Consider the following 113,385-nt stretch of genomic DNA (forward strand, 5'->3'; position numbering starts at 1 on the left):
TTAGTAAAGTTTATTAAAATTAAAAACCTAACCCAAAGCACATACAAAACAGTGCTGAAGGGAACAAAACGCATTCAGTGCTTGCACAAAACACACTGGAGCACTGATCCTGTCCTTGCACATGTTTTGATTCGAAACTATTGCAGGCTTGTCTGCCCTTCAGACAGAAAACTATTTGAAGCAGCTGCCAGATGTTTTGTCTGACTTGTGTTTTACAATTTGCTTACTGCTGAGCAATGCTCTTCCCATCGGGTGCTGGAGCTGCCCTCGTGCATTCTGTGCCTGTGGCACCTCGGTGCTGGTTTCCTGCCCCTTCGCCCAGTCCCATACACACGTAGCACAGGGAGACACAGGTCTGAGTATTTTATGCAAAGGCTCAAGATTGTGTGTCTGCTGGTCTCAGCTGGGACCTTTTCTAGGACTAGCACAGACCAGCCACATTCCTCTGTTCGCACGTTGCCACAGCGTATAAAAGTTGAGATGATTTACAGTCTCTTCTAAAAGCACTTAATGGCCTGAATTTAGGCCTTGCTAGATAACCTGACACTGAAGACCCACAGTTCAGGGCTTGGGCAGCCCCTTTGAGCAGCTGTAACTTAGCTGAGTTGTAAATCATTTTTTTTTTCTCCCTGTAAGTAAGGTCGGCGATAAATTCTCAAATACATTGAAGCAAGGCAGAGACCTTTATGTTTTTTCTGAACTGTGACAAATTTCACTCCATTGAAAGATACACCCACTGAACAGGGACACCTCGACATTTCCTTTGTTTGCCCGGCTCCAGCAGCATCCCTTGCCAGTTACAGTATTTGTGTAAAATGTCTCAGCTGGGAGCAATCTGCTATGCTTATGGCTTTAGAAGCGTGCATCCTTGGCTTTCTGTGCTGCCGCATCGCTCTCGCTCCTACAAAACCACATCTGTACAACTACAGCATCTGAAGGCAGAGTCCTTGTTGCATGAGTTTAACCTGCAGGTTTTCGCTTTGCTCAGACTTGCATTTTAGTCATCAGAAGACTTGGGTCCACGCTCCATAGGCACCTGGCATTGCATTTTCCTCTAACGTCAGGTACGACTGTTCCGCAGTCAACAGCTTTGCTGTGCAATGGTATTGTGGGGGACGTGGGCCAAGAAATAGATGCTACTTCTGGTTAACTTTCTGGATAACCTTCTAGATAACACCTTGTCTGTCCTGAGGAGTTCCATAAATGCCTATTTCTACTAGTCTGCCATTGTTCCTGCTCATAACCTCTTGTAAAGCCATTAACCATGGCTTAAGGAGGGCCTAGCAAAATTTTACTGTCTAAAACCTGCATAAGCAAACATGCTCTCAAATTTACTATTATAAAGGGTACGTGGGCAGGCCAGAAACACCTGCCTACACTGGCATCTGGCCAGGACAGAGATGTTGATCTTTTTCTTTTCCTTTTATGAAAAAGTACTGAAGGTCTCCCACAACTGAGGCTCTAAACTCTTTATTCTCTTACTTTTCCCAAAGCAGATACCTTTGGGAGCGCAGAACTTTCTCGCAGGCTGCGCAAGTGGTACGTTGATCTAAAAGGTAAAGTGCCACCTACTGAATTAATTTCCTACAACGTGCTGGATGTTTCTTTTGGAAGAGGACCACCTAATATCGATAGGGTCTGTTCCTACTTAATTTGAGGTCCAACAGAGACTTGAGGCGTAACAGCTGTTACTCCTAAACATGATCTGTATTTTTCAAACTGTCTAGACACCTGGGTGGGTTGCACACACTACCAGCAGAGCTAGTTAATCATGTCAAACTTTTTTTTTCTGAAAAGGCCCAGTTTTGGTTTGCTTTGTTTAATGAGCTATATGGAAACCCACGGGAAGACGGTGAATCAAGCAGACAAGCGGGGAAATTTGATCAATAAGGCTGACATTTTGGCATTTTTCATTCTGACCTGGTATAGACAGTGCACAAATTTCAAGATTTCAGAAGTTATTTGTTGTGGTGTTTGATAACAATACTGACACAGTGAACCTTTAAAACAGTAAGCTGCATTGATGTATCATGTTGTCTCTGAAACGCTGTTAAATGAAAACTGACTGAAACTGTACTGCACAATAGGAAATTACAGCAATGAAAAGTACGTTTACAGAATGCTAGAAATGAAGTTTTAAATTGATTTTGTAAAGGAAAACCTAGAAGAATGAGCACTCAGAGTTCTTATGATGCATCCTCCTTGGATAAATACAGATGTTTTCAGTTAATGTTCTCAGAGATGCCAATTATCTATTCCAAAGTGAAGTGCTGCACAATAAAATCATCATTATTAGAAAGGAAAGAAGGTGATTCTTCATATGCAATCTGACATTTTTATTTGCATTTAAAAAATAGTCAGAAAAATGCAAATAAACCTGGCATTTAAAAGGGCGACACATTTCTCGACAGAACTCACTCTGAGAAGCTGCATCCTGGAGTTCAGACGCTCTTGGGGTGGGATTGCAGATCTACAGGCCAGCAATGCCTGGGAGGATGCCTAACATTTAGACTGAGAGACTTGCGCCACACACATTTTAGGTCTGCATTTTCTTGTGTTAATGTTCATGTTTGCTAACTGTATTTCAAACTTCATAATCAAGACTAACCATGACCTTCACTAGAATAAACTTCTTTTCCTCTTTAAGGTTGCCTGGCACTAGCACTAATCTCAAGTACATTTTAGGAAGCAGAAGGCATGTATGTTTCTCTATAAACAGCAAATGCAAAAAAAAAAAAAAATGTTATGGTCATGCAGGTAAGATACCCACAACCTAAACAAGCATGAGAATCCCAATCCAAGCTATGATGCATTTTCCAGAAAGTTTAACTTGAAGTCTAGAAGAACTGGGCACCAGCATTAAATACTGTCTCCCCAGACGGGTGTTAAACAGCGTTTTCCAGAAGGGATGAACACTGAAAGAGCAGATCCAACTTCCAAAGAAACCAAGGTGCGAAAAGAGCATTGGTCAGGAAAAGCCTTTGACATTTTAATCTCTTACTAGCTGCATTTGGCAAAGGTTCAGAATCATTCTTGGGAAAACAAAGAGGAGGAACAGATTTATCCTAGAGGCTGCTTCAGTGTCTTCATCATGGACCCAGCTGTTTGATAAAGGTTGGTAGATACAGGCTGAACCTGCAACCTTGCCACATCTTTGAAATGCAGGCTGGGTACCTGAACGACAGGGTGCTTTTCTTTGGTTGTTTTCCCAGTGGTCAGTTGCTCCAAATGGTGATAGAAATAGTGCGAGAGAAGCAGCATGCTGCAGGCTGCTCTCAGTTTCTAAAGTCTCTCAGATATATTTCTTGCCAAATTCTCTTGGAGGGAGATTGTGTAATCAAGCCGGGTTGCATGTAAAAACACACTTGTGTACGTCCAGGCGTGCAGGGTATTGCCAAAGTGGACAGACTGTCCTACTTGTGCCTGCCAGAAAAGTTGTGTTTTGTCCAGCGGAAAAGAAAACATCCTTTTCTCTGTGCGCTTTGGAATTTGTCTCTTCAGACTCTGATCTCATTAGCAGTGTCTCCATACTATGACCAGTTTGGCCATCTTGTGTCAGGACCATGGTCCAGTAAATTGAGTCTTGCGACAGTAGCCCAAAACTCAGCTGTTCTCCACAGAAAGTGGCCCTCTTGGTAAAGTGGCAGATGCTTCAAAGATTGCAGAGAGCACACAAGAAGAAAGGGAGCAGATCGTTATTTTCTAATATACACCACCTTTTGTGCTAGTTGTTCTTTGCACTATGAAAGAAGGTATCTGCCTCTGAACAAAGTAGGCAAAGATGGAATAGTTTCATAACTAACATATGAACAGCTGATTTTTAGAGCACAGGCAGCAGAGGCGATTTGCACAAGGCTGTATATGAACTCTGTGTCACAGCTGGAAACGAAGCACGTGCTCTAGGTGCGCTGCCAACAGGCATCTTTCTTTCCAGGCTGTCCCATATAGCTGGAAAGGCTGATTTTTCAAGAACCCAGCACCTGAATAGAGTGACATTTTTGCTGTGTCTTGATTTAAGACCTGGTCCTAATCTAGCATTGACCTTTCGTTTCCCTCTTTACTGCCTGCATTGGATTAAAATGACAGATTTCCGTGGATTGTATTTTTAAATGAGACTACCAACTGTAATTGGTAGTTTCCTTAAATATGGCCCGTGTTCTGTGCTCATGTTTGGGAGTTGCATGAGGAAAACCCACATTAGACACTAGCGAAGTAAAACAGGTTTTCACACTTAGCACTCTTGAGGGTCACAGAACCCAGGGTTGCTTCCCTCCTTACGGACCTCTGAGTCAGAATACTTTCCAGCTGCTCAGAACTTCTGCCCATCATCCTTAGCCCAACTCTTGCCCCTGCTGACACCACACAAAGTCCACGGCCAGCCTGATATCGCTGTGTTCTCCTGCAGCTGCGGCCGTATTGATTGACCCATCCCTGTCTGGTTTGAGCCCTTCACTGCCCAAGTGGTCATGCATTGGGTCTAACGCTTCACTTAATAAGAACTTTCTGCTTCAACAAGGAGCCAATGGCAACACAGCCGTTCCGAGCGCAGAGGGGACGATCACTGCCTCGCAGAGCCTCTGGCCCAGCCAAAGGGCAGACCAAGGGCTTCTGCCATCCACCTTTTATTTTTTTTTGCTGCAGGCAGAAACAAAAAGATTGTCACATGTCAGTGTCAACACGGTATTTTGCTGCCTCTGTGACAACCAGAGTCTCTCTGCGTGAAAATATTGCAGCTCCCACTTCCAAGGATTTTCTTGGAAGGGTAACAGCTGCCCCTCTCCAGTTCCACTTTTCAACTGGGTGACCAGTTTGTTTGGAAACTTCCTTGTTGGGGGCATGGATGGGATATGTTTAAAGCAGACAAACAAAGGTGGGAGGAGAGGAAGCAAAAGGAGACACTCTCCTGAAGCCAGATTGTTTTGGGGAGGGGTGGCTGGGAGAGGGAAGTTGTTTTGGTTTTTTTTTTCTGAGAAAACATCTCTACGGCCAAGACAAACAAAGATGCCTGCTCTAGATCTTGTTACCTTTGGTCTCCTTGGGCCCTGTGTCAGTTCCCAGATTATTTTTATGAACTGTTTAATCCAGGGCTTTTATTTCCCCTGTAAATAAATGGTATTTCAGATTCCAGGACAGCTTCAGATACTAATACCAGCTGTCTAGACAAAGAGTGGCCCATGGACACGATCATAAATAAAAATAGTGTTGGGGCTTTGGAGGTTTTTTTTTTTTTTATTTCTCCCTTCTCTTGTCAAACTAGCTTGCAGACAGAGACTGGCAGCAGAGGCTGGCCATGTGAAGGCAGGCACAGCACAGTTCTCACCTCCTTTGCCATCTCTTGGAGGGGACTGGAGCTGACTGGGGCCATGCCAGGGGATGCTTGGTATCTCAGAAATGTAAATAGGTTCCAGATAAGGAACCAGGGGATGGAGCTCACAACTACATAGCACATGTCCTAGGTTTCGCAGAGGAGAACTGGAAATGTTTTTATGCCTCCCTTGGCTTTCACTACACAGACCTTCAGCTGCTTTTCCTGCAGGAAGGAGAAAGTTTCTTGCAGCTTCTATTCTTCATTACAGCTGTGCAGAGCCACTCTGCAGCGTCACTCTGCAGCACTCTCCAGGACCTGCCACCTCCCGGTTTTGGGGGCATGCAAGAAAGAACAGTGTGCTAAGACCTGCATTTATTAATTGTAGGAACCAACAGCCTTTATAAAATGTGGATTTGTAGCTCAGGGAAATGCTGCATTTCTCCCTTTTTGTCAGCCTTTTCCATGCTCCTGGCTTGCACCTTGCTCCCTTTATTCATCCTACTGAAATTGCCAGCAGCTCCTTTCACTGGGATTTTTCAAAGCAGGTTGCAATCAGTAAAGAATTATTCTCCAGATTTACTGTCCAGCCTCAGCAGATTGTTATGGATCAGGACAGCTGTGGATGAGAACAAATTAAATGACTAATCTAAACCCTCAAAGCCTGTGACGAAGAGGCGAGTACAAGCAAAGAATCCTGGACCGTTCTCCCTTTGCAGAGGGGAGTCCTCTGACACCAGGGCTTGTCTTGCTAAATTTCCTTTTCTGATGCTATTTAAGGAAGCATTGATACTCACTTAAAGCATGTACTGATCTTGTTCTAATGGCCGAGCTGATGCCAAAGCGCACCACAGGCTGAAGAACAGATCACTTCTTCCTGCAGCACTGCTGCAGCTGTTAATAACGTTCTTTCACATCTCCTAGGATGCCCACCTATGGCTCTGCAGGCCGCACATACCTGTCACAGATGCACGGGGATATGCACATTCCCCGCTGACTTTTAGACGCTTGACCTACCTTTATATTGCCAAAATCCATAAGCAAAGAAAAGAGGAGTGAAAGGAGAGAACTTGAAGAATGGAGATGCACTAGCAGAATCATCTGATGACCTGCTGGCCTGGGCTGCATTTGCTGCCACATGACAGTGTTATCAGTATCTTGTTCCAGAAGTAAATTCTGGGTTTTTTGTCTCTTAATTTTATGTTTTCTATGTTTAGGAAAAGACAAACATTTGGAGCTGTGCCCATGTGTCCCACTTTTTGTAAGCCTGCTACGACACCTTGGTAAATATCTCCCAGAGGGATCAGGCAGGGCTTTGGTACAACAATGACACTGCTAGGAACAGATCACAGCCAGCTTCCTAAAAAACCCATGTTCTCAGGACATCTAATGTGAGAGTTCAGTGCTAATAGTCAACAGGAGGGCTGCCTGGAACAAAGATGCAGAGCTGACAAGAGCTAAGCCTGTAGAACATGCTACATAAATACCACAGAACAGCCATCTACAGTAACAGCTCCCCCTGAAGCGCTGCCTGCACATTAAAAAATGACAGCACTTAAAAAAAAAAAAAAGGAAAAAGAAACTGTCCTGATTATGGGAAATTCAAGTGCAATTCTTTAAGTTTCGTATAGCAAACCCAGATTGCTGGCAAGAAAGCCTGTATGGATGTGACATATCTCTTACAAACACATGTACATGTTCATTCTCAGCTGTTCGACATTAAAAATTTATATTCTCTAGCTGCTTGGCAACAGAGCTGATTTATGTTCTTTGTTTCAAATGGGAGAGATAATACATACAAGGCTATGGGTGAGAAGTGATGTTTAAGTCACTTCATTTCAGGTCCTTACAATCTTTTTATTTGGCTCTACTTTCTAGAAATTATACACATGGCTTAGTAGTGACCACCCAAGATTCCTTACAGAAGATGTCAGCTCTAATGTCACTCAGAACCACCCTCTTAGAGCTGAAAGGATTCTGCCCACCTGCTTATTTTTCAAATCTACAATCTTGGACACTGCTTATGCATCAGGAGTGTCTCTGTACAGCAGCTGCAATACGTACCCACTGGCTCAGAGGCAGAGATGCATCTGATACCCTGCCAGGATCCTGAGGCTGCAGTGAGAGAGGCACACAGTACTGATTCCCTTTCCATCTGCCCAAACAGAACTTTGCTTCTCGATTATGGGAATGAAAAACGCAACTGAAGTTGCATATTTCTTGCTTCACGTTTCAGTACCATCTGTGGCACCTCCCTGTGCAGGCTCTGTGCACTAAGCAATTACCTTTCCTTCATGTGAAGGGTGTATAGATGGAAGGGAAGGAAAATGAAATTGCTATTAAAAAGTATGGTTAGCTGCATATTCTTAATAGTTCTACACCTTTCTCATCATTGTTAAGAGACTTATGAGCCGTAGGTGTTTAAAATAACCCCTCATTTTCCAGAGAAGTGCACTGGTCAAGTAGGTATTACATACACACTGAAAATAATTGCTCACTTGCAACCCCAAAGCCTCTGAATTTTCTATTCTAATACAAACAATGAAATCCCTTCCTGCCTGTCTGTAGCATCTTCTTCTACAAAAAAAAAAAAAGTTTAATGAAAATCTTTAGCATTAACTGAAAGAACAAACCTTTTTGAGCCAGTGATGGCTCCATCCACTGAGAATTATCTTGCTGTTTGCACCCAAGTCTTATTGACATGGACAGAAGCAGCCAGTTAGCCAACTGGATCCACTCAGTTACCATCACAGCCAAGCCGTAACCAGTCCATGAAATGAACAGCCTAACTGCAAATACCCCTGGGGAGCAGGACAATATCTTTAATTACCTGGAGAAGGGTCTTTTCAGATTTTTCACAGCAGAAAATACAGCCCGTCAGGGCCTCAGGAAGCACTTCTTTCCAGGGACCTGATTAGATTTTCCCAAAAGGCCTCTTAAAGAAGGAACAGTCAAGCAGAAACCATTTGAAAGGAATATTTATCATTGTCCTTACACCCCGTGATGACTCATATGGCCTTTGCTAAACCGTGTAGAAGGAATGGAATTTATTGCTTGACTCTGGAAGACAGCGCTAGGAGCCAGAGTGGCATCCGCTTGGAAACTGCCATGCTCTGAAGCAGAGAAGATACTTGTGTGTAGAACACATTCTCTTCCGATCTGAAATAGTAGCTGTACTTCATAAAAAACAGATGAGCAAGGCTACAGTTAAGGGCCAGCGCACTCACATCAGGAAGAGTGAATGGCATTCAATTCAACAGTGCCTAGATATCAGAAAAACAAGGATTTGCCTTGCAATTTTAATGACAATTGTAACTAGGAATGAGCTTATTCTAAATCCTGTTGATGTCATGGCAAAGCTTGGTTCAGTAGCCTCAGTGTTTGCCTTCCTTTGGCCTCAGCTCAGGAACATGCTAAGTTTGGGCTTTAGCATCTGCTCCAATTTAAACACATAGGTGACCTCTGTCAAGAACACGTGAGTTAACGTTGTCTGTTGTTACTGCCAGTTCAAAGCTAGTGTTCCTGAAGGGAGTTTATTACAGAAAAAAAAGAAGGAAAATCACAAAACTTAAGAAGCTTTTGGTGGGTTGCTTTTCTATTGACAAGTAAAGAGGCAGTTATGTACTACAGAGAAAAAAAAAGGTTAAATTCCCTTTTAAATATTGGAGGAATCATGCTCATGCAATTGCATGGATATTGTTTCAAAACAAGCAAAATGATACAGTTTGATGGTTCCTGACCAAAAAGAAATTCAGAACTCTCATTTTGTGGGAAATGTCAACATTTCAACATTTTTCCAATACTGTCATTTTTAAGAAATCCCCAAATTCCTGCTCCCAACTGGCCTTTCTTGCCAGAAGTATTAGACACAATGCCAAAACCCAGCAGAAAGAGCGTCTTTTAATAGTGTACGCACACCATGTTTATAAAACCTGCACTTTGTTTTTAATTGATTCTTCAAGAGGATCTACAACTTCCTCAGCATTTCATTTCCATAGGTCCTCCAAAGGTTTGGGGTATTCCAGCCTGGCTGTGAGCCAAAGCAACCAGAAATCAGTCACGACAAGAAGTTCCCTTCTCCCCTGCGTTGCTTCCCCACGACGGCATTTTGGGGAGCATAATGTTTTCATTTTATATGCATAGCTGGGCTCTGCAGGGTCCCTTCTTTGGTGTTATGATCTCAAGGAATTTTTAAAATAACCGTTCTGTGCAAAAGGCTTATATACTCCATGTGTACCCCTGGAGCCTGTTCTGGCACCACCCAGGGAAATGGTGCTGTGATGCAAGAGCAGTGATGGACATGACAGAGAACTGTGTTTTAGCATCATTTTGCTAGGCTACGGTCTTTATTAGGATGCAAAATCCAGGACTAGAGCTTTGTTCTGAACTGAAGTGTCTCATGGATAAGCCCTGGAATATATGAGAAGACCCAGAAGGGCCTTTTTCCACTGGAGTCTCTGGAGTTTGGGCAGGGAAAAGATTTGGACTTCTTTTCTCACATACAAAGGCCTGGAAGGCCTGAGTGTTTGTTTGTTTGTTTGTGTTTTTTTTTATTCTAGGAAATTGTCTGTCCCTTTTAGCCTTTCCAGAAGGTGACGGCAAGTCGTGGAAAATGTATGGAGGTCAGAAAGAGAGTAGCATTTCTATGGGCTAGTATGGTTTCTAAACCCGGTGTGTATTACTACAGGGCAGCGTCTGGCTGGTGAACCCACAAAGCAGATATATATAGGCCAGGAAAAAAACACAGAAGTAATGAAATATAAGTGTCCTGCTATGGGGTGTGGTGCTTCTGCCAAAAAGAGAGTCTGTCTCAGGGCTGCCTGGTGCACAGCTCGCCCACAGAGTTCTCCAGTTCAGTCCAGGGCATGCTTCCTCCTCCAGGCATCAGATCAGATCTGCCAATTTTCTCTAGGAAGGTGAGAGGAGACCAGCCAGGAAGCTGGTGCCATTACAGTTGTCTCGTGAATTTCCCTGTTTTGCTAGCAGCCAGGGCAGAGGAACGGCGAAGGGAAGGGGAATGGGCAGATGGATTTTCCAGGTAACACCTGGTGAAAAAGGGATGACAGAGTCTCACTCAGAACAATGGGTTTGTTTTGAGCTGCTTGTCAGGAACTGACCTCTTTCCCCTCTCATCCTCTGAGCATGTGATCCTCAGAGTCCTTGTTTTCTTTCTGTTCTCCTTCCCTGAGATAACATTTTCCTCTCACTCTGCGCAGTCACGCATACAGTGTCCATCAGGTCTCCTTGACATCAGTGCCTCTAGGCTAGATCCTTGCTGGTGTCTCTATGGGTGTTGAAAGACTGTGAGGGTAGACTCTAGTTGCAGAGGCCAGGTTACAGTAACTCCTCTGCTAAGCTTGCTGCCTCCTCTTGCAGACAGCCCAAGGCTTTTGGCAGATATGGTGGCTGTATGAAAACGGACGTATTGAATTCCCTTTCGCCCACCACCTGAGCACTTTGTGCAGGGCAGGCATACTTAAGAGGTCAGTTATTGTTGGGGTTGCAAGGAGAGGAGGTGCAGCACTTGCTTGAGTTCTGATGAAGGAAAATGCAAATGCAAGCCTGGTGGGGAGGATACAGCTGCATCCTCTTGAGTGTACAGGCTGTAGCGGATATGGCCCTCCCTGTCAGGGATCTGTTGCTGTTCTACTGGCTGCTCTCTCCGGAAGCCATAGCCATGATACACCCACCAGGAATGAACGTTGCTCAGCCTCTGTAATCAAAATATAATCTGAACCCACAGTTACAGCATGTCTCCTACTCAGAGCCCCTCTGCTGAAATCCTAGCCAAAGCAATAAAGTGTGGGTAGACGGGGGGAAGCAAGCCAAGGACAGGCCTCAGGCTCTGCTCTTCACACTGGCCTGGCAAGTTCTGAGAAGGGTCCTAATATTGTGTTCATCCTCGTGGCATCCACCGCAAGTCTGCCTCTAGCCGCACAGTGTTGATGTGCCCACAGAGCAAACCGCAGCTGGCCTGTCGCTACTGTAAGATTTCAGCACATTGTTTTGGTATTGTACAGGCCTCACTGGGCCGCTACTAGGCCTCACTGGATTCAGGCTGTAATAGCATTCCGTTTCCTCAGTCCCACCAGCACAGAAGTCACTGCCACATCAGCATGACGTTGTTCCACTGTGCAGATGGGCCAAAGGGGTTGTGCCCAGGATCACACAGCTGCTGTTCCTCTCCTAGACAGCACGCTCCCCTCGGCTTGGATGGACACTAGCTGTCGTGCCATGTCACTGGCCATATTGGCAGGACGCTGCTGAGGGTTGTTAGCATCGCTTCTTTAGATGGTGGGCACAGCCTGATCCTGGGACATGGCAGGAGGGGAAAGCTGCACAAGGCCGTGCTGAAGCAGTCCCAGAGCAGTCCTGCAGTTGTTAATGCTGCACTCGCCGCCCTACACTGAGCAGGCTGGCAGCTCCTTCCCGCCATCATGGCTCATCTCTGCCAGCCTCTCTGCAGGAGAGGGACATTTCCCTGCTTCACGAGCTGCCCAGCTGGGCAGAAGCCTCTCCCCGCCACAGCTTTTCCACTGCTGCAGGCCTGTGCTGTACCTGTGATGGCCCGTCCTGGCCCCTGAGGGCTGGGGAGGGCCGAGGCCTGGCCTGCACACCAGCCAGCTGGGGCACCTGCTTGCCCGGGCAGGTCAGGAGGCACAGGGAAGGTGAGCAAATCTCCGCGCTCCCCTATCCACAGCAAAGGAGAAGAGCAAAAATAAAGTATAGCAGCTGACGCTGCTTTCCAGTGGCCCCCTTGGAGAGGAACAGTAAATGCAGCCTGGTCGATCTTCCGAGAGAACTGCTCTGGCTCCACCGCAGAGGACGGCAGGAGAGCCCTGCGGCCTGCGTTACGTGAGGGCAGGCGAGACCTGCCCATGGTCGTCTCCGCTGGTTGTAATGCCTGGATGCGGGCCACATGAATCACCAGCCTCCTCCCAAGCGCTCCTCCCTGCTCTCGCACTTCGCAGCTGACAGGCCGCTGCTTGGAGTAGCTGGGGGGACTGGCCAGCCGTTGGGAGCGGCACAGGAGAGCAGAGGGCAGCCATGACCCATGCTGCACCCTTCAGCTTGCCAAACCATGGTTTTCTCAGCCAGTTACAGAATGGCCATGACATTTCATACGCGTGATGGCCTGCAGTCATGGGAGGCCCTGGACAGGGTTAGCAGGAGGATGTGTAGATAAAGCTGCATAGTAAATTTGGAGTATCATGGATTGTGGATTCACACACAAAGGAAATTCATGGCAGTAGAGTTCCTTAGGTAAGTTGTGAGGGTCTTTGTTACAGGGAGGGACAACACTAGCCTAAGCACCTGTGCCACAGCATGCTTTGTCCTGATTTATAACTAAAAAAAAAAAGAATCTAAAGATACAAAAAGAATGAAAATTAAAGAGAAAAATCATCACACTGTCTAACAGCAGAGATTGGCTTCTCATTCTTTGTGCAGAAAAACAACCTTGCAAATGCCAAGAGCAGCTGAGGTTGCCTTGTGCTTCTCAGGGGCTGCCTGTTAGCAATTCTCACCGTGGAGGCAGGAGAACGGGGTACACCTGCCTCTGGGCACCAGGAAGAGGAAGTGGCTTTAGCCTCGAATGTGTTCAGTAGCTAAGACCTGCCAGCAAAGCTTCTGTGTGGAAATTCTTCTAGGAGGAGATCAGGAAGGTACTTGTCAAATTTTATGGTAACTGAAATCACAACAAAAAAGGGGGACAAAGAAGGGAAAGGGGCTTTTCATTCTTTCTATTTTACTTTTTTTTTTATTTAAGAAACTTGGCTTGTTTCTAATTAGGTGATGCACATTCTTCAGATGAACTCTGGGTCTGAGGGGGAATATAAGGTTTTATAGAGCCCGGCGTGTGGTTGTGTGTTTTGTACCTTGTCTCCTAGCAGCAAAAACCACATGGATGTGAGAGGCTGTTTTATGATCCGCCAGGGCTGTTGTTGGACAGGCTACAGTGAGCAGAGTTATTCCAACCACGCTGGATTGCTGTTCCCTCCCTCTTTCTTTCTCTCTCTTTTTTCCCCCCTTCTTACCTTCTTTTTTTTTTTCTTCTATCTCTTCCTTTTTTCTTTCTTTCTTTTTTTTTTTTTTTTTTTTTTTTTTTTTTTTTTTTTCCTCCTCACCAGGCAAGTGTGAGAGGGGATGGATGCTTTCATCCTCCTTGTGCCAGAACTTTCTCACTGGACTTGGCGTCAGCATGATTCTCATCTCCCTTGCAAGCCCTTTTCCCTTGCTGGCTAGGATTTCACCAGGCATTTCTAAAGAGGCAGTGAGCTATGTTGGTTACTTGTTCAATTGCTTGTCTCTTTCGTGTTTAAAAAAAAAAAAAAACAACTAAACCAAAAACAACCCAAAACCCGAGAACTTTGTGCTCATGCTGTACAGCAACTTCCGTCAGAGGGTTTCTTAGCAGCTTGGCAAACATTAATGAGCTCAACCTCACAGTGCCCCTGTGTAGGAGGGAAGGACTGTCATCTCTATTTCACAGCTGGGGAAACTGAGGTGTGGGGGATCTAAAAGATTTGCCTGGGCACAAACCATGTCTCAATTCCAGACTGACCTGGGTTGATTTCCCTTCTTGATGCTCTAACCTGCTCAGGTTGATTCTGTTCTTGCCTGCCCCCTGTTAATCTGACTGCAATTCTTCCTGTCACTCAGTCTGGTGGTTTTTGCAAGTTGTGAATACAGAAATAACATCCTCCCATCCTCTCTATGCTATCCTGCTCCCAGTCAGTCCTGGGAAGACCCATTCATTGAACTACATGACTTCTTTTTTTTGTTGGAAAGGAGCTTGTAACTGCTGCTTCCAGAGAGAGACAACCTCAGATCAGAGAGACAACATCAGAGCATCACAACAGCCCTCTGTAACGTTCATGTTTCACATTGCTTTCCTTATGCAGCCTTTTCTCTCTTATCTTCTGCTTCTTAGGCCCATGCAGCAGAACTAAATATTGACAGATAGTCCTGCATTTAGCCCCAGTTCTGGTAGAGCCATTCAGTGTAAGGGCAGCATTGAATTGTTCCCCCTGGCTTTGGCAATATCACCTGTGCAATCTTTTCGGCTCACCTGAAGTTCCATCCAAAGAAAACTGAAATAACTATGAGTGTTTCCATGGGCTTTAGAAGCCTTTGGGTCATAATCCAAACCACACACTGAAAGATTTTGAAGACTTTAGAGTAAGAACCTTCCCTGCCCTTCTCCTCAATTCATAGTGCTTCACACCACCGATAATTTCCAGCTGCTTCACTGTTTTGCGAAACATATTGGATCTCAGCAGAGGAAATGCAATTGCAGTGCAACTTCCTCTCCATGGAATGCTTTTGAGGTGTTCTGTCAGCTGCCACCCACAGTTCTGCATAAGACTGAAATCATGAGTCATGGCAGAAGAGAGCAGAAAGCTTGAGGCATGGTCCAGGAAGTGGATTTGTGATTAAAGATGTGATGCTGAGATATGGCACTGGCTCCCGACAGAGATGCAGACACGGAACACAAGTCATAGTTATGAATGAAGAGTTGATAGCATCAGATATGAAATGTGGGTGTCCCTCAAAAGACTATGTCTGTGCCAGAAGTGCAGTGATGAATTGTGTTGGTTACAGAGAGGGTCATTTCGTAGCTTTTACCACCCCATTTGTTTTAGCCTGGATTTAGGCCCTTTGACTGTCTGGTCCATTGCAAATGAGTCTAACAGAGTGGAAGAGGTTCCTAAGTCATTAAGTTCTTGCAAGTCTCACTGAAATGGCAGCTGGTCAGGGACAGAGATCCTCTTTGTGGTAGTCTCTACTGGGAAAGGTTGCCTTGTGAATTCAGTTCCCAAGAATTCAGATTTTACCTCCAACATAGGAAGAGCTACACCTTATTAGCCATGAGAGAAACCAATCACAAGACATACATACACAAGAAATCAGGCTTCAGTTAGTTCCTCTGCTGGGGCAGATATTTCTACCTGTAGTACATGCCTGGTCTTTGTAAATACAAGGTATTGCTTGTGTGCTGCTTTATTACGGATAGAGACTCAATTTGACTTTTAGGCTAACTCACACACATCACCTGGCTATTAAGTCACCTGGGTCCCTGTCTCTTGTCAGATGCGGTCAGTAGTGTAACACGCTTCTGATTTGATTTTTCAAGGGTGCTCAAGACATTGCATCCTGTGAAGCTACAGGGAATTACGGTTGCTCAGCATCACTGAAGCCCAAGCTAGGAATGCGTGTTCCCAGTCCTTCACACATACTGTACCTTCTGTCGAAAGATGTTTGCACATACTAAAGGGTAGAGAAAGAACTACCAGCTCCATTTTTATAGCTGGGGAAAGTGAGACACAAAAGGTCCCACAGAGACCCAGTGGTAAAGCTGAAAAACAAATCCATGGAAATCCGACTCCCTTTCTTCCATCTGGCATCGTGGGCCTCACGAGCTGTTAGTGGAGAATCAGAATAGTGGAAAGGTGGTAGGAACTCTGTCACAAGCCTGAAACCTGGCAGTATCTAACCCATCTATTGATGGGAGTAAGGGAGTAAATCAGAAGGATCACAGCATGCTTGTAGTCTACCTTGTATTTTATCCTTAAACATCTGTTCCAGACAACTGTCAGAGAAAGATACTAGCTGGAAAAATGGTCTGACTCAGTGTGGCATTCTTTATGTATCCTGGAGCAGGAAGAAAACACAAATTAGCTTTGTGCCTTCCTGCCCTTCAGAGGGGGAAACTGTGCATGGTCCCTGTCTTTCTCTAAGTGGAAACAGGCTGCTGGTGGAAAGAAAGTCTGTTGTGAGATGAAAACATCTGGCTCAGCTCAGTCTTACCCAGCCCAGGCTGGGATTTGCACCAGTTGTTATCTGAATCTTCTGAGTGCTTGTGATTGTGATTCTGCCAAGGCTAGCACCAAGCTTTTATTCATAGCGGGGATGTTATTCGCAATGTGAATCCACACACAGGTGGGGTGGACTTGATTGATCCCGGTGATGGGTGATTGTAATGACAGCTATGTCTCATCATCGAGACAAAACTGCAACATATCAATCTTTACCTAAATATGTATGGTCCAGAGATGCCCATTTCAGTCCTGGATACAAAGGATATAAAGGTGAGGAGGCCTGTCTGTAGACCGAGCTTTTGACATAGCTCCTTAGATTTCGGGCCAGGCAAAACATTTTAATCTGTACGTGTCCTGAATGTTAGGGTATCAACTCTGCCTCAGGCAGATGGCAGTGACAAGTGCCGATCCTACGTGCACCCAGTGGCTCCTTGGATTACCTTTTGCTTCCTAGTGGCATGGAATTGGCCAGGATTTTTTTTTTTGCTACTGCCAGGGGAAATGTCTGAGATTAATTTTTTCTTTCTGCACAGCCAGTTTGCTATGTTTGAGACAAGTCAGGTCACAAGTCAGCCGCAGTAGGATGTCTGCAAAAGACACAGACCCCAAAGAATTTGCCTGCTTTGCTTGTGACCATAAGGATACATGGTTCAACATGTTAGAGGACTGTGACCTGAGGCACTATTTAGGGAGATTTTGAAGGCAACGCTGCTCTCATTCTCACTGGTATAAAGCTGTGAGTTCCTTCCTGGTGATTACAGAACTGTAACTAGCTCCTTTTTGGTATGAATAAATCACCAGGGAATGACCTGAATGATGGAGAGAATCAGCAGAGTTCAAACCCCTACGTTTACTCCTTGCTCCTTTCTGCCAGGTTAAGATTGCTGGATGTACATGATTCCTGCATACAGCTGGTGGCCAAATGCCACCCAAGCGAAGCATCAGAGGCAGAAAAAATCAGCTTTGCTTAAAAATAGAAGGACAAGCATGGAAAATCCCCCTAATTATTGTGAACTGCAGCCAAAACCACTTGAAAGCAGAATAGTTAATGCTGGCTAGGCAGACTTCATAGGCTGAAAATGTCATGTTTAATTAGCAAATCACTTTGTTATGGTCACACAAACTGGTATAAGGTACAACATATGGCCACAGCAAGAGGTATCTGTCAGGGTTGCCGGAATCAAGTTGAATGTGCAGGAACCTCAGTGGAGATGTGTTGTGTTGTCTTGGGAGCCCTGTAGCAGCTGCTGGAAGGGACCCTTCCAAGAGCAGAGGTGAGACTGGAAATGTCAGAGGAGCACAATTGTTTCATCTATAGGAAATCGTCCAGCTCTGGGTTCTTATAGAAGTCCATCCAACTGAATTCATAGTGAACAGGCATCCACCTCCCTTTTTGTACCGCCTCCCCTCTCGTTACACTCTTCCACTGGAGATAATCCAGGGTTTGTACTACAAATTATTCTAGGAACTATGAATTTGTCCTTCTAGACCAGGCTTTTTAAGGCTTCCTGTGCTTGAACTCAGATGAGTAGAGGACTGGGATAGAGGGATCCCTTGCCCTTTTCAGTGTGGTTCAGTCTCTGACCTTAGGTGTCCGTGTTGCTCTGCAGCAAAGTATTGTTTCAGAAAAGAGAGGGGCAGGCAGCTGTGGTTTGAGTGGATGTGTCTCCCCTCTGATTAAAGCGTTACAGGTATTGTGTATAACTGCAACAAGCAGCAACGCTCTAGCATTTTTTTATCTAGGGAAAATGCAATTTTTCATGAGCCAAGGTCTCTGTTACCATTCCCAGTGCATGGCTATTGACCACTACGAAAAAGAGCAGAAGAGGCTACTTATTACACATTGCTTATCCACTGGTCTGATTGAAAGCACTGGCAGAAATTAGTGTAATGAATGACACTGGCTTCAGTCATCTCTTATGCTCACCTATCCCCAGGTATAAGAGCGGGCATAAGGAGCGATGCATGAGCAAATCACGCTTTGGACTGGAGCACACGTTGTACATAAGCAATGAGCCTGGCCGTGTGCACCACACAGAATGGCACACAAGTGTCCAGGCCCACTGTCCCCAGCCAACAGACTGCTAGTCTGTGCTTTACCAGGTGAAGGTATTTCTGAAGGGAGCAAAGTTTGCCCCATTGGGATCAAATCCAACTGCATAGTATGTCTGTCTGCTGACATCAATGGATTGATACCACAGATGGAATTGATCCAGTCCCTCAGACTGGTTCATCTCAGCGTTTCTGAAATGATTTATACCAGCGGCTGGATTCACTTTTCTTGCTGCTCTGCTCCCTTGGTTTTGTTCTTCCTTGCCTCTCTTTCCCGCTTTATACTCTTCCTCCCTGTGCAGGTCCCCTCTTTGTGCTCCCCCTCTGCTCCCCTCCTTGTCCCACCAGATGTGGAGAGGCTGACATCCTCCTGCAGCCACCTCGAAGGCCTCTGTCTGCGCTGTGAACGGAACAACTTCCTGCCAAAGAGAAGGCCAGACAGTTCAGTGGTTCATTCCTCCTGCGCTGGCTCTGCTTCAGAGAGCCGAGGCAGACAGCCTTGCGCGAGTGGGGCTGCCCACATGGCTTTGTGGAGAAGCAAGAAACAGGCTGTAACTAATAAAGATTACACTGCAATTAAATAAAAGACAGAGTGCTTTGTATATGAAAGAGAAAGAACAGCCATGATGTCCCTGAAGCCCTAATCTGCACAGAAAAACACTGCTCTAATATCCTGCAGTGCTTTTTGCCTCCAGGCATTGCACATATTTTCACTAAGACTGTTATTGCTGCCCTCTGTATATCTCAAGCAGAAAAAAATACAATTTTCTACATATGGGATAAGAACTAAAATGTTTTATCACAGCCTTGTCAATATTTTTAGATAAATTGGTTTGTGTCCTGCTTCTAGCTCCACTTCACTGCAGATTTGTCCAGCCTCTCCAAGCTGTTCTGGATTACTTGATGTGCTCTGATCTCAGGAGACCTGTGAGCAGTTGTTAGCTATGTGTAGGCATGCTGGCCCATCTTATACACTCCACCTATTCAGTAGTGGCCAAAATATGCCATGCAGCTGGTCTGCTTTGCTTTCTGTGCTCTGTCTGCTTACAATTTCTTTCCTGTAGTAGAGACAATTGTATTTATTTTTTATATTTGATTCATATGCAGCCAGTTACAGAGAAGTAATGTGAAGAAACATGATCCAGTATAATGGTGTTTACTAAACATACACTAGCATTCTGTGCTTGACTCCTGTACATCCTGCTGGTTTTTGGAGTGCTCCCTAGCACACAACATTGCGCCAACAGAAAGCTTCCCAACTGTTTGAAGAAATACCTCCACGTTGCTCTATGCTACAACAAACCATATGCACTTGTATTTTCTTTCACTGAAACACAGTTCTTTCATTCACTTGCATCACAAAAGGGAGTGAGAACGTTTGTATATATTAAAACAAGACAGAAAAGAGATTGCAGTGCAGGGTGTGGGGATTGATTTCAGGTTCTCTCCTGCCAGAAGTATTTCATTTGGGCGGGGAGGGTATCACTTCTGTGTGAAAGCCATTGGCGACCCACAAAGGCAGAGCCCCAAAGACACCCTTCTTTCTGTTATACAATGTCTTTATATCCTCCCAGTTCTTCAAAGTGAAGAGCCAAAGGGAGCAACGTGAGGCTTGCTCTTACCATCTTTCTGTGCTGGTGTTCTCTAGCAAAGAATGCGGTGCTGGCCAGATGGCAGAGCTGCCAGGCACATTATATCCACAGCTATTACAGTGTTGGCACCCACAACGGGTACCAGCAAATAGCACTGGTGTCCATTCCTGGCACTGCCTGCATTGTGTGAGAGGGTTTTCTGTAACTTACCGTCAGGGAAGAATGTGCTCGTTAATCAGTACAAATGCAGATAAAAATGTGTACTGCCTTTTTCTGATTTCATGGCGTCCTGCAAGTCTGGCACATAAATATTCTCTGTGCTCTACGCTAACTAGAGAGGGAGTGCTCAGACCCGAAGTGTAGCTATCTGGACAGTTAGGCTCTGATTTTACCCTCTACCACAAGACCCAGATAGATTCTTTAAACCCATTGAGAATCTATGTAATCATTTTTAAAAACCTGTAATCAATGTTCTCTCTTTGCTTGCCCGTTAGAAATGTTATGTCCTGATTCCACCAGCTATATCATCACCTGGTATAAGTTCATCATCTTCCACTGTCCAAACTGGAAGTAGACTTATAAATTATATGGTAAGAACACAAGAGCTGCACAGACCCTATATTTAAACACGCTTTGTTGGTCTAACTTAGCCTATGCTTCTTTAGTAGGATTAGGAAGAGCAGTAGATAGTGCTTAAAAAGCGTAATTTTTCTACTGCTCCTCTTATTCCTTCCCCTTTACTTGTTGGAAATAGACTGGATTTGATTCTTCTCCTTGCTTTACTTAAATAGTAGCTTTTAAAGGACTCCATTCAAAAGATTGTTTCCAGTCCAAATGCCCACTGATGTCCAGGAAGAGCTTCTGTAATTACACAAGCAGAAAATGGTTGATTGAATTAATTGTAATTATAGCAAATATTTCTGTAAGTATTTTCCTGCTGAAAATGGTTAATTCTGATTACAAGATCAATCTTTGCTCTTGCATAAAGCATAGAATGACCCTATCAGAGAAGGAGTTGTAACATCAAAGCCTCAGATGCCGTACAGCAACTTATTTACTTCTTCATGCAGAAAGATATTAACCATTTTCTACTACATTTCTTTTAAAATTAGACCAAAGTACACTTTTTAAATAATGTCATTCTTATGTATCTTAGATGTTGAGGGAGGGACACCTTTCCTGAATGTGAGCAATAAGAACCCAGCAGAAACAAAGCCTCCCGCTTTGAGATAAACCTGGGCTTTTGCAAGGCCATCAGCTGTCAGGCATTGCTGCAGACGATCAGCCACAGAGCTTTGGGGAGTTTCCAGTAAACACAGTTTGTCTCTCACATCTGAGCTCGAGACAGACTAACCACAACCACAGGCTATGGCAACTGTGGCAGCAGCAGACAGGAAGCGAGGAACATCTGGCCTTTGACTTCCTTTAAAGAGATTTGATTTTAGGTTGCGCTCTCTCTCTCTTTTTTTTTTTTTTTTTTTTTTTTTCTCCTCCCAGCTCTCTTGGTTTTCACTGCTGCTCAGTAGGACTGGGGGCAGACAGGATTTGAAACCACACCTTGAGATGCCAGAGGAGACAGACACCAGGGTCAACCCAACCTCTGCTGTGCCTTCGTGAGGTCATTGTTGAAAAAGGGACCTTGTTAGGGTCATCTTTACCTAGCGTTTCTCCTTCTCCCCAGCTAAAGGAGTTCATTTCTGTGCGGTTTCTGTCTTCCTCTGCTCCTCAAATTGAACACAGCCTCACTTGAGGACACAAAAACAGCTCCGCTCACAAGATGCTTCGTGGGCAATTAGCAATTTGCCTGGGCAGGATGTCATCTAGCCAAATAAGTTTTGTTTTGTTTTGTTTTTTTTCTTTTAATGGATGATGGAGCTGTGGTTTGTTTACTTATTAGTATCTATTTTTTTGCCTTTTATTCTAAGGAGAATTGTTTGAAGTACAGGATCCTTTAGAAAGAATGATACCTAGTAAACACATTAGAAACAGAGATCAGGCCGAGGCTGAATTAGGCGAGTCCACTAACAGCAATATTTAGTGCTTGCTTAGCAGTGTGCAGGAGTAGACCCTCAAGGGCTGTATGATTGCCTGTTACAGAAGTAGAGAAACTGAGGCACAGATCAATGAATTGACTCATTGAATGGCAGTCAAAAGACCAGTGTGGAGTTAGGAATTGAGCCACAGTCTCTTGAATTCCAGCTCAGAGCTCTCTTCACAGGGGCACAGTACTGCTGGGTTTGGGTGTTGCCCAGTTTTCACGTTACTCTGTCTGCACAGGAAGCAGTTTACTCAATACATGAATAAATGTGAATAGTGCTTGGAGTTTGACTTTTTTTTTTTCTGTTTTCTTTCTAAAGGACAGTCTCCCCAAATAAATGTTCCCTTGAGTCAGTTCAAGTTCTGGTGGAAAGACTTTCTACAGAGTAAAGACCTTCTACAAATGGGTGAGTCAATTTTTTTTTAAATAGCCCCATGATCATATAACTTGCTATATTAGGAACTCGTGTAATTGAGTCTTCTGCTCAGTAACTTCTGAGAATAGCTAGTACGGATGCTTCAGGGGAAAACAGAACCCTGTCCTCCCTGTGACCTGCCCTTGATTCTCTATAAAGACAATTGTGTAATGTTAATTTCTCTGTAATCTCAGCTGTGTCTTTGGGACCAATATTGTTACCCTTCCAGTCTTTTCTCTGCTACCCAAAAATGGCCTAATCTCAATTTTGGCTTCCCAGCTGAGGTCCCCGTAGGCTGTGACAAAGGGACTACTCGACACATGTGCAGCACTGCCCTTTCCTCTATGGATTTCCTGGTGCCTCTGGTTTCTCTTTTCTCCAGACTTGGGGAGTTTGTCGTGAAAAACTCAGTGTTGTGACTTTCCATTCCTTATTCACTTCTCTCTACTCTGACTCACTGGTACGACCTGACTGTAGCTTCTCTACTGAGCACAGTGCTTAAATTACACTAATTATTGTCACAAGGGCAGCACTGGTTAGGCATCTCCCTATTCTATGTCAGAATGCACTTTCCAAACCATGGTGTTCGGGACAGGAGAGGATCTCGATGAATGATGTCGTCATTAAAGCGAGTGTCTGTATGTCTTTTTCCCTGCCATGCTGAAGAAAGCAAAGGGAACAGGAATTGGAGAGGAAGATATCTTGGAGTTAATACCCTGTGGTGCAGCCACCTCTAGGAAGGGAGGAGAGGGTGAGACAGACGAAGGATGGGAAGTGCAGTTTCCTAATGGAAGAACTTTGTCTGACACATTTGCTGGGAGTAACACAGACTTAGTGACCTCTGTCTGATAGTTATTTATAACTTCTCAACAATGATTCCCTTATCACGAGCCCGTGGTCAGTGTCTGCGCACCAAGCAGGGGGAGAAATCAAGTCAGAAGTAGTGTTTTTGCAACAGGAATAAGTGAATTGCCAAGAAACCTACTTTCCTCTGCGAGTGGGGCCATGGTCCAGCAGAATACATGCATTCAGAGTCAGAGAAAGGACCCTTGTGCTACCCACACCTGTGTAGATCAAAGGAATTACGCAGAAGCTCTCATAACTCTTCACCAAAGCACACAGATCCGTGACACTACCCCTTCTTGGGAGGCGCTCCCTGATTAGGCTGGGAGCAGTGCACAGGGTGAAAAGGAAGCCAGTAACTGTCTCATTGGGACATTGCTGTTCTGCTGTGTGTCGTGACCATATGTGGTTTGAAGTTCACAAGAGCTGGCTGAATAGATGGATTGCCCCTAGCATAGAAAGGTATTCTTGCTTTACAGTGCAATTTACTGTCTGTTTATCTATGGCATCAGATAACTAGGACTGAAAATGAGAAATGTACAAAGCTTAGATGTAAAATTCCTTAAAAAATTTCAGGAGACAAAAGGTAGTTGTGTAAAGCAGAATTAGCTCCTTCTTGTGTGCATGTATGAATTTCTCAGGAATCTTTAACAATAGGAAATGTGTTGGATCTAGTTTGTTTGTATAATTTCCTTCCTTTCCAATCCTAAGAATTCCCTAGCAATGCTGCTAAAGTTGTGCTGTGTTACAGATCAGTCTTACATACTGTAAACATGCTGTTCCTCCTTGTTCCTGAGCTACGTCTTACACCTGCATTTCTCCTCCAGCCGTGAGGCTGATGTAGCTAGTGCAATGTCCTGGAAGTCCCTGGCTGTGAAACAAGTGGAATGTACTTACAGACCTCAAAACTGCTGCGTGCCCGAAGAGGTGCTACTTTCCTGTTAGCTACTTACACCTATACAGATCAAAATCCCATTGTGGTGGTGAAGTTGTGTGAAACACAATAGGAAAAAAAAGACAGTGGAGTTGCTGGAATCCAGTGGAGATTGCAGTCTGGCTTCAGAGGTAATGACTAATAGCAATCTTCTAAAGAAAGACCGGGGCAAGGTGTAATATAACCTGCTGATGTTCCTAGTGGTTCCCTGAGAAGGAGTAGCTGCTTCTAACCTTTGTCAATCTGGAGCTATTGTTCTGTGTGTGTGTCTGAGAAATCCACTGAAGGCAGTGGTTAATGAAAGGTCTTCCCTAGCCCAGCTGTCAGGACTGTAGCATGCAGAGGTGAGAAACCTGTTGTGTGGCAGGCACAGTGCGAAATGCAGTGAGAACCATAACGCCCAGTATAGCTCTGAATTTGTTACATTTTGAGTCAGGAAAACTTTGAAGCTTGAATTGAGATTTTTTTTTTCTTTTGTCATTTTTATTTCTGTGCTCTACTGTTAATTAAATAGACGTGTTAAGAAACCAATGTCTTTACTTTAAATAACTTCTATGCTTAACGTATTGTTTAGGCTCTGTTTGAATTTGACCAGAGCTGGCAGCAATTAAGAGATGGGGAGAAGGCAGCATGGGAATAAGGACAAGGATGCAGGTTGTGATCCAGTGGTGAGGAGATGATAGCATCAGTTAGGTTCGGGTACTAAAGAAACGGGCAAGTGCTGCTCACGTCTGCCAAATTTAGGTAGTGAAGGAGTAGGAGAAAGTGTTATCTTCAAAATTAGCCCAGGCTTCTGTTCAAATAGGAATTAGCACTTGGCATAATCATAAGGGTAAAGATGGGGAAAGACAGGTTAAAATTGAAGGAAAGAACCCAGTCAAGCTTTGTGAGCACAGAGATGGCTGCAAATGCAGCAGGCTTTCTCACTCCTAGGACCAAGTGAGCACATGTAAGCCTGGTCACTCCCAGTCCTTGAGTGTCTGCTGCTCTGGGAGGAGGAAGGTGTTTTTATTATTCAGCCAAATAGCTCTGCTTGTGTGGCAAGAGAATGACTCAAAAATGCCTTGGAAGCTGTGGTGAGGGTGATGACGTCACTGAACAAGTGCGTCACTACAGCAATTTCAGTAAGCTCATTAAAAGATAAATCTTAGTAACAAGACAGGGAATACAATGATACAGATTTCCAGCAGTAAGCCTGTGGAAGTGTGAAGGCTTTGGGAAGGGACAAAGGGAAAGCATGCACGGACACAACTAGGTTCTGGCTCTGATGCTCTTAGGCAAGCCTGGGCCACCCTTTAGGCATATGGGGCCTGTCACCTGAGCTGAGGGATTGGTGCCAGCGAGGGATGGCCCTGGAAGGAGGACTTAATACAGCCCAGAGAGAGCTGGTTGTGTCATTGATATTCCTGGATGGGAATAAGGGAAACCTAAACACAGCTGCAGAAACAGCTGAATGGAGACTGTTCAGCTTAGCACAGAGCTCTGTGAAATCTAGCTGAACTTGGCATCAGGGTCTTGCTGCAGCTGCTAGAACTGTCCCCCATCCATCTCCCCATACAGAGGGGCTGGATATTGTTGTCAGCCCTATCATTTTTAAAGCCTTGAAGCCAGTTGCTGTCCTGCTGCTAAGGGAGTCAGGATAAACCTACTCAGTCCTCACAGATTCAAGTTTTGATAAATGCCTCATCTGCTCACCAGGAAGGAGTGTTGGGGATTGGCAGCACTGAACACAAAGCATGACCGTTGCATGTGCTGGCTTCCTCAGCTTGTCTTGAGTGCCTGCCATTTCTCCTCATTCCCACATGTACATGCTTGGGTTTTGCAGATCTCATGCCTGCACAGGAAAGGGCTGTGGAGGAGGAAGCCAGATATTAGTGGTTTAGGGCATTCTTCAAAATCTGCTTTCATGTCCTTGAGCCTCTTGCCGCCTCTCTCTTCCACTGATTTCTTTTATTATGCCTCCTACTTCATCCAAGCCCATGGAGATGTGAATTGTGCTTGTATCCTTGGGTCTTACATTCATTAAAGAGTACAGGTCCTCTCAGCTCTACCTGTTTATGAACTTGCCCACTTTGCTAGTCAGAGAAAATGCATCTGACGTGCTGTCAGACTTCCCAGGCCCCCTTTCTATCTGGTAATGACGGCCAAGTAGAAGCAGCATAGAAGCAAGTGTCCATTACTCGGGATTTCCAAGGAAAGCCTGGGACAACAGATGCCCAAGTTGTGGAGAAAGGGAAAGACCAGAGCCAACTGTCTGGCTGGAAAATTTGTGTAATGACACCTGGAGGGAGGCTGCTGCAGCTTTGCCATCATAACCTTTATGCCACCTTCTTTAAAAGTCTGCCTCCAGGCTTTCAGAGTGCCCTCAATCATCGCACTGTGAGAGGAGCCAAAGCTACAGGCTGGTCCATCAAGAAATCACCTTTCTAGCAAGACGGCCTTGTTGCCCCAGACACAGAGCCTCTGTAGGTAAAGTAGAACATTCACATAGCTTTCCAGCTCTCCTCACTCCTGTAAGAAGAGAAAACCATGAAAGAGAAAACATTAGCATGATTTTTTCCCTGGTTCTAATCCATGTAGCCGTAGCACCTTGCATTTCTGGGTGCCACTGAGCTTCACCCTGCCAGTGAAAAATTGAGTGGACACAAACCACTGCAGGCTGGCGTGTGCATTTCCTTGGCAGATTAGGGACTGGTGTTCAGTCATCCAGCAGGTTACTGTGGGTGTGATGCGCAGGGGTGAGGGTGAGATTCTAACCTGGAAATTTTGAGGGTGACAGTTTGCAAACCAGGTATTCTGAACAAAATATCTGGGCTTTTTTTGATCCTCTTAAAAACAGAAGCAAAATGATGGGTTTGCTGTTTTAGATAACTGACATTAGAGATGTTTCAATGAGCAAAGATGTCTTGCTTGTTGAAACCTTTCTCCCTGCCTGCTCCCTCCTTTATTATTTTCTCTCTGCAACTCGAGCGACCTAGATTCAAGCCCTTTCTCCTTCACAAATGTCCTTAGGCAAACACCCTTGCTCTCTGCACACACCTGGGAACAATGCACTGGCCCACCTCACAGAGGCACTACAAATGTCATATGATGCTCAGACATTCAACTGCTATGGTATTGCAGACCAGTTCAGTTTCTTAAATAGTTTTAAGCTAGTTTTGCAATAAAGGAAATTAATGTAGAGCAGGAGTGGATTACAGGTAGAGTACCCAGAAATGAATCAAAAAATAACCAGGAAAAGAGGTCAATCTTTCCCTAATTCAAACTGAGAGAAGGTCACATCTGCCTCCTCTCCCACTCCCATATCTATCCACTGGCTGTTTTTACAAAGTCTCCTGGCACTGTGCTACGTCAGCACCTTCCACTGAGGGTAGATACTGGCCTGGGTGAGCAGCACAAAGTCTCCTTTTCAAAGAAGCTTGAAAACTTTCCCTTTCAGCCAGTCATCGGCAAATCATCCATGAGCAAATCTGTTGGGGATACAGAAAAAATTTTTGACCCGCTACTTAACATGCCTGGTTCAGGCAAAAACCCACTGTGAGCTCAGCTGGACAAAGAGCGGCGGTAGTCCAGAGCTAGCAGAGAATGGAGAAAGCAGCAATTGCATTTTGGAGGTTGCAGGGATACAGGGACACTGGAGAGAGCAAATGGAATTCCAGAGATTTTTCACATGCAAATGGATATTTCCTTTGAGAGTCTCTAGACTAAATAGTACTGCTTGTGTCTAAATGGACAATATATCCTGCTGACCTGGCAGCATCCCCTCAGTCCAGCAGAAACCACAGAGTGCCCTACAGCTGCCTGAGAAGGATAGAAAAGTGGGGAAGGAGGAAGAGGCATGAGACAGGCTGATCTTTATAATTTCTCCTTGCCTCTTTCTCTCACATTTCTCTTTCCTATTTTTCATACCTGCAAAGTCTCAACCCTTTGGTTAATGTTGTGCTGGAAGTCAAAAAAGAAAAGGTCTGTGCCACGCAGATGATTGCCTCTGATAAAGGAGGCAGTACTTTCTTGCCTTCACGTGTAAAAGTGCGGATTGGTTGTAGCTTGTGGTGCAGCATGGGGCATTCAGAAGTTGTTTGGACCATGTGCTCAGGAGTAGCCTAAGAAGGGTGCAAACATTTTTTCAACAGAAGGGAGAGTCTTTGGTTCTCTGCAGCTGGGAGGGTGCAGTAAGCAAGCTGGCAGGAAGGGTGCTGATGTAGTTGTTCCCCACTTGGTGCAGGAGAATGAACTAGGTGACCTCTCAAAAGCTTGTTCTGAGATGAGATGATTCAGCAACCCCAGGCTGACACTTCCCCCTCACAGTTGCATTCGTGGCTGTTAGACGAGGGATTTGGCCCACTGAGATGGATAGTGGTTCACTGCACTGCCCACTTCTTTGTCTAAATCCAGTTCCAGTGCCTGGGCTGACAGAATTTCTCACAGGGTAGATGGGCAGGAGAGAGGGGAGAGGCCGTTCTGATGAATCATAGCACTGATTATTGATAATGAGGCCTCCCACCAGAGAGCTTCCAGAATGTGCAAGTGTCTCTGGACTATGTTGTCTGTCCCTCTCCCTCCAAAGACTAGATGCTGCAGAAACCAGTCTCTGCTGACATCCCCTTTCACTTTATGAAAAAGGCAGCAGATACTTGAAAGCAGAGAGCCCTGGGATCTATGCCAGTGTGAAGTGGGACTCAGCATGGGGAAATGTCACGTTCTTATTCTTGCAGTGTGGGAGAATCTTGTTTTGCTGAAACTCTTCCCATTACACATAATGAAAGATGGGCTCTTGCTTTGAACCCTTGCAAAGTTGACATACAAAAACTACAGCTCTAAGAGGGAGGTGTTTGCCACACAGTTTATCTAAGCGTTGTACAGCACAGAATCAGGAGCCCACACTCATGGCTAGAGAAAAACTGACTAAGGCTAATCTTATGGATTAGGAAAACAGCCTCCTTAAAAACCTGCTAGGGAGAAGGGACGTTTTCCTAGTGAAAGCACTGGAGGCTTCCATTCTTTGGCCTTTCTCTGACTTCTAGGATGAGCTAACATTGGGGCAGTATCCTTTCTGCACGGATAATCCATCTCTACCTACAAGTGACAGTGACATCTCAGTGTTCAGGACAGAGGTTTGTAGGACAGATGTTTGCCCAGTGTGTGGGATTCTCAGGAGAAAGTACTGTGTTTGTGCAAGCTATTATTAAAGCCAATTATGTCTCTAAAAGTTTTTTTTTTCCGGGTGGAAGGTTCAGGTGCTTCATGACATGCAAGTCACACAAAGGACACAGATGGGTATTTATTGCTACAGGAGTCCAACCTTACTCTTCCCCTTCTGCTCCCCCACCATCACCTGCAGAACCGGTTCTCCCCACCTAGAGGCAGTAACCCAAGCCCCTTTGCAGCAAGATGAAGAAAGGAGAGGAAAAAGCAGACGTGTCCAGCTCTTGACATGACATTCCTTTCCCTGCAGGCCTGAAGAAAGACATCGCATGGAGACTTCCTTCACCCTGCTATCCTTGATTGATCCCATCACTTTGCCTGGCTGTCTCAGCCAGCCTGTCTCACAGGGTGTCCTTGTTCTAAGAGGCTTGGGACATTAACAGCCATCAGACATGACTTAGCCAACATACTAGAGAGCCAGAAAAACCTAGTGCAGTTCAAAACTACCAGTGAGATGTGGTCAGTTTGGTATCTTGCTGGAGCTCAGGTATGGGATTAGACAGTGGTCTTGACTCCTGTTATGTCCCATTCTCAAAACCCCCACTCCTGCTGATAGCGCAGCTTCTTCCTATCTCCAGTAAGTTGTGACTTCTGCCCTTGGGGCTGTGGTACCCTACATTCTGTACCCTGTTGTATAAATAACTTTGCACCTCATCGTTTTTGAATGTTGTTTATACCCCACTGCCTGCCACGTCATGTGCCAAGGTTATAAATATGCTACTGTGTCTAGACTGTATCTAAACTTGGCATTGGGTACCCAAGTTCATGAGAGGAGCAGTTTCATCTATTAGCACAAAGCGGGTGCACCAATGTGTTTGATCAAGGGTCCAGAGGGGACTTGGCAAGAGACTTCTCTCCTCGTGCCATGCCAGAGTAGCACTGGCCCCGCTTTCTGAAGGGGCCTTGGAAACTCTCTTCTTCCCCTGCTCCAAAGCTACTGGGCACTCAGCCCAAAGGAAATACCTGACCTTATCCCTTCCTGATGTGCTTCAATGCACCATTGAGTGCAAGAGGCCCCAAACATCACAGACTCACCTTCACTAGCCTGGACAGATTCAAGCTGAGGCCAAGCTTGTGCTGGCGAGGCAGACTGAGATACTGGGGTGGAGGGAAGTGGTGGGAACTGCTGCAAGACTGAGCTGGAAAGGAAGAACAAGCCAGCATTAGCTGCCTGTTAAAGCCGTGCTGATATAGCTGCAGCAGGAACCTCTGCTAGTAAATGCAGAGTGAGAAGAAAAGCTGATGTATTCCCCCGTGCAACATGTGACAGCTAATATGTATTTTGACTAAGGACAGTGAGCCACTTAAGGCCAGGCTGTCTGTACCTACATAAGGGAGGCTACATGAACTCCTTCCCGCTTCTGCGTTTTGTTTGGAGGCGAAGAGCAGTCTTGGCGTATTGCAGGGCTGTTATATGCTGAGTGAAAGACGGAACAGAGGATCACATCTCACATCAGAGCACTGGCTGTAAATATATTTTGGTCAGATCCATGTGAGATCTCACTGGATCAGAATCTTAGGAAGTAGCACGCTAAAGCTCTATTGACTCTATATGCTGGCTCAGTGCTATACAGCATTGCTCTAACTCACAAAGGCCACAGCATTCCCTGAAGGAAGAGGGAATTGGGACAGACTTATTGCTACTTGACTGTGAATGTGGAGTATCTTGGTGTGGTCGTGGCATATAGGCAGGCAGGGCACCCAGCAGCAGGGAGGGCAGAACTGCCTGTCAGTCCCTGAGAAGTCCCTGATGATTTATTGGATGCAGTTATGCTTCTGCAGACCTTAGAAAGGTAGAGAAGTGTGCACCCATTATGGGGAGCACTGGCACTTCTTTTCTTCTGTGCCACATCACATCTAACTGGCCTCTCACATGGATCCAAATGAAACCAGCCCCAAGTGGGTCTAGCTGCTCTGACTGAGCAAGCACAATAAGGCAGAGCTGAATGAGAAAGGGACCAGAATGAGAAAAGAAACAGGAAAAAAAAGGAAGGAAGTAAAATGGCTCAGTGATTACTTGGCTGAAATGTGACTGTCCAGTTGCAAGAGGCACAGCAAGCGAGGCAAAGTGAAAGGTCAGGATTGGGAATGGTTGGGGCCAGGACCCCCAGCTCTGAGCAGGACCTGTATCCTGTCCTTGGCCGGGCTAACGATGGGGGGCATCGCACTCTAATGCACTCCCACTGCCTCTGGCACAGTCCCCTCTGGCTGAACAAGACTGGGATGATGCAGACTGTAACTCTTCTCTCAGATATTGCATGCATCGCAGTGAATCTGTCCCACCTTGGAAGGAGTTTTGCCTTCAGCGATGCTTGTGAGGAAATATCCCATCAACCCTAACAAGATGTAACCAGTTATACCCTGCCCCACCAGAGTGTTCTTGGTGCTGCTGCTGCTGGCTGGCTGTGGTGATGGAGTTGCTTTAGCCATGAGGGATGGTCATTTGGCTATCAACAAAAGGAAACAGGGGCAGATTCTGTCTCTGCCATGATGCATTGACAAGACTGTGCAGGACTTGACTACTTTCTGGTCCCAGCAGTTTTGTTTTCTGAAAAACTCCAGCTCTTGTGTTGTGGAGCTGCAAGGATTACAGAGGTCTTGACTCAATGCTTCTCTTGCTTTCAAAGGGGAACAAGACAGACATGCATGAGAAATCTCTCCCATGAAAAATTGCAGAGGCTACTGGTACTTTGTTCTCCACACTATGTTAGTGCTCATACAGCTTGCATGGCCACTCTGAAGTTACTCTTAAATAGCAAAGAAAAATCTGAAGCAAAACTGATTTCAGTTGTACTGGCAAAAATCACTCAGCTCTTCAGTAATCTGAAAACTGCTCCTATTCATGGAGTTAAACATTCCCTCATAGCAAGGCTCCCAGCAGGGGGACAGAAAGAGGAATCTGAGTAACTGTTCAAAAAGATATAATTTGGAATCCCACCATCATCTCACGGTATTTAAAACTACTGAAAATTCCCAAGGATTGCTTTGCCAGTGCCTGACTGGGAGCAAGCATCCAAGATGATTATTTCTGCTGGGGAAAGGTTTCCACTCATTCAGTACAAAAGGTGTCACCTTGGATTCCTGTGTGCTTTTCTCCAGAATACCTGACGGGTGCTTTTGATGCCTAGAAGATGTGAGATCTGGCCCATATCAGACATGATTTGTGCAGAAGTGCTACCACACTAAAGACGCAGGCTTCTGTGGCTAGGAGGCAAATCCTGACCCAGTACGACTGTCCTGGAACCTCACAGTGAGTCTGCAGGGTGCCGAAGTAGTATGCTACAAGTTGCTCACTTATTGACTTGGGGTGCAGAAAAGGAGGAATAGGAGAAGAAAGAAAAAGTTTTTTGGGATACTGAAAGCACCCAGCGAGCCCCTAACCGAACTGTTAACACATACTTGGGCAGGAAGCGTGTCTGCTTGCAGATACCAGCTAAAGGGCGAGCTGGAGTGCAACTGCTGACACAGAGATAACAACAACAAAAAAAATCCCTTTGCAAATTTATGGGCACAGAGGAACTGAAGTTGCTAAATGGCTATGGTTTCCCTCTTTGACATGTCCCCTGACCCCCTACTCCAGCAATGGCCTGCAGCACCAGGGGCACAGCACTTGCACATGTTATTGCTGTAGCCTGACTTGCGATTTGTTTCCCTGTGCCTGGGGCCAGAAATACGTGGGCACCATCTCTCCAAGTGCCCCGTTGCCCTCATTTTGGTCATAGTACACCAAGCAATGTGTAGATGTGTTTATTTTTTTCCCGATAGCAGACTGAGCCTCCGCGCTGCAAGAACTGTGTTCTGACTTGGGAGATGAGCACGTTTGATACCAAAGCTGTAGCAGGGACACCAGGCTTTATGCTATCCAATTTATGCAGATGATATTCCTTGTGACTTCAGGGAGTGAACTGCCTGCCTTAGCAGCACAGGATTGCTGAGTGCCTGCCACTGCCTTCATTCCAACTCCTTAACCCTTCGCATGGACTGGAAGGCTGTGTGCGTTTTCATGTATCTTGGTTCGGGCTGTGGCTCAGGAGGACCGAGTGTGTACTGCAGGATTATATATTTGGCTGTAAGTACAGAGGACACACACTTTCTAGAGGCTACGCTGCGGGGACTGCCTTTGCAGGTAGGGGAGAAGCACCAGTGGGAGTGGTGTGAGCTAGGCTGTGTTTGCCTCATGGGTTTGCACGCATCTGGAGAAACCAAAGGGTGTGAGGGGTGGGGGGATGCTGTGGATTTTGTGTCAGGCGCTCTGCGCTGAATGAGGTGCCTGCCCAGGAATCTGGCTGGGGATGTTTCTCTTCCAAGCTCTCCAATATTCTGGGATGTCCTGGGGAGGCTGCAGAGCTCATTTCCTCAGCGCCTGGCACTAAGTCTGCTTCCCAGCTCTCCAGCAGCCATGTGAAGCTGCAGGGAGGCCATGAGGTGAGGCATGTTTGAGTTGTTACCTGGGCAACAGCTAAACACTGACTTCAGATAATACTTGTAAAATAACTTAGCGTCAGGGCGATGAGGCGGGGGGAGAGAGGAGCTGCCACTGCCCATGGTCCCAGGGAGCTCCTTAAAATCCTCAGTGAAAAGCTACTTGTGCAAGCCAAATTGGCTGAAGCTCAGCCTGTGCTCAGAGCTCTTGACAAACTATACCCAGGCAGAGGCACTGTGGTGTCCTGGTCCTTTCAGGTGGTCTCCTGCATCACCATAGCCAGCCACCTGTTACTGCCTGCCACCTCTCTGTGGCTTTAACCAGACTCTGGGAGGCTCCATGAAACACATCCAAGGGGAAAGATTTACTGTTTCCCGAGGATCCTCGGGGCAGTACAGCCTCTTGGCATGTGCCTTACCGTCTCTGAGCAGCAATCTGGGTGCCTTGTACCCAAGACCTTTGCTAGACTTGAGTCAATACGTTATTTTCGGGGTTTATCCTTGAAACTAACAGCAAAAGAAACAGAAAGCGCTAGGCAGGTTGCAACTCTGCCAGTGTTGGTCCAGTACTGTGGCTGGATGTATGGGTATGTGTGCTAACAGCTGGGGACAGAGCATCACCTTGTTCTGCCTGGAAGTAGCCTGGGTGCTATGAGCATGTCTCAGACACAACTTGCATCTCACTTTGCTGTGACAAAAGTTTGGCTTGAATGGGAAGCAGAAAACTGTCCCTGGATTTTCAGGTGCCTTAGAAATGGGAGGCAGGAAGGAAAGAGTAGCGGTCTGTGGAGAAAGCGGCAGACTTTCTTCCTTATCTTCTGTGCCTGTGCTCCTGGATAAGAGAGTACCAAGACTTTTTGCAGCTCTGCCCGCTCTGCCCAAGTGATAATCTGTGGTCAGTTCTTGCATCAGATGCACAGGACGCATCAGCTACTGCTGGGACAGTTGCTGCAATTTGTCCTGCCTGTCTGCATTGCGTTACCCAAGGGCATTCTGCACAAGCTGAATAACAAAACTGAGGCAAACTCCTGTTTGTCTGGTTGCATGGCACCTAGCACACCGAGGATCCAGGTCCATGACTGGGTCTTTAGGCACGATAGCGATATTGAGACGAATTAAAGGGTTTTGCACAGTGTGTATAGCATAACATAAGCTTGCTCCTAAGCACGCAACCATTCTGCATCACATACATGTTAAGTGCAGGACGTAGTATTTGTTTGCTGCTCCTAGATTTACTGGAAAATGCCTTGACCAGGGTAGGTGGTATAATACACAGTCATTAAAAGTTACTAGCACTGTTCTGTCTCGATGGTAAAGCTGGCCCTGGTGCAGCTCCAGACAGATGGAGCTGTAGCATTAGGTAGTCATGGGAGGGATGGGATTATATTTGACAAGCAGCATGAGGTCATTTTTTCAGTTCCCTTCGGGTGGGATATATCAACAGGCTGCCATTTGCCTTGAATGCAGTGACTAATTTATTTTTTAAAATCTGCTTGTGCTGCTTCCCCTTCCCTCTTAACTCATTCTCATCCTTTGCCTTTCCTCATTGTTTCTGTCAGAGATGACAAGGAAATGTGAACTGCATGAAATGACGACATTTGCCATGGAGTCACAGATTAGCAACAGGCATGTTTCTTACAGTAGCCAGCATAGGGTAAGATCACATACTGGCATAGCCTGCGGTCAGCCGCTTGCCAACCCCCACAGGCATCTCTACACAGCTGTAAAATACAGCAGTTCTTCTTTTACCTGCCTTATCTGCTTAGACTGTGAACTTTGTAGGTCTTGACAATGGGATTAAAACCGCAGTGGAATCCTGAGGATCAGATACAAAGGTATCACAACTGCAGTGGCATTTAGGGTCCATCCAGAATTTCCCTTATGGAGTGGCTTGGCCAGCATGTTAGAAAACAGAGCACGGGCTGAAGAACCACTTCTGGAGATGACAGGTGTGAATTCCAAGACGAGCCTAGAGAACTCCCCAGTTTGCCAGCAGATCTGCGTGCTGAATCCATTTATGGCAAGGTCTAAAGTTAGCAAATGTGTAAGTAGTTTTGAGGGGAAGCACCAGCAGGTTACTTGCTAGGCCAGCAAAAGCTGGGTGTCAGGATGGCAGCTTACACCGTGTAGTGGATAGATGGTTTGGTTTGGATACCAGTGCCAAAGCCCAGCAGCACTGGGAGAAGTGGAAAAATACAAAATCCATCGTATAGTGAGCTGTTAAAGTACATTCCATCCACCCGCATGGAACCTTGGTCTGAACTGTATTTGTCTGAGTGGCTCTCATATACACACAGAGTCACTACCAGGTTAGCTACGTGCCAAACTGCCATGGTAACAAAACCCAACTCTCCTCCCTGAAGGGCTGGAACTGAAGTCTGACACAGTCCAGGACTGACAGTGTACCTCACTAGCTGGTTGGAGAAAATGGGTATCAGCTGGTGTAAGTCCCCACCCAGTGAGGGAGAGGACACTGGGAATAAACCTGCTCCAAATCTTTGCCTCTGAACAAGATGTTCTTGGCGTCTGCCTGGAGCTTGTCCTACCAGATCTTGTTAAAAAAAAAAAAAAAGGTGACTGTTTCTGTGCAAGTCAGGCAGGCGTTTTCACTGCCTCTCTGTTTGGTCAGCTCCTGGAATTACACCAGGTCATTCTTCCTGGTGAGGAGTGCTGGAGGGTGGAGGTGGGAGGAGAGGAATGAAACCCAGCTGATCTTGGAAGTTAGTTGGTGTCTGTGATTTCTCTGGTTAGCAAAGGAAGCCTCCATGCTAGCGTCTGTGCTAGCAATGACAGAGGGCATTGCAACTCCTGGGAGCTTCAGAGGACGCTGAGCCTCTAAGGCTATGGAGAGTGTGGATCTAACAATTTATTGAGCTGCAGTTTCTCTCCAGTGGCAAAACTCTCATAGCTGTAAAAGCATGAGCATTTCTGTTTATCCAGCTCTACTGGAAGTAATTAATAGCATTTATACAGCACTTTGGATGTTTAGGTGTGTTCAGGCAATAGAGACTTACTATGCAGAAAAAACTACTTAAGAGTCAGTGAATTCCAGGACAGAAATCATGGACTGGCTTGTGTTGGAAGGGATCTTAAAGATCATCTAGTCCAACATCCCTGTCCTGGGCAGGGACACCTTCCACCAGACCAGGTCACTCAAAGCCCCGTCCAACCCAGCCTTGAACACTTCCAGGGATGGGGCATCCACAGCTTCCCTGGGCAGCCTGTGCCAGTGCCTCATCATCCTCACAGTAAAGAATTTCTTATTTTTATCTAATCTAAACCTGCCCTCTTCCAGTTTAAAGCCCTTACCCCTTGTTCTATCACTACATGCCCTTGTCAAAAGTCCCTCCCCAGTCTTCTTGTAGGCCCCCTTTAGGTACTGGAAGGCTACTATATCGTCTCCCTGAAGCCTTCTCTTCTCCAGGCTGAACAGCCCCAACTCTCTCAGCCTGTGCTCATAGAAGAGGTGCTCCAGGTCTCTGATCATCTCCATGACCTCCTCTGGACCCTCTCCAACAGGTCCATGTCCTTCTGATGCTGGGAGCTCCAGAGCTGGATGCAGTACTGCAGATGGGGTCTCCTGAGAGCAGAGTAGAGAGGGAAAATCCCCTCCCTTGACCTGCTGGCCATGCTGCTTTTGATGCGGTTGGTTTTCTGGGCTGCAGGCACACATTGCCAGCTCATGTTGAGCTTCTCATCCACGAGCACTCCCAAGCCCTTCTCCTCAGGGCTGCTCTCAATCCATTCTCTGCCCAGCCTGTATTTGTGCCTGGGATTCTCCAGACCCACGTGCAGGACCTTGCACTTGGCCTCATTTGCATGTCCCACCTCTCCAGCCTGACAAGGTCTCCCTGGATGACATCCCTTTCTCTCCAGCGTGTCAACCGCACCAAATAGCTCGGTGTCATTGATCAACTTGCTGAGGGTGCACTCTATTCTGCTGTCCATGTTGCCAACAAAGCCTCTGATTTCAGTCTTCAGCTCCACCGAAGTTGAAGGGCATTTGATTTTGCTGTCACTCCGTTGCTTGCAGATGTAGCTTCATGGAAGCACCTTAAGGCTTCAGAGCTTGAGAAGACAATGGACTAGCACACTGGAACCCTAATGGCTTATTATGAGTCCAGTTCTAACAATTTAATTTGGGTAGGGAGGCAAAGAGACATTGCGTGGAAGATGCAGGGTATGGTTAGTGACTCTCACGCTTTGTTGTGCTGGAACTGGAATGTTCCTCTCAAACTGGCGTGTTGCCCTGGGAGGGTGGGAAGCACCAAACCAGAGCCTGTACCTTTTAAGTTCCCCACCCAGCCCACTCCCCATTCATGAGATGTTTGATCCCTGAGCTCACTCCTGAATGGGGTCCAGGTAGCTCCTTAGTGCTTCAGCTGCTCATCCTGGAGCTCTGGAACAGACTCTCCTCCCATATGTTTCCTATTAATCCTAGTCTTCTCTGTAGAGAAGCTCGCTATGGGGATGGAGGGCAATGGGTTATTGGAGAGGGATGCTGCCGCCCTTTCCCATTGCTCCCCTTTTCATTCTCCAGGAATCAGGATTCTTTCTGCCTATATTCAGCTATTTAGGACATATTTGCACAGAACTGCCAAGGGTGGAGGAACTCTGCTCACCCACCACACTTCAGTAACACTGGCTTTTGGGAAAAGGCTCTCATGGGCTCCTGGTGTTCCTCACAGACCCCCAGGAGTTTCACGTATCCTTTAGAGGGAAAACTACTGTGGTGTCTCAGCATTATGCTACAGGTGATCCTTGCCCACGGCATAAACATTAACTACAAGGCCCCAGGATTTTCTTTTGTTCATAGCAGAAGCAGAGTTGGTCTTCCCACAGTCGACGGCTGGTGTATTTCTCAGGCAGCGCTGAGCCAGGCTGTACACGGGCAGTCTTCTAACTGTCCCCAAATAACCAAGGACTCTCAGTCACTCGTTCTGACTGATTGCACCTCCTGTTTTTCTAGAGAGAAAAACTAAGTGTAAATTCTTGGCCTCGGTGGCATCCTCTTACCACAAGCTCCTGAATCCAGTTCCATATTAGTGGGGAAAAAAATAATTTTCTTTTGCCAGTTTTACCCAGTTTCTCCTTCCCTTGAATGCCTTTCTTGTTCCTGTGCTGACAGCCTGCTGCTCCTGGTGTTGGGTCAGCCCTGCAGTGGCTGCACGACACTATTTAAAATGGTAGCTCTTTCTTGGTGTTTAGCCCTGAAAGTGGAACTGTGCCCATTTTAGCAATGACAGGATGTTTAGTAACAGTGGCCAGGTCTCGTAACAAACCAGACCCTCCATCTGTAGCATCCGAGCGCAGCTGACTGGGAGGCAGTGCTTGTTATCACAGACAACTGCTGGCCTTTGGGCAAGGCAGTCTCTGCCCCGGCCCCATCTCTGCTCACTCACTTTGTGCCTGCTGTCTTTGTGCTTCAGCTTTCCACGTGTAAAACAGGAGTCAATAATCACTCACTGAAGGATGAGACAGATAGAAGGAATTCAAATTACGTGTGTATACTTTTCAGCCTTTAGGATGTTCATTAAATCACTCGGAGTACTGTCAACAAAATTTTGCTGACCAAATAGCCAGGTGAGGTGTCTCCTCACTGTTTTTGTAAAAATACATGTAAGTCCTGCACGTTCCCACATCCCTGGACTTGGATACCTTTGTAGACATACACTTCTCCCAAGACTGCCCCCAAATTATGAGCAATGACCTCAGCCGTTTTGGGGCACCTGAGTGCTATCAGTACCTTTATCACCACCAGAGAGATTTATTTGATGGTGCTTCTGGCAGGGATGCGCTTTGGAAAAGAGGAGAGGGCTTCATGTAAGTATCAGTCTCCTGACACCCCCTTAATGCAGGCTTCTAGATTCCTTTCACCAGGTGCTTTGGCTGCTCTAAGTTCAGACCTTCAGTGTTTTCAGGAAAGAAACATAATTTCTCATGCTTTTATTTGACTGTGTTGCTGGTTTTAATTTGAATGCCAGAAAAGAGCTGAGTTGCAGGCATCTGTTGTGTTGGACTATTTTACCAATATTTCGGCTAGCTGAGGACTTGAGACAGAACTGTTACAGAAATGTCAGACCCGGGTCCAGCTGCACTCGGTGGAAAAAGAGTAACCGACTTCAGTGGAAGCTGGATTGGGACTGAAAACAGTGAGTGCAGTGGTGCTGCAATGTCTTTCATCTCAAAGTTGCTGGGTGAAATCCAGACTATGCTGGTAATGGTTGGGAAGCTGCCAGCTGCTAATGATGTGGAACAAGCTGGTGAGTCCTTGCTCCGGTTTGTAGGAAGCCACCAGACAAAACAAGTCCCAAGAGCAGCCAGCTCAACCCTTTCCTGGTTGGGTTCATGCTGTACTGGCAAGGGAGTAATTTAGGAATTTCCCCTGATGTGACTCCTGTGGTGTCTGATTTGTGGAGGCCACAGTGCCTCTGTGCACATTTATCCTCATGAAATTCCCTAGAAATACTCAAGATGCTATAAAAACAACGTCTGGAACATAGCGCTTTCCCAGACCTGGCCCACTCTCCTGGTGCTTTGATATGCTCATAGCATAACCTCAAAACCTGTCGTCCTCTTTGATTTCCCTGCCTGTGGCTGCATCTCCTGGACTGAATACCTACACTCTGCAGAGCTCGCTCTTTCAGCTCCTGTAGGTGAAGCGCACTGTGTGATGGAAAAGCAGATGCATCGTAGTCAAGCTCAAAATTAATCGATGGCTGAAGCAAGAAAGAGGTTGACTTTCTAACAATATCCCATGGGCATGTGAAGTCACGTGGAGAGACTGGACAGTCAATATTTTTCCCAATTTCAGGTCAATGCTGGAAAATTATAATAGAGAAGGAGAGGCAGCGCACTGCGCAGACCAGCTGTACAGCTGTTGAGGAAAGCAGACACAAGGAAACATACCTCTTCATTCCACCTGGCTGAGGAAAATGAAAGTAAAGATGATGACAGCCAGGAAGCAGGTAATACTTTGGCTGTCTGGTTCAAACAAGCGAGGAGCTCAAACAGTGCCAATGGCTTTGTTTTCCAGGACTTCAGAAAAAGTCATCTATGCCTGAGCTTTGCAAAACACATCCCCTTTGAGATGTGTTTCGCAAAGAGGAACAGAAGCCACAAGACAGAGTATGTTCAGAGTGTCCAGGGGAGATGATAGGCATATATAGACAAAACTGGAGGTGCAGTCAGAGAACATGCGGAGGATCTATTAAAGATCAAACTTTATGAGCCTAACTCCTCACTGCTCTAAGGTGGCTGGGCTTCTAACATTGCTCTTACAGTGCTCTCTGCTGGGGAATGAGAGGTAGAGGCAAGCAGGGCTGCAAGTATCCTTTAGCTTAACAACCATCACAGGCTAAGGAATGATGTGCAAATTTAGCTTATGCATTGCTCCGGGGAATGTATATGACGTCCTCTGGCCCACCCGTACAAACTAGGCTGGATTGTGCTCCAGGAATACGTTTCTACCAATGCAGAAGCAGGTGGCATAAATGTCTGGAGCCAGTAACCTGTTAGTGTTCTGATGATGTGACAGTGGTCCCCAGGCAAACAGGCTTCTTGTGCAGCTTGGAGCACAGTGGAGACACCCAGCTGGAATCACGTGTAACAGACTCCTTAATGAGCTTGGCAAGACAATTAGATTGGTGTCTTTTACTGCCTCCACTATGCTACTGCCATGGAAAATAGGGTAAACAGTAAATTTCACTGGGATAACTGATCACCAAGTAAAATGGGAAACCATAAGCTGTTGATCACTTAGCTAGGCTAGCTAGCAAAGGCCATGCTAACCTCGGATTTGGTGACAGAAGAGCACTTTGTAACTCTAACATATGTCATTTTCAGAAGCTGACAATGGTGGCCTGGTGAAAAAAACCCCTCCTTTCTGTGCTCCTAGAGGGTCTTCCACCAGAAGGCACTGCAGACATATCTTCATGTTCAGAAGGACCTCTAGTGTAGATGAGCCATCAGGTGAAAAGGTACAGTTTTAATCAAAATATTGATTCCAGCCAGTATGGTGTTACATTACAGTAGAGTCCTCCCCTTTAATCAGTGTTCTTTAGAGACAGTGCTGTCCATAAATAGCCTGTAGCTACTTTACTGACATCATATAAACTCTCAATAACTTGCATCTTGTTGCTAAACATTGTTAGTGGGAACAAATTGGGATATGTGGTCTCATACCCGAGAGCAAATAGAGAACTAAGCAGAGAAGTTTTCACAGGTAGACAGTCTTGGTTGATTGCTTAAGAAACCTCCAATAGCTGATGCAACATATTAAATTAAACTGAAATCTACTCACATTTAAATTGCTATGCTGGGCTGCAGATGCAATGACTGAGGAGTAAACTCTGTCAGTTCTGCTGCCCACACTCAGGCATCTCCTAAATTGCTTCCACATGAATTAGGAGAGCTCAAGTACCAAACTTCAATGGCTGCTGCATGTCTCTCTGGCAGTGCCAAGGGACATAAAGTGAGTGAAGATGCTTATGTAGGAGTTGAGTATTTAAAGAAGCCATCATAGGCCTGGTAAATCTCACAGAGGGCAGACAGGGAGATGTTGGGCTGCAGTCTGCCCTTATGGCTATTTGCTATTGCTGCCCATCTTTGCTTTTGTACGAGGCCATAGGACATGTGGCATACATTAGACCAAAGTTATAAACAGTATAAACTTTGCTGACCTTCATCTGTCCTACCTCAGCCTAGCCCACGCGGAAACGGAGACACTGGAAATCAAGCCCTACAGCTTTAACGTTGAGAATTGTAACATGACCTCCCTCCTGCCTACGTAACCCTGCCATACCAGTCAGTGAACCGGCTCCAAATGTCTGTGCTTGAAAACAACACAGCTCTGGACACATCATTCCCCAGGTCTCAGATCACAGGCAGCCCTGCTAGAACCCCTTGTCCAGAGGGTTTTCTGGGAAGCTGTTTGATGAGTGGCCCTCTTGAGCCTACGCCTCCCACACACCCTCCACCATGGGCTGCCACCCAAGACAAGGCCCCTGTCTGGCAGCTGCTCTTGCTCCTGCCTGGCCCTTTGTCTTACAGAAAAGCCCACTGCCCAGTTACCAACTGGCAGCTGGAAAAGATTCTTTAATGTGCACAGCATAGGGCAGGGAAAGAGCAAACGAACGGCAACAGAATAACATAATAACAGAATAACAACACCCATCCCATGCATATTCTGAAGTGCCCTATATGCTCCAGTTACTTAACTGGTTTTTCCCTCCTCCTTTGTGCCCAGAAAGCACAGCTTCTTCTCTCCTTAGCCACCCTTGCCATAGCAACTTCCCATCCTTTTTCATACAGCTTGCACGACTCTGGCCTGTCAGATCCTGTGAGGATCAGCTTCCCCAGCATCTTTGTGCCCCTAAAACAGCTGACCAATACTTTTCCTACTTGAACATCTCACCTGCTTCCTCTCCCTCCCATGTCACAGTCACCCCATCTGCTGTTGTCCAGGAAGGCTCATTTCTCTTTCCTTTCCTCTTCCCCCTGCTTGAAGCAGGTTTTCTTCTGTCACTCAGGTCAAGCATCCCGTTTCCACAGTGTGGAGGCCTGCCTGGCCCCTCCCCAGGCTGTACAGACCCGTTTGATCTAGGAGCTGCTTTCCTAAGTTTGCTGGTAGGCTAGAAACAACCTCCTGCCACTGCATCCCTGTTCACAAACTGTTGTGTTTGTGCATGTTTGTGGCCTGTGAGAAGGGCTGCTTTGCCTCGTGGAACTGGGACCAGGGCTCTAAACTGGTTTTGATGCGTGGGGGGAGCTTTTTTGGGCACATGGGAAAACATTTGGCTGAGCCCTGTTGATCCATGTGTATCTATGTGAAACAGGGCCCTGTGTGTAGTAGTCCTTCCTTTGTGCATTTGTAGTTTATATATGTGTGTACATGAGACTATTTGGCCAGCTTTCACTGTGCATGTATGTGTGCTTATGTGACTCCCTACCTATTTGCAGTGTGCACGTGTACCACTGTTGTGTTGAGCTGGAAGTCTTAGCAAAGGGGTCCTTACAGCCAGTTCTGCTTGTGTTGATGTTATCAGGTGCCACAGATGTGTTTTATCAATGCTTATACCTACCTGGAAGTTTTTGTCAGTGTGCTAAGGTCAGTGATTTTTTCTGGCTGGTGGGAGGCACTATAAATAAGGTGGGCCTCCAAAGATCACATGGTGGCTGAATCAGTATCTCGAGGAAACAAAAGAGCTATATTAACAGAGTCATCTGCATTCTGATAAACCCGCAATGGTTACCCGCTCTCTTCTGAGTCATCTCCTCTCTAGGTTTTTTTTTTTCCTTTTATTCTTAGATTTATTTGCATGATCTGTTGAGATTACACTTTAGAGAAAACTTTTCATTTATCTCACCGTTTGACAGGCCCAGCATCCTTGTTATATTTACAACTAGCAAATCCGTGTGCTGCCTGAATCTCTGGTCTATATTCTACGTCATCACAAAAAAATAACCTTATAGAATCTCGATCCTCAGGATGTATGGTGACCAGGTGCTCAGAGCTGTAACTGTCTCAGATCCTATTTACACTTAATGCTGTATTTGTTCCTTAGTTTCATCAAACTGCATAGACATGGGATCCCATCACCCTTGTCCGCTGGACTGATTCTGCTTCAGTAAATCATTTCTCTCCAGCCACCACACAAGATCACTTAGAGGCAACTGTTCTTTATAGCACCTTAGGATTCATCACCACCACCTCAAAAAGAAACAGAAAGGTCTAGAAGGGCTGTTCTTTGGAGACTGAGGATCCAGGAAAGGCAAACTCAAACAGCACTGACCCCAATGTGGAGTCAGGTATTGCTTCATCTCTTGTTTTTAACCCTTAAGCCACGCTTTTCCCTCAGAGTAGGCTGAAGACTACATGCTGGGAATGTGCACACCCAGATTTCAAACTCCAGCACCTAGCATTATTAGGACTGGGAAGTTTGGTTTGTACCATAAGGCAGGAATGATGTCCATGTCTGGATCTGAATTTAAGCTGGGAGGCTGTTTGTTCAAGCCTGTTGCCAAGGATAATAGAAAACGCGTGTAAATGGAAAATATGCAGACCTAGGGTCTTTTTGTAGATCTTCATGTTTTCCTCAGGATTTTAGCTTCAATGTTAAAAGCCAGACATTTGTAAATGTCCTGGCTGTGAGATTAACCCACAGCATATAAACTGATGGCATCTATCCTCCAGATGAGTGTAAATCGCTGCACTAGGCCAAAGTTCTTCCATTGACCTTAGGGGAGTGTAAATTTTAAGAGCCTCATGTCATGTGTCTGTTAAATAAAAATATCTCTAAAGATCATTGTTGAATCACCTCTCAGAAATACTCAGCGGATCACTTTTCCAGCAGCGCAGATGTCTGAGCTTTCCCCCAGGGCATTCAAAGGACTGGAAGAAAGCTGCAGGCTTTGAATATGTAAAGAGCACTTGTGACTTTTGTTTTGTTTTGTTGGATTAGTTAAATAACTGAGATACTTCCTCTGTTCTTAATATTAATATAAAAACAGAAGAGCCATTTGCATAAACAAGAGCTTGACATCTCTGGAGTCCTTGGGGACTAGGGAGGGGGCTGTTTCCATTCTGCTCACGGGATGCCACCACGCAGGCTCGCCAGAGCACAGCGTGATTTTCACGCGTTTCCTTGCGTCCGTGCCATCAGCCCCTTTGGCACATCTACGCTCTTTTTGCAGGGCCTCAGCAAAATAAGCTGCCTACCCCGCGCACCCTTGCAGCGTGCGGTTCACATGAAAGGCCAGCAGATTTGCGACGAGGCGTAGCTGCCAGAGCAGATGCGTTGTACGGCGATGGAACTGTGCGTGCCTGTGGCTCACACCACCGAGGCCTCAGCCTGAGCTGCCAGCTCTGTGTGCTGGCTCACCTTAGCTCTGCACCTGAGTGCAGCTATGCGCCTAAAATCGTGCGCCCAAAGCGCACCTGAGCTCTAGCACTGGCTCCCACACAGTGCAGGTTCGCTCTGAGGAGCCAGCTTGGTGACTCCACGGAGGTACTGTCCGTACGCGGTGACCGGGCACACGAACAACACGCTATCCCTGTTCCTAAAGACACCGCGCCCCCCACGCCATCTTGTTTCCGGCTACAAGGCCCGAGGGGACGAGCGGGCCACGGACGAAGGCCCCGCCACCACCCCGCCGGCCCTGCGGGCTCTGCCGCGCCCTCCCGCCGACGCTGAGGCCCCGCCCCTCCCGCCGCGCCCACACGGGGGGGCGGGGCTGCCCGCGGTGACGTCACGCGCGGCCGCTCCACGCGTCACACGCCGGCCGCCGGCGTCACGTGCGCGCCGCAGCCCGGCCTCCGCCTGTAGCTGCCGCTGGCGGAGCCGGTGCTGGCGGCGGCGGCGGCATCATGGCGGGCGCCCCGCAGGAGAACACGCTGCTGCACCTCTTCGCCGGGGGGTGAGTGCGGCCGCCGCGGCGGGAGGGCCGGGCCGGGCCGGGCGGTGGGGTTGCGGCCGGGTTGCGGCCGCGGTGGAGAGGCCTGCCGGGCTGCCCGGCCGCTGCCTGGGGTGAGGGGCGACCCGCGGCCTTCCCTCCCCTCGGCTGCCGGCTGGCAACGGGGAAACAGGCGGGGACAGCGTCTCCCCGACAAACCCGCCTGCCCTCTGGCACCCGTTACGGTTTCTCCCCTCGCTGTCCGGGTGAAGGAGGCGAGGCCTTTCCCGAATTAGATAAGACATCCTCAGCGAGGCCAGCAGGACGGGTGAGGAGGGATCACGGTGCGGGTTGAGGTCAGCTCTGGGCTGCTGGGACATCTAGCTATATGTGATTTCAAAATCTTACATCGCTGCGGTGGCCAGCTCTGTTAAATGAAACACTAAATCTTGCCCTCCTGTGTGGCTCCTGCTGACTCGGGCAGGGGCTGAGGGATGTCATCCACAAAGCATTGTCCAGACAGCAGGCTTTGTGCGTTTTGATGGTCTGTTGCTTGATTTTGTGAAGGAACCTATTTGCCCAACGCTTCAATAAGCTCTGTGTAGGTGACAGGTCATAGTGGAGGCTCTGTAAGTGCCTGATCCATATAATTATACTGAAAAGCAAGTACTCCAAAAAGGGAAAAGGAGTGGGGAAGGGAGAGTTAGAGAAAGTCCTGGTACTTCTGAGGAAGTGACCTGGCATTCCAGACCACTTCTTGTAAGTTCTTGCAAGGAGTTGTAGACTTCTTATTTTTGTTGTTTTGTAACCCTAAATAACAACTACACCCAGCCCACAAACCACCAACTCTCCCCAAAAGCCTTTTAAATTAACTTGTTACAGTAATTTCAATGGTAGTCCAGTAAGATAATTTTATGGTGTAAATAAAAACTTCTTAAAATCATGTTATGCAGATACTAAGTCCTGTTGTATGCACTTTTGTTCTCATCAGAAATCTTTTATTTTAGGGGTTTTTTAGTGACTTAAACTGTCTAAGTAGGAGAATATTCTGAAGTGCTTGTCAGCTGACAATTGTTAGGAAGCCAACATGAAATCTGTTGTTAGTTTAAATCTGTTTAATAGTAGACCATTGTTTCTTCTGTTGCTAAACAGGAGACTTCAGTCTCCTCTGACAGATCTCTGGAGCAGTAGGTTCATTTAATAGAATATTAAACCCAGCAAAGCTAATTTTTTCAAAGAAACTGCCCATCTTCTGCTGACTTGAATGCTGTGTGCAGTTTTAAGCCCTTTCTTCTCCGCTGCCACTTGCATCGGTGTGGTACCTGGAGCCTGTGTCAGAAACTGGACCTGAATGTACACATGCAACTTGTTTGGATACTACAATTCCTACCGAGAACTCTAGGTGTCCTCACATAACTCAGTGGCCTATAAATAAATAGGAATTTTAAAAATCATCAGTGTTTTAATTTAGTACTGGGTGATCAGCATCTTCCTTACTCATTTTATGTAGCTTCTGCCTTCTCTGAGGATCCTAGTAAACGACCGTTTTGTGCAGCATGCCTGGGAAGTCACCAGGTCTGATATGTTTTTCAGAGAGCAGTGGGGGCAGGAATGGAAACGCAACAGGGAATGTCCCTGTGACCACTGTGGTATAATAAGATTGATCTATTTCTAAAGCAGCGATGAAAATACAGCACAGAGGAAAGAGGTGGTCTTTGGAGGCATACAGGCCTTTAAATGTTCATTGCTGGACTTGATTCTTGTTCTGCACATCTTATTATTTACAGAGATGTGGAGAAGTGTGCTGTCATTTATCTTGCTGTGACATTACAGAAAGGAAAATGAGACAGCAAATTTAGTCTGCTCATGCACCAGCCAATGCTGGAGTGTTTGATCCACCACACACACACCCACCATCCCGTTCATTTTCAGAGCAATTCCCCGTTCAAGGCCCTGAACTTCCATATCTTGTGTGTGTACGTATCTACTAATGCTATTATCTCTGCTTTTCGAAGAAATACAGACTTCCTAGGTCTAACTGGATAGAACAAGAAATGGAACATCAGTTTTGAACTGTTGCCCAAGCTATTAAAACACCTTTCTCTGCATGTGAGAAATGTCGTAGGAAATATGTGATGTGTTTGGAGGGGTGCTGGACCAGCCAGCCAACAGGCAAGTGAGAAACCCAAATCATGTTCGGTATGAGGCTCCGTGCCATGTCTGCCTTAAGCATTTTGGTTTTTAGTAGTAGCAGTTGTAAAGGATGCCTGCTCAGTAAAATCTGGTTAAAGGAGCTGTGATATATTTTGCTACATCTATTACATTATCAAAGAAATTTTAGAAAGAATTGTTAGTGTGTTAGTGCTTGAGTAATAGTCTCTGTTGAGGTCCTTCCTCGGTCCTTCAAATACCTTTACCTTTGCGCTTTCTTTCAGAGAGCCCTATTATAATAAATGAGTTGTTTTGTGACATAAAGCTTGCTCCCGTGGCTCTGAAAAGCAGCCTTAGATACCAAAGCTTGCTTAAGCCACCTATAAAAGAGTTGGAAGCATACATTGGGAAGGTTGGTGATGTCAAGCTGCTTTGAGTTGAGGGCATAGTGACTTCTGTCTCCATGGTCATAGGTTGATTGTCTCAGTTGCAGCCAAGAGGTGTTTGATGCACTAGGTTGCTGAGAGCCTTGCATGAAATGTTGAATTTGGCCTGCCTTTACCTGGATGTTTAGTACAGGTCACAGAACTGAAGCAAAGTTACTCCTCAAATTAGTAACCCAGCGAGTTGTGAGGAGAGGGACTGGTATACTGCTCCCACAGATGTTAAGTAATGTGCTAAGGCTGACAAACCATTTGGGAAATAATGTTTCCATTTGTAAAATGGAGAGAAGCAGTCTTCACCTGAAGTATATGTCTGCTATGCTGTGCGTGGTCCAGGACGGCTAGAGCTGATGATGACGTTGACACTCTTCCAGCCTTCTACCGAGTTTAGGTTCTTACGTGCATTCTGTAATTCACCAACAGCGTATCAGCTCAAGAAACACAGTAACAGTGCTTATAGGAATATCCGTACCTGGTGATAATGTTATTAGCTGGAAATTTATTGAAGGCGGTGAAAATTAAGGCATTAGGAACAGTCTGTATTGTTTTCATACTCAGTCTCCTGTGGCATCTGAGAATGCAGCCACTTGTTTTGTTTACAGTCTTGAGATGCAGTAACAAAATATCAAAGATATAACCTGCTTTGCTGTTTATGCTATATATGTCATGCTAGAGCATGCGGCACATTTTAGAAAAACGGAATTAAATTCATCTTGTTTAAAACTCACCACACTTGCTGTGACTATAATGCTCACTTTGGGATTTCCGTATCTGCCTTCACGGGCATGATCCTGTGTCAGCAGCCAGGAAATCAGCTAATACTCTGCACTGTTAGTGCCGTGGTTTAGCTGTATCCCTGCATTCACAGTCTCACAGCTGTGTTTGGGGAGCTCTACAGGCTTCTGAGTCCGTCAGAGGGATCCAGTCAGTCGCACCAAGTGATTTCCCAGAGTGTATTTTGACATTTAAAGCCGTATGTGGTGCTATCCATGAAGCGTGAATTGACATTTACTTGTCAACCTGGATCTTAAAGTGGCCCGTTAAGTATAGTTGCCAGACTATTTGCAGTAATACTTCTCTTGCAAGTGTTTCACTTCACTCCTGTCAAAAATTCACTGTTAAATGTTGAGAGTAGTGTTGTCCTTTGGGGAGGAAGAGGTAGTTTCAAATGCTTACACAGCAAAATGTGTCAGGCTGGGTTGTAAGTTATGATTCCTCTAACCAGGCAGCTCGTCATCTTTGCCCATGATCTTGGTCAAGTCAGTGGTGCACTACTGAAAGATCATTAAAGGTTTGGATACTTTTTTTGGTTTGTTTTTATTTCGCGTAACTTCCTTTAACATACAGCATTGTGTTGTTGTTTGTATTAAGAATATTGCTGAGTGATTAAATCTAGGGCAGATGAAGTAAGCTCTGCTCTTAATTAAGATTCTGGCATCTGTATCAATTGTGCTAGTGGGTGCTGACAGTTTATTTCAAATGCAAGTCATTGGCGTATGGGGGGTGGATGTTGTAGAGCTAGAAAGCTGGCAGCAAGAGAAAAATCAGAATTGGATTTAGAGATTTACATCCTTAACATGTTTTTTAAACAGTATTATCTTTTTATGGAAGTAAATAATTTTTCTGCAGCTCTTAATATATAGTACATGGTGTATCTTGCGATAGGACAAGGAGTAATGGTTTCAAAATAGAGGGAGGTAGATTTAGATTGGATATTAGGAAAAAATTTTTTACGATGCGAGTTGTAGAACACTGGAACAGGTTGCCCAGAGAGGTGGTGAAAGCCCCTTCCCTGGAAACGTTCCAGGCCAGGTTGGATGAGGCTCTGAGCAACCTGATCTGGTTGGAGATGTCCCTGCTCCTTGCAGGGGGGTTGGACTGGATGGCATTTAAAGGTCCCTTTCAACCCAAACCATTCTGTGATTCTATGATCTCCATAAACGCAAATGATGTTTCATATTCTCAGACCGAGAGTTTCCTTATTTCCTTTGTTTGGACATCACAAAGCAGAGAACTGTATTTTACTGCTCTGATGGCAATAAATGCCTGGCCCATCATGTAACTAGAGGAGGCATTCAAAGCCTGAAGTACAAATACTGTTTTTCTGGCAAGAAGCAACAGGCCGAAGCTGATGAATTGTTGGGTGTCTCACACTGCAGAGATTTTGTATCTGTGATACGTGCGGAGCGTAGCTGGGAACCTCTTGTTATCTACTTGCCACGTGTCCTGTTAAAGATACTCTACCATTGTGTTTTGTTTCTGGGGAGGCTTCTGTCTTTTGATTAAGGACAGATTTAGACATTGTTTGGGGATTTTTGCAAGAGGCTAGTGCAGTAAACACTGCTTAACGTCTCTGGAACTGTAGTTCTGCACTGATGAATCAAACCCCCACCCCCAACTCAAAGCAGTATGAAGACTTGAAGGTTTTGCCTTGATTGCAGCATAAGATTTTCCCAAATTAAATTTGTCTGGCTGTATATCCATAGTCTGATTCTTTCAGGGTTTATGGCTGTTTATGTAGCTGAGGAAGGCTGGTTGTTTTTCCTTTCTTCCCAGATGTAGGCATTTGAAACACCCTAGGAATACAGAGTGTTTCTTTTATGCACAGTGTGTTGTTTTTCAGCCATCTTTCCAGGGAATAGAGCAACACCAGGGTATGATGCATAGAATTCCCATGAGGAGGAAAATAAACTCATCTGAGAAGCTGGCCAATACATCAAAGTCCTGACTTGAACTATGTGCTGCGTATTTTGGGACACAGTGTATGCACCCTGTTGGCGTTCTCAGAATTGCTCTGTTAAATAATGCTTTTTTCTTAAATGTCACACTGACAACATAAACCCTGAGCTGTTCAAACTGGTGATGCAGATATTAACTCATTGTGTTGAGTATCGGAGGATTACACATGCATTTCCACAAGTACTTCAATATTAAAGCCTGCATAAATTAACTAGATTATTAGACTAAAAGGATGAAAGGCAAGAAGTGGGCTAGGAAGGCAAGAAGACAGCTGATGCAGAAGGGATTATGCCAGAGAGGCTAAAAACTTCTATGGCAGTGTGTCACTCTAGACTGAGCAGCTGGCAGTTCAGAGACTGCCAACGGAGTTTCAGTATTCCGAATTCATGGGTTGTTACTCTGAAAGTGTTGTTTTAATGTTCATAAATGTGAAATAAATGAGGACTAAAGACAGAACACACAGTAGTGGAGCGCTGGTAGATAAATGAATTGGAAATGAAGACAATCAAATTCTCTTCATCGAGTTCCCACAGACTTGCAATTTCTCTTCAGTGTGTTGATTAGTCAGGTGTTAATTATACATACTTGTCTGTATTGGTATGCATTGTAGGAAAGGTGGCAGTGGGGATCTGCAAGAGGGATCCTCAAAACAGTTGCTGCTCTGAGTTACAGTGTGAGCTGTGGGAACAGGAAAAGTTTTGCTGGAGAAGCCATTCGTGACCTCTCTTTTTTTCCCCCCCCCCCCCCAAGATCAAATTTCAGAGAAATGTGAGCAATGTGAGATGCATCTGACAAAACAGACAAGGATACACTGAAGCGGTGTCCTCCTGAGTAGTATTGACACAACTGAAAGCTTGTGTCCAAGCCCTGGTTCAGTACACAAAATAATCAGAGGCCTGATAAGGTCTCTGTGAACACTGTCATCTCTGAGCCAAATGACACAACTTCAGCTGCCGTGTGCCTGGTTCCCTGAACAACTTTGTGATTTTATTCCACAGTCAAACCATAAGTGGTTTAAAAGGGATGAAGGCAGAGCTCTTTCTTACAGTATCTGTCACTTTGGATGTATGGATTGTCCCTAGTTTAGGTTTTTTTCCCTTTTCAGCAGGGAAGAGGAAGAAGCAAGAACTTAAAGGAGAAACACATTGAAGCATGCTGTTAAATGATATTGCCAGTCTGAGTGAAACACAATTTCTTCTGTTGGATGTGTTTGTATCTGAAAAGCATAGTGTTTGGGCTCATATACTTGGATGGAATCTGGCCAAACATGAAAACTGTAATGAGGAAGTTGTATTCCCCGGCCGTGTGGGCTGAGCTGTCCTTTTGAACCTTCTAAAGAACCTTCATTTTTGTGCTTGTACAGCCAGGGTGGCCAGGCTGTTAGTGCAAGTGCAGGGGCTTCAGGGTTTTGGCAAAGAATGGTTACTGTTTGATATAAAATGTACTGTTCAGCAAGCAAAATAAGCTGTGCTGGATAAAGCATTTCTAAACTATTATGTATCTACAGCTTGGATTTTTCTGCCATTCTTTAGTTACCATTTTCCTTGTGTTTAAAAAATGAGTGTCCTAGTAAAATCACAGAATCATAGAATGGTTAGAGTTGGAAGAGACCTTCAAAGGTCATCCAGTCCAAGCCCCCTGCCAGGAGCAGGGACATCTCCAACCAGGTCAGATTGCTCAGAGCCCCGGCCAACCTGGCCTTGAATGTTTCCAGGGATGGGGCATCCACCACCTCTTTGGGCAACCTGTTCCTGTGCTCTACAACTCGCATTGTAAAAAATTTTTTCCTAATATCCAATCTAAATCTACCTCCCTATATTTTGAAACCATTACTCCTCGTCCTATCACAACAGGCCCTACTGAACAGCCTTTCCCCATCTTTCTTGTAGGCCCCCTTGAGGTACTGGAAGACCGCTCTAAGGTCTCCCCAGAGCCTCCTCTTCTCCAGGCTGAACAGCCCCAACTCTCTCAGCCTGTCCTCATAAGAGAGGTGCTCCAGCCCTCTTATCATCTTCGTGGCCTCCTCTGGACCTTCTCCAACTGGTCCATGTCCTTCTTGTGTTGGGGGCTCCAGAACTGGACACAGTACTCCAGGTGGGGTCTCACCAGGGCAGAGTAGAGGGGGAGAATCACCTCCCTCGACCTGCTGGCCACGCTCCTCTTGATGCAGCCCAGGATGTGGTTGGCCTTCTGGGCCGCAAGGACACATTGTTCATGTAGTTCATCTGTAGGTGGGACTTTAGAAAATATGCACTATTACCTTTATTAATGTCCTTTTATGGATCTTTGTTCCCAAATTAGTGCATCCCAGCTTCTTAAGACTCTAGCTAGCAATGCTTTTTTTTTATATGCAAGACAAAGGATAGGATTTTTCTTAAAAATTCATTTCCTTTTCTTGGAAAATTACTTAAATTACAATTTCACATTCACATCAAAGAGAGTTAAGTTGTTGACTCATGGTGTTTTCTAAGGAAAATAGAAAAGACAAGTTTTTGTAAGAGTCACACGCTTTGACACTTGGGTAAACAAATGAAATATTTCCTAGTCAAGAGGTTCAGTTGTAGTAAATGCCCTTGGAAAAAAAATGAAATATTTAGTTAAGTCTTCATAAATCACAATGTGTTTGATTAAAAGAATTTAGGTGTAGTGCCTGTTAGCCAATTTCAACGTTATGTTTAATTGTGAAGTTTGACAGAAGGACCGTTGAATTACCAAAGAGGAACAGCAGCAGAGAGAGAAATGGTTTGACCAGTCACTTTCCAGGTCACTGATTAAAATGAAAATGAGGACTCGTACACCTTATATTCTTGGCCCGGTGTGCTTTTTCTGAGACTCAGTCTGACTGCGTTAAGATGAGTATGTGCCTATTATAGGGTCAATTATTTCTTCTTTATATGTATTTTATATATGTGTGTGTGTCTGTATTTGTATGTATATACACACGCACACATGTGTTGGTGTATAGTATTTTATTTTTGTCCTTCTGTTATCAGAGTATGGGAATTCAGTTCTTTAGTAGCCTTTCTGTCCTGTGACTCCGTTTTCCCACCCTTTCTCTCATCCTTGCAGCTTCCTTCCCCTCACCTCTAAAAAAGTAATTGATACCCGTTGTTTTTAAGAGGACCTAAGTTAGCGAGGTTTTGATATTTGCCACTTTTGTAGACAGCTGTTTTAATCCTAAGTACTGAAATGGTGAAGAATTATATTGCTGTGTTTTCACTCTATAGTGTCCTAATCCCCAGTGGCTTGTTCTCATCTGCCAGCTTCCTGCTTCCCATAAGAAAAATCTATCCAAGAGTATGTCTGTTTTAGGACAACAACCTCTGAAACATGGATGCCTCTAAAGTTTTTACAGGCAGAGTTCCAAGTCCTGGCAGAACATGGGATCAGCAAACGGTCAGTCAGGGATTTTTTTATTAGTACTGGGTATCATCTTTGTGTTTACCGATCTCATCACTACACGTGATCATTGTAACTGTTTCTCTTCCCCTCCCCCAGGACCTGAGAACAGTCTCCCTTGCCTAATGCCAAAACTGCCCTGCTTCCTAATAATTCGTCTATAATGCGGAGCAACTGGAGACAAGCCTTCAGCTTTTATTTATACACCCTGCTGTGATTTAACACATCTGTCTAGCTATGTTTTCCTGACTCTTATCTTCTGTTTAAATTGTATTTTACAGATGCGGAGGAACAGTTGGTGCCATCTTTACATGTCCCTTAGAGGTAATAAAGACTAGGCTCCAATCTTCAAAGCTAGCCTTCCGGGCTGTCTACTACCCACAAGTCCAGCTGGGGACCATCAGTGGTGAAGGAATGGTCAGGCAAACGTCTGTATCACCTGGACTCTTTAGTGTTCTCAAGTGAGTAGTACTGCTCCTCCCGTTATTCAGTGTTGCTTGGCACCAGCAATCTGACTTTCAATTCCTCTGTGCAAACAGAGGAATGTAAATTTTGCTCCAGACTTGCACTGGAAGGATTTGTGTCAGTTGGGCTTTTGCCTTCAGCAGTAGAAAGATAAATTATTCTTTTAAAAACACATACATATTCAGGACTCCAGAGTGTTCCTTTGAACTTCCACAGAAATTTGTTTCTACCACTTAGAAAATTTCCCAAGTGAATTGATTTGAATAAGTGTCTGGAGGTGTTATTTTCAAATTGTCTCCTCACGTCTAGGCTTCTTGGTAGTTATGAATTCCTAGGGAGCAATACACAGGACATACTGTAAACTCTTGATATGCCTTAGCTTGTGGGAACTATCATAGAAAATATTCTGGAGGACAGGGCTTTTTCTCTTTTTCAATACTGAGAGGTGTCATCTTTGTCTGTTATTGGGAATAATCACGTTTATTGTCTTCTTTGAGCATTCAAACAGGTAATCCTTACTAGCTGGGGCCAATTCTTGGCAAATGATTGAAGGACTGAATAAGCCATATATGCTATCTTTTTCTTTTTCTTGGAACCATTTCCTGTTTGCTTTGAGTAGCTAGTAGAGATACGTGTTGCTACTGCTGCCCATGCTATTTGTCTGTTTGATGGAGGGCAGTTTGAATTCCTCTCTTGAAGCGCTTTCTCTTTGGAGCATCATACAAAAGTGAACCTGTAGCCTTTCCTTCACCACAATGGACCAGGATTGTAAGAAGGTTTCTGATTCTCTGCACTTAGTGCTGCATGTCAGCCCCTGGTCTGTCTTTGAAGCTGGCCCTGCTTTGAGCAGGAGTTTGAACCAGATGACTTCCGGAATTCTGTGTTCCCATATATTTTAAGTTATGCTTGTCTGCACTCTTCTGCGGATGATTTATAACTAAAACTTATGGGAGTGGGGGAAGGACACTTTTTGCAAAAGCAGTCTCTCTAAAATATGTCTGGTAGGGTCTTGGAAGCTTATATCTTTTCCTCAGCCGTACCTGACTTAATGAGCTCTCCTCTGTTTACTGTTAGATGTTATCTTTGCCAATTATTATTACGCATCAGTCCTGTCTACACCTGCATTATTACAATCTGTTAAAAGCCTTCTGTGTGCTTCACACTGCAGCAGTTGATGCTCCAGCTGTTCCCTTTTCAGATGTGTGTTCATGAAGAGGAGGAAATGTGAAATAATCTAGCTTACAATTGCTGAACAGTTTTACCAGCAGCTCTGAAGTCCAAATCTCTGTGACTTCAGACCTCATGCAAATTAATTGAGTTTATTTGGATCATTGGACACCCCAGGGTGATGCAGAGAGGTCCTGTTTAGATCAGGTAGCAGAAATGCCAAAGAAAATAATGACTATCAAAGCAAGTTGAATGATTTTATGTAAGGCCAACACGCTTGGCAGATTGCCTGGGGAGAAGCTGCAGTTATATAACAGTACAGTGCTAATTCAAATTCTCTGCAGAACTATCTGGCTAGAGTCATTCTGGGAGTTGAGTTTCTGTATTGTAAACAGTGCTTCTTTCCCCTGCCAAACATTTCTTTGTCTATTCAGAGGTGAGTCTAGAGCAATTCGTGACTGAAAATGTAAGGTAGTGCCAGTTGCCTTTGATTTTCTTCTCCTTTCCCTAGCTGTCTTTTTGCCTTGCAGCATTTGACTTTAGACAGCTGTAACTAAAGGAATTAAAAACTTCAAGGCACAAGGCTCTTAATTCATTCACTCTGCCCATCTTTTTCTAAGTTTGTCTTTTTTCTTTAGGGAGAGAGGAAATGGTTTAAAATAGGGTCAGCCTTTTAATATATTTATTAAATTCATTAAATTTGGTGACTGTGACCTCATTTCATTTCACTTCAGGAATTGCTCAGCTACAGGTATCACCAAGTTTTCGACCTGCTTACGTCGGAAGACTTCAGAAGTGAGAGCAAAATATTTATGCTGTCACTCCCTTGCAGGCAGCATCTATGAAGAATGTTTGAAGAAAGAAGTGAAGTTAGGTCTCTTGCTTTTACTCTTCCATCCCTTCTCAGTCCTGGTCATGCATGCATTGCCAAACTGGATATGACCTGGGCCTTCTGATTTGGGAAAATTGTATGGCTAAAGAAGCAGCCATTAGAGCCCTGCATATAAAATTGCTCTGTAAGAGTTAAAGGTGTTGAGCATGAAGACCCCTTAACTGCTGTAAATAGAAAGAAAGTAGGTACTCAGGAGGGCATGTTAGGCCTACTGCTGAATAGAAAGCACTCCAGAAGGACAGGCTGTTTTTGTCTAATCCATTTAAGATTCTGATGAGTCACCCCAGCTGGAATCTGCAGTCGTGACTGTTAAGTGACAAAGAACAAGTAGTTGGTGGATGTGTCTCCTTGGAGACAGTCAGCCCTGAAGTTTACGCAGAAAGTTCAACTCTACTGCAGAAAAAGTGTTTCAGAAGCTCCTATATCTTCTTCTAATGAACTTGGTTTTGGAATCTGTGGGGAACATTCCCAACAGTGCTAATGACCTGGAAAGCAAATTCTGAAGAACTGGAAGTTCAAACAGGTGCACGTGAACTACCCATGGAGCCTGGGGTTATCTGTATTTTCTTGCATGGTTTTCACGTGATGAGTTAAGAGGGCTTCTGTCTAACAGCTTGTGCACTGAAATCCCAGTTATTACTGGACTATATCTGGCTTTCACTGGTAAATACTTGGCTGTTCACTAGTGTTTGGCTGTTGTTTTAGTCCTTGTAAATATGTCCGCTGTTAGTAGTGCAAGAAATTTGTAAGATCAGTCACTTTTAATGAAGCACTTCAGCAAGGTAGTTGCTGGGAAAGCTGCCTAAACAGTTTATCTTCTTCAGAGAAGTCCTAGCCCAGTGTGCCTTCTAAGGTGTGAGGGAAGATGACTGGAAATGGCCTTGGAAACCTGGGCTGTAGCAATTGCAGAACTGCAGGAAAGCATCATTTGGTGATCACGAAGTCCAGTCTTGACAGTGATTCACAGCAGCACCTCTGTAGTTGGAGTTTACTTGAGAAAGATGATGTGAATTCTTTTGAATGCCCTCAAAACCAGATATCCCTGAACTACCTGAGAGACATAGCTTGCCGCATTCAACTTTCACTCTGGGGAAAAAACACATGACAAGGTAATTGTGAAGGAGAAAATTATTTCTTTTTTTCATGTCTCTGTACAGGAAGCAAACTCCTGAATTACTTAGATACAGAGAATGCAAAAAATATTCTTTGTTGATTGGAGCCAACTGTTATTGGATTCTCTATGAAACTTCAATTCCTGACAGCTTTCAAAGAATGGAAATTATAATCTTGTGCCGTACGACACACGTTTGCCTGTAGTGCGCTGAAGTTTTATGGTATAGTGGCTTTTATTCAGTAGTGTAAAACTCTGCTAATTTTCAAGTATATTATGTAGCTTGAAAGCTAATAGCTTCACAGTTAATACTGCATTTGTACAGTTCTTTTGACTGACTGTCTGACAGAACAGGAAACGTAACTTTTAACCCAAATACTATCCTTTTTTACCCCCCCTTGTTTGTTTTTATTTTCAGGTCAATTCTGCAAAAAGAAGGACCAAGGTCACTCTTCCGAGGGCTGGGTCCAAACTTGGTTGGAGTTGCACCATCAAGGTAAATAGTTAAACTATTGCTAAAAGACACATTTAAGGTATCAACCCAAATGTTGCAGTGCATTCCTGATTCGAAATAATAGGTCATAAAGTTATCCCATCTCTAAACTGAGATTTGTGCATGTATACAGCACAATATACATACCAGGAAATAGTTCTAAAAATGTGCTTTACACTTGTATACCACTGGAAGGTGCAGATCAAATAAGGCTCTTAAATTCCAAGTCATGGCAAGAACCACTTATTGTTTGCTTGAGAAAACAAGATAAAGTGGTGCAGAAAAATCTGTGGGATTACTATTTGCATTTTCCTAATATAACCTGCAACTTCCCTGCAAATACATAAAAGTGCTTGCCAGACATTGAGTAGGAGCTAGATGCCAGGGGAGGAGTACCTATCTGGTCCTTGATTGCCTAAATTCTTCTCAAATGAAAAACTCAAGCTGCTGTCACATAACCTCAAAGCTCTGTGTGTGTCTTTTTTTTTTCTTTTCCTGAACAGCAATAATAAAAGTAGCTACAAAGTTAGTTTGTATTTGGAAGTTTTACAGGCACCTAAATGATTTCCACGTGTGCCTATGACAGTCCCATTTTTGGCTGGGCTGAAGATCTTTGTGCCTAGCAAACATTAAAACTTGTTAGCAATCAGAAAATTGGCAGGTGTTCTCTGCCTGAAATTGAACCCATTAAAAAGGAACTTGGAGTGGTGTACTTCCTCTCTGGCCTCTTGCCTAGTAGGTACGATGTTCCCCCTGAAAGTGGAGAATCCTTTTTCTGTACAGGTAATCTTTGCAGCAGGGATCTGAATCCAAGACCACCTGCTTTTTCATGCAAGTCACTCATGCTGTCTTTTGTGTTCCTTTGTATTCTTCCATAAGATTGGAATAAGGTCCCTTCTGGAAATAATCAAATTGTAGCTACCAAAAATCCGCCTTTCTTTAGCAGTTCACGTCAAGGAGCTGTGATCTGAACATGCTTGGTTCAGACAGCTTCTTACTCATCATAGTGACTTCTGGAGATCATCGGAGCTTCCTGTTTTCCTATGTATGTAGGGATTTGAGGTGTGTAAGACTTTTTCATTTCAGTCCAGAGTTAAGTGTTTAAAGCATGAAGTGCTGCCAACACAGTTACAGTGCTGAACAAATTCATGGAAAACATAGGCTCCAGGTCAGGTTGAAAAGTGACACTCCCAAGTTTACAGAGTGTGTTAGAGCTGGTGTAGGTATCCAATCTAACGTGCTTTGTCTGCAAGACCATGTTGTCTCCCATCTCAGACTTCGTGTGAAAGAAAAGTCTTTCTACCCTGTGGGTGTCAATTCAAATAGTAGCACTGTAATGTAAGAAGAAAAGAAAAAGGAAAAAAAAAAAAAAAAAAGCCAATGTCCGTGTAGATGGAAGCAGCCATGTGGAGTCCTCTTTGGAGAGAAAGTCTTGTTTTTCCAGAGTGGGGAGAATAGTAATGTCTGCTTTGACATTCTGTATATTACATTGCTTTTCTTCTTTTTTTTTTTTTTTTTTTTCCCTCCCACAGAGCTGTCTATTTTGCATGCTACTCCAAAGCCAAAGAGCAATTTAATGGCATTTTTGTGCCCAACAGCAACATTGTGCACATCTGTTCTGCAGGTTCTGCAGGTATGTATTTGTAATTCATCTTCCTTGTGGTCTGCAGCAATGGTCTCCAGTGTCCAGCCCCTTGCCAACAGCAACATACGTGCATCGGTATCTGTGTGCTCTGAGATGCACCTTAATTCTTTAAAGTATTTATTCCAAGCTGTTGTTGCTACAAGACTTCTTCTATCCCTCTTAATAGTTAGGAAACAAATAGAATGAATCATAAGGCAAAGACTGGACTTCCAGCCTGTCTGTACAGAGCCTAGGCTAACAGACCAGTCTTGGCTGACAGCTCTGGGTAATTGTGGTATATGAATGAGTACAGAGGCCAGCATGTGGCGCATTCTGAAAATGTACACTTAATTTGAGGTTGTATGTGCCAGAAAATAGAAGAACTTATTGCAAGTATAGAAAGATATTATTTCTAAGAAACATATCTAGCCATGATCTCTGTAAAAAGGTGAGATGAGGAGAGGTGACTGAGTTCAAGAAACAACAGTATGTAAAAGGCATTTCTAATGAGCCAAAGTTCAGAGACTATTTAAAAATAAAATCTGTGAGGCTGGAAACATCTTGTTCTCTCAGAAACAAACAGACAAGAGTACTTGGCAAGCTTGCTTTGGAGACTGTTAAGGAACACACTCTCTAAAGAGCGTAAGTTGGTGTTTCATAGCATTACTACAAAAGTGAATCTGCCCTTTTGTAGCATGTAGTACGCGTAAACAGCCAAGTATCAGTGCAGTCCAGAGAGTTTATTATAAAGGTATTGCATGTGTTCGTTATGTAATTTAGTTATAGGAAACCTTGAATACCTTTTCAAAAAGTCATTCTCAAGTATTTCAGGAGGTGGAGAAGAAGAATGTAAGACTTTGCAGAAAAGCCAAGTAGAGAGATGCTTCTACGTATGGTTTGTACATTTTGGTAAACAGGCAGTTGCCTGCTTCGTAACTTGTGCAGGCCTGCCGCTCCTGATTTCTGGGCCTTACTGGTTATGAACACTGCCTGAAGTAATAAGACAGTTTGACTGCAGGCACGCTGGTGGAGCTGGAAATCCACTTGCTCTGGCCTTAGCATGTGTGCTAACGTATCCAATAGACAGTGCAGCGATACTTTTTTTGCCTCAGCACTTCCTACAGGTCTAACAGTACCCTTGTGAATGAGTTATAGTAGTGTTATTTCTCTTGTGTGCAAACAGACTTCTATGATTTGTCCGCATTCATTATTGAAGGACATCTTAAAAAAAAAATTGCTGAAGCAGATGGAACTGGTATAGACGCATGCTTGGGTGTCTCTTTAATTAAGATTTTTCAACTATATACCAAGTATTGCAGCCACACTGAATAGTGGCATGACCTGATGCCCTTATCTCTAAAGGGCAGTGCCCCTTTGAATGTTACTGGTAGTATTTTAAAATCAGCTTTTGGAGAAAGCTGAAGACAGACTTCACAGTATTTGATCCCAGGAGTTTGCTAGCTCCTAACTTACCTTGTCTACAGAGGAACTTTTTCCTGTTCAACACTTTGAAATATTTCTAGATTGTTGCTCTGTAACTTGGGATTAACTTTTTTTGTATGTTGTAATGCTATGGTAATATCTCTGAATGTAAGAAAAAAAAATATTAGTAGACACCAGCAAACTTTTGATACTGTTTTAGCCAAATTGTTTTAGGATGTTGTATTTTTCCTACCAGGATGGGGAAAATAATTTGTTCTTGTAGGAAAAATACTGCAGAAGAGCTCCACTAGTTTAGTCACCAGTGATCATTAAAAATAATCTTTCCCAAACAAACTCCTTAATTATGAGTGGTTTCTGTTAACGAGATGGCTCAATGGCACCACCTAGAGCTTGGGGAAAACAAAAGACTGGTACACTCATATCTATTATTCTAAAACCCAGTCAGTAAGGAAGGTATCTTGTCTACAGCAGTCTTTAGGAACATGAAGTACATATTAAAATAGGTGCAAAAAGGAAGAATCCTTTAAGAAATTCCAAGGCCATTGGTTGATGCCTGCTGAGGTTTAACATGAGATGGTTCTCTAGCAAGAGAGAGATTGTAAGCTACACACCTGCATGTCTTTTGAAACCTCTAGATAGAGCTGGTAACTAAAACTGTCTCACTGCACAGTGTATAAAGTGTATTATGTGTGCCATGCCAATACACTAGCCTGAATTCAGCTATACTTTTGGTTTTCTTTTCTCTTTTTCAGCCTTTATCACAAATTCCTTGATGAATCCTATATGGATGGTGAAAACCAGAATGCAACTGGAGCGAAAGTAAGTAACTGGTTGAGGGAGACTGGATGCCACTGAGTGGCTAAGGGAGCCTCTGGAAAACTGAACTTTCATGTTTTTACTCATGGCTCTTTGATAGATCTTGCCCAGTTCTCAATTCAACCTTTCATGAGACGATGCTTCTTCCTGGTCAGACTAAAGGTTCGGGTTCTGTGTGTTCTACTTCAGTTTGATGCACAGTTTCTATTGAGAAGAATGTGGAAGTTGCCATGAGTACTGAATTACGTTCAGTTTCTGGTTTCACTGTAAATCTTAAGTAAAGTTGGGAATAGCATGAAGTTTCTCTGAGATTCCTGCTTACAGAATCTTCTGTACTTCAGGGGTTGATGTTGAGGATAAATATATCAAGGACTGAAGTGCTTTGATACAGCAATAATAGAGGCTATGGAAAGGTCAGAAGAGCTCATGTGGGAGGCTGAGCATGAGGTTGCAGTCCGTGTCCCATTAGGCAACATCACTTGTACTGGTCCTAGATCATACAGCTGCGTGTGTTACTGCAGCGAACCACGGTTACTGATACACAGCTAGGTAGCTGTAAACAGAAAGGGAGATGGTTTTAAATGGTAATGGAGCCACATTAGTTTCATACAACATTCTAGAGGCAATAAGAATCTGCTGCAGTGATTTAATGTTCTTTTGCTTCCTTCAGCATTGCATTACTGTTAACTTGTACCTCCTAAAGACAGAGAGGAAATTTGACAGTAATGCCTTTTAGCCGAGTGATTCACAGTCACTGGTGGATATCGAAGCCATAAGGGACTCTGCTAAGAATGTGACTACTTAGAATGGAAATTCCTTCCTGCAAGGACATGTTAGGTCAGATAAGAAGGATCCTTTAAGGCACCACGACCTGTAAATAATTTATAAGACTTAATTCTGGCGCTTTACAGGGTGGCACCTTTGAACTGAGTGCTGCCTCTTAAAATGAAAGATCATGTCTTACGTAGCAGACCTCTGTCTCTTGGCCTGCTGAAAATGGCTTTAAATGGAATTACTAGCTTAACACAAAGCAGTGTCTCTCCAATGCTTATTGTCTTTTAAAGCATTGGTGCGAACTGTGACAGACTGGACAGAACTTGAGCTGAAAGAATTATTACAAGTATGTATTAGTGAATTAGCAAAGCCAAGTGTGCACTGCTAGTATGATAGTCCTGCTCTGTGCAGCTTTCCAGAAGTTTTTTGGAGTAAAACTTAGCGGAGAACCATTTCTGTAGTTATAAGAACTATTGAAAGCCTTGAGGTTTTTTAAAATATTAATTCTTTTTCTGGGCTCATTATATGCTCTGTTCTGTTTGTTTTTTAGGGTCAGAGGTTCAAAACCAATGAACGCTTTGCAGTGTGCTAGATACGTTTACCAGACAGAAGGTGTCCGTGGCTTTTATAGGGGCCTGACTGCCTCCTATGCTGGGATTTCTGAGACCATTATCTGTTTTGCTATTTATGAAAGTTTAAAAAAACACTTAAAAGAAGTCCAGCTGCCCCCTTCTCCTGCTAATGGGACCGAAAGGAACTCAACAAACTTCTTTGGACTGATGTTTGCTGCTGCTGTTTCCAAGGGCTGTGCCTCCTGTATTGCTTATCCACATGGTATGTTAACTTTTCCATCTATGACTGCAGTAGAACAGCTGTTGCCTGTAATCCAAGACGAATGATGGGGTTTAGGGCTGTACAATTCTTAGTCGTTTGAATGGACAAATGCATGTTACTGTGGCACGTGCATATGCATTGGTATTTTCAATACTGGCCCCACCATTCCTAGTTAGCCACATAGTTGATGATTGGGACTCCCTAGTTTAAAAACAACTCAAAAAAAAATGCCAAAAAGAAATTGAATGCCTAATGCTTCTGTTCTCCCTAGTAGCCTTATCTAGGGGAGTACCCACAGCCTTTGGGATTCTGTGATCAAGTGGTGGGAAACATTTGTGAGCTGAGCAGTGTTATTCTTTTTGGATAGATGTGAATGTTATTATCATGGTTACACAGAAAGAGCGATATTAATTATGTGAGTGTCTGAAGCGTTTAGTTCTGTAGTAGCTTGAATGAGCAAATAATCCATTTATTCCACATAAAAAGGAACTCATCTTTACCTTTGCTTCTTGCCGGGAGGGCATTGTGTACAGGGTTCTGTGGCTGAAACTGCTGGCAGGCAATTAGTACAGGAAGAGTTTAATGGGTACAAGGAAGATGGGGAGAGGCTGTTCAGTAGGGCCTGTTGTGATAGGACGAGCGGTAATGGTTTTAAAATAGAGGGAGGTAGATTTAGACTGGATATTAGGAAAAAATTGGAGCACTGGAACAGGTTGCCCAGAGAGGCGGTGGATGCCCCATCCCTGGAAACATTCCAGGCCAGGTTGGACGGGGCTCTGAGCAACCTGATCTGGTTGGAGATGTCCCTGCTTCTTGCAGGGGGTTGGACTGGACGGGCTTTGAAGGTCCCTTCCAACCCAAACCATTCTGATTCTATAATGTCCCTGGGTTTTGCTTACTCTTGCCTGGTAATGGCATGTTTCTCAAGTCTTGTTAACTTTGGGCTCTGTTTTACTTTTCTGCAGAGGTCATACGGACACGGCTGCGAGAAGAAGGCACTAAATACAAGACTTTAATTCAGACAGCACGTCTGGTAGCACGTGAAGAAGGCTATCTTGCCTTCTATAGAGGACTCTTTGCCCAGCTCATCCGGCAGATACCGAACACAGCCATTGTGTTGTCCACCTATGAGTTAATTGTGTATCTGTTAGAAGACCATGCAAAGTAGCAGAGCCAAGACTCCTGTTACAGACTGTAGACCAATTTCTTCGTTGAACAAATAGTCCTTTAAGAGACTGATACAGGTGGCAGTGCTAGTGGAAAAACTACAAGTCTATGACCACCTGCTGGATATTTCCTTTTGGATTCATGCTTTCTGAAAGGTCTCAAGTCATTAACGTTAATAGTTAATTATAACTTTTTTTAACTTAATGGTAATTAAACTTCTACTAAATTAAATTACACTATTTAATTTAAGTATATGTTTGTCTTTTTCCTTAAGCACAGCCATATGCGGTCAAGGAATGTACCTCATACTATCAAGTGATCTCTTGGACTGATGTTCATTAAAACTGTATTAAAACAGAAGAACTGGTTTGGAAACTTGAAACTATCTTCTTACCACTGGAGTCACGTCACTTTTTAGCACTGTAATAGCCAAATGCCTAAATAACTTTGAGAGTTCTTCTGATTTATTCAAGGTGCATCATTCATTGCTGTGTGAGGATCCTGGAGTGTTCAAGTAGGACAGTCTTGTAGTACGGTTCTCTATTTTGATGGTATGAAATACGGACATCAGAATCTCTTAGAAAAGCCACTTACACTAGCAATATTGCTGGAATATGATTGTGGAAGGCTTTTAGTAAAAATTTACTTAGTCCTGTGTGCACCTATGCATTTGGGTTACATGCTTCGGCTAGTGCGTGTAAACGGATCTAGCATGACTTGGCTTTTAGACCTTGTTTTGTGAAAGACTGAGAGCGTAAGGACAGGCAGTGATTGTGGCCTAGCTGCCTTGTGGAATTTCCATGAGATGCAGATGATGTGAGGTCACGTATCCTGACCTCAGCCTTTTACTACTATGGGGCTTTTTTGTGTTACGTATTCCTTATATTTCAGTGCTAGGAGTCTGGAGAGTGGAAGAGAGGATAAAATAGGTCCCAAACACTATAGACTATAAATGCAGTTCTGGATTCTGCTTTACCATATGATACTCAGGAATACCTCCCTCTTGATGTGATGGCCTTGTAGAGCAGTGCTTCTGATGGGAATGAGATACCATGCTATCTGATGGACACGTCACTGGAGTTAACACCAAAAAAAATCCACAGCCCATGTAAATAGTTTCTTTATGTCATTACTTGATTTCTTACTGAAGGAAATAAGGATTCGCCAGCATAGTGCAGCCTGTTGAACAGCTCTCACGTTTCATACAGATATGATAGATATCGTATTCCCCTTCAAAGACACAGTATCAAAAAGGTATTCTTCAACAGTAATCAGGATACAGTTCTTACCCTTCAGTTATAAGTCAAATATCCTGCAATCTTGAGATTAGTCCTTTCATAAATACTAGAATATGCTTTTAATTTTAGTAGCCTCTTTACCACTTGTGTTGCAGCAGTACCTTGCAGTTAAAGTATTGTATATGAATAATTATTAATAGTGCGGGATAAAATATTTTAGAACTCAAATGGATAGATTTGTGTTTTGCTCTCCTATTCATTAGTGTCATTTGCTTTGGCAGCTGAGACAAACAGTACAGCATGTGAGCACAGCTTCTGTCTTCCCTGCCGGTGAACTGAACAATGAGCTTCTCATGATTTGAGCAGGTGCTGAGTTGTTTGGCATAAACAAGTGTTTACAGACATCTTTGACTTCAAGGACCATATACAGCAGAGGTGGTGTTTGGACTTGGAAGGATCATGCAAAGCATTAAGAAACAGCCTAGCAGTGAGTAGGGCTGTCTTTCATAAGATAAAGTTTTCAGGCTAGTGTTTTGTTGCAGAAATATAATGGGTTGATAACTGGATTCAAACCTTCACATTTGTTCTCATTAGAACCGAGCTGATGACTGCTACTTGAGGTCATGTTTGACATCAGTGTGATGGAGGAGCATAGTGCAAAGAGGGTAAAATGTGTGTATACCTCATAATGAGGCAAAACTGCAAAAATAACTGATTTCTATTATGTCTCACTGAAAAGAACATATCACATTACCCCTAAGCTAAAATAGGAAACAGTTGAGTAACTAAAAACAGGCATGGCTTTTTTTTTATAGAGATGATAAGCAGCAAAAGCTTTAGTCTCTTCATAGGAGTCAAAACTGTCATACAGTGCTGTTTCTATTTTTGAGAACTAGGGCACTTGTGCTGCTACTTTGAAATGTTTTCTGAGATTTGCTTTCTTAAATTAGTATTCCTCTGTACTTACAGTACTCTAGCTCACTTTTAAAATGTTAGCCAAATGTGTAGACTGCTGGTATCTTTTGAGAATGAGGGGAGGGAACTCAAACTCTCTTGAGGAGTTTGGGACTTGGTAAGAGAGAAAGCAAGAGAAAGTGAAGAAATTTTTGTTCTGCCTAAATCTGATGAAACGTCTGGAATTCTGCTGGATTTTGGTTTTGTTCTTTAAGCTTTGCTACCAGTCCTGACAGAATTAGTCTTAATTTGATAGGAGGGTTAATAAGCCATATTGGGAGGTGATATAATTTCTGAATTAGTATCATTTACTCCTTTTTCTTTCCTCTCTCCACTAGAATTTTTTAAATTCACTAACCCTTGATTCCTTAACCCTGTAAGGAGTTAACACTTCTAGGTGATGCTCTGTGAGCAATCCCATTGATGTCATCGAGTATGGACTAAGCTTATTACCAGAGGGAAGAATTTTAAGTAGTTTTTTTTCCCAATCATATCTGAATTTAAAAATAACCAACCTTTCTCTGGTTGTGAAAGAAAAAACACTGTTGATTCCATTCCACTGAAAGTCAACTACATGGAAGGTAGGTAAGTTTGTTCCTGGGCAATTTCCCCCAAGGTTTAGGCTTCGTTATTAGACCCTTTATAGCTTAATTATCAGTAAGGTGATGGAACCATGGTCGTATCTGAAGTGACCACAAAGTTTCCAGGTCTTTCCCCGTTCATAAACAAGCAGTTAAGTTGAAGTTACAAACGCTGTTGCTGCAACAGCATGAGCTACTCATGTTGGTTAATTTAGTTTTGGAAGCATTGTTTGGGCATTTGAAGTCTCAAGTCCTTACACTAGAAGACTTGCTGCTCCCTTTAGGCATCCATGATATCTCTCAAAATTACTTGCATTTACTGATGGTTGTGATACTCGCTTGTATTGTGATTGTGCCCCTCACCATGATTTATAGTTGTTTTGCACAAGTTCCTCCTTAGCTCCTTTAAGGAGGAAACTTTTGATAAACAATGCATCTATGGTTGGACTGATACCTACAGATACAACTGATAGGAAGGGAGGGACTTCTGTGGAAAAAAAACCACAAGCTCTCAAGTACAGAAGTCCTAGAGGACTTGCATAAGGGCTTGATGTGCCAAATAACCGGGTTGTTCTTCCTCCTTTCCCTATCAATTGGTGTTATAAGACATTCCCTAAATAATTGAGCTAAACAAGGGAAGAGAGATGGAAAAATTATGTCCCACTCACATTTATCAAAAGGAAATAGTCACTGTTATTGCATAAAATTAATTTCCATGGTTAAATCTGTGGAGATAGAAATGGAATAGTTAAGACCCCAACCACAGTTAAGACAAGCTTAAAAGTACAGCTTATTTCCAGTACAAATATTTGTCTATAAAAAGCTTTTCCATTTGTGGCTTTTTAAAAAACATAACGTTGACCCAAATTTCTTCTCCTGAATTTTAAGTAGTTCTGTCTATTGTGCTTAGAGTTTTTTGTTTGTTTGTTTGAGGGTTTTTTGTTTGGTTTGGTTTGGTTTTTTTAACCAAGGAAACAGCTACACAATTTGAGGCAGGCTCAGTCTTGTATTTTGGAGAGCTCTTACCTTCCTGTAAAAGCAAGGCACGACTGTCAAACCATCAACTGCTTCCAGTTATGTAAGGACAGTGAATCCCACCCCTGTGTGCTGAGAGGGGCAGAGCATAAAGGGGTGTTACTTTGCTTTCTTGGGCAGAGCTTCTGAACAAGTCTGACCTGGGAACTACTTCTATCAGAGATCTGAGGGCTTTCTGCAAAATTTTATTGTTTCTCGATCTATACAGAGAGAGGGAAAGTCTAGAGCAACAGTCTTCAACTTCTGGCTCACAGGTAACAAACTGCCCAAAAAGCCCTGTACTTCTAATTCCTGCTCCACTTGCCTTGGCTAAAGCAAGATGTTCTTTAGAGCACATGACTTACTGGGTAAAGGTGATCAGGGACCACAAAACGGGGATAACCTGTGCTCTAAAATTGGTCAGGAGTGTACAGCAGTGTAATTGGAGGGTTCTTCCTTTTTCCCTGGACAACTAGGTGGTTTGGTAGGAAAGTACATCCTGATAGAGAACCTGTCTCTTCTTCCTCTGCCTCTGTTTCCTTTCTTGTAATTATTTTAATGGAAAAATTTCAATGCACAGCTATCCTTTTTCCTCAAAAATTTAATTGACGCTTCTCTGCCTTGCTGTAGACCCCATTCTTTCCAGTTTCACTGGTGCCTTGCGGGGCAAGCCCCTGAGGTGGAGGTGTAGGGTTCGAGTGCCTTTCCCCAGGCCTGGGCCTGCAGCAGTGCAAGTCCCCGGCTCCTCCATCCTTCACGGGGCCTTCTCCGTCTGTCGCTGCGGCAGGGCCGGCACCTGAAAGGCCTTCATAGTGAAAGTCACGCGTCTAAATTTAGGAAAAGAAGAAGAAGAAAAAAAAAAAAAAATCGAAGCTGGTTGAAGTCGGCGCAAGGCCAGGCACGACCGGCCCCGCTCCCCGGAAGGGCAGGGAGCCCGCCGGGCCGCCCCCGCCTCCGCGGCCACGATCTCGGCCTTTGCGGCGCTGACTCAGAGCGCCGCCGCACGACTCCGGCCTTTCACGCCGCGCTCCTCGAGCCGTGACTCACGACAACCGCCCCCGCAACGGCGAAGGGGCGGAGCAACGGCGGGCAACCGGCGAGGGGGGGCCCGCGCCGCGCCGCGTACAAAGCGTCGCCGCCGCGGCGGTTACAGCAACGGCCCGCGTTGGGGAACGGCATGGAGGGAGCCGTGGCGCTGCTGGCCCGCTGCCCCACCGGCGGGCTGGGCGTCACCGTCTGCGCCGCCGCCGCCGGGCTGCTGCTCTACCGCATCGCGCGGAGGTGAGGGGCCGGGCCGGGCGAGGAGGGGGTGGTGGCGGACAATGGCCGGGCCGGATGTGGGCCGCGGAGGTGGGAAGGCCCCGCGCGGGGCTCGCCGCCCTGCCCGGCGCCAGTAGCGGAGGGGAACGGCTTCGGCGGGGTGTGGAGAGAGCAGGTAGGGCGGCGGGCAGGCCCGGGGCCTCGGCGTCGGTTGGGATTTGTCCCTTTGGCGGTACCGGTGAGGCTTAGGGAAAGAGCCCCCCGAATTGCCAGCGGCCACAGAACCTTCTAGGTTAAACGGCTGGATACGGGGTTTTTTTTCTGTATTCCCTGAAATTGCTTCGTGTCTTTGTGTGCCTGCACCGAACACCAAGGACTTCCCTGCTGCGGGAATCTGGAGCGTTCCCCTCTCTCCAGTGCGTGGTCCCCAGGCTGCCGTTGTGCCCAGGGCTGGAGGTTTTCCTCCCTTGCTTTCTGACCTGCTTGAGACAGGGAAAGAGGGGGGTTTGCTGCTTGTGTTGGGTGATTTGGAGGTGAAAGCGTGATTGCAGGGGGAGCAGTGCCGCAGAAGTAACAGCGCTGCTAGTGCAGTGCTAAAACTTGGGAACATGACATGAAGTCGAAGTTATTAGTTAGTGACCAAAATTCTTTGGTTGGTTGTTTCTTAATTGCATGGAACATTTCTGACCTTAGAACAGATCTAAACATATCAATTGAAAACAAGGTTTTAAGAGCATCAGAGAGAAGTCGGGAGACAGACTTCATAAAAGGAGGAAACCTTAGTTTGACAGATTTTAATGTAGCATAGCTTGTAACGAATGTAGGAATATATGAAATCAGAGGCACTTTAAACTGTATAACAGAACAGACTTGAGCGTTGTGCTCATCTATTGAGTGCTTCTATTGGAATAAAAGGCAGTCCCAAGGACTCATTACGTTAAGATTCACTTCAAGTTTATACTTTCATATAGAAGCATATTTCTACATCCAGCACAAAATACTAAAGGTTTGCTCTAAAGCATTTGCTGTTTATATAGCCACATAAATAGTTGGTGGTCTGTTAGCCCATATAGAAGACTTGGCATTTCTGTGGTGTGTTTAGGGCAGCTAGGAAATACTGTCAGCCTAAAGCAATCCCCAGTGAAGCAGGCAGCATTTCTTCTTCTGAGGGAAGAGATTGATTTGTTTTGCCCAAGTTCATCCAAAGGTCTCTGGAATGGAAAGCATTTCTTCTCAAGTCTTTGAAAGCCTGCTGGACAGCTTTAAATGTTTTCAGGAGGTGACCTTAGTAATTCCTTGGGGCTACATATTGATGTTTCTCAATACTATTCTGTTATTACCTAATTTCTTACTTTGCCTTAGTTAAATGAATCTTCCAAAGACATCAAGGAGGACAGCTTTATAAGGGACTGATCCAGACACAGACATCTCTATGTTAATGTTATGATACAGCCCTGTTTTACTTCATTTTCAACCTGAGTGCACTTACATACCTAGTCAGATGCATTTACCACTCCCTGTAGAAAGGGAAATAAAATATGTCAGAATAACCTAGTGGAAGGTACTTCTGGAGTAACTCAGTATGTGGAGTCGCACTACTGTAACTGTACCAGCATCTAAGACTGTGCTTTTGGTATTGGAGAGAAAAAAGATTACATGTACAAATTTGCACAGGAACTCCTTAAACTTTATGAGTTTGGCCAGATAGGAAAACTCCAGTATGTTTTTTGGTCTTTCTTCAAGATTGTAGCTTGGCTGCTTGTTTGTTACATATTGTTGGAAGTCTGGTTGCTGAGTTCAGACCAGCAGCTGTAGCCACACTTCTTTCATTTTCTGTGACCCTCCAGATGGTCAGCGACTGACTTGTTGTCAGTAGCAATATGGAGTACCCCATGAGGACCGCTTTCCTGGGACTCTTTTGGTCAGTGGTGGCAGAGGCTGCTCCTTCTACCAATAAAGTCAAGATAAGCCTGTTAGAGACACTGAGATGGCAAAAAAAGGGTATCTTTTCTGGGAGATCTTGTCCTGATGGCCCATGTTTGGAATTACGGCAGCTGAATGAGCTGCCACCCAGGAGCTTCCCTGACTGTGAGCTGAACATGGTATCAGCTCCAGTGAGCTCCTTTTAACTCAGTCATGCTGTGTTAACTCAGACCACGCTGTGCTGTGGGCTTGCTCTGTGCTGTGGAGCTTTGGCAGCTTGGTTATGTCAAACTGCCGTCAGATGTTGCGCTGATCAAAACTGATCTGTGCGAAAGAGCTCATCTTCCTAGTGTGTTTTTTCTTCAGATTTGCTGGCATAGCTGTTTGTGTAATTGCTTGGTAACCCAGTTGTGCCAGAATGAAGAGTATTGCTTTAAATACTTTGAATGGAGAATTAGTTTTTCTTTTAATTCTTGGCAGAAGATGAGGGTAACCCAGTGAAGAACTGCACATCCACCTGTGGCCTCTTGTAAGAATACGGAAAACCAAACATCTTCATCTTCTGACCTAGCAGTAGGGGAGGGGTGAGGAATAGATATAAATAAAAATATTTCAAAATCCAGGTTATTATTTTCAGGTCACTGATTTGACCTGCACTTAATCAGGGAGGCTGTTGTTCTGGCACTCTAGAAGTGTGGACTTAAGCGTGACCTTAAATGTATGTATAAATGGGGAGTAGTGGAGAGTGCTGGGAGTTGGAAGGAACACAAGTTCCTTCTTATGTTACATGAGAGACACAAACTCGTTGCTAAACAGCGTTTGTCAGTGGATGTACCGGCAGTCTGATTTTTTGCAAGCACTATGTACAGGACAAAAAGCTTTTTAGCAAAGTAAAGGCATCTGATAGCCTCTCACAAAGGAACATTTTGTCATGTTGTCTGAGCAGTATCTCACATGTGGGTGTTGATCTCATAACTGCGTTTACTCCAGGTATATCCCCCCCAGTGTTGTCTTAAGCAAAGATCTTCTACCTGTCCAAACCTGGGAATTTTTTCTACTTTTTGGGGTGTGTAGGCTACAATACTGAGTTAGCACAGCAAGTCAGCTGTTAATGGAATGTCTCTATGCAGTAATTCAATCACTTTTTGCTGCTCAGGTTTTATTTTGCAGAGTGTTTCTTTGTCCAGTGAAGCTAATTCAAGTTAATACAGTGTTAGATTATAAACTCCTTAGAGATGATTTGCCAAGTGTTTTGCAAGGGATTGAGCACATGCTCGGTGTAAATGCTTATATGGGTTTTGCATTGTCTGTCTTCTCATAACAGAATGTCTGGCTTCAGAAGCAATGTGTGCTCTAGCTTATTACATTCAGCTGCTGCCTGAATTCTGTCAAGGTATATATAGCTCCAAAGTCATTAAATCCGTATTTGAGAGTCTTTCCAAGTGCAGTAGTTGGGTTTTGTTTTTAAAGTCCTGCCCAGTTACTAGAAAATTAGCATTCCACCTATGTGTTCTTGCCTCAAATGACCTTTTTTTTTTTTTTTTTTTTCTCTTTTTTTTTTCCTTTTTCATCCAGCAGGTTGGGAACTCCTGATTTTTTTGCACCTATTTCTATGGCAACAGATGATAGGTTCACAGAAGGAAGGATTATTGCTTTTTATCCGAAGTAATCCAGGATTTAGCAGTTTCTTTTACATACATTGTGAGAACGAGGGGCTGCTGTTTAAGCCTTGGTAGCACTTCCTCAACCTGAAGAGTGAGCAATGGAGTCCTGTTTGGAAAAGATGTTAAGGTCTCAAGTATACTAAGGATTTGGTCTCTGATATTAGCAAGTTCTCAAATAGGGTTTAGCATTGGTTCTTTTTTTTTTTTTTTTTTTTTGCTTTATAGCATGCATGCTTTACTAATTTTTTTTGGCTTGTGCTTTCCACTTCTGTGTTATCCTTGAAATTAGCACTTCTACCTACTGTGTCATGTCATGGAAGTTAGAGACTGGTGGTAGGCAGAGACTGAAGTGTGGTGTGTCTTCTTTCTGTGGCTGCCAGAGGATGGTGCCACAGCGGCACGAAGGTGGAATTGTGGCACTTGCTACAGCACCAGGCACCATGCAATAACCTACGTCAGAGGATGGAGTTTAAGTTGCGCTTGCTATCAAAGTCAGTGCTCAAGGTGCAGTTGGATTTGTATTTTGGTGGTTAACATGCTGAAGCCTATATGCATTATATTTTCATAGCTTTTACACCTATGATAGGGAGATGAAACTACCACCAACAGATGTTGCTGTCCATCCTTCACATGGCTGTTTTGACGTGTGGTTTTCTTGGCCTTTGGACAGTGATAGCTCATGGGTAACTTTGACTAGTGACCTAGATTTCTATCTGGTTTAAACTTTTTTTTGCCTGTCAGTTTCAATGGTTGTATTTTTAACTTGGCTCACTTTCTGTTTTGAGCCCCCTTGGCAATGAGAAAAATTGAGCAGTGAATATTCATTTTAAAAGAGGGGTGTGGGTGTATGCGTCTATTTTGAGATGAGAATCTGTCACCCTAGCAGCCCCAGCCATTTTCTTACAGCATCTGGCAGGGAATCCTCTGTGCACTTTGGCTTTTTAGGCTTCTTTCTGGTGCTTCGTTTCAAGCTGCTTCTTGTCACTAGTACTTACAACAGGAGGCCCAAGCATCACTTGAGGATTTGTTATTTTATGAATGGAGTTTCAAGACATGGTCTGTGGAAATGGGAGTGGGGAGGAGTCTTAATTGTAGGCATCCAGCTACAAGAGAGAAGCCAGCTTAACTTAAGGGGAGAACCACCCTCCCATTTGGTTGCCAGGTGCCAGACATTTCTGCAACATTCAGAAGATGTTTTGCTATGGGATATTACAGCAGCAGAGAACATTATTCCTAGAGCAGGCAGAAGTTGCTCTCAAGTGGTGAGCACTTTCACTCTCTGCTCCTTCAGAAGCTGTCCGGCAGAAGGCACGCTGCTTACTTGGTGGAGTTGGGCAGCAAACGGAGCTGGTGGCAGCTGGGTCCATCTGTCTGCGTAGCTGCCATAGCAAGTCCCTGCCTGGGCTTTGCCTGAACAGCTGCCCTCCCTTCGAGGTGAGGTTGGGACTGGTTCTGATAAACCTAGACAAGTGGGCTGTGTTGCCTTAACCTGCCAGGAAGCTTCCTCTTTGGTATTGCACCAAGTTTCAAGACAAATGCAGACTTTCTTTAGCAGGCAGGCTCAAGGGCCAGGCCGCTGAAGTTCTTTGTTCAAACACCTGTCACAACCTGTTGACTGGGGTCACATCACAGCTGTTTCTCTTGTTGTGACTGTTGTTTTAACAGGATTGTTTTTGAAAAACAAGGGGCTCGTGGATCCAGGTCATTAGTCTTTGTCTCTTCTTGTCCAGTGCCTAAAAACTGGGAAGACACGTGGATTCCTCAGTTCCTTCTGTATCTAAAGCTGTAAAGAAACAGCTATTTATTTATAATTTGACATGCCCTTGTCCTTGAAAAATTTTCTAACAAGCTGAGCAGATAAAACCGTAACCATGTGCCCATTTCCTAGGTCTCTGAGTACCATAATATGCAGTTCTTGTACATTGGAACTTTCGTTTCCCGGAATCCTGTGTGTTAAGCAGTGAGTCTCCCGCACTCTTTGCATGTATTAACACTGCTGATTATGGAGAGGACTTGCAACCCCAAATATGCCTCTGAAAAACAGCGAAGTGGGTTATTCAAAATGTTGTTATTAAAGTTCTGGCATGTGCATGGTACTAGTGCAAAGAGATACGAGCATCAGGCAGGTTTTTTTCCTACTTTGATAGTCTATCTTTTCCTTGCTAAAATGGCTACTCCGAATCATACCATTGAACATGCTGAATGGGAAGGTTAATTGTTATTCCAGCCTCTCTTGCATTTCCCTGTTTGAAAGCCATTGCTTTCCTCTACATCAGCTGAGCTCGGTGTTCACGCCTGACACATTTCCTTTCCCAGCAGGAAGAAGCCCACGCACGTGACGGTGAACTGCTGGTTCTGCAATCAGGACACGGTGGTGCCGTATGGGAATCGCAACTGCTGGGACTGCCCCAACTGTGAGCAGTACAATGGGTTCCAAGAGGTACTGTGACAAATTGCTTGAAGGGTGGTTGGGAAGGCGCGTGCCCTGTGGAACAGTGCTTGTGGGAAAACTCCACTCCTCATTTAAGATGATAAAGGCCCAGTGTAGATGAATATCCAGCGGTTTGACAGCTGGCGGCTCTGTGCCCAGCACCTGTGAACCCAGCAGCTGATCACTGCTGGGTTTTCAAATTTGAGAAAGAATCCGCTATGCTGGGATGTGATGACATGGAATGATAAAGACAAATTTTTCTCTCTTGCTTCAAGGGGCAAAAAAGGCCTTGACGTTTTCACCAATGTCTGTTAAGAATTTTCTTTTTTTAATATATGAAACAATTCTCTGGTTTTGTATTTTGAAACAGCTGAATTGCTTTATTTAGGGTATTGAATAACAAAGCCTATCTTAAGCCAAAATCCACCACCACTAACTGCTTGCAATAGATGTACAGAACAGTGGATGGGGAAGATTTGAAGCATTTTGTCCCTTTTTACTTATTTCTTTTGTTACGTAGATGAATGCATGGAGTGCAGAGCTCCTGATGGAGCTTAGGGAATCTTGTTACCAACCAGAGGATACCTAGCTTAAATTTTATGATCTCATGTTTGCTTTCCCTCCTGCCTCCCTTTTTGCTTCTTGTCAGAATGGAGACTACAACAAGCCCATCCCTGCTCAGTACATGGAACACCTTAACCATGTTGTGTCGGGTGCTACAACTTTTTGTGATCCTACCAAACCGCAACAGTGGGTGAGCAGCCAAATTCTGCTTTGCAAGAAATGCAACAACCATCAAACCACAAAGATCAAACAGCTGGCTTCATTCTCACCAAGGGAGGAGGTCAGTGTTCGCTAGGGACTGCATCACAGGAGAATGTTTGTCCAAGGCTTTCCCATGCATGTATCTGCTATTCCTGCTCTGATTAATTTGCTCTGTAATTATTTTGTCTGGCTTTGCAAATGGTACCATGCTTCAGCCTAGTAAGCAGGAGAGAGGGGAATTTTTAAGTGTCTTATAGAATGATGCTCCATTAGTCTTCAGAAGCACTATGTGGCACTCCAGTACAGAGAAAGTTACTGATTAGTGTTGAAAATTTGCCTAAGTCTATTCCAAAGCTAGAATGTAATGACTTGTTGTAGATGGACGCTGTGATTTGAAGCTTGAGCCCAAAACCAAGTATGCACATTGCTGAGATCAGCTTACAGCTCCAGTACTAACTGTTGACGCAGCTGAACTTACAGGATCTGGTAGGCACAACAGCCAACTAGTCACCTTGAAGCCTTAATAGCTTTTGTTTTTCCTGAGGCTTGGCTGTGTCACTCTGCTTTTACTAGTGAAGTGGGAGAGGAGTCCTTCTGCAGCCACATCATCTCCCTTGTTATGTGTTTGTGCCTAGCAGGGCAAAGAGATTTTACAGTTTACAGCAGCAAGATTTCCTGCTGAGCAACTTCTTGGCCTTGCTATTACTTAATTAATATACATGGAGGATAGGATAGTGGGGTTTCTCCAGCAACCTTCTCCAAGGGCCCTTTTGTCTCTTCTGGGACACGGAGGCTGGGTCAGCTGTATGTGAAGTTGGTTGTATGGCTGGCCTTCAGCTTGGTCACTGTTCAGGTCTGATTTCAGGGGCCTGTTCCTCTGGAGACTGGAAGCATGCCTTGCTTGCATGTCAGTAGTAAGCATCATAACTGGTGGGGGCCCTGCAGTTCTCATCTACTGTTCCTCTCCTGTTCTTTCATTTCACCAGGGCAAGTATGATGAGGAGATTGAGGTGTATAAGCACCATCTGGAGCAGACTTACAAGCTGTGCCGTCCATGCCAGGCTGCTGTGGAGTATTACATAAAACATCAGAATCGGCAGCTCCGGGCGCTGCTGCTCAGCCACCATTTCAAACGCCGTGAAAAAGACAAGACCTATATTCAGGTATCTGGGGGGACAAATGAGGGGATTTAGGGGGAAGTGCAGAGAGTGAGGTACCTCTGCACCTGGATTTGCTGCTGGGAAAGGAAGGCAGCGGCCTTGGGGATTTCTAACTCTGAGAGCTTGGGTGCATGCAGGAATTTAGAAGAGCACAAGATAGTTGCCACAGATGCTCCTGATGACAGCTTACGGTTTTCCTCTTGCTGGTGTCATTCAGTGCAATCGCCAGAAGGTAAGTCTAAAGTAATAATAAGAGTAGAGTGGAAGGAAAATAGTGGGACAGGTAGAAAAGGGCAGATAGGGAAGTCAATTGATGAGTACAGTGCAGGAAACTGCGGAGTAAGGAGAGGAAAAGAGGTAGTGAGGATGATAGGAAGTGATTTATCACCATCTCCTTGCTTCACTGCCCTGCCTGACCTTGGCATCTGCTCGTAGCTCTGCTGTTGCTCTTTGCTAGTCTGCAACATCCCATGTGGTGCCAGCCCAGTACAGAGATTACAAGGACTTGAGCAAAACAGTCCAGTGAGCCATACGGTCTGGAAGTGTTCCATAAAGCACAATTTCAAAGCCTTACTACAGTTCATTCAGCTTCTGACAAGGTGTTTCTCTCTTCCTCTGCAGAATTTGTATTCATCCTCCTCTTGTGCTTCCATAACCACACCAGCTCAGGTGATATTTCTGCGGTTCTTGGCCTTCCTCAGCTGTGCGTTCCTGGTTCTGATGGCCTTGTATGGGTCAAGCGACCCCTTCTCACTCTCTGCAGCGGCCCCTGCTCCTGCCTCCTCTGGTCCAGCATCCATTCGGAACAGGACTGGCACAAGCTCACGTGCAGACACTTCCAAGATGGTGGCAGGCTGGCAGGAGCTGCTCCGCTTGCTCCCAGAACAGATGGTGGAGAACCTAAGTGCTGCATGGGCTTACGGGAGGAATCACCAGATGGCAGTTGCTGTCCTTGGGCTGTTCACCTGCCTGTTGGCCATGTTCTTAGCTGGGCGCATCAGGTGGGTGTGCTTTTTTCTTCTGTTTCACTTAAAGGAAAACTGCATTATGTTAGAGTTCTTTTGCCCTGTCTTGACTTAGTGAGCCAGTGGGTGAACATTTGCCAGAACGGCATACGTAGTAGTGGGTGGCACAGTTCTCTGTTATTCTTTGGGTTGCAAGACAGCAGAGCTTGCCTTGCCTTGGTTCATTCAATTTAAGCTTGAATACTGTGAATGCTCCCTCTGCAGCTCTGTAATCTGGTGGAAAATCAAACTGATCTATTCAGGTACTTCGCACAGCAGTGGGAAGGGCTGCAGATGATACAACCCTGTAGTAAGAGGTGGCACATAACCTGCTCAGTCTGTGTACCCTTCCCACGTTTTCCCCACCTTCCCTCTCCTTCCCCAGGACCAAGGGAGTTCACTGTTGACTAAACTCTTGCCTTGTGTCTTAATTGGTTTCTTTTTGGCATTGCAGGCTCCGGAGAATTGATGCGTTTGCTTCAGTCTTGTGGCTCGTAGTGATGAGTCTGCATTTAGCTGAGACGTACCTGAAGATGGCAACACCCAGCTGGCTAGACACAGTCAAATTTGGCACTACGTCCTTGTGCTGCTTGGTGGGCTTCACCGCAGCAGTGGCCACGCGGAAATCAACGGGCCATCGGAGATACCGGCCCCGAAGGTCAGAGCCAGAGCAGTGACGCTGGGGGAAGGAGGAAAAAAAGCCTTATGAACTCTTTGCGACTGGTGCTTCTCTCTCCTCTTTCTATTTTCCCTTCCTCTGTTTCTTTTTTTTCTTTTTTTTAAAATTTGATAAGCAATGAAGATATTTTCTTCCTTTATATATATATTTTTTTTCCCATCCTTTCTTCCCTCTGTGCTGGCTGCTTGGAGCATTTCCACTGCTGGTGCTAGCCATGGAAGCTGTTCCTCCTGCCTCCATTCTCCTTTCCTCCTGAATCCTACGTCAGCAGTGCAAATATCCAACTTCCCTAAAGCCAATTCTTCCAGCAGCTGCTTCACAAACTGCTCCATAAATGCAGCCTCCTCCCCATTGTGCTTCTCCAGCCAAAGAGATTCTGGCTTCTCCTGTCCTTCCGGTTCGTCTCACTGCCCGTCCATCCTTAGCCAGTCACAGAGGAATCCTCTGCCTTGATCCTCCGTGGGGCCCAGACCACCCTCAGTTTTCTAATGGTGCTGGTCATTTTAATTTTGAACTGATGGGAAGTTGCCTCTGGATTCCGAGTCCTCGTAACGTGTGCTGTAGTAACACTGCGTGGTGTACAGGCATGCGAGGAGGGGACCACACGGAGTCCATAACCTGGTTCTTCTTGCCTTCCACTGTGTAGCATCGCTTAACTGCATGCTCTCTCGCTCTGCCATTCTTCTATGACTCCTGTTTTAAATGGAGAGGCATCCTTAAGTGCTTTTGACTGGAACTTCAATAATTTATTTAAAAGGGTGCTTTAAAAGGTTATGTAGCTCAGGGTGTCCTGACTGAATATCTGAAAGTATTCAGCTGTTTTAGGCTAAACTTTCAAATGTACCAGCGGCTGTTGCTTTCAATGCCGGTTTTCTTTGGGTAAAAAACCTACCCACTCCCACCACCTCCTGAAGAGCATCTGTGTAAAAGCACAACTGGATAAAAATGTCTATGTTCCTCCATTCCTGTAGCCCTAGAAAGAGAAGAAATGTGGGATGAAAAACCTCATGCTGTGGTATATGGCAGCTTTTATTGTACATCACTATTTATTCAGTCAATGTTTTGTGTACTGTTGAGAACACAGGTTAGGAGGATGTGCTGTAGGAGGGGGTGGGAGCCTCTGCTATGGGACTGCATGACAGCAGAGATGGATTTTTCATGTTACTTGGAGGGGTTCTTTCTTGAAGTCTGGCATTGGCACTAATGCTGCTGCAGAAAGGGGTCTGGAAATCATCTCTTCGAGTTGAGTGCCTGGCAGTCCTCTACTGAAAGCTGGGGTGGCTGGGTGTTACTGTGTGGGGAGGAAGGAGCTTTCAGCTGCTTGGGGTTTTGTAGGATTAACTTGTTGGGGCCTCATAGGATAAGCAGTCTGATTATCCTGCACTGTTTTTTGCAAGGCACTCCACTGAGTTTCTCATCCGGATTTGGCTCTTTCAAGAGGAAATAGCGTTGTTACAGAAGATCTGCTGTTTTCTTCTCTTCAGGGTAGCTCAATGGAACTTACCACACTAATAGTCTGATATAAGTTAATTGGCTGTCTTAATCTTATATGTATAAACTCTAAAAATCGGAATGGAGCTCTCACTATGAAGTATCTGCATCTCCTCCTGCAAGATTTAGACACTACTGGATGCTGCAGATGCTGGTGAAATGATAGAAGCTTTTTTAAAGGAAACAAAATATATTTCATAGCTTTTCAGAGTTATTGTTCTTCAAACCGGTGTTCATTGTGAAAGCAGTAAGGTAGCACTAACAAAAGCTCTGCAGAGGTTTGTTAACGATAAGCCAAGTTGAGTCTGTCCTGGGAAGGTACAGCTCCTGGCTGAAGGACCACGTGCCTGTCACTTAACGACTGGCATGGGAAGGGGACACACAAACCTGCTTCTCCTGTGTGCTCTCCTTTGGAACTTTTTTCCAGTGCCTTCAGATAACTGCAATATCCACTTCCAAGCAAACAGCACACCTTTCTCCATTCTGGTGCTTGTCAGTGCTTCCGCTCTGAGGGTTGTGTGCTTCCTTGTCCACAAAAAGAATCCAGCATCTGCAAAGTCTGGTTCCACTCTTCTGTGTTCTCGTCTTCTATCAATTCTGATGCAAAAGGTTTGTCATCCAGCTCACAGTCACAGATTTTCTTGTTCCGGTCTCAGCCTTTCAAAATGCTAAATAATAACCATTATGTCCCATTTCTCATGGGGACACTTCATTGAATTTAGAATTATTTCAAAATAAATACTACAAGAAGCCATGTGACTTCATCAAAACAGGAAAAAAAGCCAGCAGAAGTGTGCAGGGTCCTCAGTGCTGGGTTAGACTTTGACGAACACTCTGGTGCCTCTTTCCTACTCTCCTTTAGGAGATTTAGTAGGAAATGTTCCTTAAAAATCCAGTCTTTTTTCTCTACCTCTCAGCCTGTTGGAGAAGGGACCAGCGTTAAGACAGACAGCAGTAGGCTGGTGAAAGGACAGGAAGTGGCAGAGAAGAAAAAAGTGGGGGGACAATTTTGTGTATGGATGTGCTATCACTGTCTACTCCGCTTTCCTTTCCGTGCAGTGATCACTATGATGTTTTCACCCCTGGAAAACTCCCCACTGCAGTGACCGTCCCAACACCATTTTTCTGCACTGTTAAAAGTGAGGTGGACAAAGCCACCTAACAAACTGGAAACCGGATCCAGTGCCAACTCTGCCATTCTGTAATCAAGCTGCACAGAAGACCTGAGAAACCTTGAGCTACTATGTCCACTAAGTGAAATAAGACATCTAGACTTTTTTTTTCCTTCTTCCCTTCTTCCTGCTTCAGTATTTTCAGGTTTTCCCCATAAAGACTGATATTTCTATTTAGCTGTCATTGTCTTCTGCGCTTACCTGTAGAAGTTGGATTGAAAGTTCCTGCTGGCTTCCAGCACATGAAGTTGCAGCCACCTGGTGTGGCAGAGGTGAGCGGTTCCTCTTGCTGCTCTGCTGTCAAGTACATCCAAGTGATGGGAGAAATCTCCTGTTTAGAAGGATTTATTGAGACTCTTAGAAGGAGGAGGAGTGTGAGCCGCTCACAAACTGTTAAACCATTTGGTAATGTCATGCCTGATTTCTAATGGCAATAGCCTTTCTTTTTGTTTGAGAAGAATTTTCTTGCCGAGTAGCAAGGAAATTCTCAGCAGCAGCCTCTAAAAGTGCTTGTCAGCCTCTTCAGATGTTTAGCTTTCAGGAGCTGAACGTCAAGGCTGTATTAAGTCTCACTTTGTCCTATTTCATGTGGCCTCCTATCTCTTCTGAGCAGCTGTTTTCCTCCCTTCTTTTTAGGAGCATTTTTTTTTCCTTTCAATTTAAACATGCCCCATCTTTCAGCCCTCTGGAATCTGGCACCTTTTATGATGTTCTGCTGTTGTTACATTATCTTCCTATGCCTGATCTTTTCTTTTATTCTCTTTTATTTTTCTTGTGCAGTACTGTGATGGGATGGGGAGGATGCACACTAGATATCAGGAACAGACAGTTGGTAGGACTGTGGGAAGGAGTGGGATTTACACTGTGAAGCCTGAATAATACTGTTAAGAAGTATTTTAGCTCTATTTTCACAGCAAGTGCAAATCTATACTGAAAGAGTTTAAAATTTTTTCATCTGGGAGATATGTTAACTGCAACTGACATGGAAGCAAGAAATCGATTTGTCTTCACTTTATGCGGATTAATACGATTGAAGTATATTTACAAGTTGTGCTAATGTTATATGTCAGAACATCAGAGAGCTACTTCATTTTATGGCCAACAGAACCCTGGTCTCTGTGGTGCTTTGCCCAGAACTTATAATTGAAAAACTTTTGGACTCGTAATTGGAAAAATGTCAAAGGTGAAACAACAAAACACACATTGAAGTGTGGTTCAATTTTAATGCCAAAGAAGCTTTTGTCTTTGCTCAGGTGTCAGCTTATTTTCACACTTCTTGGGGCCTCACCATGTCTGTGCTGCTGCTTCTAAAAACAGCAAAAAACCTCAGAGCCTTGAAACCAAACTTGCAGCAATTCAATTTTTTGTCTTTTAGACACTGAGGCTGACAGTCTCCTCCCTTTCTGCTTTTCTCACGTGCTTTTGCTGATGGTAGAGGGTGATTGATGTTTTGGAGGAGAGGGAAGAAAGGAGGAGAAAGGTGTATTTTTTCCAAAGGTGTTCTGATTTATAAACTGCTAGCATTCGATCTGTACCAATTGTGTCTCCTTAAACAATGAAGCCTGAAGAAGATCAGTTATCATTATTTTACTGTTGACTGCTTCTGGAAAAAAAAATAGTTAAATAACCACTGCCTTTACTGAGACTGTTCCTGCGATACCCGATTTCAGTGCCAAATGGACTTCTAAACACTAGGCCATGCTGTAGGTTCTGTAAGGTGCTTTGCCAACTTTGCATTTTTAACTTGAGGGTCAGTTAGGAAATAGGTCGGCAGTTAGATACGCCGTCTAACTCGGTCTGGTTGCTTCCCCCACAGCGAGTCCAGCAGGAGGAGATGATACGCTTTCAGCTCGGGTATTTTGGTGCAAGTCCAACGTCTGAGCACAGTGCTACCATCCTCATGAAGCTGAGGTGCTATTTTGTATGATACACGGGTCTACATTTTCTTCTGCTGTGGGGGATAATATCTAACAAAGGGCTGGTAACTTACTAACTTGACACAAAAGTCATCCAGAACCACTTGATCGGTGCTTTGAGCTTCTTGTTTTCACTTAGCTGGACTCTAATTTCAGGCCACAGAGGAACACGTGGTAACCTGTGGTCACCACATGCAGCTTTGTTGCCTGAGGATTCTCCCAGCCATGCAGGCCAGAGCATCCAAGCCTTTTTAACGGTATTAGAGGATTTTAGCCCAAAAGCCTCTAATTTCAGGTGCTGCTTTTTGACATTGGCCGTGTGCTGGTGTCTGGACCACAGGATGGCACTCCAGAATGGAGCTGAGGTAGTGAAGGATTGTTAGTGGGTTTGTGTGTCACTGGAAATCAAGTCTGCTCCAGCCCACGGTGGCTGACTGGCTCTCACAGTGGCCGTGGCTGATCTGCCAACTCAAAAGCATCTTGTACCCTGCCCAGCAAAGTTAAATATTTAAAGGGGCCAGTGTGGGTTCATTAAGTGCCTTTCCCTGGGCGAGACTTTTGACAACACTATGTTGCTCTGCTTCAGCGGAAGTGCTGCAGCTGCAACTTGGGGCAGCCGTGCCTGTGTGTCTGCCAGGCCAGTGCTTCTGTCCTTCGTTTGCCACATGTGAGTGTGGCTGGGAATAAGAGGATACTTGGGCTGCGCTCTTAAATTTCTGAGCAACTCTGCAGACTATTGAGATTAAGAGACAACCAGAGGCAGCAACCAAGTAAGCATCTCTGCTGCTGCTACTTCTGGTCTTCCTGAAGCCCTCACTGACATCAGTGCATGCAAACTGACGCTTTATGGCCCTTTACAATTCTAAACACGCTGTATTTATATCCCATTCTTTCCTTTCTACTAACTCCTCCTTTCCTGCATCTGTGCTGTGCATGCCCTAGTGAACTGAGCTTGGGTGTGTCAAGGGATGAGGACAAGAGGGGAATATAAAAATGGTGTAGTGGTGTTTTATTTTGGCTTTATGAATATTTATCAAGTATGCTGAAATTATGTGAAGCTAATAATCATGCTTAGATACAACAGAAAGTATGTATTGATGTATTGTGGACATATTATTTATACTCTTATAAAAATTAATATAATTAATAGCCAGATGATTGCTCCAGACTGACTCCATTCATGAAAGCAGGGAGCTGTGATATGTGGCTTTGCTTCTGTTTTTAAAGAGATGCTGTTGAAATTGTATGCTGTCACATATAACCTGCCAAATCATTCCAGGTGTGCCGTCACCTGCAAGTACACTTGGAGCCTCTTTGAGCCATAGTAGATGCTCTCAGATGAAAGGGGCAGTACTCAGTCCTGAAGTGTACCTTGAGTCATCCTTATAAATCCTCATTTGGGACCAAAGCTACCAAGTACACGGGCAGAGAAGAGGTCCTCTGAACGTTTTTGTCATGCCAGCGAGTCTGGATTTTTGTAGACGTGGGATGTGCGTACACACACCTTTGTGCGTATGCACCCTACCAGCTAGGAGGGAAGGCAAAGTTGATGCCAAACATCTGTCTGGACTCTAGAAGGTATTAGTGCAGGACCTGGCAGCTGGAGCAGTTTCAGCTATAATCCAGCGCTCCTTTTTCATCCAAAGCAGGGCAACATGTAGGAGAAAAGGATTCTTAGTCTTGGCAGCTGAAGTTTCCAGCTCTCAAGTCATGTAACAAAATCTTAGCGTATCTGAGACCTGTGCCCTTATTTAGCATTATTCTTGCCTGTCCCTGTGCCTGGTTTTTATTCCCTGTGTTGCTCTTTACTCCCGATTCTGTCAACTTGACCAGAGGCACAGGTTATGGCACTGACCGATGTGATGCATCAGAGCAGACAAGCGGCTGCATGTCAGCGCACAGAAACATGCGGATCTCACAGCCAGCGGTAAGGCCGCGCTGGGCAGCAGCACCCGTACATGCAGAATGGTACAGTTATACATGGATAACTCATAACTGAGTTATGGTAGGACCTTAAGTCCAGAGGAAACATTTCACCCCATGACTGACACATGATTCCCTGGCTGCCTCCGGGCGGATGAAGCTGGGCACGTACAGCAAGCTGCCTGGCTGTGACTGTGTGTTGCTTCCTCACTTTGTGTACTGAATTATCTGATAGCGGAAGTGGGTCCACCTGCAGCCCTGTGGTCTGACCTGACCCACGCTCTCCATGTCTCTCTCTGTCCCAGAGGTGATGCAGCATCTCTGATTAAAATGTGAATTTAAAAGGCACACACATACAGTGTTGTCTTTGGATAAAAGGGAGGTATTGGGACAGAGGAGGGGAGGCTCTGCTGGCAGGAGGTGTTTCTTCAGGACAGTGTACGGTCCCATACCATGTAATACCCTTCTTTAATCTTCTATTTATTTATTTTTAAAGTATCTGTGTAGCAGAGTTGTGCCCAGCTGTCTAGTAATGCTGTGATCATTGTAAACACTAATTAAGATACCCGATTTTTGATGTTCTCCATACCAAGTTCTGAAATAAACGGCTTCCGGGCCCTGACTATTTCCACAAACTGACTCCAGAGCCTTTTTTTTTTTTTTTTTTTTTTTTTTTTTTCCCCCTTCCTTTTTTTTTTTTTTTTTTTTTTGTCCTTCTTCCTTTTTTGGTTACTTTTTCACTGTTACCAGACCCACTGTTATCACGTACACAAATGGCTTGGAGCAATGTGGGAGTCCGAGAGCAAAGACACGGCTGCAGTGCTCCATGCCAGGGCTGTGATGTGAATGCTTCCTGCTTTATGGTGTTCTTGATCTCCTCACCTTTTTTCATCTGCTTCTGAAAAATGTTTTTGTTCAGCTGACCATTCTCAGGCAACAAAGCGCATTCCCATGACCGCACCCCTGCTTTTTAGCAGCATCTGGGCCTCTTGACATGGCAGTGGCAAACATTAAAGATAAAGTGCATAGAAAAGGAACAGGATTTAGCACATGTTGCAGTAATTTACTTTGTTCAGAGTGGATCAATATTTAAGCCATTCTTTGGTCATCACTCAATCCTAAGGCATTAATATGCTATGCTTAAAATTCTTCAGCTCTTCTTTGCTAACCAGAAAAATTCAATTTCTGGATGGTGCAGGAAAAATGGTTCATCAGCTGCCCAGAGGATCTGACTGAGAGTTTGAGAAGAAGTGAGGCTGTTGAACAGCAGAGCCCATTGAAGTCCAATCCAAAAAAGTTACAATCCCAGGAAACCAGATTGTGGTTATGAGTGATAAATGATTGTAGTATCTTCCAGCCCATTAAGTGAAAAACTTCAAAAAGCCAGTAAGCTAGATAAGCAGTTTCCCACTGCAGCAAGGAGCTATGTAAAGATGAATCCTTTATCCCAAAGACAGAACAGGTGCAAAGTTAGGAAAAAAACCTATGTTGTTCACAGGCAATGCTCTCATTTGGCCCTTCACAGACATGGCACAGTGAGTGGTAGGTATCACTCTTTATGATGTGATTCATGTCATAGTCCTGAGCTGCACTTTTAATTTCCTTTCCCATTCGTTTTCTTTTACAAAGCTGAGATGGCCATATACATCTGCTGTTTACATCTATATGTGTGGTGGGGCAAATGTCTATATGTGTGTGCACCAAAGGACTCTGCACGTTTGCGAAGCATGACACCCTTCCCAGGTCCTCTGGAACCTGAAGAGGTTGGGCAGTTTCTGCTGCAAGACTGACGAGTTCCTTGCCGCTGTTAACGGCATGTCCTGCTTGCAAGCATCAGGAAGCTGGTTGGCTCAGATGTTGTTCGGCCTGATTAAGCTGGTCGGGATTGTTGATGTCTGCCTCATACTAGCAGATAAGTGGTTTTATAAGATATTTTAAATTGTAATCTTAACTCTAGACTGCTTCTTCTGGACACGGTAGCACTGCATAATATTGCTGTATCACCTCTTTAATCTCCAAGAGAGAATGGCACATGCATAAATCATCTCACAGCACAAGACAGATCTACCTATATTCCTTCACACTCTGATTTACTACTGTCTTTCCTCTGACAGAAGGAAAGCCGTGTTGCAGCTCTCATCTGTCTCTGTTTTCATCAGAAGTGAGATTAAACCTCAAAATGTTGCTGCTTGATTGTATTCTGCAAAGTCTGATCTTTCCATTTAAAAATATATACACTCCATACTTTGTTAGTACTTCATCCTGACTTATTTGACAAGAGTATTACCTGTTTTCTAACTAAACAAAAATCTTGCAGGAGATCCTTGAGAGATCTTGTTTGTATTCTAAACTTTCTTTCATGTATTTTATTCAGTTGTTTAAAAATAATACAAAATTCCTATACTTTCAACATTGCAACCTTCTTAGGACGCTCATTTTTATGGTATAAGGACACAAGTGAGGCTCCAAAGCTGACTCCTAGTTTCTGATACAATGCAGTCAACTAAACCGTATACATAGCCTAAGATCAGTATGTGATTGCAAGGAGGAGGAGAAAGAAGGCAAAAACAGGAGTAATTTTTTGACAGATTGATCAGCTTAGATTGATTTTTAAATTTTAAGCCACCGCAAACTTAGATGATGAAATGAGGGTATCAGAAATAAATTGCATAGTTAATTTGCAGATAGTAACTGAGTGCAAAATACTGTGGCAGTACTAGCTGCAAAAAAACTGTTTAAAATATAAAATTCTCTCATACAGTTGTTTTACCAGTGGAATAGAAGTAAGTTTATGTCTGTAGTACTTAAAAATCAAGCTAACTGGTACAGGTGCCCTTAATATGTTTTGTCTGTTACCTCTTGACTCAGACACGCTGTTCTACAGCTCTGCTCTTTCACTTGGGAAGAACCCATTGAAAAACAACTCGCAGACCTAGAAATACAATTGCCATTATTATTGCCAGTTTAAATCTTTTCCAGGCACTGTAATAGAGATCTTCTTTTACACACTAGAAGCAAGACACTTCCTGGAGTGTATGCTACAGGAGCACAGTTCCCTCTGAACGGCTATGCTAGTACATATTTGTTGCTAATTATGATAGCAGAGAAAGGAAAATGTAATGGTTTAGGCTTTGATTCAGGGTTTTAAAACCCAGATTTGTTTCTCTGTTCTATCATAGGATTTGCATGTGACGCTCAACAAATCACTTAGCTTCTTTTTGCTTCTCTTTGGCATCTGTAAAATAAGGATAATAAGTCTTCCTTACCTCACAGAAGTATAATAAAGGCAAATGTATTAAAGAGGTTTGAATCTTAGTTTTAAAACAGAGCTCTTGTGCCTAAATCTTTATCTAGGTACCCATAAAAACACTTTTCTCTATACTAGCCTCTGAGGTAAGATGTTGATTCTGGTTTCTAAAGACAAAAAGACTAGTGGATAACTACGTGCTTCCCACAGTCATGACATTTCTAAGCATGTTGTTTGCATGTGCACACAAGGTGTAGTCTGTGTTGGTCCTATGTGTATCTGGACTTCGTAAAGCATTCTGGTGGTCTCTGGGTTATTTTCTCATCCGGGGAGAGAACCAAGGTACTGTGCCTCTTTGCACCTGAGTTATTAAACTGTTCCACCGTTTTTCCACCCTGTATTGTGGGACAGGTTGGTGCATGATAATTAAAGTAACGTTGAAGATCTTTTCATTCCCAAGTTTCAGACGTGTAGGAATGTTCTCGTAAACTCTTAGGCATTCTGCATCTTGCGCTCCTGCACTGAAAAATTAGTAAAACCTGGTAACAAAGCAATGTTCCTGTAAGAACTACGGCTGAGAGAGGGAGTTACTGGAATGCGCTCATTGCTAAATGTCTGTCGTGTGTGTCATTTACAGGTACCTTTCTGGGGATTCGATTACTGTCTTTCCCAACGGCACTGGGACTGGCTTCCCTTCCTCTGCTACGTCTCTCTTTCTCCCAACGCCACCCAGTATTCTCCAGCTGACAAACCAGCAGCTCTTCAGATCTCCACCCAGAACTTCTTCTTCCTCTCTTCCTGGTCGTCTCAACAGGGCACTCTCGCTGGGTACCATCCCCTCCTTGGCCAGAGCGGGTAAGTGTGCATGAAGCTTTCTGGCCCAGTGGAAATGGCAATGCAGTGGCACAGTGCTGCAGAAGGAAATGGGCTATGAGGTATCCACATGTTACAGTCCTGTTTAGGGATTGTTGCTCCTGCGGCACAGAGGAGTATCCAGCATTTGTCTTTTCTTTTTTTTTTTTTTTTTCTGGCATTAAGAAATTATGCAGTCTTGGTGAAACAGCAAGTCTCACTGAGGGCTTGCCTGCTGTGGGTTTACTGAAATCCAGAGGCTTCTCCAGGCATTTGTGGCAGTACAGCACAAGCTACAAGGCTGTATGTGGGAAACAGAAGGAGCAGTTAGATGTCACAGGGTTGTTTTTTGAGCCTGCTGGAGAGATCTATTCTGCTGCAGCTGAGAGAAGTGGATTATTCTGATGCTAGCACATACACTACCCAGGAAAACGGGGACATTTTTGCTGCCTGCGTTTATCTTCCCTTCTGAGATTGATGACAAGATGATGCAGCTACATGTCTGAAGGGTAGACCTCCAGTAGCTGAGTCAGCTGGGTTCAAACTGTTTAATTTTTTCTTTTTAGATTCTGGCTACTTATTCAGTGGAAGTCGACCAGCCTCACATTCATCTCAGTCCAAGGAATCGCCTACATCAGGTAATGCACTAGGCCTTCCAGAGCAACTGCCTTTGCAAGATTTGCAGCGAGTGGGTTGAAACGCATGATCCAAGTTTAATTCTTTCCTCCCTGCTCACATCCCAGTGTAAATGTCAGTTTCACTGTTAGAAATGCTGCAGAGAAAGTTCTAGCTGAGAGTGGGATTGCATTAAAATAAGGTGCTGTATGTGTTGGATGTCCTTCTCCGTGGGAGAGCTCACAGAGAAATCAGGGAGACAAAGCTAGGATCTCTTCCCTTCTCCACAGCCGAGTTGAGACGGCTTTAACCTGTTCCTAGGGCACCTCTTTCATTTCTCTTTCCTTCCCCAGCCCCAGGAACTGCTAATTTGGCTGCCCTGTCTGCTCTGCCCTTTTGCTCCCCTGTCCTTCCGTGACCTGTCTGTTGCCCTCCTGACCCCAAATGGATCAGTTGGCTTTTTGTGCCGCTTAAGTGTTTGCTGCTGGAATGCAGTCACAGCCTGGGCTACTGCCACCGAGCAAACCTCCTTGCATCTTGATACGCTTTCTCAACAGCTTTTAAAGGACATGCCAGAACAGTTCATTTACCTGCAAAATAACGTGTGTCGTGCAGGCTCTCCTGAATGGACACAGCCGAGCAGAGAGAAAGCTCACCCAGCTCCTTATAAACTTCTCTCTAGACTAAGTCCTTCTTGAGTGCACCGAAGTGCATGTGGAATTTCTCTGTGTTTTGTAGTGTGGGAACTGGAATTAATAAAGAATTTTAGTACAAGATACGTTGGGTATTTGCAACTCCTCTTTCCTTTTTTTGTAGAGTTGTTAAAGAAAATCATGCCTATTGTATTTGGATTATAATCTCATTATTTTCTCTCTGGGGATGTTTCCATTTCAGAGCACTTCTCCCTGCTGTCAGGCAGCTGTGCTCCCTCCCGTATCCCCTCTCCAGCACCATCGGTCGCTGGCTCTGTGACTTCCAGCTCAGGTTCCTTGCGATACCGCCGGCCACTCATCAGCCCTGCCCGCCTGAACCTGAAAGGACAGAAGCTGCTGCTTTTCCCATCTCAGAATGAGGCTTTGCTCACCCCAGCTAGTTCAGAGGAGCACACCCCCTCAGACAGCAACATCTTTGCCACCGAGTTGTCCTCCTTTCCAAAGAAGAACCTCAGCGAGTGGGGAATGCATGGTATGCTGGCAGCCTACTGCACTCCTGGAGATGCATTTGTAGGAAGGAGTTGGCTTGCAAGCTAAGCTGGGCATCGTCTAGGCCACACAGTAGATGGGAAACCTTCATGAAAAACCCAGGTGGTGATGACTTTTAGGCTACCAAAGCTGCCTTAAGAGTCCCCTTATTTGACAAAAAAAAATGCTACTGCCACTGTTTGGGTAACTAACTTCTTTAACCACAGATGTGGTGACGCTGATATGGACAGAGTATGAGACAGGCAGGCAACTTCCGCTGCACAGCAATTAAATTTGGCTGTTGTTTGCAGCTCCTGTCCTCAGTCCTTTCATGAGTTTACCAGGCAACCATTTATTACTCATGCTGAGCTTTATTCTGGTGACTTCTGCTACTTTTGGCTTCCACTGGTGCCTTCTGAATTTTCCTGTCTTTTTCTCCTTGCAGATATGAGATCTGCTATGGAAGGAGGGAGTATTTGCAGCAATAATTCCATCAAAAAGGAGAATCACTCATCACACTCATCTACCTGTGTGGTAGACACAACTACCAAAGGGGAAGATTTGGCAGGCTGGAGAGGTAGGTGCAAGTCGTGAGTGCTCCATGTATGTGTGAGCGTTTCTGTGAGGGTCACAGAGATCTTTCCTGTGCTGTCGTGGTGATCTGATCTTGAGATCAAATAAATAAGTAGTAGCAAAATTGATCTTCTGCCTGCTATTCTAAGAGCTTAATAAGGCTATTGCTGTTTTCTGGACTGTCTGAAGAATACTGAGAGAGTGCTAAACTGAGACAGAAGGAAAGGGATGGGAATGCAGGTGTTGAGAAGACCAATGAGATTAAAATAGAACCAAAGAGAGCAGTGGAATCTTTCCTGATAGAAAAAGTGCTTCAGCAATTTCTGCTTATGGAGAAAGTGTTGGGCAAAGAGAGAGAAAGAGCACAACGTGTTCACTGCTATTTATCTCATAAATTCTTTAATAGCTCTTTCTACTATTCCCTTTTTTTCTTTTCGTTGTCCTCTTCTACTAAGGGCGTCTTGGTAACTACGCTCTCCGAGGTCTGCTAGCCATGAGTCTGACTGTCAATGCTATCTTCACATCAGCCTACGTCTACCGGAACCTGCGTTGATTTGTGACAACACTCCCTTCCTTTCTGGTTCCACCTGCTTCTGAGGAGACAAGAATTCAAACACGGCTTTATGTCTAATGACCGTGCCACTGGTGCATGCTGTTTTTTAAAAAACTACTGTATGCTCAACTGTCATGACAAGGAACCCAGGTAACTGCCTCCATCACTTCCAGGTAGAACATACCACAGGATTGTCCCTGGAAGTGGAAGGCAGAAAGCTCCAGTTCAAAGCAAGAGGCCAGTGTAATGGCCCATGAACTTTCTTTCAAAGGAACTGACCTGAGACACAAGCCTGAAAATGTGTAAGCTGCATTTTTAGGAACCTATCCCCAGCTCTTCTTTATGACATATTAACCTCATGCTGATGGTGCTGGTAAAATGAGAGAATAAGAACAAATGAGATGGAGAAGAGGGATGGCTTAGTGGCTGGTACTGGGCTTTGGCTACTGTAACAGCATTCCCAGCCACTTTGCCCTTTGGTTCCTCTTCTCTCTTCCCTTTGGCACTCTCCTGTAAGTTATCAATGAATTTTCTTTAGTTGCCTTAAGCTTGCCTAAGCACATGGGTGACCTTGGCTGCTCTGTCATATTCTTGCATCTTACATGTCTGAGCGCTTCCACCCGGGCTGTGCCCTGGAGGCCACTTTCACCAGTTGTCATTGTGGTCACGCTGGTTCTCAGAAACTGCTGTCTGCACATACCTCCAACCAGCACTGTTGCCGTAGGTGTGCACAAACCCCAGACAGACATCCTTTTGTGGTTTGCATTAGAAAGAGGAAGCCTGCACTTCGCTTTACCCAGGAGGCATTAATTCTGTTACCGTTAATTCTGTAATAAGAAAGGTCCCTCTGGTATTTGCACCATAGGCAAAGGGCTGCAGCTCACAACTCACACTGCTGGTGTTTTCACCGAGGCAGCGAGTGGCATAGCTTGTTCTTGCTGTAAATCCCACAAATCTGTTCCGTTAGAAAATACACGAGGAGCTGTCTGATTCTGCACTTTTATCCAGAAACCTGACGCCTCGATCTGATACTGGCATTTGCTAAGTAACCATTTAAGATATTTCTTACTTAGTTAAATGCCAAGGTGCCCTCAGTGAGAAATGACAAACCTGTTTCTGGACAATTCAGCCTTCTGGGTAGATTCTTCTTTTCTAACACACAGGAAATAGCCCTAGATTTTCAAAAGCAGTTTATAATTTGGGCACCTCTGCTTTTGGGTGAGTCTTCAGCATTGCTTAGAATTCAGGGGCAATTTAGAGTATAGTGCTGAATACTCAAATTAATTTAGCACATCTTAGGGGAAAAAAAAAAGTCTTAATCTTTTATGTTTTGATTCTTAAATCCCAAGTGCAAGTGCAGAGCAAGTATCAGCCTGTCAAGGATACCTGGTGAAAGAGAGCCAACTGACATTAGTTAAGTATTTCCTGAAGCAGAACTGACTCTTAATATTAAGAGTTTTTCTATTTTCTCTTCCTTGGGGCTCCTTTACCTTGAAGTTCTTTTCTCTTTCCTCTCCCTCACCCCATTGTCCTGTGTTTGCACCTTGAATTACAGTTTTATGCTTATTGTCTCTTTTCCTCCCTTTCAGTTCTGCTGCTCTTCCCTCTATTGTACTCTTGCATGTGCACAGAAACCAAGTGTATCTCTGAACCTCAATTTCACAGCTTGGAGTGATGATCACCCTTCTTTTCACTTCATTTTTTTTTTTCCTTGCATGTTTTAATGGAGTTCCTACCACAGCCTCACTTAGTACATCATGTGAGTGATAGCCAGACTCTAATCAGCATGCTGTATGACAGATTAAATGGGGCTTTACTGCTGGTGATTCAAGCACTGAAAAATTAAGTCTCTCTTTGGCTTTTCCATTTCTTCCTGCATTGTTTTAACAGCCTGCTTCCAGCCCTTGCTCCCCATCCTCCCTTGTTAGTGAGGCCTGCTCACTGCCTACTCTGCATCTTGCATGCTGAGGACAGACCTCTGCTCACATGTGCTGATCGGAGAGGCTGTGGAGATGTCATTCCTGACTCTGCATCTTTCTCTCAGCCTCTTCAGGGTGTTGGTAAAGGGCTTGCACAGCCAGCACCTGCCAGTCTCTATCCAGGATAGAGACTGGCAGCAGAAAGATGTGCTGCAGGCTGATGATTAATTCTTTTGTACCTTGCCCAGATTGTTACTTGTAGCCAAACTGGACCCATAACCTTGCTGGTAAGAGATTTTTCAGGCTCACTTGAGCATGTGTATAGGCAAGATGCTAGCAGACCAACTTACAAGCTCTGCTCTTTGAGTTTGATGATGTCCTGGTGCAGTGTGTGACATCCCGTTCATGGATCCTTGTCCTGACTTCCAGCATACCCGGAAGCCTCCTATGCAGAGACAAGCCTGCCAGAGAATACTGTGGGTTTGCTTGTCTTTATTATGCCAAGAGATGTGCACTGTGACTTCATGTATGCAAAGGTTCCACTTTCACCTCCCAGTCTGCGCTGAATTTTACCATCGCACTCCCCTGGAGTCCAAGTTGGTCTCTGTCTCTACCAGATTGCAATACAAATTCTCCTCCTTTCCAGCAACCAAGAAGCCGCAGCCTCTCAACACACCTCTTCTTGCCCGTATTCCAGAACAGGAACGCTTTAACCCATCACTGCACTTCTGAATCTGCTCCCTGAAACTGTTCTTGGAAGGGTGCTTGGTGACCTTGTCCAAAGCAATATAAGGACTTTGGATTTTATTGCTGAAGAGGGAAGACAACCAACTTTTTGATTCTGGTGCTAGAACACTCTCCAGTGGTGCTTTCACAGTTGTGAAGCCTTTGCTTGAATAGTACACACGAGTGTGTATGTGTGTGTGTGCATGCATATGTATAAAAACATTCGGAGAGTTTCTTCATTTCAATAGATCTGAGCCCATGTTTGTCTTTCTATTGTTGGCCTTAATCTCGCTCTTAGATACTGTGTCTATCTTGCTGCTGTTTTCTATATGAAGCTGGTTTGGAGGAAACAAAAGATTATCTGGTCCCCCTGTAAAAATGTTTGTGACTGATGATGTTGATCTTCATACGGTGTTGTTCAGGGGTGAGATTTTATTTTTGTAATATTTTTCCTACTGTAAAAACTGTTGCAGTGTATGGAATGGAAAAGGTCTTTACAAAATGGTCTGATAAAGATTTGAGCACTACTTAATAAAACCAACAAGTAATGATCAGGTGGGATATAAATGAGCTCCATTTCCAGACCTTTTCCATTACCTACCTTTGCTTGAAAATGCCCAGGAACTTTTTCTTTGGATACGGCCTTGTTACGCATGTTCTGAGACCTTGCCGAGACTTTCGATGATTTTGCCATTTTGAATTAGGAAGAATTTGGATTGTAGAGTCTGGTTCCAGCTCCGCAGTCTGGGTAGTTTGGCAGATGTGACAAATATGCACATATCTATTTGATGAGATGGAGAGAACTGGTAGAACAAGTTGCTGATTTCTGAATGTCATCATATCTTTTTACATAAAATCTTCGACATTAAACTGGTCACTGTGGCAAGGTGAAAAAAAAATTGCTGGCATACGTAGGCCAGATTCACTGAATTTTAGACTGTCTGCTCAAGCAACAAATTTGGCCTGTGAATGTTTTATTCCCACTCCCTCTTGGGTGATGGGAACATCTGTAAAACACTGCTGAACTGACTGGGTTCCTTGAAACAGGGCAGTTGGAGTCAAGGGCTTGTGTTGCCTGTGGATGCTGCTATATTTTTTCTTCCAAGCACCATTCCTGGAATTAATTACGGTCTTAACCTCTCACAGACATTTGTTACAAAGGGCCGATTTGGCCAATACTTTTTTTTTCTTTTCTTTTTTTTTTTTTTTTTTTTTTAATATATGTTGCATCCAGAAATTATCATCACTGTGTCCTGTGGTGGGAGTAAGGGACAGAGTACTTTTGGATGGAGTGGGTATCTAGAGAGGGTGAGGAGGACAATTTTGAGTCCTAAACCTTATTTCCTGTGAAAGAAATATTGTATGTCATGTGTGTATACTTGTTTGGGGAGCTCTAACACTGTACAGTTTAGTTAAACGCGCTCCAAGGGAGAAGCTGTTCCTCGGAGGTTTTTAGTTCATGCTTTGTGTTTAAAGAGGAATATTTTTCTTTAAAAAATAAAAACGGATAAGTTTTAACCTGAGTGTGATTCTGGTTTTTGGCAACCTGAGTATTTTTTGGGGAAAGGGAGACAGTATTTGTGCTTGTGTGTGTGTCTGGTCAAATTAACTTTGATCTGTTTGGTTCTGCAATCTGTTTTTATTTTCAACAATGGTGTTCTGTTTACTTTCTTTTCCAGTACACAGGGCTAGCAGAAAAAGAACTAAACTGTGGTCACCCAGGTGAGTCTTCCTATGCTACATCAGAGCTTCCTTCTGCTGTTGGCAGATTGGTTATAACCAGTAGGGATGTTTAATTCTTAAGAATTTAAATATTTCCATCCAGCCCTGTGAAAGTTTTCTGATCAAAGGCCATATTTTTTAAATATGAGATGTGACAGCATCGTTTGACCCACCGCTATGGAGCTACTGTTGGTAGTTTTTGTAAACTGAGAACAACAGCCTGATAGTCATCACTGTTTTCCTTCTGTTTCTTAGCTCTGTACAACTTTTGGAAGAGAGGAACTGATTTCTTCCAGACTAGTGAGTCATGATTTTTTTTTTTTTAATTCAGGGTTGTTGCTGGGTTGGTTTTTATTGAATTAATTAAGGGTGATCAGAGAAACACTTTTGAAAGGAAGATGTGTGTTTTAAATTACTGGCAAAGGTAGGTATCCATCATCCCACCAATAATTCTTTACATAGGGATTTGGTGGATTGTAGTGCTTGCACGAATGCGACACTGATGGAAGCAAGAGCTCTGCTCCTCCGCCGCTCCCCTCGGTACCTGAGGGCCCGCTACGCGCACGCTTGCCCTGCAGCCGTGATGCCGGGCTGCAGCTGGGACAGCAGGGATGCTGTGCGGTGCCCCTGCGCCAGATGCGATTGCAGTTGCAATTAATGGGCATGCCTAGTCTCACTGACAGGGTAAGATGCAATATATTCGGCCGGGTTTACAGCCGGTACACTACAGCTGGGCGCTGAACTTTGCCGGGGCTTTTCTGCCCTTGCCCCGCGGTGCAGGGAGCCGGGGGGGGGTGGGCGCTGCCCTCCCGCCGTTCCCCCTCCCGCTGCTGTTGACCCCCCGTCTCTCGCTATTTGGGTTTGCGAACCCCAAGCGCCGTCCTGACCCTCCCGCGAACCCAAGCAGCCCAGGGCGGGGGAGGGGGGGCCGGGGGAAAAGGGTTTTAGAGGGGCGGCGGCGGCGGGGCCGGCAGCACCGGGGCGATGGGGGAAGAAGCGGAGCCGGGCGGCCCGGGGGAGGCTCTGCAGAAGCCGCCCTACTCCTACGTGGCGCTGATCGCCATGGCCATCCGGGCCAGCCCCGAGCAGCGGCTGCCCCTCAGCGGCATCTACGCCTACATCGCGGGCCGCTTCCCCTACTACCGCCGCTGCCCCAAGGGCTGGCAGAACAGCGTCCGCCACAACCTCAGCCTCAACCCCTGCTTCCGCCGCCTGCCCCGCCGCGCCGGCCCCGCCGCTCTCCCCCGCCGCGGCGGCGACTGGGCGCTGGACCCGGCCTTCCAGGACATGTTCCCGGGGGGCGACTACCTCCGCCGCCGCCGACCGCGCCGCCCCCCGGCCCCGTCTCCGCCGCCGCCCCCGCCGCCTCCCCCCGGCCCCGCCGCCGCTGCTCCCTGGCAGCTCCTGCCGCCGCCTCCGCCGCTTCCCGCCGGCCCGCACGGTCCCTGCGCGGCGCTGGCCCTGCCCCGCACCTGCCTCTGCCCCGAGCTGCCCGCCTGGGGCCCGCCCGCCTTCCTGGCACCGCCCGCCTGGCCGCTGCCCGCTGGCGCCGGGGCGAGGGGGGCCTTGGGTCCGGCCGGGCCGGAGCTCGGGGTCCCCCGCGAGTCGGGGGCCAAGCTCCCCCCCGTCTTCAAGTGAGCCCCGGCCGAGATGCGCGGGGGCTGGAGTCGGGGTGCTGCTGAGTCTCGGCTGAACTTCAGAGACAGCGGCTTAAAAACGCGCAGATCTTGGAAAAGCCCGAAGGAAGATTGCTCTGAAAAGTTCCCGTCGCGGTGACTGAGATGTGCCGCTCCTCTGTGCCGTGAGGAGCGCGAATGGCGCTTCTGTCCTGCTTTATCGGTTTGGATTTGGGGAGGGGGTTACGATTTTGTTGTTTGAGCCTTCAGGCAAGGCTGAAGAGGGGCTGCAGAACTTGAGAAAGCGAATCACTATCTTGTATCTTCTCAAATCTGAAAGTACATGGACAGCGTTGCGGGATGCTGGTCCTTGAAAAAGTGAAACTTGGTTCATGCAGGGATTTTTTTTTTTTTTTCCAAGTGTCCTGGGTTCATGCAGGGAAATAATTTTTTCAAGTGTCCTTAAACTCATTTTGGAGCTTTTCTTTAAAAGTTTATAAAAAAGCAATATATGTCTATTTTTTTTTGTTTTGGGGAAAAAAAAAAACAACAACAAAATATAAAAACTAAAGATCTTTGGGGTAATGCTAGGAATCTTGTGGTTTTGTATCTAAAGTGAATCTATATGGGATTTTTCATATAGTAAATGGTCGTTTTATATTGTTGCTTGTTATATATGTTTACATATGTTCGTTGTTAACATGTTTCTTATGGATGATGCTATAATTACTACGTAAGGATCTTTTTCCCTTTTAATTTCAGAGGGAGTAGTTTCTCTGCTGCTTCTTCAGAATAAGGGTTCAGAGGCAAAACACACTTCTAATAAGAACTGTATTTTAAGTTAAAGGGAGGTAAGAGTTCAGGTACTTGTTATATGAAGAGCAGCACTTGTATGTTATATGTTACGACTTGTTTAATAAATAGTACTTCCTAGGAGCTGTGGCTTCAGAAAGTACTTAAATTATTTTGATGCTTTCTTGATGATCCTTGAAAGAAGGTGCAACTTAATTCCAGTTTTATGGTTGTTGTTTTATACTTTCTTGTACTTACAAAGTGATTCTGAATGTCATCTTCAGATTCCAGCAATATGATAGAAACAGTGCTGGAAATACTGTTAGATTTAGCTGGGGCAACACCTTTCTGGTTGTTCTTACCGGATGCCAACCTATTAAAGATACTGCAGTTTTACGATTTTTCAGCTTGCTTTTTGGGTTTGTTTTTGGTTTTGTTTTTTTTTTTTTTTGGTCTGATTTTTTCATGTAGCTCCTGATAATCTTGAGCACTAAACCACTTGCTATACTTTGAAAAACAGTATTTGAACTTTGGTTAGAAAATCAGTTCCGTGCCCGAAGTGGAGTGCAAGTACGTAAGAATTGTTGCTTTTTGAAGCTGGTGTCTGTATGTAATTGAAACAAATTCTTCTAGAGTATTTGTTTTAAATAATACAGAGTTCTATTCTGTTTTGGCAAACTTTTTAGGCCCCTGCTGCAGTTTAGAGCATATGTGAACAGAACGTGTATGTGGAACTACAGCGGCTGAATTTTGGGTATTCAGTTTAACCTCTGCACTCCCACTAATTCCACTGTGCACAAAATTATGAAAATAGGAAGAGTTTCTGAAAATCTGACTTTCTTTGTGTGTGGTTCTCACAGGTTGTTTTATCAGCTAAGCGCCGTACACAGGTTATTGAATCTGATGATGTTTCAGCTGATAGTTGTCTTTTCTGTAAAACAGACTTTACTGTTTGGATCTTGAAAGATTAATAATTGTTTTCTTCTAAAAGACTCCCATTTTGGTGTAAAATAATGGACGGAGGTGTGCATACAAAGAACAAATCAATCTGTTTCCTTGGATAATCGTTTTGGTTCAAATAGAATTGCCTTCAGGGCATGGCATAGCTGGTGTTAGTACAGCCAGACCTAGTATTTCTTCTTCTGATATTTCTTCTTCCTTTTCCATTGTGGGTAATGTGTCAAGAGTGAAAATGTCCACAGTCACGCGTGACATGTATTGTACACTCATGTATTAACTATTTGTTCGCCCAGTTATTAAATAATGTTTTGCTTATGCATAAAGTAGCGTTGCCCTCATGTATGAGCCGATTGTGTCTTACGTGTGAACTTTTAGCTCATGCGTGGACTCATTCTGCCTTCAGGCATAAACTAATTGCTCGTGTGTTAACTAATTGTGCGTGGTATAGCCAGTCTTAGTAAGATGGACCTGGACCCTGATCCTGTCTTCTTTCTATGCTGTTGTGTAGATAACTTGTGAAGAGTGGAAGTGTTTGCTTTTGTGTGTGTGTGCACTTTCAGACATGGATCTCCATAGAAGGGCATTGAGTCTTGGAGGAGACTTGCTCAGGGTTTTCTCTATGGCCTTAGCTGAAGTGCCACCCTCACTCGCTGTCTCTATCACACCCCATCCCCACAAAGAGCAGGATTTTCTGATTTGGGCTTTCCCAGGTAAAGGTCCACTGCACAAGGGGCCTTCTTAGCAACCCTCTGGTGCGCCACGTCCCTGAGTGCCAGCTGCCCTGTTGCAGGCAAAACAGTCTTGACTCCTTAATTGAATTTATTGCCAGTTTATACAACTTCTGGTACTGGGGAAAAAAAATCAAAAACCAAACATAAACAATCATACACTTAAGAAAATGTCTTCCCTTCCCAGCCTCAGTTTAAGCCAAACACCTACGCTTCTCTTTCCTAGTCTCAGCATCCCTTGTTTTCGCCAAGAGTTACACTCAGTCCATCCAAATGCCTTTGGGGAAGGGACAAGTGGTGCAGGGGGTTGATCGTATACATAAGGATTTCTGTATTCTGCTTTTGGTGCCTCTTACTGGTTTTCAGTCACCTGTGGGCTGCAGGCTCTCAGCAGAGTGTCTTGGTCCCAGTCTGGATGTCTTAGTTTAGCCCGGATCAGGACCAGACTACGCAGTCTCTTGCTCCCCCGACCCTCTGAGAAAATAGGGAGAGATAATATAAGAAAAAGGCTTGAGGTTTGAGATAAGGACAGGGAGGAATCCTTAAAGTTACCATTATGGGCAAAACAAACTCGACTTGGGGAAAACTATTCATTTATTACTAAAAACAAAGCAGGATAATGGGACAGAGAACAAGATAACCTCCCTCCACCCCTCCCTCTTCCCAAGCTTAACATTATCTCTACCACCTTCCCCCCCGAGCAGCACAGGGGGGAAGAGGGAATGGGGGTTGCAGTCAGTTCATCACTTGTTTTTTTTAGGCTGCTGCTTCATCATCTGGGGAAGAACTCCTCACATTCCTCCCCTGCCCTGACATGGGGTCCTCCCTGGGCTGCAGGTGAATCTCTGCTCCTCCGTGGGCCTCCATGGGCTGCGGGGGGACAACCTGCTCCACCATGGTCGTCACCACAGGCTGCAGGGGAATTCTGGCCAGGAGCCGCATTACTGCTCCCCCTCCTTCTGGACTGCCCTTGGCATCTGTAGCCATTCCTCTCACAAGAAAAATTCTTCAGGCAGGCTCAGACAGAGGCCTCTCAGGATCTCATTCACATCTCCTCTCCACTTCTTGCAGCCGGGCTGGGCCGAGTCGGGCCCAGTTGGCCGCCCAGTGGGAGGCCAGAGGATGAGGCCTGCAAGGCCCACAAGGCTCGCGCCTCCCCGTCTCTGCCCCTGCTCAGCTTCTTCACATCTTTTCTCCATTTTTTTTTCCTCCTGTTTTCCCCTTCTTAAATACGTTATTGCAGAGGTGTTCTCACAGAACATTCTGCTACCAATTGGCTCAGCCCTGGCCAGCAGCGGGTCCGCCCTAGGCCCGGCCGAGTCCACTGAACAAAGGGGAGCAACTTCTAGCAGTTTCCTACAGAAGCTGCCACTGAAGCCTCCCCTCACTAAATAAAACCAGAACAGTGGATCATGTTAATTGTACCCTCCCATGCAAATGCAGTAAAGGCTGCAATTTATGCCCAGTGCAGGCTGCAAAGCCAGAGCCCAAGACGGGGCTTTTTGAGAAGGCCTCTCTGTTTTTTGTGTGGAGTACCCTCTCTTGGAGAGGGGCAACAGCTGCTCTGGTTTCTGAAGGGCCCGTTAGAAATTTTTCTCAGGTAACCTCATGTTAACCCAAAGGTCCAGGATCAGCTGGGGGTGCAGAGCCCTCAGCCTGCCCAGGCACCTGGGAGCAGCTGCAGCTTGTCTGGGCTAATGAGAGCCAGAAGTTTCCTTGCAGGCACTGCTGCTTTTTGTGAGCTGTGAGGTTCTCCTTATGGAGTGGACCCATGCTTGCTTGAGCCTATGGGTTCCTATGGGTCTTTGCTAGCTCTTCATTTCTGGAAGGTGTGTTCCTCTGCCTGGAACCCGGACCTGAACCAGGGATTGGTTTTGGAGTAATGCTGCCTGTGGTCCCAGCAGTTGCCTGCCAAGGGATGGACTGGGGTAAGTTGTGGCAATTTCTTGGCTTTGTAGTGTACTTTATGACCTGGCACTCTCACACTGGGTTGTGTGAGGGGACCTTTCTGCCTTCTGTGTTTTGAACGCTGTCTTGTGTGTGCTCCCACCAAATGCATGAATAAGGGTACTTTTATATGCCCTTAAATAAAGCTCACTCTTGCCCCCATTATTCCCCTTGAAAATGAGAGATTATAAGGAGTGTATAAAGTTAATTTTACAGGCCAAGGTAAATATTCCAGATGGTTTTCTGGGAGGCTGTGTGCCCATGGCTCTTAAGGCGCTCAGCAGCATTGGCTTTGCATGTGGGTGTTTGGTTTGGTGTTTTTGAATATTCTGGTTGTTCTCAAATCAAACACACAAGTTCCAAGTCACGCATATGTGCTGTGTGAATGCTGCATTTTGTGGCAGAAGCATGCATTTTGAGCAAGTTGTCTGCTGTCCTTCTGTAGTTTCATTTCTGTTAACAATGTTGGCAGAGGAAGACATAGTAATTTCTTACTGTGCAAACACATGTATGAGCTTTAAAGGCACAAAATGTAAATGAGTGATTACTCGCTCTCCAGGAAAATGGACTGTAATTTCCTGTGATGTCAAAGGGCACTGGAATTGCTCTGTTGTCATTAAAGTCTGTCCAGAAGCCTCGTACCTGTGTTCCTATGGTGACTCCTGGGTGTTATACAGGAGCTCTGTAGTCTGAGAATTAGGTTGTGCAGTGGCTGTTGCAGCAAACCGCATAATCTAGGGTGTTTATATCCATCTTACCTGGCTTGATATTGGAGTACGTGTGAGACTGAGGGTGTCTTTCTGTGTGACCCTTGGGGTGACATGCTGCCAGGTGTTTTGCAGTTAATACCAGTTTAACTTTGATGCTAAATGGGGTAATAAAATAAGGGCAAAAATCTTTTGGCCAAAGTACAACAAAATGGTTTAAAACCCTTCTGGGGATGAAGAAGCATGTTGTGCTCTCTGCAGCCTTTTAGTGGAGCTGCGTTTGACTGGGACAGTTGTGGGGCCTGTGGTGGCTTGCACATGATGGAAGAAAATAGTGATTTATATTCATACCATGTTGCAGACAAGGGGAAAAAATGTCTGTTCTGTGACAGAGTGCCACAGAGCTAGGTGCTTGCTGGGGTGCTGTTAAATGTTGTTAAATTCAGCAGTACACCTTGCAGTTGTGGTGTGAGGGAACATGCAGGTTGATATATATGGGCATAAAATAATAAAAAGATAATTTTTCATTCATTTGCAGACTAAATGATCTATTTTAATAACACAGTAATTGTTCAGAGGGAGATACTTGTTGCCAATTTTTACTTGGTGTCTGTTGTGGTAGCAGCTTCGGGCTTCTGTCCTGGGCCAGGACCCAGCTGAGACAGGCAGAACAAAAAGACGGTTTGTGTTGACAACCATTTTACAGCAACCTAAAACTAAGCAAGCGCTTCACTGCAGGCGTTTTCCGCCTCATATAATCATGCATGTAGCAAGAGATAGACATGTCATACTCAAAAGTAGACTTAATTGTTATTTTTGTGGCTTTTTTGTTGTTGTTGTTCCTTCCTGTTTTACTTTTGAGGTGACTCTGTGACCCCAGTGTCTGAGCCAGCCGTTCTCACACAAGAGATGAGTACAGTGGAAATTATTAGCTACATCTGGTCTAAGGTTTTCAAAACTAACTAGTGAATTTGGGTCCTGGAAACATGATACCCTCAAGATTTTCGTATATTAAGCATTTAAAAGTGTTTCAGTTTGGAATTCTACAGTTGCACTTAAATTTGGGAACAGCTAATTTGTTACTAATCCCCTGTCTTTGCTGGTTTAGCAGCTGGAAGTTCTTTTGTGTGTCTGAAATCCTTCAAAGACTGTCATATCCTTTTTCTTTGTGTGTCATTCTCTGAGTAAGTGAATGATCTTCCCAATTAACTTTGGCTTTTCAAGGGCTTGGGGAGGGGGGTGTTCTCAGTGTTGGAGGATAAGGTTTTTTTGAGGTGGTCGGGTTTTCTTTGTTAAGTCTTCAGAATTTCCCGAAGCAGTTCTAGTTTTTAACTCTTCTGGATGTATTTAATTGTAACTGTAGTTTACCAGCAGACTTCTGTGTAATAGTCTTCACAGCTACAGCGTTCGGGCCTCTGGCATTTCTATTCAAAAGGTGTTTACTATCTAGAAAAGGAAATTCTGCTCAGTACATAAGGCTCTATTTTATTCAACAACTGCAGTAGAGACACTAGAAATAACATTTCAAGCTTTATATAATTAGAAATACATAGCAAGAGCCTGTTTATGTGTTCAGTTTCTGAAGAACAGGAAGTAGATACGGATGGGCCTAAATCCCGAAAGAGAGTGCTGTGCATTAGGAAGTGAAATTCCAAGTCCTAAGGTAAATTTTCTTTTTCAATCTTTGAGCACTACTTCTTGTTGAAAAGACAAATTTTTTTTTTTATTTTTAGAATTAAGTGGCAAAGATCTGAAGGGATAGTAACAGCGCTACCGTAAAGAAAAGGGTATCCTTGTCCCATGTCTGCGTATACATTTCCCCACTACTTGTGTGAATGTATGTGTTTACATATACGAACTAGTTGCTCCTGCAACTTTACAGAGAAACAAATGATGCTAATTAAACAATCCCTTTCATCAGGGGAGAGCTACTATAAGCTTCATTGTATCTGAGGCTGTGGTTGCACAGTAGCTGTGGGATCATAAGGCGGGCAGACCTGCATTCAGTGGTGTGCTGGTGCCTTTGTGCAATGGATAAATTGTTGTTTGTGATGTATGAGTGCTGAGTTTCTTGTAGGCAGTAGAGGCTGTGAAACAGAATACAGTGTATCAGGCAAAGAATAAGTAGTCTCAAGTTTCTAGTTAAATCCCGCTTTAAAATGAACATTGTGAACAAATGGGCACAGGAGTTTTGTGCGTCAAGAAATTCTAATAATGTCAAATTATACAAGGTGATTATAGATACAGGAATTTTACGTTGGTTCAGGTCTTGGTTTTTATATCTTTTAAAAAAATATACAGGTCTGTCAAGTTTTTGATGACACATAAAAGACTAAAGAGCTTTGTTTTTTCTCTCCAGTGGGTTCATATGTCATGCTGGCCCTTCATTACTTTTAGCAACCTCTTTAAATTGGTAGGAGTGATTTATTTGCCAGCACTTTGCTGTTCCACAGCTTTTCCAGTTGTGATTGCCACTAGGTGGGGCGTTTGTGCCAGCAAACCAACGTTAGGGATGATTAATGAGGCTGAAACAGGCCTTTGGTGAAAGACCTCTGCATCTCCATGCCCTCTGGAAAGTGAAACAATAAATAGACGTTGGAGCAATGTCAGAGGGAGATTCTGAAAGTTTGCAAATGGAGATGGGAATATGAGTTCAACTGCTTCTTTCACCTGCAGCAGTTTCTCCCCTCCCAGCAGCATCCCCCATTATGCTGGGCTTGATGATAATTTTTCTGAAGGTGATGGGGCCTATGGGCAGGTCCAATCAGCTATAGATGGAATTTAAGTTTTCCATGTAAGAATAGTAGGGATGCACGTGGCTGTGGCCCAAGTATTTGGATTGCAGACCACGTTCTAAGTGGCCTTGTTCTTCCCCCTCTCATGCTTCCTGCTGCACCGGCTTTGTCCTTTTTTTGAGCGGGTTTTAATAAGCCTCAGCCCCAATAGCAAATAGTTAGGTCTCATACACAAACGTCTTGATGGGAATGCCACGGAAGAGTCAATCATCTCTTCTAGCTGGCTGCCTTCTCCAGAGGCTCCTTCAATTGTCAGCAGAGATGGTCTCCAGAGAATGATTCAGAACATTCAGATGAAGGCCCTGCTCTGAATCACTGCATGTAGGAGCATTTCTCTTCACCAGTTATTTAAAAAGACCAAACAAAACAAAAAAAAAAAACCAAAACCCAAAGAGCCTGGGAAGGCTAGCTGGCCAGCTCTGCTCACCAAGGGAGGTGCTGGGAATCCCCCCATTCTCATTCAGACACTCACACACACCCCAACTCCCTGCCTTATTGCTGTGGCTGGAGCAGAAAACTGCAGTGTTGGCTGCATTTAAACCAGGGGGGTTGTTCGTGGTTTGCACGGCGCTTTTTTTTTTTTTTTTTTTTTTTTTTGGCAGCCCAGAAGTACGGGGGCCTCTCCTGCATTTTGCATCCATCTAACAGCACAGGGTCTTATCGGTAAGCCTTTCTCTTGGGTCTGTGACTGCATTTAGAAAATTTGACCTCTGCTTATTTTTCTTCAAGTTATAGCCTTCGGTCAACATTCTTATGGGATTTATAAATAAACCACAGCGCAGCATATGCCTTTGCAAGCAGTACAGAGGCTTTGAAAATGACTGAGGAAATACTGCCTTCCCCTTTCCCACCAGTAGATATCAGGCTGGTCAATTATTTTCTATTGTGTTGCCTCTCGTTTGTCTTCACTCCTTCCCCTGTTGATTTTAGCAATTAAAAAAAAAAATTTGGTTTATGTTTTATTAACAGTAGAAAAGGACAATTTGCTTGTGCACAGTGCTGAATTAGTACAGATGTAAAAGACTTGACAAAATCCAAGCTCAGTACAGTGTAGGGAGATGGCATGCAGATACCTCAACATGTCAAGGCCTATAACTGATCCTGAGCTGTCACTCATTATGGGATGTGCTAGGTCACTTTGTGGCTCCATATTTTGAGCTGTTACTTGCTATGGCTCAGGCTTTGCACACTTGTTCCACCTGATTCGCTTTAACTGTTGAGCCCAGGTCTACAGAAGTGTTAGGCTTTTTGCCTTGCTTTCATCACCAGGATTCCTGTGGCATTGCTTCTTTCCCTTTTGTTTTATCCCTTTGTTTTTATTCTTTCCCTTTTGTTTTTGTTTTTAGTTGATTGACGTAAAAATAAACACGGTTACATGCAGAGATAAAATGGGAAATACTTCATCTGAAATTGAAGCCAGGGTGTTTGCTTGTTTGTCAGGGGTTTGCTTGACTTTTCTGTCCCCTAGTAGTGGTTTTGCCCCTAACTGTTGTTTCCTCATCTCCACCCTTTTAATCTCTGAGTATGTAGAAGACTGAAAAGATAAGGGTGTGAGCGAGGAAGAGTCCTGCAAAATAGAAACCTTTCTGTCAGAAGTTGCCAACAGAGGGTGAGCTGGGAGAGCTGTGAATGCTGAGATGGAGTAGTGTCCGTTTTGACCTGTTCCTTTTACTCCATGGCCCTGGGACCTTCAGAGCAGGAATTGGTCTTGTGTTACCTCCCACAGCTAGTCTAGCTTTAGGACTTTTCCAATGCATGAGGGACCAAGAACACCCTATCTAAGCTGCAAAGAGAGCAGCGCTTTAAAAGGTGAGCTAATAGCTTTGAGTGCCCTACTGCAGAGGCTGCAAAAGGGACAAACGAACAACAGTTCAGTCTTGCGTCTCCCTTCAAAAATCCCTCTTTGGCCTACAAGAATTGCAGCAACATTTGTTCAACTGTTTGAATGTAGTCTGCTCAAAATTATGGCTGACAGTGGTGGCAGAAAGGCCAGCTGTCTTAGCAAGGGATAAGTAACACAGGAAGAGGGAAGGGGAGGCAAGGAGCAATCCCAATTCCTGATGAGGGCAATGGGGGAGCTCTGAGAAGGGGATGTATGGGAAATGATGCTTCATGCATTGTCTGGAGGGTGGTAAGGTACAGCTCCTATTCCCCCAGATGCTCTGGGTGTGCTGCACCCTCAGCGCTCTGTTCTCCGCTCCACAAAGCCCCTTGGCCATTATTCTCTGTACTGGAGGGCAGTTGCTGTTTGCAGTCACTTTGTCATCTCTCAGCATGGCAGGGAGGCTGCGGAGCCCCCCACAGATCTGGAACAGGCCCTCTGCCTGCCTTGCTCCTACAGCATTTCCAGAACCTGCCTGCAAGACACGGGGCCACTGCCTGGTTGGAGGTCACACCCAGCCGTCCCCATCAGCGCAGCCTCCTAAAGAAGAAAGTGGAGTAACGGGAGCTCTTTGTGCTCAGTTCTGCCTTTTCTGCCACGCAGGAGTGGACAGAGTGTGCTAGGACTTGCGTTGATAGTGTAGTAGGCACTCTAGGAACCTCTGATACCTGTGGGTTTAGTCGGACTCTCTTAATATCAATTGCACTCCCACCTCTCCCTCTGCCCCACCGCCCCCAAGACCAGCAGAGCCTAGTGAGATGCATTTCCCTTCACGCTGCTGGATTTCCCCTCCCTCAGTGTCTCTTTGGCCATACGACTCCGTTACCAGTTTCCCGTCAAGAGCAAGTACGGTGTTTCTCGCCGAGAACGTGGCCTGTGGTAAGGGGGTGGGAAGGGAAGAGGGGGTGGAGTGCATGTTGGAGGAGCTGTTGCTGTTGCAGTTTCATGCCTCAATCTGTATTCTCTCTCTTCTCTGCATGGCTTCCTGTTTTTTCACACCGCGGCTCTTTGAAACAAGCTGCAAGCAGCAAGGAGGACAGGGGGTGGAGGTTAGTAGGCTGGAAGAAGCCTCTGGCAATGCTTGCAAAAGGTCTGAGTCCAGGCTGTGGAAAAGACACGATGTGCTTATGTATTTCTCCGGGTGCGATCCTGTCATCGTGTACCACAGAAGTGGCTCTCTGAGGGGGTCAGGTTGTGCTCCTCAGAAGTGCATTGCTTCATGCTGCATGACTGCAGCAGAACTGTCCATTAACTTTCCTCTTTGGCAGTTGTCTTCCTCAACTGCCCTTGAATGGACAAAACTAGAATTTGCCCTATGCTTAGGCATCTTGTGATAATCAGTTAAATATAGTAAGTGCCAGAATAATACTGACAGACAAACCATCAGTGCTGATTCCTGAAGAATATGGGATTTCATGCTTTAAAAAAAACCCCATGCAGTCCAGGTTTGCGTAGTCTGTGAAATGTGCAAGCATCTGATCTGAAGTGCAATGATTATGAGTTTGTACAAAAGCTGGACATTAGCAAACTGCTTGGAGAAGTGATTCCCAAACTGTGAGCCAAACAGTGATTGCTAACAGTTCGCAAATAACTGAAAATTTTTGAGAACTGTGAGTTCTGTTTTTCAGATGCCTTACAGCATTCATAGAAAACAAAGAAATTGCATTAAGAACTCTGCTGTCGGTGTAATTCCTGTATTCACTGCTATGTTTTCTCCCCTCTGTTTGGAGAGGGGGGAAATGGTCTGTTCGATCATCAGTAAAAGGCAAAACGTGAAGAAAGCCGTTTCTAGGATATCATCCGGATGAGGGAGCTATAAGGTGTCCCGTTTGGGTCAAATCCATAGCAGAGTCCTCCTCCGAATAGGTCCTGTTAACAAAGTTGTTTGAGAACTTTTTTTTTTTTTTTTTCCCCAGCCTCTCACAAACTTAACATGAGGGACTCTACTTACTCTGGTTAAATCTGTGGTTTGTCTTTGGTAAGTGAATAACTTGTAGGGTTGAGGGAGCTGCTCTACTGTATAGGATCAGATTCATGGTCACGTTAGTGTTTGATCTGTTTTCTTCTTCAATGCCACGTGCTTTAGAGAGAGGCACAAGGAGTCCTGTGCTCTAGTCAGCATGATTGTTGCAGAATGGGAGATTATTTTTAATCTGAAATGACTGTGATGCTGCCTTGTCTGCGAGTGAGTCAAAAGATAAATTCTCCAGAAGCACGAGTTTTTGAGGAATGGAGCGGCATGGCTGCAGATAGCTTTGGTTCAAGGCATGAGACAGATGGATGTTTTTGATATACTGTTTTTATTGGTGACATCAGATCCTTGGGTTGCTAACATGTTGCTAAGTGACTTCAAAAGCTGCTCCTCTGGATAACAGTTGCAGAGTCCAGAGAACGGTAAACAGAGGATTAGGTTGCGATGTCTTGTTCTGGCAATGGTTCCTCTCCGCAGGAGGCGGATGGGCGCCAACTGAGCACAGCTGCTTCTGGAGTTCCCTGCTTGCCAGACAGTGCTGTAGGAAGGAGATGAAAAATGGGGAAGATTGCATCAATTATTGAGTCTTGTAAAAATGATTAGCAGGACAACAGCAGGCAAATGGGCAGGGAGGAGGAGAAAAACAGCTGCCAAAGCAGGGAAAGGCAGGACTTGACTGGAGATAGCAAAGGAAGGGGAATTGGGTAAGGCACCCCTTTAATCAGTGGCTGGGGAGAGAGATGAAAAATTGTGTGAGCTTTGCATGCACATTAGATCAGGGCAAGGAGTGAGAGGACATCTCAATCAAGTTGCCCACTCTTGGCTTCCACCAAAGGCTTCTGCAGATTAAATGCCATTTCTGTGGCTTTTCAACAGATGTTACCAGTGGTACCAGGTCTGACCAGTGATATGAGGAGAGGCAAGAACAGCTTGTGCAAGTGTGCCTGGCTTTTCTGTGTATGGATTGCTACCAGGGCTGTCAAAGATCTGGCTGGTATGCTGGTTAGTCCAGGTTTCCAAATGGCGGGAACAGGCTTCCATTAGGATCCAATTTTCTCCTTTTTACAGCTCCCTCCAGAGCTACCAGCAAGCATGCGAATGATTTTTGCACTGTAATGCTGTGGTCTGTGATTTGTGGGTAGAGCTGTGTGCTGTGATACAAGGATATCGTTAACAAGATTTAACAGTGAGTCTCTACTGTGTGCTGAACGTGACTTTGTCACTGGTGGTTTTATACTGATGCCCCTTCCTGTCTTCCACATTAATTCCTAGGGTTGTTATCCTCCTGGATTTGTTTCCCACGACAAATCTTTCAGGTATGTCGGTCTCAAATTTAGCAGATGCTCTCTCCTCTTGGAGAGCTGCATCTGACTAGTCTCTCACCTGGCTCTGTGCAATCTCTTGCAGAGATCTTTTTCTATATTGCCTAAGCAGATTTTTTTTTTTCTTCTAAATCTGTATGATGCACGCAGATAGCATAAAAGCTACAACTGTCTTGTACATTAAAGGAAACAGCCTGATGGTTATCTCTTCCCAGTCCTCCCCCTGGAATTTTGTTCTTCACTTAAGGCAACCAGGTAAAATTGGGAGGAAAGCACTGCAGAGAGAAGCCCCATTACAGCCAGACGACTTCTGAGCATTTGCAGGCTGTAGAACTGCTGATGTGCTCCTTTCCTTCGGGGAGAGTCAGCTACACACATGTGGCAGAGGGTGATTCAGTCACCCGTGGTAAGATCTAACATGTATCTGAATTGAAGTAAATAAACAAGTATCAGCATAAACTTAATGGTTGTCGTTACTAGAGCTCTGTTGCCTCTCTGTAATGGAAAGTTTCAGGGAAACTTTGGGGGAATTTCTGCGCATGTAATCAGAGCTGCTGACTCTTC

At 44.8% G+C, this 113,385-nt stretch overlaps 3 protein-coding genes across 6 annotated transcripts; all 3 read left to right on the forward strand.

The window, feature by feature from the left end:
• The first annotated feature begins 45,911 nt into the window (after positions 1-45,911).
• On the forward strand, positions 45,912-65,905 carry SLC25A33 (solute carrier family 25 member 33). The gene is made up of 7 exons (XM_086764644.1): positions 45,912-46,043; positions 55,033-55,212; positions 58,805-58,882; positions 60,412-60,512; positions 62,699-62,765; positions 64,087-64,370; positions 65,336-65,905. The coding sequence occupies exons 1-7, from the start codon at positions 45,994-45,996 to the stop codon at positions 65,536-65,538; spliced, it is 963 nt and encodes a 320-aa protein (XP_086620770.1). The 5' UTR covers positions 45,912-45,993; the 3' UTR covers positions 65,539-65,905.
• A 3,592-nt stretch (positions 65,906-69,497) lies between these two features.
• Positions 69,498-97,896, forward strand: TMEM201 (transmembrane protein 201). 4 transcript variants are annotated; one of them, XR_015260790.1, is made up of 12 exons: positions 69,860-70,605; positions 76,488-76,611; positions 77,252-77,446; positions 78,354-78,530; positions 79,149-79,528; positions 79,986-80,189; positions 90,597-90,814; positions 91,378-91,449; positions 92,321-92,611; positions 93,053-93,184; positions 93,636-93,883; positions 96,082-97,896. XR_015260790.1 is itself a non-coding variant. In XM_086764245.1 (11 exons), exons 3-11 carry the CDS (start codon positions 77,288-77,290, stop codon positions 93,731-93,733), a joined length of 1,731 nt encoding a protein of 576 aa, XP_086620371.1. In that variant the 5' UTR covers positions 69,498-69,599; positions 76,488-76,611; positions 77,252-77,287; the 3' UTR covers positions 93,734-97,896. The 4 variants fall into 4 exon arrangements, 3 of the variants coding, with proteins under 3 accessions (XP_086620371.1, XP_086620369.1, XP_086620370.1); XM_086764245.1 differs by lacking the exon at positions 69,860-70,605 and adding an exon at positions 69,498-69,599 and having other exon boundaries at positions 93,636-97,896; XM_086764243.1 differs by having other exon boundaries at positions 93,636-97,896.
• A 1,188-nt stretch (positions 97,897-99,084) lies between these two features.
• On the forward strand, positions 99,085-99,738 carry LOC147598167 (uncharacterized). The gene has a single exon (XM_086764696.1). It carries the CDS (start codon positions 99,085-99,087, stop codon positions 99,736-99,738), a length of 654 nt encoding a protein of 217 aa, XP_086620822.1.
• The last annotated feature ends 13,647 nt before the right edge of the window (positions 99,739-113,385 follow it).

The sequence above is a fragment of the Chlamydotis macqueenii genome, chromosome 21, assembly GCF_036417535.1.
Source record: "Chlamydotis macqueenii isolate bChlMac1 chromosome 21, bChlMac1.mat, whole genome shotgun sequence".
NCBI lineage: Eukaryota > Metazoa > Chordata > Aves > Otidiformes > Otididae > Chlamydotis > Chlamydotis macqueenii.

Bases quoted from the DNA above. Each gene is read 5' to 3' on its own strand.
- SLC25A33 (XM_086764644.1), top strand. From the start codon at position 45,994: ATGGCGGGCGCCCCGCAGGAGAACACGCTGCTGCACCTCTTCGCCGGG. The intron at 58,883-60,411 runs GTAAATAGTTAA...TCCCTCCCACAG, and splicing joins GTTGGAGTTGCACCATCAAG to AGCTGTCTATTTTGCATGCT. The intron at 64,371-65,335 runs GTATGTTAACTT...ACTTTTCTGCAG, and splicing joins CTGTATTGCTTATCCACATG to AGGTCATACGGACACGGCTG.
- TMEM201 (XM_086764243.1), top strand. From the start codon at position 70,502: ATGGAGGGAGCCGTGGCGCTGCTGGCCCGCTGCCCCACCGGCGGGCTG. The intron at 78,531-79,148 runs GTATCTGGGGGG...CTTCCTCTGCAG, and splicing joins AAGACAAGACCTATATTCAG to AATTTGTATTCATCCTCCTC. The intron at 80,190-90,596 runs GTCAGAGCCAGA...TGTCATTTACAG, and splicing joins CGGAGATACCGGCCCCGAAG to GTACCTTTCTGGGGATTCGA.
- LOC147598167 (XM_086764696.1), top strand. From the start codon at position 99,085: ATGGGGGAAGAAGCGGAGCCGGGCGGCCCGGGGGAGGCTCTGCAGAAG.